At 40.5% G+C, this 123,922-nt stretch overlaps 3 protein-coding genes across 3 annotated transcripts; 1 reads left to right on the top strand and 2 right to left on the bottom strand.

The window, feature by feature from the left end:
• The first annotated feature begins 3,715 nt into the window (after positions 1-3,715).
• GPR37L1 (G protein-coupled receptor 37 like 1) lies at positions 3,716-21,642 on the top strand. The gene is made up of 2 exons (XM_070748941.1): positions 3,716-4,763; positions 20,357-21,642. Exons 1-2 carry the CDS (start codon positions 3,978-3,980, stop codon positions 21,164-21,166), a joined length of 1,596 nt encoding a protein of 531 aa, XP_070605042.1. The 5' UTR covers positions 3,716-3,977; the 3' UTR covers positions 21,167-21,642.
• A 14,818-nt stretch (positions 21,643-36,460) lies between these two features.
• On the bottom strand, positions 36,461-79,552 carry ARL8A (ARF like GTPase 8A). The gene is made up of 7 exons (XM_070745764.1): positions 79,304-79,552; positions 59,721-59,801; positions 57,675-57,748; positions 54,096-54,189; positions 49,093-49,160; positions 38,876-38,946; positions 36,461-36,609 (listed from the first exon to the last, which is right to left on the bottom strand). The coding sequence occupies exons 1-7, from the start codon at positions 79,424-79,426 to the stop codon at positions 36,560-36,562; spliced, it is 561 nt and encodes a 186-aa protein (XP_070601865.1). The 5' UTR covers positions 79,427-79,552; the 3' UTR covers positions 36,461-36,559.
• A 9,665-nt stretch (positions 79,553-89,217) lies between these two features.
• On the bottom strand, positions 89,218-116,708 carry PTPN7 (protein tyrosine phosphatase non-receptor type 7). Its single transcript, XM_070748942.1, has 10 exons — positions 116,623-116,708; positions 115,962-116,186; positions 106,776-106,959; positions 103,387-103,471; positions 99,828-99,904; positions 99,598-99,735; positions 96,873-96,983; positions 95,352-95,509; positions 94,405-94,518; positions 89,218-92,642 (listed from the first exon to the last, which is right to left on the bottom strand). The coding sequence occupies exons 2-10, from the start codon at positions 116,018-116,020 to the stop codon at positions 92,549-92,551; spliced, it is 1,020 nt and encodes a 339-aa protein (XP_070605043.1). The 5' UTR covers positions 116,021-116,186; positions 116,623-116,708; the 3' UTR covers positions 89,218-92,548.
• Between the last annotated feature and the right edge of the window lie 7,214 nt (positions 116,709-123,922).

Below are 123,922 nucleotides of genomic sequence, written 5' to 3' on the forward strand. Positions count from 1 at the left end.
TAAGACATCTAGAAAGTTCAAGTAAGCCTTATTGAGACAGAGTGACAGCTCACATCTCAATCTTTCTTTAGCCCAATTAGATAAGGCATCTCAACTGCATTTTGACAGGTATACTATCATATGTAAAGCTGAGAGAGAAACTGATATAATAGCAAGCAACAAAGACTGATTTTTTTTAATGTGTGGATTTACATCTCACTTTTCTACCATCAGTTCCATATTTGCTTCTCTAATGTTATCTGCATAGTAATTCTCTGTGTTATTAAACTGGTGGCCCTTGAGCTGGATGTGTCACTCACAGGCCACAACCATCCCAGCTCCGGAAATGGGGGAAACATCATGAAATGTCATGTGACATCAACGTGACGCTGTGAGTATGACACCTGTGGCTTAGACTGTCAGATAGTGATTGAACCTATCCAGTGGCAGAATCCAGAATCTGGATCAGGATATATACCAGAGCCATTTTCAGTCTTAATCTAATTGTTATTGTTACATTAATTTGAAAGCAATAAGAAAAATTGAAGGTCCAACACTGTGAAAAAGTGACCGTAGAATGCTATAATAATAATAATAATAATAATAATAATAATAATAATAATAATGAAGTGACCTTGGAAGTCTTCTAGGAAACCATACACTACTTCAGACAAATGGCTATCTAATATCATTTTTAAAACTTCCAGTGTTGGAGTATTCACAACTTTTGGAGGCAAGCTGTTCCACTGATTAATTGTTCTAACTGTCAGGAAATTTCTTCTTACTTCTAAGTTATTTCTCTCCTTGTTTAGTTTCTACCCATTGTTTCTTGTTCTACCCTCATGTGCCATAGAGCAGTGATTTTCAACCTTTTTTGAGCTGCGGCACATTTTTTACATATACAAAATAATGGGGCACCTTGAGCGGGGGGGGAGTGGGGGGCTAAAAAAAGTTTGGACAAAAAATTCTCTCTCTCTCTCTTCCTTTCGCTCTATTTCTCTCCCTCTTTCTCTCTCTTCCTTCCTTCCTCTTTCTCTCCATCCCTCTTTCTCTCTTTCTTCCTTCCTTCCTCTCTTTTTTGCTCTCTTTCTATCTCTCCCTCCTTCCCTGCCTCTCTTTCTCTCTCTCTCTTGCTTTATTTCTCTTTCTTTCTTTCTTTTTCTTTCTTTCTCTCTCTCTCTCTCTCTCTTGCTGAGCTTTGCAGCACACCTGGTTGAAAAACACTGCCTTAGAGAATAGGTTGGCTCTTTCTTCTTTGTGGCAACCCCTGAGTCCTTTGGGATTGGGCGGCACAGAAGTCGAATAAATAAATACACTGCTATCATATCTCCTCTTGTTCTTCTTTTAATTAAACTAGCCATGCCCAGTTCTTGCAACCATTTTTCATATGTTTTAGCCTCTAATCCCCTAATCAACTTTGTTGTTCTTCTTTGCACTTTTTCTAGAGTCTCAACATCCTTTTTGCATTGTGTCCACCAAAACAGAATGCAGTATTCCAAGCCTGGCCTTAACAAGTATTAACACTTCACGTGATCTTGATTCTATTCCTCTGTTAATGCAGCCTAGAACTGTGTTGGCCTTTTTGGAAGCTGATGCACACTTATGGCTCAATATTTAAATGGTTGTCTACTAGGACTCCAAGATCCCTCTCACAGTTACTACTCTTGAGCAATGTACCACATATATTGTTCCTGTGCATTTTGTTTTTCTTGCCTAAATATAGAATCTTACTTTTTTCACCCTTAAATTTCATTTTTTGTTAGATAGCGCCCATTGTTCAAGTTAGTCAAGATCCTTCTGTATTTTGTGCCTATCTTCTTTCTGGAGTGTTGGCTATTCCTGCCAGTTTGGTATCATCTACAAATTTGATAAGTTCCCCATCTATTCCCTTGTGCAAGTACACAAAGTAAATATTCTTGGAACGTGTGACTTAAGGACAAGTTTTCTAAAGGTTTTTTTTTGTTCACTCAGCCCACAACACGTCTGCTTAGTTGTCCGAACTGTACCTTCACAGACAGCTGTGAAATCCATTGCACTGTCACATGAGTGTCTCTTTTATTTTGTCCTTGTTCAAAGCCTCTTTCTGGGGTCTCCATAAAAAAACATAAATTGACTTTAGAAGTTAGAAACATAGAAATATTGAATATTGACGGCAGTAAAAGACCTCATGGTTCATCTAGTCTGCCCTTATACTATTTCATGTACTTTATCTTAGGATGGATCCCAGGCATGTTTAAATTCAGTTACTGTGGATTTACCAACCACGTCTGCTGGAGGTTTGTTCAAGGATCTGCTGGAAGTTTGTTCCAAGTTTGTTCCAAGGATCTACTACTCTTAATAGATCCAAGTAGATCCAAAATCCAAGTTACCCTGTGGATTTCCCTAGAACAGTGATGGCAAACCTATGGCATGGGTGCCACAGGTGGCACGCGGAGCCATATCTGCCGACACCTGAGCCGTTACTCTATCTCAGCTCCAGCATGCACACCGGCCAGCTGATTTTCAGCTTGCATGGAGGCTCTGGGAGGGCAATTTTGGCTTCCGGAGGGCCTCTGGGGGAGAGGGAGGGCGTTTTTGCCCTCCCCAGGCTCCAGGAAAGCCTCTGGAAGCTGAAATTTTCACCCTCCCTGTACTGTCGGGCTCTCTGGTAGACTCCTCCCAAAAATTCACAGGTACAAATTTCAGACACACACACGTTTGAAAATTCAAAACAATGTTCTTTATAATGAAAATTCACTTAAACTAAGCCTTCTTTTGGTATAGCAAAGAGCACTGGTCTCCAAACAAACTGGTAATTTGTACAAGTCCCTTATCAGTTCTGTGATAATTAGCTTGCAGCTGTGAGGCAATTCACAGTCCTTCTTCTTTCACAAAGTGAAACACACTTTGCTCTGGTTTAGTTTCAAAGCGGGGAAAAATCAGCACACAAAAGGTCAAAGTCAGCAAAGCACGCAGGAAACACAACGATCAGATAATCCTCCACAATGGCCAAGGCCACAGGCTGCTATTTATATCAGCCTCACTAATTACCACAGCCCCACCCAACCACAGGTGGCCTCATTTTCTTTGATAGTAATCTCTCAGTTGTTGTTGCCTATGCATCGCTCTCCACATGCGTGGCTGTATCATTAACTCTTGTTCTGAATCCAAGGAGGAGCTAGATAATTGATCTCCTTCTGAGCTGTCTGCCACACTCTCTTTCTCCCTGTCACTCATGTCTTCTTGGTCAGAGGAGCCTTCATCAGCAGATTCCACCGGGGGGGGGGGTGGCAAAACAGGCCTGCAGCATGTGTATGTCTCCCCCACATCCACAGTCCTTGGGGCAGGAGCTGGGCCAGAGCTAACCACAACACTCCCCAGACATTGAATTATGGGTGTGGGCACTCGCACAGGCACAATAGTGTGGGCACAAATGCTTTCAGCACCTGAAGGGAAAAAGGGAAATATTTCAGTGAGAGGCTGCTGATTCTTTTTGAAACACCCTCTTTTTACTGCACAAGCAAATATACAAAACCCCCAAAGAAATAGAATTGTCTGCAGAAAGGTCTAGGGTTAAAGCAGGTGGTTTCTTTCCACGGTTCTTTCCCTGGCTCAGGGCCTGTGAGGCTTTTGATCCTTTCCCAAGAGCTGGTAGGCATTGTAGCTTGGCCACCAGGGGGCCTTCGGTCCAACAAAAGGGGATTGAAATGAATTACTGATTTTTTTTTCCTCCTTTTTTTTTTTTTTAATTCTGCCCAGAGATCTGAGGGAATAAACAGCAGCAGAGAGCTGGCAAAGCAGACCAAAGTGTCTCTCTGTCGCTGCTCAAGCTGGACTGAAGCTCCCATCTCCTCGCTTTCTCTCTTCCATGCCCCCGGCCCTCTTTTAAGACCACAAGTCAAAGTGAAGAAACTTTTTCTCCCCTTTTTTGACTGAGGGCAGTGGCATCTCTAGTCATTCGGTGAATTGCTTTCTCTGCGACTCTTCTGTTTACCTCCGCTTTGCAGAAAAAAAGAAGGATGTCTTTGCCTTGGACAGGTATGCTATTGCTGAGTTTTCTGCAGCCACTGGAAACCCTGACGAAAGAAAGAGCTGTCCCGTATATTGGAGGAAACTATGGACCCTCCAGAATGGAAGCAGAGGCTGGAGAAGATCACTTAAAAAGATACATCAATTTCCAAGGCGTCCCGATAGACTTACTTGGAGAACTGGGCAGGATGAGAGGCTCGGGACCAGCTGGCAACCATGAAGAGCAACGGTTCTCAGAAGAACAGGTGAGGTGGAGAAGAACACGCCGAGGAACAAATGAGGATGAGGAGGATGCCAAGTCAGTTCAGCAGTATGTCCCAGGAGTCAAAGTAGAATTTCCTCGGGCTGCGAACCCAGCCACTTTACAGCCAACGAAGCCTCCAGCTCCATCCAGCCTAGATCCTTCTGAACCCCACCAGCAGAGCCCGGCAGTCTACGGTGAGAGAGAGGCCCAGGTTAATAGAACTGTGGGGCTAGGAAAGCGTTTCCAGATACAGAACCCTCTTTACCCAGTGACAGAAAGCTCTTACAGCGCTTATGCTGTCATGTTCCTGTCCCTCATTGTCTTTGCTGTGGGCATCGTTGGGAACCTCTCAGTCATGTGCATTGTCTGGCATAACTACTATATGAAAAGTGCCTGGAATTCCATTTTGGCCAGTCTTGCTTTCTGGGATTTCCTTATCCTCTTCTTCTGCCTACCTGTGGTCATCTTCAATGAAATCACCAAGAAGAGACTGCTGGGAAACTTCTCCTGTCGCCTTGTGCCTTTCATGGAGGTAAGAGTTTCCGCTGCTAACCTCTAGGATGTGTCATCAACAAGTTTGTGTCTTCAGTTGGGGAAGAGAGGGACAATGTTATTTGTGCTCGGCCAGCTTCATGTTTTGAATTTGACTTGATCTCATGCCATTTGGATTTACTAATAAACAATAAGATGAGCTTTCCTAAATGGTCAAAGCAATGGAAACTGCAGTTTAATGTTTCCAAATGTAAAATAATGCACTTCGGGAAAAGGAATCCTCAATCTGAGTATTGCATTGGCATTTCTGTGTTAGCAAAAACGTCAGAAGAGAAGGATTTAGGGGTAATGATTCCTGACAGTCTCAAAATGGGTGAGCAGTGTGGTCGGGTGGTAGGAAAAGCAAGTAGGATGCTTGGCTGCATAGCTAGAGGTATAACAAGCAGGAAGAGGGAGATTGTGATCCCGCTATATAGAGCGCTGGTGAGACCAACATTTGGAATACTGTGTTCAGTTCTGGAGACCTCACCTACAAAAAGATATTGATTAAATTGAATGGGTCCAAAGACGGGCTACAAGAATGGTGGAAGGTCTTAAGCATAAAACGTATCAGGAAAGACTTAATGAACTCAATCTGTATAGTCTGGAGGACAGAAGGAAAAGGGGGGACATGATCAAAATATTTAAATATGTTAAGGGGTTAAATAAGGTTCAGGAGGGAAGTGTTTTTAATAGGAAAGTGAACACAAAAACAAGGGGACACAATCTGAAGTTAGTTGGGGGAAAGATCAATAGCAACATGAGAAAATATTATTTTACTGAAAGATTAGTAGATGCTTGGAACAAACTTCCAGCAGACGTGGTTGGTAAATCCACAGTAACTGAATTTAAACATGCCTGGGATAAACATATATCCATCCTAAGATAAAATACAGAAAATAGTATAAGGGCACACTAAATGGATCATGAGGTCTTTTTCTGCCGTCAGTCTTCTATGTTTCTATGTCAAGTTTAAGGATTGATTGATTGATTGATTGATTGATTGATTAAAGAGCTATAGGAAACACCATGTCTGTTTCAAAGAGGATGACAAAAATGCCTTTGGAAAAAATGGAAGCAAGCAGATATGCTTATTTCATAAGCATAACTTATTTGAAGAGGAGAATGTTTCTGTGTTGATCCCGAGACATACAAACTGGAAGATGTACCTTAGGTTTCCAGGAGATAATCATGTGAAAATTTTAATGCAATCATCAATAACTAAAATTAATTATTCAACCATTAATATTAATATTCTAACTGTTAATAGACTGCCCAGCAGCTTGATATCTTCCAGGTCGATAGGACTATTGTATAGAGAACAACAGGTTAGGAGATTCTGCATTAATAAATGAAAACTAAGTACTTTTCACATCAAGATTATAAAAGTGGGGCTTTAAAATTATCTCAAGAAAGAAAATCAGAATTAAAAAGAATAAATGCATCTAATGGTTGTACTGAATCTATAATTAGAAGATACATGCCTGACATTTCAAGACCTAGACTCAAGTCATCGGTCTTGATAGGTAGATAGATAGATAGATAGATAGATAGATAGATAGATAGATAGATAGATAGATAGATAGATAGATAGGACTTGTATGCCACCCCTCTTCGTGGACTTGGGGCAGCTTTAGAGATCATGCACATTTAATTACACCGAGTAAAAATTCTTCTATAACTCAAGCCGGAGAATTCTAAATGGAAACCAGATTAAGAGAAATTCTTGCCCAATTGATACAATGCATTTCAAATTATTTATTTATTTATTTTATTTGTCATACAAATATAATATTGTATTGTAGTATGTTTAACATAATAATAAAGTAGATATAGAAAAGATAAAAAAGACATTTGGACAGGAACGGTAGGCACAAAGGTGCACTTATGCACACCCCTTACAGACCTCTTAGAAAAGGGGAGAGGTCTATTGTGGATAATGTAAGGTTGAAGATTTTGGGATTGGGGGAAGAAATAACAGAGTCCGGTAGTGAATTCCAAGTTTTGACCACTCTATTGCTGAAATTGTATTTTCTGCAGTCTAGTGTGGAGCTATTTACATTTAGTTTGTACCTATTGCATGCTCTTGTGTTGTTGTTGTTGTTAAAGGTGAAGTAGCTGCTCACCACAGGCATAGGTAGGAAGTGGACATCAACCCAGGATGAAAGAGGAAACAAGTCAAGTTTTTTTCTAGAAGTAAAAGGTTATCACTTGTAATTGGTTGAAAAACATAATTTAACTGTGAAAGGATGGTCTTCCTTAAAATTTATTTATTTATTTATTTATTAGATTTGTATGCCGCCCCTCTCCATAGACTCGGGGCGTAAACTCCCTAAACCAGACAGTTTTCACTTTCAAAATGAAAGTAAAGGCTTTGCTATCATTTGAATCATTGCTTGAAAATGCTGAATTTCTTCTGAGGACCCAACAATAGTTATTATTCTAATTTTTTTTAATTCATGGGGGCTGTTTGAGTTAATAAAGAGTTACTAACTGCCTTAATTAAGGTAAATTTATATTCTGTAAGCCACCTTGAGTCCAACGATGGATTCTAAATCCCATCGCTACTGGTTTGCATGCATGGTCGCACCCATGCACAACGCTTCTGCCTCCCACCATTGCTGCTACCAGTTTGTAGAACTGGACCATACTGGTAGCAAACCACTGCTGCTTGAGTCACCATGGACGAATAGGCAGCAATATAAATTCAATAAATAAATAGATTTCTAATATGCTGTAAGCCACCCTGAGTCTTGGGAGACGGGCAGCATAGAAATCAATCAATAAATCAAACAAACAAATAGATAGATAAATAAATGACAAATATTTGGAAGACATATAATCAGGATGAAGAATTTATGGGTCTCTGAATATTCTGAATTACAGCTATCAACATCCCTGGTTATATCCAGCAACACCCAGTGAGAGAGAGTTTGGGGGATATATCATAGTCTTGAACTTAGTCTCTTACAACTGATCATAAGTCTGTGCAAAACCAGCTGTAGTGTAAAACTTTAGCTTTGTGGCTCAGGAAGGTTACATGTCTTCCCTCAAGAATTGCCTAGGAGTTGGGCTTCTCCTAATATGAAAAGAGGACGAAAGGAGGAGTTGTGTTTTGAATGATGTGAAGTTTCCATGGAAAATCTATTTGGCTGAAATGTATTACCAAGGAGTCTTTCTTAATAAGGGCAGGATAAAGGCCATTTTGATTTTCTTTCAACGGTGCCATAGGATAATATTTTCCAAAATATTAACTAGCAAATGCTCTGTTCTACATATTGGGAAGAAGAATCTGAACTCCAAATACGAACTGAATAATCAAATTATCACAGATAATCCCCACTCAGTTAAAGACCTTGGTATACTAATAACAAAAGATTTAAGACTTATTGCCCACAAGATCATATGCTGAAACGTCCTGCCTGTCAGCGACTACTTCAGCTTCAACCACAACAACACAAGAGCACACAACAGATTTAAACTTAATATTAACCGCTCCAAACTTGACTGTAAAAAATATGACTTCAGTAACCGAGTTGTCGAAGCGTGGAACTCATTACCGGACTCCATAGTGTCATCCCCAAACCCCCAACACTTTACCCTTAGATTATCTACGGTTGACCTATCCAGATTCCTAAGAGGTCAGTAAGGGGCGAGTACAAGTGCACTAGAGTGCCTTCCGTCCCCTGTCCTATTGCTCTCCTATATCTCCTATACCTTTCTTCTATGCCTATATCTCTTCTTCTATTCTTTCATTGATATGTTCTATTACTATACCTTCTTTTCTATTCTTTCTTAGATATATTTTACTATGAGTATCTCCTCTATAACCTTCATCATGTATTTTACTATGTGTATATAGATATATACCCACTAAAACCCTCATTGTGTATTGGACAAAATAAATAAATAAAAAATAAAATAAAATACTCTCAGAGCAGCTTCAGTGTTCTTAAACAAAGGAGCATCTTACGGCAAGATTTGATTATTCCGCAACCAAGATTCATACTATAAAATCAGTGTATTTTATTTTATTTAAAAGGTATCAGGTACACTCTCTCTTCTCTTGGTTCTTCCTCACTTCTCCAAACTAGGGATTTACAAAAACTCAATTAAGTAGATATGATTGAAACAGCCTTACTTCCATAAATCGAAATCTCACCATATAATTTAGGAACGGATTGCAAGGATGGACATTGAATTCAGCCTTCCACAATCTTGTCATTAGATGCTATTTGTATTTATACAGTAAGCCCTCACCTATCGCTGGTGTTACGTTCCAGACCCGGCCGCGATAGGTGAAATCCGTGATGGGGAATTTATCGACTGATAGTACTTATTTAAGTATTTATATTGTAATTGTTTGGTAAGTTTTCATTGTTTTAAGTGTTTATAAACCCTTCCCACACAGTATTTATTTTAGATACAGTATTTAAATACAGTATTTACAATTTTAGTTGTTTTTTTTAAAAAAAACCCTGCCGATCGAGTTCCGCAGGCTGTTTAAATCTGCCGATCAACTTCCTCAGAAACCCGCGAACCAGCGAAGATCCGCGAATGATTTTTCTCATTAATATTTCTTGAAAACCCGCAATGAAGTCAAGCCGCAGTAGGTGAAGCGCGATATAGCGAGGGACTACTGTATTTATTATTTAAATTTATTCGTCATTCTTCCAATAGACTTACATTTCTATGGTATCAGCTAGCTGCCAGACCAAAAGTGAGCATCATTGGAGTAAAACCTAAGCAGAGATCAGCACCATCAGCTGAAGTGGTTAGGCCTGCAACTAATTTACCATCACACTTATCCTCAAACCTTTGATAGGTTGTAACCTTTACTTGGAAATAGCCATTTAGTTTAGGCTATATGGAATAATATCTTGGTCCTGACATACACAATTACAGAATTGGAAATGATTTCAGAAATCATCTAGCTCAGTGTCATAGATCCACTAGACCACAGTATCGCTGAGAGATCACCACTATCCATACTCTGTCTGGACCTCAAACCAAGGAGAATACACCAGTGGCAGTCTGTTCCACTGGTTTACTGCATAGTGTAAAGAGTCAGGAAATTCCTCCTGATACCTGGCCTAAATCTACAAATCTCCTTACAGCTTTAAATGATTATGGTCCCATCCTCTGGGGAAATAGAGAATAGGTTCAATCTCTTATACTCTTTTTTTTTTAAAGGTGGAACCATTTTTATTTGACACAGACATGTACAGTTTGATAAAAATCTGTATTTCTGAAACCACTTTCTTTCCAAAGGTTCTCCATGCTCCAGAAGTAACTTTTCCAATCTTAAAATCTCTAAACTATTTACATCTTCCACTATCTTAGGAAAGCAAAACCTTTTGTAAAAGTACAACTTGGCGATTCTATCCAAAGCTACCAAAAAAGGATACGTATGTGAAACTGGAAACAATAAACATTGTAGGGAATTGCAATATATATTTATATATAAAATCAATAATCAGGTTAAAAGCAACGTGTGAATCCAAAGCATGTCCTTGAACACAATAGTACTGTAATTACAGTATGGCATAGGAAAATGCCAACTCATGGTTAACTTTATTGAGTAATATATATATATGACGGTCTTGGTATATTCGGGTTTCTTCCCGTGTAGGATTTGGAAATTTCTGGCGACGTTTCGATGAGGTCCCACTCATCATCTTCAGGCTGGTGTTTCTGTCCTTGTTCTAAGGTGAACACTGCGAGACCTAAGCTGCCTTCCTTCTATAAATACTGGTGGCTGGGTGTGGTTTGATGGCTCAGCAATTGCCTGCTGTGTAGAAACTTCCTGGTGAGTCAGTGGGGTAACATCTGGGGTCGTTGATGTAGCTGAAGTATGCTGATTAGTTAATGGTTGTTGATTAGGCGTGATATCCTGAGTAGTTGGAGCTTGCAGGCTACTTGATTGTTTTGCAATATGTGTTCTGAGTCTAGTTTCTGTTTTTATGGCTGGGTTACGTTTGAAGGCTGGTTTCCAGATGTCTGGTAGGCGGGAGGTATCATCCCACTTCTTCATATTTTGGGGATGTTTTTCTATCTCAATGGCTTCCATTATTATTCTTTTGCTGTAGTGTTCTGTTTTGGAAATTAATTTAGTACTGTCAAAATCAATTTCATGTCCTGTAGTTTTGAAGTGTTGGAAAAGGGAGGAGGTTTTTTCTTTTTTCCTTAATGCATTCTTATGTTCTGCAACATGTGCATTTACTCTCCTGTTGCAGAACATAAGAATGCATTAAATTAGTTGCAGGCCTAACCACTTCAGCTGAATGGTGCTGATCTCTGCTTAGGTTTTACTCCAATGATGCTCACTTTTGGTCTGACAACCAGCTGATACCATAGAAATGTAAGTCTATTGGAAGAATGATGAATAAATTTAAATAATAAATATAAATACAAATAGCATCTAATGACAAGACTGTGGAAGGCTGAATTCAATGTCCATCCTTGCAATCCGTTCCTAAATGATATGGTGAGATTTCGATTTATGGAAGTAAGGCTGTTTCAATCATATCTACTTAATTGAGTTTTTGTAAATCCCTAGTTTGGAGAAGTGAGGAAGAACCAAGAGAAGAGAGAGTGTACCTGATACCTTTTAAATAAAATAAAATAAAATACACCGATTTTATAGTATGCATCTTGGTTGCGGAATAATCGAATCTTGCCGTAAGATGCTCCTTTGTTTAAGAACACTGAAGCTGCTCTGAGAGTATTTTGGAAAATATTATCCTATGGCACCGTTGAAAGAAAATTAAAATGGCCTTTATCCTGCCCTTATTAAGAAAGACTCCTTGGTAATACATTTCAGCCAAATACATTTTCCATGGAAACTTCGCATCATTCAAAACACAACTCAATTTCATGTCCTGTAGTTTTGAAGTGTTGGAAAAGGGAGGAGGTTTTTTCTTTTTTCCTTAATGCATTCTTATGTTCTGCAACACGTGCATTTACTCTCCTGTTGCAGAACATAAGAATGCATTAAGGAAAAAAGAAAAAACCTCCTCCCTTTTCCAACACTTCAAAACTACAGGACATGAAATTGATTTTGACAGTACTAAATTAATTTCCAAAACAGAACACTACAGCAAAAGAATAATAATGGAAGCCATTGAGATAGAAAAACATCCCCAAAATATGAAGAAGCGGGATGATACCTGCCGCCTACCAGACATCTGGAAACCAGCCTTCAAACGTAACCCAGCCATAAAAACAGAAACTAGACTCAGAACACATATTGCAAAACAATCAAGTACCCTTCAAGCTCCAACTACTCAGGATATCACGCCTAATCAACAACCATTAACTAATCAGCATACTTCAGCTACATCAACGACCCCAGATGTTACCCCACTGACTCACCAGGAAGTTTCTACACAGCAGGCAATTGCTGAGCCATCAAACCACACCCAGCCACCAGTATTTATAGAAGGAAGGCAGCTTAGGTCTCACAGTGTTCGCCTTAGAACAAGGACAGAAACACCAGCCTGAAGATGATGAGTGGGACCTCATCGAAACGTCGCCAGAAATGTCCAAATCCTACACGGGAAGAAACCCGAATATACCAAGACCGTCAGTGAAAATCTATGAATATATATATATATATATATACACACACATACATACATACATACATACATACATACATACATACATACGGAAATAATAAACCTATACATATATATATACGTATGTGAAACTGGATACGTATGTGAAACTGGAAGCAATAAACATTGTAGGGAATTGCAATATATTACAAGGCAGAGGCCCCAGGATCAAATCCCAGTAAGGGTATGGCTAGCTGATGAGGCCAGAACAAGGCTGAAATAGCGCTATCCTAGTCTCCCTTAATTTTCAAATTCAGTAAAAAACATGTGACATATACAGATAGAATTGTCAGCTATCAATAAAATTAACTGCCTTGAAATGGTCCTGGGTTGGGCCGAGAGGCAAAAGAGCAGCTGTGATGTTCCTTCAATATGCCAGGGTGATTCGACACAAAATGTAACCCTTCCCTGGTACAGAGCTGAAAGGATTGGATACTGTAGCAAAGGTTGCAGGTTCAAGTCTGCAATTATCTGCAATTCTGCATGGCTAGCTGATGAGGCCAAAACAAGGCCAAAATAGATCTATCCTAGTCTCCCTTAATTTTCAAATTCAGCAAAAAAACATGTGATATATATATATATTGCAATTCCCTACAATGAATAGATTGTCTGTCTTTAGAAACTGCAATTTTTCAACACAATTTCTATAGCTTCCCTGCTCAGTGCAGTAGGATATGAGAGAAAAGCAGGTGATGGACATCTGTGAATGATTCAGAGCTCGACTACGAGGACAGCAGAGAACATGAAGGAGGCAGAGAAAACAATGAGTCTTTGATGTAATATGACAAGGACGCTAACAGTTGGACACATCAAAAGCTGGTTGCAAAATAAGAACACACAATCATAAGTCAAGTACTTATTCTTGCAATCAACACATCCCACCACTGCCAGAAACCATGCTAACTGTGAAAAATGTAGGCAGATTTAGGTTTTCTATGCAGTTTTCTGTCATTCTATTGGGCTGAAAGTTAAATTGGAGTTAAAAGATTCCGGCTGCAAAAAAAGTAGATGACAGTAGATGGTGGCAAAGAGAAATGGATAATCGAATGCTTTGCTGCCATCTAGTGATCTTAAGGGGTTTTGCAATCCAGATGCAATAAATCTATTGACATTAAGCACTTTGCCATCTTCATCTTTATTTAATCAGATGATTTTCCTGTTAGATAGAGCATTAGGATATTTGGTCTAGTTTCTATGAAAGGTTATAGAGCATTATTTTATTTAAACTACCATATTCTGATATTCATTGATGTATTGGTAATTTGTTTATTTTGGCAAGTTTCTTATCTGCAATTCTGCATGGAATTCTTATCTGCAATTCTGCATGGAATTCTACATATGAACAAATAGATTCTCTTTTGCAAAACCTGTTGTGTATCATTGTGTTTGGTTTTGCAATTAAGAGACATGCAGCCATCCATATTGGAAAACAGCAAAGGTGTCTTGAAAGCGATAATTTGCAGTGGAAAAATGGCAAAACCAGCTATGCATTTTGCCATACTGTATTCTCTTCAAACTATGATCTGCCTTAGGATTCATAGTTTCATAGAATTCACAGAAAATTGCCTTAGCAATATCAATAGCACTTAGACTTATATATTCACAGTGTTTTACAGCCCTCTCTAAGCAGTTTATAGAATCAGCATATTGCCCCCAACAATCTGAGTCCTCATTTTACCCACCTTGGAAGGATAAAAGATAGGGGTGGGCAGCAGGCAGGACGGGGTGGAACACAGTTCCACTGGCGGAAGTGAAGATCCGTGCACAGCTCCAGTGATCGGCAGCTGTCACTTCCTGGATTACTAGTCTCGGCTCAGCTCTCCTTTTCCCCCCTACTGCTGCTGCAGCGTCTGCACTCCTTGCTTTTTTCCTCTTTCCTCCTTTCTGGCCTTGGACGAGCTTCCCACTCCCCTCCAGCCTCACGCGGCCACCTCCCACCTGAGGTGCAAACAGAAGGCGTGGGTGGAAGCGGCGCTGGCAGCATTTATGCTTCTGGCAGCACCCATTCGCCTAGCTACCCAGCCTGATGCAGGGAGGGCGACCCAGGAAGGACGCAGGAAATGCAAAGCAAATTGTCATCCCAGCAAGCAACATTGGTAAGGTTGTAAGTTCACTTGAATGATGATGATCGTTCAAGACACTCCCACCAGGCCACATGGCTGGCAAGCCACTCCTACCCAGTCCCATGACCATTAAGCCACACCCATAAAATAAGCCACATCCACAGTGTGGCAGTAAAATTTTTGGCTGCCCATTACTGATAGAGGACTGAGTCAACCTTGAATCAGTGAGAATCAGACTCTTGGCAATGGTGTGTTGAGTTAACCTGCAAGACTACATTCTAATCACTGTGCCACCAAGGCTCTTAAATAAACACTACCGACTTCCCCTCATCTCATTGAATATTTGTCTTTATTTTTGCATCTGTTTTATTTATCTCAGGATAACTAATAGATTACATCATAAACTTTCATAGCTTCATAACAAAATATTGTCTAAAGTTAACACTAGATAGATCTATCCATATCACTGGAGTCACATTTAGGTCCTATAGGAACAATGGTTCACTGGTTTTTGTCCTTGGTTAATTAAATATTCAAATTTGCAGACCTGCATAGAAATATCACCCAAATTCTCCTGATGACAATGACATCAATCCAGATGGCTATATTTGCACTGCTGCTCCTACAATATTGATAGTTGAATTGTTAATTCACAAACTGCAATAAAGACTTAAATATTTTCCTGTTATGCCAGTAACTTTATGGCTGTGATTGTAAGCACAGTTATATAAAAAGCTTCCTACCAAAGCAGCAATTAACACATGCTGCATTTCTTTTTTCCTTGGGGATTTGTTCAAGTTGTAGATGAAAGATTGTAGGTTTGGATTATTCTTCATTAAAAAAAAACACACCATAGGAATATTATGTAAAATGTGAAAAAATGTAGAGATCTACTTCAAGAGATCTGGATAGCATCTATTTAAGGACAGTTATTTTAAATGGAACTAGATTTTGTTGCAGCTGCTTTGCTAATGTCAGCCCCCTCTGCTCTCTGCTATATTAGGAACCCTTCTGCAAATTTGCAGTTCCGTTATAGACCGATTCTCTGAATCGTACACAGCTTTGTATCTTGTCCACAAAGGTTTTTGTACCCGAATTTTACTCCGGGTGCCTCTTAATATTGCTGGTTTCTTCATTGCTTATTTGACCCCTGTGACAATCATTAAGTGTTTTACCTCATGATTCTTGACAAATGTATCTTTTTCTTTTATGTACGCTGAGAGCATCTGCACCAAGACAAATTCCTTGTGTGTCCAATCACACTTGGCCAATAAAGAATTCTATTCTATTCTATTCTATTCTAATTTCTACCCAAAACAAACTTGTTTTGCTTTTACTTTTCTTTTTTAATGTGCCTAAGCAGACAATGGCAAATCATTGCTGGGGTCACAGTGCTGCCCAGGCCGGATCTCTTGCCTCACCCTCCCGCCATTTTAAAGCTTGCGCTCAGCCTCTCCTCCCCCCAGAGGCACATGCCCTCCCCTGAACAAAATGGGATTTTGCCTGCCGGGGAGGCAGACTCTGCCGCTACCACCGCAGCCGCACCCCCTACCGGAAGAGCCTGCCTCTTCCCACACCTCTCTCCAGGTCCTGCAGCCCTGCTTCTGGATTACGACAAGAGAAAGAAAAAGGGAGAGGAAAGAGAAAAACAGAAATGAAAGTGAGAGAAATGAGAGCAAAAAATGAGAGCCTGGGTGGCGCAGCAGGTAGAGTGCTGTAATGCAGGCCACTGAAGCTGACTTGTAGATCTGAAGGTCAGCGGTTCAAATCTCATCACCAGCTCAAGGTTGACTCAGCCTTCCATCCTTCCGAGGTGGGTAAAATGAGGACCCGGATTGTGGGGGCAATATGCTAGCTCTGTTAAAAAGTGCTATTGCTAACATGTTGTAAGCCGCCCTGAGTCAAATCAAATCAAATCAAATCAAATCAAATCAAATCAAATCAAATCAATCAATCAACCAACCAACCAACAAACTAATTAATTAATTAATTAATTAATTTCTGGAAAACCTTGCCAAGAAAACTGTACGGACTAGTCCAGACATTCACCAGAAGTCAACTCTTCCTCAAAGGCAGATTCACACTGAAAAAGGTATTACAGTAGATCATATGGTAGTATTATAGTAAAACAGCAGAACTCAAGTTTTAAATGACAATTTACACCTTAATGAATGTATTCATTTTGAAGACATCCTTCTGTTTGCTGTATTTTGCTAACACGGGTGCCCATCTTGAAATCTTCTCCAAAGGTGCTTTTTAAAGAGGCAACTGGACTTTCATCCAAGAAGTTTCTTCAGCTCTGACTGGATGGTGGGGAATCTTGAAAAAGCACTTTTGGGACAAGCATGATTTGGATGACAGGAAATCTCCTTGACATTTTGAAATCTCTTAACTTATATTTTAGAAACAGGTGATGCTACAACCTAACTGAATATTCATTCATACATCTGTTGTGCTATCCAGCAGAAGCAGCCAAGCAACCTCCACAATAATATATGAAGTCCTTCAAATCACGTAGTGAACCTGCTTGGAACTTCAAATTCTTTATCTGGGTTGGCTTTTATCTATCTATCTATCTATCTATCTATCTATCTATCTATCTATCTATCTATCTATCTATCTCTATCTATCTATCTATCTATCTATCTTATCTATCTATCTTATCTATCTATCTATCTATCTATCTTATCTATCTATCTGTCTAATCCATCTATCTATCTATCTATCTATCTATCTATCTTATCTATCTATCTATCTATCTATCTTATCTATCTATCTATCTATCTATCATCTTATCTATCTATCTATCTATCTAATTCATCTATCTATCATCTATCATCTATCTATCTATCTATCTATCTAATCCATCTATCTATCTATCATCTATCATCTATCTATCTATATCTATCTATCTATCTATCTATCTATCTATCTATCTATCTATCTATCTATCTATCTACCTAAGGTATCTTATCTATCTATCTATCTACCTACCTACTGTATCTTATCTATCTTATCTATCTTGTCTATCTGTCTATCTATCTATCTATCTATCTATCTATCTATCTATCTATCTACCTACCTACCTACCTACCTACCTACTGTATCTTATGTATTTTATCTACCTACCTACCTACCTACCTACTGTATCTTATCTATTTTATCTACCTACCTACCTACCTACTGTATCTTATCTATCTTATCTATCTTGTCTGTCTGTCTGTCTGTCTGTCTGTCTGTCTGTCTGTCTGTCTGTCTGTCTATCTATCTATCTATCTATCTATCTATCTATCTATCTATCTATCTATCTATCTATCTATCTATTGGACTTGTGTGCCGCCCCTCTCCGTGGATTCAGGGCAGCTCACAACATATCAAAAAAGCAGTATACAATAAAGCATCTGAAATCCAATTAATATAAATAACTAATCTAAAACCATTCTAAAAAGGCTAAAACATTAAAAATCATTCATTCGGATTCAAACCACAAACATACCACACACTCCTTGGCCAGAGGCTAGGATCTAGTGATCCCAAGCCTGGTGGCATAAATAGGTTTTTAAATTCTTGCGGAAGGCAAGGAGAGTGGGGGCAGTACGAATCTCCTGGGAGAGCTGATTCCAGAGGGCTGGGCCCCCCACAGAGAAGGCTCTTCCCCTAGGCCTTGCCAAGCAACATTGTCTAGCTGACGGGACCTGGAGAAGGCTGACTCTGGGACCTAACCAGATGCTGGGATTCATGCGGCAGGAGGCAGTCCCAGACAAACAAATTTTAAAGAATTTCTCCATAAACCCCATCTTTCTTTAGCATTCATCAATATGATGGCCACAAATATGAATATGGCCTTGCCTCAATTTTTTTAACCATCCATTGGAAGCTCATAGTTTAATACAGTGCTCCCCAACCTTGGCAACTTGAAGATATCTGGACTTCAACTCCCAGAATTCCCCAGCCAGCATTCGCTGGCTGGGGAATTCTGGGAGTTGAAGTCCAAATATCTCCAAGTTGCCAAGGTTGGGAAACCCTGGTTTAATAAACACCATGAGAGATTGTACCATGGAATAGCTCTGTTTTATGCTGGTTTGGCTGCAGTTCAAAGGACATGGGACAGGGAAAGAGCGGGAGAGGGAGGGAGAGCGAAGAAAGTGAGCCTCTTTGCTTAATTTCCAAAGCTTCCAGTGTTAAATAAATGTCCCTCTTTCCTCTGAGAAGTGAGCGGGTGCCTGCAATTAGGGCCCGGAGCTCTTCAGCAGTCTATGAACAACTGTCCAAATGAGGCGTAGTATTTCCTGAACTGAAGGAAAGCACAGCATTTGTAATGGAGAGTGTTGTGCAAGGAGGCGAGCCCTTCCTCCACCCCCCGGCTGATATTTATTCATGTTCTACATTGTCCGCCCAACCCACCCAGTGTTTGGCATTTTCTCCTCCACGCTTTGCCATCTTCCCTTTTGGCAGAGAAGGATGTTTTCCTGGGATTCTGAATGCAGCGGAAATTAACAAAAGCTACTTCGGGACATCAACAAACTTCCTTAACTCACTTGATGCTCAGAAAGGAGATGTATTTTGACTCAGTGAAACTTTTTTTTTTTGGAAAGGACCAAAAGGTTACTTAAGGATGACTAAGTAATGACCTAAGAATCTCTCCTGATCTTCTAAGGAAGTGATTCTCAACCTTTCTAATGCCGTGACCCTTTACTATAGTTCCTCGTGTTGTGGTGACCCCCAACCATAAGTCTAGCGCCAATTCTCCCAACAGAGCTTTAAGCTGATTGGCAGGAAGGTCAGAGGAACACGCCTGATTGGTCGGATTGTAAAAATATGTTCCAAGGAGCCAGACTAGAAGCTTTAGTTCCTAACACCATAGGAAATTGGTCTTTTCCCACGGTCTTAGGCAACCCCTGTGAAACGGTCGTTCGACCCCCAAAGGGGTCCCGACCCCCAGGTTGAGAAACACTGTTCTCCCATCGGTTTTTCCTTATTAATTTCCCCTCTGTAAAAAGAAGAATGTAGAAGTAGATCAAGGAAGCATGATATACAAGAAACAGAATAAAGGAATGGGAGATAAAAAGCTTTTAGAAAACACATCTATTTTGATAGAATGTTTTTTTAGTGGTAGAGAATATCATGCAAACTATAAGGGAAACATTCTAATCTATTATTTCACTTCCATATTACATTTTTTACCATATTTACACAGATGGCCAAAGGTTTTTTAAGCAAGGATGCATTTTCGATTTGACTTTGTCCTTGTGCAGCATATTCAACTACACTGCACTATATGTATAATTCTTGGTGGGGAGAGAGAATGAGAATGTTACTCCTATTTAATTACATTTCTTAGTAAAGGTTTTCCAATCCTCTTGATTTTTGCATCTGATATATCAGAAAGTCACACACATTCCTTAGTAAAGCTGGTCCCCCAAATGTGACTTATTCTGTTCAGGTTACATAATTAAATGGGATCATTATTCTCATAACAGACACTAATAATCAAATATGCATCTTTTCATTTGTGGGTATTTGCCATCTCCCATGCTGCTCTCTGTATTCTGGAGAATTATTGTACAAACTTGCATAGTTGCTCTTGAAACATTTAAAAAGTTCTGGGGACTGGAATGATTTTCCCTGTTTTGTACATCCCATTTTATTTTGGCATAATTTGGGATTTCCATTATTCTGTGTAGTAAATGAATTTTCTATGCTAGAGGCAGGGTTTATTTTTTTCCTTTGAAATCCTTTTGCACAAAATTGAAAAAAAAAGTTCTGTATTGTTATGCCGGGCTTCATGTTACAAGCCCCCAATTAAATCCAAAGGAGAAATTCAAACACACACAGTTAAGGAGAGGTGAAGAAGGTTTTATTTCTCTCTTTGGCCGTCTCAATTCAACCACTTCTCTTTGTTATGCTCCTAGGTGACTTCTCTGGGAATCACCACCTTCAGCCTCTGCGCCTTGGGCATCGACAGATTCCATGCGGCCACCAGCCCTCAAGCCAAGCTCCGCCCGATTGAACACTGCCACTCCATCATTGCCAAGCTGGCTGTCATTTGGGTGGGTTCCATGACCCTTTCAATCCCAGAGCTCCTTCTTTGGCAGCTGGCACAGGACACCTCCTCGGTCTCTGGTGTGGTGTCTGACTACTGCACAATGAAACCTTTTCAGGAGCTGCCCGAGTCCATTTACTCTCTGGTTCTCACTTATCAGAACGCTCGGATGTGGTGGTATTTCGGGTGCTACTTCTGCCTGCCGCTCCTCTTTACTGTCAGCTGCCAGCTGGTCACCAGAAGGATCAGCAGTACCGAGAAGACTGAATGCCGTGGCAATAAGCATGGGCAGTGTGAGAGCCAACTCAACTGCACCGTGATTGGCCTGACGGTCATCTATGGTCTCTGCACCATTCCTGAAAATGTCAGTAATATTGTGGTGGCCTATCTGTCTCCTGACATGACAAAGCAAACCCTGGACCTATTAAGCTTGGTCAACCAGTTCTTCCTGTTCTTCAAATGCTCAGTTACTCCCGTGCTTCTACTATGCCTTTGCAAACCCCTCGGACAGGCCTTCATGGACTGCTGCTGCTGCTGCTGTGACGAATGTGGTCAAGAAACTGCTTCCAGTGATGGTGGTTCTGAAAGCAAAACCAAAACTGAGATGTCTTCAAATATTTTCTTCGACAAGGCCCGAGAGTCACCTCCACCTGTAGGGGCTATTGGCACTCCATGCTAAGTTCAATCATCCTAGTGGTAGACCAACAACAGTTCTTCCACTACCTTTTCCTAAGACCAAAAGTTGTGGTTTTCTTTTAGTATTAATTGGTGAAATAGATGGACCCTGGAGGTGGGAGATGGTGTCTTTCATCTGCTTGTTCCAGCACCGTAAGTTGTAAGAACAACTTAGGAACAAGGCATTACCAAGAGCTATTGTATTTTTTTCTCCGCTGAACAGTTTTCAAAGGTGCCATTGACTCCCCTGATCTACATGATTAGAAAGGATGCTGTTCCGAATGCGAATGATGCTGTGGAAAGGCCCACTTGAAACCCTTTCCAGAACACCTGAGAAACCACCTTCATAGTTCACACTAACCTATTCTGCACTTGATGCAGGACCTTCTGTCCTCTTCTTCCTGTCTGACCCAGAGACAGCCTTGTATACAAAGCCAGCACTATCCTAGCCTCAATAAACCAATAGACTAAGTAGAAAAAGGTTCCAGTCATTTTATTCAAAATGTGGTGGGACAATTGATCAGTCAGAATTTCTCCAAAAAAGTGAATTTGTCCACACCGTATAAACTAAAATTCTAGTTTTAAGCAAGGATTTTCCACCAGGTTTCACTGTGTCTTGTGTTATGTGTGGGTGGGTGGGGGAGTAGGAGAATTGGATGGGTTTTCACACCGGAGCGGATTCCTCTTACCTGTTACTACTGGTGCACGCAGCATGGGGAGCCTCACATGTGTGCACATGCCCCCAGCATAATTTTGCTTCTGCGCATGTGCAGGAACCAAAAATTAAAGAAAAAATATGGCGGCGGCCAAAGGACTTGCACAAGAGCGGTCATATATAAATTGTGCAATCTGGCGGTTGCTACTGGGGCGCAGTCGCCTACCGCATCAATAGAAACCCAACTCTGATACATAGAAACATAGTAACATAGAAGATTGATGGCAAAAAAAGACCTCACGGTCCATCTAGTCTGCCCTTATACTATTTCCTGTATTTTATCTTAGGATGGATATCTGTTTATCCCAGGCATGTTTAAATTCAGTGACTGTGGATTTACCAACCACGTCTGCTGGAAGTTTGTTCCAAGCATCTACTACTCTTTCAGTAAAATAATATTTTCTCACGTTGCTTTTGATCTTTCCCACAACTAACTTCAGATTGTGTCCTCTTGTTCTTGTGTCCACTTTCCTATTAAAAACACTTCCCTCCTGAACCTTATTTAACCCTTTAACATATTTAAATGTTTCGATCATTAACACTAAAGACTCCAGATTGGGAGATTTTGTTCTATCCATGGTTTCAAGTGACTACCATCACATGCTGTACTTTAGATCAATTAACTCATTGTGCCATCAACAGCAGCTTTCTTGGCTATTTTCTCTGTTCTGTCCGGCATCCAGTTTGTTTTATTTCTTAATTAATCTTTGGCAGGTTTTTTTCACATTCATTTTTACCAACTTCTTTACTTCATTCTACAAATCTTCTGGGTTCCTATTAACAAAGCTCAGAAATTTAAAGTGACGCTGATGTTTTTCCTTCAAAATGATGAGTCAAGACTGTACCACTGGGAACTGCATGGCTTTGTCCTTCGACTTTAGTTCTTTCATTTGGAACATGCACCTGATCTGTTCCACAATTATCTCCTTGTTAATAAGTAGATTATGACATCTCTTATTGTAATTGAGATTTTCTACCTTCTTCCACCTCCTACAAAAAGATATGGATAAAATTGAACCGGTCCAAAGATGGGCTACAAAATTTTGGAAGGTCTTAAGCTTAAAACTTATAAGGAAAGACTTAACGAACTCAATCTGTATAGTCTGGAGCAGTGTTTCCCAACCTTGGCAACTTGAAGATATTTGGACTTCAACTCCCAGAATTCTGACTGGGGAATTCTGGGAGTTGAAGTCCAGATATCTTCAAGTTGCCAAGGTTGGGAAACACTGGTATGGAGGACAGAAGGAAAAGGGAAGACATGATCGAAATATTCAAATATGTTAAAAGGTTAAATAAAGTTCAGGAAGGAAGTGTTTTTAATAGGAAAGTGAACACAAGAACAAGGGGGCACAATCTGAGGTTAGTTAGGGGAAAGATCAGAAGCAACGTGAGTAAATATTATTTTATCTAAAGCAGTGTTTCCCAACCTTGGCAACTTGAAGATATCTGGACTTCAAGTTGCCAAGGTTGGGAAACACTGATTTAAAGAGTAGTAGATACTTGGAACAAACTTCCAGCAGGCGTGGTTGGTAAATCCACAGTAACTGAATTTAAACATGCCTGGAATAAAATACAAGAAATGGTATAGGGGCAGACTAGATGGACCATGAGGTCTTTTGCTGCCGTCAATTTTCTGTTTCTATGTTTCTTATGACAATAGTATAAACACAACCCTGACTTATAACCACAGTTGGGATTGGAACTTCTGTCACTAAGCAATGCGATAAATAGATTACGCCCAATTTTATGACATTTTTCTACCATACCCGTTAAGCCAACCACACAACTGTTAAGTAAATTCAGTTTCCCCCATCTTTCCTTTTTGGAAGCCCTCCACTGAGGTTTTAAAAGGTGAACGTGCGATTCTGGGGTGCTAAAACTGTCATAAATACATGTTGGTTGCCATTTAACCATGTGACTATGGAGATGGTGCAACGATCATAAGTGCAGGGACCGGTGGTAAGTCGATTTTCTCAGTGCTTTCATAACTTCAAATGGTTTTTAAATTGAGACGACCTGTAGTCAATTTGATCCCTGATCTGGTGACATCTACATAGATATATGTAGTTTTGGTTGCTGCAAAACTGTTAGCGGTGAAGAAATCGCAATGGAAGAAATCATTGGATCGGCAGAAACAGGTACAGTACAGTAATTGGGGATCGGAAACTCTGTTAAGCAATGCAATTGTTAAGTTGAAAAACAGTATGATTTTGTATTTCATCAATCAATGACCTCACATCACCATGACTTCCTGTTTCCTGCCAGCTTTTCTGCTGACTATTGTGGGAATTTGACAGGAAGGTCATGTGACTCCAGGATGCGGAGATGATCAAAAGTACATGAGTTAGTCATAACTATCGCTTGTTCAGTTTCATTCAATTCTGCTTCATTTCTGTTTCCGGGGCTATTTAGTGCAGTTAGGCCACTCCACCTTCATTCCAATTACTATAAGTGACCTGTCGATACTGAGCCAATTTCAACATCACTTGTTTGAAGTGAAACCAGTTTAAGGTTTCACTTCAAACCAGTAGCAGGTCAAGAGGTCCTTAAGAGGCCCAAAACACATGTTCAAAATTATGATATTTGGGGCATTTTGTATATAAAGAGCTTTTACACTACCTGCCCCCAACCTCTGTAGGTAGTTCTCAGGGATTAACTTTTTTTTTCTCCTCAGATTTTAATTATTTATTTATTTATTTATTAGATTTGTATGCCGCCCCTCTCCGCAGACTCGGGGCGGCTCACAGCAGTGATAAAACAGTATACAATGACAAATCTAATATTAAGTCTAAAATAACAATTTTACATTAAAAACCTAAAAAAAACCTTTATATAAAAACATACACACAAACATTCCATACATAAAATTACATAGGCAAGGGGAGATGTCTCAGTTCCCCCATGCCTGACGGCAGAGGTGGGTTTTAAGAAGTTTATGAAAGGCAAGGAGGGTGGGGGCAGTCCTGATCTCCAGGGGGAGCTGGTTCCAGAGGGTTGGGGCCACCACAGAGAAGGCTCTTCCCCTGGGCCCCGCCAGCTGGCATTGTTTAGTCGATGGGACCTGGAGAAGGCCGACTCTGTGGGACCTAACCGGATGCTGGGATTCGTGCGGCAAAAGGCGGTCTCGCAAATATTCTGGTCCGGTGCCATGAAGGGCTTTATAGGTCATAACCAACCAATTATCTTATTTTAGGCCATTAAGTAACTTCATGAATACATCAGATCAATAGCCCTGATATCCAAAGTATAAGATTATCAATTAATAGTAGTGTATATATAGTTTCCTGTTCTCATTTACACTACGATATTCGGGTGGTATTAAAAGCGTAGAATTTACCCTATTGGAAAGCCTAGCTGGCATTTAGTTGCAGGTCTGATATTCCTTGTAGCACATGAAATGTTTCCCAGAATGATGGATTTTTGTCATTATACAGCTTTTTGTGGATGACTGACAGTCAGTCAGACAGACAGACTTTAAGTTCAATAGTGCCTTTCCCCTCATTGCACCTGTACCACATGAAAAGGATTTGGACATTGAGAATCTCATTTAAATGTTCAGTAGTTTCAGGAAACAGCTGGGGAATATGATCTATTTGTAATCCAAACATTTACACAAAGTGGAAAGCAGCCATTTATTTATCAAATTTGCCTCTGCTTGTGCAAAGCTTGCTTATGTTGAGTTCACAGATCAATGCCCTATCGACAGATTTTATATGAAAGAAAGTGTCCCAGAATGCATTTATGTAACACCAAGAAGAAGAAAGCTTAAATTAAGCAACATGAGATGCTTCTTTCAAGCAATTTTCTAGTCTTTCTATTAATCTAGCCTAGAGCTGCAAATATATTGAACTACTACTGCTATAGTCCCCTGATAAATGGGCAATGGATGTTCTAAACCAGGAATGACAAATTCAATTTCATTGAACGCCACACCAGGCCCTCAGTGACCTTGGGAGGTTGGGATTTTACCTCGGGGGGGAGATGGGGAAGGCGTGACAGCTCAACGTCACTTTCAGGGGCACCTGTTGTGGCCCAAGTGCTCTGCCACTGAAAAAGGAGTTTTTGCTGGCAGAGGTACCATGGGCCAATACTCCAATGTTTCCCAAAGGCTAAATTTAAGCACCTTGTAGCCCAGATCCAGTCCGTTTGACACCCCTGAGCTAAACCATCATTCCCCTGAAAAATTGCAATAAACGCAACCCCACAAATAAATAAGGAACACCTAATGTAGTAGTATCTGCTGCTTGGCAGCTTCTTACTATTATGCCCTTCCCTTGATCAGCCCTCCAGCAGAGTATACGATACTTAACACATTAAAGGAAAAACCCATTTCTGTGTTTTAAACTACAGGGCCAGTAGAAGACATAGGACCTAGGGCCTTCCAGTGTTCTTTCTGAGCTCCACTTCCTTTTAGACTTGCCAGCACCATTTTGACCGTGAACCAGAGGTCGGTTCCTACCAGTTCAGACTGGTTTTATAGAACCAATAGTAACTTGGCAGCCTGGGTCGCTAAAACTGGCAGTGGCCCAGGCCTGCCAAATCTCTGAAGCAGTTCTTTCGGCGGTGCCATAGGTTCCACCACCTTAGGTTTTTTGCTTCTGCACATGCACAGCTTTTTTAAAATACTGTGCATGTGTGTGCATGGCACACAATGCACACATGAACAAAGCACATCCAAGAGTGAACCAGCAGCAAAACAAACTAGAATCCACCCTTGCTGTGAACACTGGAATTCAATTACAGTGGTACCTCTACTTAAGAACGCCTCTACTTAACAACTTTTTTAGATAAGAACCGGGTGTTCAAGATTTTTTTGCCTCTTCTCAAGAACCATTTTCTACTTAAGAACCCGAGCCTGGAAAATTTTCCCAGGAAATTTGAGAGTGGCACGAAGGCCCGGCCAGTTTCCTGCCATTCCCCCTTTAATCCCAGCCATCTCGGGCTTTTCTGGGCTGCCAGAGGAGCCTTTCAATGGTGGAATAAAAGCAGATAAAACTAAGCCATAATATTAATATGACAATATGATAGCTTTTACCTCATTTTTAGACGTAAGTAGGGGTACAAATAACAGCAATTAGTTACCCAGTTAGAATGAGTGAGTTAATTCAGAATGCATTATTGTGTTTTGTTTGTATATCGTTCTTACTCATAGATGTCAACTACTTAGTAATGAGAAATTACCTCTGCCAACAACATACAGTAAGGAATGTGGGAAAACAAATCTAATATTCACTGTGCATTTCTGGATTATAAGCATTTAAGTGGTTCCTTCTACAGTGGAGTAGACTCAAGACTCAGTGGAGAAAGCTGTTCCAGTAGTCATGGTCTAATAGCCTGACTTTTTGATGTGGTATTTACATTACATCAGAATTTGCTTAATATAGTTAATAAAACCGCCAAGCTTTAAACCAGGGTAAATTTGCAGAGCAAAACAGCTGCCAAATATCTACCTACACTGCCAGCACAGTATGGCATGTTCAGATGTGTGAATGAGACCAACACTAAAGGGATCATCATTATTCAAATTCCATCTCAAGGAAAGAAGCTGCCATCCCTGGGCTGATCTTTTGCAGAATTAGCTAAACTCCTTCAATCTAGCAGGGAAGAGGTCCCACAGAGTGGGCCTTCTCCGGGTCCGGTCAACTAAACAATGTCGTTTGGCGGGGCCCAGGGGAAGAGCCTTCTCTGTGGTGGCCCCGGCCCTCTGGGACCAACTCCCCCTGGAGATTAGAATTGCCCCCACCCTCCTCGCCTTTCGTAAGCTCCTTAAAACCCACCTCTGCCATCAGGCATGGGGGAACTGAGATATTCTTTCCCCCTAGGCCTTTGCAATTTATGCATGGCATGTTTGTTTGTATGGATGGTTGGTTTTACAATAAGGGTTTTTTAATTGTTTTAGTATTGGATTTACATGCTGTTTTTTATTACTGTTGTTAGCCGCCCCGAGTCTACGGAGAGGGGCGGCATACAAATCCAATCAATCAATCAATCAATCAATAAATAAATAAATAAAGAGGGTCAGATTTTCATAGAGCTTCAATACTCCTGCTTGGCCCAGATGTTTCTCTGTGTTCAGGGATTGCTACGGGATAGAGCAAGCATCTTCTCAGGAGTGTTCTCTTGGCCTGCAGCTCTTTTTTGCTTTTTGGGGGGGCTCCTTTCCTAATCTCCCTGTGCGGGGAGACTCCCAGCTGAGTTTGCTGAGGGTTGAAACTCCCTGTATTCTGCTTTCTTTGGATTGCACCCTCCGAAGGGAGAAACGCCCGGAGAGAGGGAGGCAGTTGCTAAGGGATGGGCTGCAACAGCCACCAGGGGATCAGTAAGGGCTTTGTATAGGGAATGACACCCACAGTCCCTTCAAGGGCCTGTTGCCATGGAGACAAAGCCTCTGTCTATGTACAAAGAAAGTGATGTTTGGACTGCTGCCCCCATCAGCAAACAGGAGGATGCTTGGGGCAGCCATGCGCTCTGTCTCTTGAGGAATCACCTCTTCTCAGCCAACCGGGCTTTTCTTCCTTTCTATCTCCTGCTCGTCTAGACCAGTGTTTCCCAACCTTGGCAACTTGAAGATATTTGGACTTCAACTCCCAGAATTCCCCAGCCAGCGAATGCTGGCTGGGGACTTTTGGGAGTTGAAGTCCAGATATCTTCAAGTTGCCAAGGTTGGGAAACACTGGTCTAGACCATGAAAATTTTTTGGGAGGAGCCATAGTAAAGACCTGTTTCAAGAAAGCCTGGAAGTTTCAAAAATTATAAGAATACAACGACAAGATGACACATATGGACAAAAAAACCCAATCACCCTGTCGCTTGTATGTCTCTCAATTTGGCTAACTCTACGGTCTAAGCTTGATTTCCCCAATACAGTGGTACCTCTACTTAAGAACTTAATTCATTCCGTAACCAGGTTCTTAAGTAGAAGCAATTTTTCCCATAGGAATCAATGTAAAAGCAAATAATGTGTGCAAACCCATTAGGAAAGAAATAAAAGCTCGGAATTTGGGTGGGAGGAGGAGGAGGAGGAGGAAGAGGAGGAGGACAGTCGCTACCAAAGGAAGAAGGTGAGGTGAGGGGAATCAAAAAAATCCAAAACTTTAAGGCTTTAAAAAAAGAGGGACTCTGAGGCAGAGCACAGAGAAAGGAAAACACTCAGTTCGCTCTGGGCTGCCCAGAGCGAAGGGAGCATTTCTTTTCTCTGGGCGCTGGCAGAGGTTTATTCCCTTTCCAAGCGCCCAGAGAAAGGAAAATGCCTTGTTCACTCCAGACTGCCAAAGCTTCCTTAAGCACCACTGAAAGGCTCCTCTGGCAGCCCAGAAAAACCCAAGATGGCCGGAATTAAAGGGGGAATGGCAGGAAACTGGCCGGGCCTTCGTGCCGCTCTCAAATTTCCTGGGAAATTTTTCCGGGCTCAGGTTCTTTTTTTTTTTTTTAAATATTTTTTATTATTTTCAAAGTAAAACGAACAAAGACATACAACATTGAACATTTAAGGAGCTACTATTGCTCCGCTTATCATAGAAGTCTAACTAATACAAAATATAAAAAGCTCTAACTGTTACAAGATCTAAGCAGAAAAGCCACACTTGAAGATTACATTATCATTAAATTTAATTATAGATTTTTAAAATTAAGATTGTTGATTGAGTTTCTTTATATATATTTTTTTTGAACAAAAAATAAAATAATATACTTATATGTATATATATATCAAAAAGCAATAAACAAATTATTAGTAATACAAAAAGAAAATAATATAAACACTTCTGAGTTAGTTATAATATAAACTATATAAACTATATAATTCTATCTTATGATTTTTAAGTAGTCATTTATTCTTATATGTTTAATTTTTAATACTATTTTTAACATTCCACCAATCATATACTTTATCCCAAATTTTATAAAATTCTGTTTCAGTTTGATTGTTCAACCTTTTAGTCATCATATCTAGTTCTGCACACTCTATAATTTTTTTAAACACCTCAGAGTCTTTCGGTATTGTCTTTTCTTTCCATTTCTACGCGAATGTTATTCGTGCCGCCGGGCTCAGGTTCTTAAGTAGAAAAAGGTTCTTAAGAAGAGGCAAAAAAATCTTGAACATCCGGTTCTTATCTACAAAAGTTCTTAAGTAGAGGCGTTCTTAAATAGAGGTACCACTTTTTTCCCCTTGTGAGCTTCCAGCATCCTCACAAAGTTGCTAGAACCTTATCCCCAAAGGTATTAATTTATTACACTATCTTCTTTGGCTTATACTCAAAAGACAAGGAATGGGAGGATAGGAAGACATTGTTCACATAAATGTGCTGTTTATTGAATTTATTTATGTATATCACTTAGACTCCACCCACTTCAACAAAGTCTACCGAGCTAGAGTTGATAAAGCAACACCAGCAGCTGTACATAAATCACAGAAGACAGTGAAACAGCGAAGGTTTAATAAATCTGCACTTCTCCAAATATTGGCCATAAACATCAATGCAACCATAGATACATTCTTTCCGATCTCCATGTAGCCTTCACATAAAATTGTATCAGGAAAAAAAATGGACTCAAATCATTTTTATTTGCATCACTTCGTAGTTCGACTTTAGTAACCAAGTAGTTAATGCATGGAACTCACTACCTCTGTAGTATTATCACCTAACCTCCAAAACTTTACCCTTAGACTACTGTTGACTTCTCCCAATTCCTAAGAGGTCAGTAAGGGACGCGCATAAGTGTACCAGCATGCCTTCCGTCCCGTCTTAATGTTTCTCTCTTACTAGTTCAGTGGTAGAGATGATACTGGACTGCAATTCCCACCTCTAGCAACAACAAACCTAGTAGGGATGTTGAGAATGACAGCCCCTTCCAGTTTTAAGAAAAAACTCAGGAGACTGCATACATGTAAGCTAACTTATAATGGTTACCAACATAGAAACTGATAATGTGCTGGAATCTCAAGTGATTGAAATCACCCCAATCATGACACAGCTACAGAGGGAGAGGAGGCTGCTGTCTAGATTCATGACTCTTGATCCAAGCCCTACCAGGATGGTGCAAGGGTGTGCAGCCAAAGCACTAGTGTGACCTGAATATCTAGCAGTAGAACAGAGGAATGGATGGGAGCTGCTATTCATACTATGCTTTTCCCTGCTGGCTTCCTCTGAGCAAGGGCCAAGCAAGAACAATGCTAGCGTTGTAGTCACAGCTCCTGGTTGGTTAGAACACTGGGGGTGGGGAACGGAGGGTGGAGGGGAAAAAACAGACCAACCAAGCCTTCCTGGAATATTGCAGAACTGGGGGGAGGGCAAGAAAGGAAAGGGTTGAGAATTTCAAAGACGTTGAAGGGTAAACTTAATTCGATTCAACTGCCTCCTGCCCACCACCTTCAAAGGCATGCAAGTACAGTGGTACCTCTACTTAAGAACGCCTCTTCTTAAGAACTTTTCTAGATAAGAACCGGGTGTTCAAGATTTTTTTGCCTCTTCTTAAGAACCATTTTCTACTTAAGAACCCAAGCCTGGATATATTTCCCAGGAAATTTGAGAGCGGCACAAAGGCCCAGCCAGTTTCCTGCCATTCTTCCTTTAATCCTGGCCATCTCGGGCTTTTCTGGGCTGCCAGAGGAGCCTTTCGGTGGCACTTAAGGAGGCTTTGGCACTCCAGAGGGAACGATGCATTTTCCTTTCTCTGGGCATTTGAAGAGGGAATAAACCTCTGCCAGCGCCCCGAGAAAAGAAACGCTCCCTTCACTCTGGGCAGCGACTGTCCTCCTCTTCTTCTTCTTCCTCCTCCTCCCACCCAAGTTCCGAGTTTTTATTTCTTTCCTAATGGGTTTGCACGCATTATTTGCTTTTACATTGATTCCTATGGGAAAAATTGCTTCTACTTACAAACTTTTCTATTTAAGAACCTGGTCACGGAACGAATTAAGTTCTTAAGTAGAGGTACCACTGTACATAGGGCGGCTATTTCCAAGACAATTGCTCAGACTTGTTACTGTAAAAAGAATCTCGAAGGATCTTAGTATACAAAGGGTGAGTTGGCAGAAACTGTTTCATGATTTGCATAGTTGCTGATGTAACTGTTTTAAAAAAGCAGTCATATTCCTATAGTTCGCAAGATCTGGGGAAATATATGTGGTATTGTCATTTTGCCCCAACCTGTACAGTGTGTAAGGGTAAGAATACAGCAGCGTAGTTTGAATTTATGGAAGGCATGAGCAGTTGCTAGGTTGAAGATTGTAACAAGACCAAGTGTACAAGTGGGTTCCATAATAAAGGTATCAGCACGGAAAGGGAAATTGTTTCGACTGGCCAACCCACAACTCAACTGATGGATCACTCCAAAATTTTATTTTGCAATGCACAAATGGCACTGCAGGGGAGGACATGAGCTAGAATATACAGTGGTACCTCGGTTCTCGACCACAATTCGTTCCAGAAGTGTAGTTGAGAACTGATTTGGTCGAGTACCGAATTAATTTATCCCATAGGAAATAATGGAAATGGATTTAATTGGTTCCCAGCCCCTGTTGACTCCCTGGGAACCAATTAAATCTATTTTCTTTATTTCCTATGGGATAAAAAATCTGAGGAGCTCTATTGTCTAAGCGCTCCAAGCTGCAGGAAGGATGGGGGCGGCTGCAATCCTGGCAGCTTCGGGGGCTCCTTTCCGCAGTGCTTCATCTTATTACCTGTAGGCAGCTGCACCAACTTTCTCCTTCCCGGCGGTGGTAACAGCGGCGGCTTCCCTTTGAGTAGCAACAGCGCCGGGAACGTCATGTAATGAAGGGAAGGGAAGCTGCTGGAGCGGCGGCAACTGCTGAGATGGCTCCAGTGGCTTCCCTTCATCATGTGATGTTCCCGGCGCTGCTGCTCCTCGAAGGGAAGCCGCAGCCGCAGCCGTTGCCGCCGCAGGGAAGGAAAAAGTTGGTGCAGATGCCTACAGGTAACAAGATGAAGCATTGAGGAAAGGAGCCCCCCGAAGCTGCCGGGATTGCAGCCGCCCCCGGTGGTAACATTTCGGATAATTAACAAAATTTTCTGTGGCTGTTCGGTATCCGAATTTTTGTTCGGATACCGAAGGAAATTTTTGCTGAAAATTTTGTTCGGTATCCGAAATGTACGACAACCAAGGCATTCGAGAACCGAGGTACCACTGTACATAGGCAATATGAGGAGGCAGTGAATTCTGATAACTACATAGAGAATTTATACTCAAATAATTCCCATTATCCACCCCAGAAAGCAGGGTTTCCATGGCACGTTGTAGGAGTCTCCTCAACAACACAAGCCAATTTGGAGATTCCTTGGAGGTTTAACTTAAAAATGCAAACAGATCATGCACTGGGATTTTCTGTGGCTATTAGCACATAGACTGGGGAATTAATCCAAATTCAAAGCAGCTAATCATGCTCAATTAAAATCAAAAAGTACTTATAGCGCAAGAGGAAACATGCCAATCATGCTGACAGAAGATCTATAGAAATCCAAAACAACTGGAAAGCATTATGATGTGGGGGGTGGAGAACAGATCTAGGATATGGAGAATCTGGAGGCATCTCGATTCTTGTTTTACACAGAAATTCTCATACTGCCAGACTTAGTTGGGCTGATGGTTTTAGCACTTGCTCAGACCATTCCTGTTTTTATTCCATCAGTTATATAATATACCTTCTTGGATTGATCCTTAACCGATTTTAAAACAATGCTAAAGTTATTATTGATCAGAAATTGTGGTGGGAAACACTTTAAATTAAAGTCAAAATATTGAGTTTATATTAGAGTGTTCCAGACAGTTTGGTATAAGAGAAAAGCTATTTTATATTCTAGAAATGGAGCTATACTGCTGCGTTGTCTAAAAGGAACACAAATTTCTGGGGAAATGGCTAAAACACCCTAGACCAGAGGTAGGCAAAGTTGGTTCTTCTATGACTTGTGGACTTCAACTCCCAGAATTCCTGAGCCAATCATGCTAGCTCGGGAATTCTGGGAGTTGAAGTCCACATGTCATGGAAGAGCCAACTTTGCTTCCCTGCACCCTAGATGTCTCACCATCAAGCAAGAAGCCATTTAGATTAGATTTAGATTAGATTTATTGGATTTATATGCCGCCCCTCTCCGCAGACTCGGATTTGAGCCAATTTATTAATTGACTCAAATATTCTCTTGCTGTCTCTGCTAAACATCTGTTTCTCAACACCAGATGTATTCCCTTTATTGGCCTACTATTTCCATAGTGAGATTTATGTGTGGTTATGATTGGGTAGCATTGATGTTTTTAAATGATAGTGGGTTTTTAGCTACAGTTTTTAATTATTGGATATGTACTGCATTGTTTATTGTTGTCGTGAGCCCTCCGAGTTATTATGGTCAGTGAGAATGTTAGCTGAGAATCAGGGGAATCATAGTGTGAGCAACCTGAAGAATATGTTGTTGTAGAAATCTCACTGAAGCTATCCCACAAAGAGACTCACATCTTTACCAGAAGAATAATACAGGGAGAGGTTTAGCTTGGTTCCTTCCTAACCTTTCTAGAATGACATTTGTAACATCTCAAGAACAAACTCCTTTATTTGTTATTGTGGTCTCTGTTTTCAAGGCAAACACTTCCACGATAGGGGAGGGGAAAAACCCTCAGAAGAATCAAACCTTCGGATACAGCATGGAAAGTATGGACAAACCACCTGAAGGAAAAAGGTAACAGTGCAACCACCACCAACATAAAATTGTTAATTTATTGTTATTTTGAGCCAAAAAAAAGTACTGTTACAAGATTTGTTTTCCAGAGAAGGTCAAAGTAGGAGCCAAAAATGTATTTTTTTTAAAAAAAAAAGGAATAAATGACACTATACAATTGGTTAAATTTTAAAAAAAAGTAAAATGCTTCTTTGTGCAGTTCTGTGAAAACGAGGAGAAAAGAAAAAAACAATGAAATTAGAAAGCACCCTCCCCCTCTTAAGGGAAGCAGCTCATGGCAGGATGGGCCCTGCGACTGTACAACTGTCCTTAGCTTACATGGGACAGAAAGAGATATAGCCACTATCTTTACAAGAAACAGTATTAGCTTAAATATTTCCCATAGCTTCACTTCCTGAGCTTCTCTGCAGCTGCTTTTGACTAGAGTGAATCAAAAGGAGACATATAAGCAGTAGCCTAGGCCAGTGTTTCCCAACCTTGGCAACTTGAAAATATTTGGACTTCAACTCCCAGAATTCCCCAGCCAGCATTCGCTGGCTGGGGAATTCTGGGAGTTGAAGTCCAAATATCTTCAAGTTGCCAAGGTTGGGAAACACTGGCCTAGACTGACCTTCCCTTAGCCAGGAATATTGTGGCCTTTGCCTCAAACTCAAGCCTGTTATAATCCAAAGGGTTTCTTATACAATGAAATTCCCCCTTCTACTCAATTATCCTACAACTTCACCCTTGAGCTTGAGAAGCAAAGTTTCCATAGCTCTCTGTGCATTGGTGGGAGCAGCAGGAGGAGGGATTTAAGCTTAAAGGACACCGAGAAAAGAATCCTGGCTCTCACAGCTTCGTCCTGAGCTCTGAGCAAAGACAGCCTCTCCTGCATACCTCCCTTGCTCTAGAATTCAAATAAAGGCCTGTGCTTTGAGTTGAACCGTTCTGTCTTTGCTCAAAAGGCTTTTGAATGGAACCTTTGCATTAAGTCGTTCTTGTTCCTCAACGATCCACCAATGTCTGAGGGAGGAGACATCCTAAAACATGGACTCTGTGAAAATGCCGGAGAGCCAAACCTAGTCCCTTTGGCAGTAGACCAGAATTCTAAGTCATCTGCATAGCCACAGGATGTACATCATGCAATGCCAGGGAAATTATCTTGATCCGTATAAAGAAAGCTGCCTTACAGGTTCTCAAAGGGAAGGAGCGCATCAGGCATGGTTCTGAAATACAGCGGCGGCAAGAGATGGTGTTCTGTATCTTCAAGTGCAAGGTGAATGAGATTTAAAGCTCAGATATCGAAGGGCTTCCCTCCTGCCTGCTGGAAAACAACCAAACTGGGCATTGTTTCTAAGGATTTAATGGCAAACGGGGGAAAAAAACCCCTGCATTGGCTCACCCCTGGTCTCGCAAAGACAATTAAATGCAAATACTGCTCCTGGAGATGCTTCCCACCCCCAATAATCATTTCATATACAGAAGGCGAAAAGAGATGCTAAAGATGGAAGGAGAGAGTTATGTCTTGCAGGGAGGGTATCAGCCAAAGTTATGCTGTGTACCCAGTATGATCCCACTTGTTCTGTGGCTGCTTGTGACATTCCCCAATACTGTGTTTGCTATTTTCCCACCCCATCCATTAAGCTGCTGCCCCCTTGACAGCTGACAGGCCCCATTTAGTAACAGTATAATTGCTTAAATTAAAAAATTAAAATATATATACATATATTTATATATATATATATACTGTACACACACTGACAACAACAGAACAGTGCCAAAATCAGAGTAAGGAGCAAAAGTGAGGAGGGGGGAGGGCAGACAGTTTCTCTATGATAAAAACAGGAGTTCCATCTCAGCTGAAGAGGGTTCTGGTGTCCCCTAAAAATACCCATCTAGGGAAACAGAAGTGGGCAAGAGGGATGGGAAGAGCAGGAGATGGGGAAAGAGGAAGGAAGGAGGAGGAGCGCCTGGCTTTTACAATCGCATCTTCCCGATCCAAAACTTGGACGAAGAGCTCTCAGCTTCGCCGGGACTTTGAATGCTGAATAAGCCACTGTAGGGTGATATCTGTCAAAGAGAAGGTAACAATTTATTTATTCATTAATTCATTCATTTATTTATTGGATTTGTATGCCGCCCCTCTCCGCAGACTTGGGGCAGCTAACAACAGTAATAAAAACAGCATATAACAATCCAATATTAAAACAGTTAAAAACCCTATTATAAAATCAAACATACATGCAGACATACCATGCATAAAATTGTAAAGGCCTAGGGGGAAAGAATTTCTCAGTTCCCCCATGCCTGGTGGCAGAGGTGGGTTTTAAGAAGCTTACGAAAGGCAAGGAGGGTGGGGGCAATTCTAATCTCTGGGCGGAGTTGGTTCCAGAGGGTCGGGGCCACCACAGAGAAGGCTCTTCCCTTGGGTCCCGCCAAGCGACATTGTTTAGTTGACAGGACCCGGAGAAGACCCACTCTGTGGAACCTAACTGGTCGCTGGGATTCGTGCAGCAGAAGGCGGTCCCTGAGATATTCTGGTCCGGTGCCATGAAGGGCTTTATAGGTCATAACCAACACTTTGAATTGTGACCGGAAACTGATCGGCAACCAGTGCAGACTGCGGAGTGTTGGTGTAACATGGGCATATTTGGGAACGGCCATGATTGCTCTCGCAGCTGCATTCTGCACGACCTGAAGTTTCCGAACACTTTTCAAAGGTAGCCCCATGTAGAGAGCATTACAGTAGTCGAGCCTTGAGGTGACGAGGGCATGAGTGACTGTGAGCAGTGACTCCCGGTCCAAATAGGGCCGCAACTGGTGCACCAGGCGAACCTGGGCAAACGCCCCCCTCGCCACAGCCAAAAGATGTTTCTCTAATGTGAGCTGTGGATCGAGGAGAATGCCCAAGTTGCGGACCCTCTCTGAGGGGGGTCAATAATTCCCCCCCCAGGGTAATGGACACACGGATGGAGTTGTCCTTGGGAGGCAAAACCCACAGCCACTCCGTCTTATCAGGGTTGAGTTTGAGTCTGTTGACACCCATCCCGGCCCCAACAGCCTCCAGACACCGGCACATCACTTCCACTGCTTTGTTGACTGGACATGGGGAGGAGATGTAAAGCTGGGTATCATCAGCGTACCTCACCCCATGCCCTTGGATGATCTCACAATTTATGACCATCTAGAAGAAAAGGAAGATATGCCAAACTTTCTTCTGCTTACCTGGAGTTGAAATAAAATGTGCAGAGATCTGCCCAGATAAAAACCAGATCTTTTCTCAAATGCCGCCTGATTCAGTCTTGCAACCCACCAAAATTGATAGAGGGCAAAGGGTGATGTGACCAAAATCTTCCCTCTTCCAACTATGGAATGAATGGAAACCCTAAAGGCATACAGAACCAGGGCTGTCTTCATGCATGGGCCTGATGGGCACTTTCCCCTGGGCCCCACGAGCATAGGGCCCCATACTAATCTGCAGCACTATATGTATTACATGTTACTGCATTTTTTATTAATGCTAACATGCATTAATAGAAATTAACACTGATTTTTTTTTCTGTAGATGGTGAGATGAGCCACATGTTTTTATTGGAAGTGACAATAGAATAAATATATGTTTAATTTTATCGACCATTTACATCTTTATTCCTTTGAGTAGTTGTCATAGGGGCCTGAATATACAGCTTTGCTCGGGGCTCATAATGCTGTTAAGTGAGGAACTGAGCCGGGGTGGCGCAGCAGGTAGAGTGCTGTACTGCAGGCCATTGAAGCTGGCTGTAGATCTGAAGGTCAGCGGTTCAAATCTCATCACTGGCTCAAGGTTGACTCAGCCTTCCATCCTTCCGAGGTGAGTAAAATGAGGACCCACTATTGCTAACATGTGGTAAGCCGCCCTGAGTCTAAGAAGAAGGGCAGCATAAAAATCAGATAGATAGATAGATGATAGATAGATGATAGATAGATAGATAGATAGATAGATAGATAGATAGATAGATAGATAGATGATAGATAGATGATAGATAGATAGATGATAGATAGATTATAGATAGATGGATAGATAGATAGATAGATAGATAGATAGATAGATAGATAGATAGATAGATAGATAGATAGATAGATAAGTCAACCCTGTATAGAATCCTCATAATAATGTCGACTTCAGAGCTCAGAGGACTTGGCTGAACTGATCCACATTCTGGGCAAAACAAGCAACTGGATGTCTCCTTGAAGGAACTCTAAGATTTTGCTGCAGATTCAACCCCCATCAGGACCTTTTGAGTCGTTACATACTCTGACCTTTTAGCCTTTCCCAGTCCCTTCTTTTCCAGCTTACCAATGTTGTCTTTTTCTTTGCAAGAGATTGAATAGCAACAGATCTCTCGGTCCTGGATGGCGGACAAGTTCCTGAAAGAGAAGTAACAGCACGAAAGATCAGAGGTCTTAGAAAAGAAAAGGACAACTCATACAGAAGGATCATGGCCAGCCAAAAAGAGTGATGAAATGTGTCCCAGCAACCTGCATCTTCAAAAGTAATGACAAGAGGAATGAATTCAGAACATTTCCTTTTGAAGGATGACCTCACTACTCATGAGATCCTGCTGTCCTCATTTATCGTCTCTATTCACTCTGGGTCTCCTAAAACTTCGGGAATGTTATCCACAGCCAATCGGATTTGAGAGTCAAGTATTATTCACATAGTTTCATGCAAGCATTTTTACAAGAACCTGCCACATTTAAAAATAAAAAGCCATTTTAACTTGGTTTCCAGGATAAAGTATGAGGAAAAATAAACGCAATAACTTTCCATTACTAAAGTGCAATAAATGGGTAACAGCTGTAATAGGAAAGCTCTTAAATGTTGAAGATTTGACAAATTCCAACTGGCAATCAGTTCCAGAGACAGACAAATGAGAAAGTTTTCATATCTGCACCCTGTTGGTATAAAACAGTAATGGAGAACCTTTGTTTTTTGCTCAAGTGCCAAAACAGTGTACAAATGCGCGATAGCATGTGCGTATGCCCAAACCCATAAATAAATGCCCTTCCCCCCATACATGCGCGCAACCCTCACTGAAGCCTCCAGACTTCCAGTAAGCTCATTGGGTAGAGGGGAGGCTGTTTTTGCCCTCCCCAGGCTTCAGGAAAACCTCATGAAGCCTGAATAGGGCAAAAAATGGCTCAACCAGAAGTTCAGAAACGAACTTCCGGTAGGCCTATTTTTCATCATCCACAGGTCCAGAGGCTTTCCTGAAGCCTGGGGAGGGTAAAAATAGGCTCTACCTGCCCTCCAGAACCTGGAAAATCAGCTGGCTAGTTGACATAAGGCTCCGCGTGCCACCTGTGGCACGCATGCCATAGGTTCGCCATCACAGGTATAAAAAATCATGATCTCATTACTGTATGCATATGGAACAGACTGTATAAATTAGCTCTGACCGCCACGTCTGATTAAAATATGCTTTAGAAAGGTCCACCCAACAATTAGATAGGACTCTGCTAGTCCAAAAAAGTCTATGAGCTTGGGGGGGGGGGGTGTAAGCAACATGGGAGTTTTTTCTTATAAATAAGCACCCATAGATTTTGAATAACAGAGCAAGTATGAGGCTGCCTTCTAGTGAGTGGCCAACCCTCCCTTAACTTTGAAGATGTAAAGTTGGGTGAAAGCTGGCAATTAACAATTGGGGCCTATATTCAAAGCTTGAGAAAGGCTGGGATCTGTTGGCATCTGTGAGATCAAGATGCCCCCCAACTCTAGCCATTCAAACCCAGATGGGTAACTGTTGTGGTTAACTCTGGCCCAGCTCCTGCCCCAAGGACTGTGGATGTGGGGGAGACATCCACATGCTGCAGGCCTGTTTTGCCCCCGGTGGAATCTGCTGATGAAGGCTCCTCTGACCAAGAAAACATGAGTGACAGGGAGGAGGAGAGTGTGGCAGACAGCTCAGAAGGAGATCAATTATCTAGTTCCTCCTTGGATTCAGAACAAGAGTTAATGATACAGCCACGCATGCGGAGAGCGATGCATAGGCAACAACAACTGAGAGATTATTATCAAAGAAAATGAGGCCACCTGGGTTGGGTGAGGCTGTGGTAATTAGTGAGGCTGCTATAAATAGCAGCCTGTGGGTTTGGCCATTGTGGAGGATTATCTGATCGTTGTGTTTCGTGACTGCTTTACTGACTTGGACCTTTTGTGTGCTGATTTTTCCCTGCTTTGAAACTAAACCAGGGCAAAGTGTGTTTCACTTTGTGAAAGGAGAAGGACTGTGAATTGCATCACAGCTGCAATCTAAGTATCACAGAACTGATAAGGGACTTGTACAAATTACCAGTTTGTTTGGAGACGAGTGCTCTTTGCTATCCCAAAAGAGGGCTTGGTTTAAGTGAATTTTCATTATAAAGAACATTGTTTTGAATTTTCAAACGTGTGTGTGTCTGAAATTGTATCTGTGCATTTTTCGGAGGATTCTACCAGAGAGCTCGACAGAACAGGTAACTTTGCTGGGTGAGCATACTTGGGCATCATTCACAGAAAGCACACCAAATACACTGGAATAGCAAAAGAAAATGGTACATGCTAGCCCCCTCTTATCTTTCTCGCCTCAGTCTTTTCTGACAAGCTCAAAGGAATATGGTTGCTACTTCCACCCAAAAATACTAATGGCAATAGCACATAACAATTCTCATCATTCACTGCCCAAACTCACTTGTCAAGAGAGGGGATGTCTCTTATCACTAGAGAGGATTTGGTAACTCCAGTGTCTCACTTGCTTAAGTATGCATAAGATTATGGGCTCCTTCGTATACAATCATCTTAGCTTATACCACCTTTACAGAAAAAAATATTAATTTCTTATTGCAGAATGTTGAAAAGTGCTAGGAAACAAGTTCCAAACCATAATCGTACAAAGAAAGTGGAACCTAATAAGGATAGTAGAATCCCTCATAATAAGCTCCTTCATAGGCAGAATTTGGCCAAAGATATTTCTTTCCCTTTCCTAATCCCCCCACCCCTTTCTTAAGCTGCCTACTTTGAATGAGTCCTTGCTTTCTTGAGTCTTCTTATTTTAGCAGAAAATATTACTATAAAAAACAATTCCTCAAATATGTGAACCCTGCCAACAATTGTTTAGCCTATCTGGGGGGAAAAAGAGAAATGACAAATTCTTGCCTGCCTATGGTGCCACCATGTGGCAAAGGCAGTGAAAAACTTAAAGAGTTTCATCAAATTGCTTTTCTGTGACCCAATATGGGTTCATAGTCCTTTTATTTCCAGAACTATGCCTGGACTGCAATTTTCTCAGTAAGTGGTATCTCTGTTTTGTTCTATAACAATAGAACACACAATCTGAGGAAGGAGCTTCATGGCCAGAAACCCTATTATCAGTGTTCAAACAATGGGATATTCCATTGTTGTATTTTGATTTTGAAGATGGCTTTTAGTCCCGTAGGGGTTGTGAAACCATCTGTGGAAAATAAAAATTGTGGATGGCTCTAGCCCTATAATTTGTCTTGAAATATGTTAAGGACTAAAAGAGAAAATTTTCTGACAGTAAGAAAAATTAATCAGTAGAATAGCTTGCCTCCTGGAGTTGTGGGTGCTCCGTTGCTGGAGGTTTTGAACGGAAGAGTGGACATCCAATTTGTGCAAGATGGAACAAGATTGGACTAGAACAGTGGGTCCTAACCTTTTTTTGGCTATGCCCCACCTAAGCATCTTTAAAATCCTGAGGCCTCCCCCCCACCCCATGACATATAATTATTATTATTCAAAAAGTGAACTACTCACATGGAGGAAGCCTAAAAGGCCATTAACTAGGTTTAAACAAGGTCCCAATTTATTTATTTATTTATTGGATTTGTATGCCGCCCCTCTCCAGAGACTCGGAGCGGCTAACAGCAACAATAAAACAGTGTACGATAGTAATCTAATACTAAAAGTGATTAAAAACCCATTAATATAAAAACCAAACATACATACATACATACCATGCATAGAATTGTAAAGGCCTAGGGGGAAAGAGGATCTCAATTCCCCCATGCCTGACGGCAGAGGTGGGTTTTAAGTAGCTTACGACAGGCAAGGAGGGTGGGGGCAATTCTAATCTCTGGGGGGAGTTGGTTCCAGAGGGCCGGGGCCGCCACAGAGAAGGCTCTTCCCCTGGGTCCCGCCAAGCGACATTGTTTAGTTGACGGGACCCGGAGAAGATCTACTCTGTGGGATCTAACTGGTCGCTGGGATTCGTGCAGAAGGCGGTCCCTGAGATAATCTGGTCCGGTGCCATGAAGGGCTTTATAGGTCATAACCAACACTTTGAATTGTGACCGAAAACTGATCGGCAACCAATGCAGACTGCGGAGTGTTGGTGTAACATGGGCATATTTGGGGAAGCCCATGATTGCTCTCACAGCTGCATTATGCACGATCTGAAGTTTCCGAACATTTTTCAAGGGTAGCCCCATGTAGAGAGCGTTACAGTAGTCGAGCCTCGAGGTGATGAGGGCATGAGTGACTCTGAGCAGTGATTGCCCCCATTAAAAATGAAATTGCCCCCCTGGGAGCTAGGGGACTGGAAGATTGGACTAGAAGACCTCCAAGGTCCCTTACAGACCTAGGATTCTATTGACTCTATGCTTTCTAAACTCTTAAACCCATAGTGTGCAATCTGTTTTGTCATTGTGCTCTTTTCCAATTTTTTTTCAATTCTGAAGCAAATAGCTGATACTGAACAAAGCTATCCATGCTCCTCTCCCCAAAGCCTTTTGTGTTTCCTCAAATTCATCACCAATCACCACCCTCATCATATGTATTCATGGGATAGTATCACCGAAGACTGTTACCTGCTTTCCTGGCTTACAAAACCTATAATGTATTCTCAATAAACTACACCATACTTGAACTTAGTATTCTCCAAGGCACCAGATGATTTACAAACTTGTATAATAACTTCAGGAAAACAAAGTTATTACATAGTTTATTCACTACCAAATTCAAATGGCAATATTATACGGCGCCTAAAACACGATTTAAGTATTGCCCACAAGATCATATGCTGCAACGTCCTACCGGTCAATGACTACTTCAGCTTCAACCACAACAACACAAGAGCACGCAACAGATTCAAACTTAATATTAACCACTCCAAACTTCACTGTAAAAAATATGACTTTAACAATCGAGTTGTCGAAGCATGGAACTCATTACCGGACTCAATAGTGTCAACCCCTAACCCCCAACATTTCTCCCTTAGACTATCCATGATTGACCTCTCCATGTTCCTAAGAGGTCAGTAAGGGGCGTACATAAGTGCAGTAGTGTGCCTTTTGCCCCCTGTCCAATTGTCTTTCCTTTATCTCATATATCATATATATTTTCTTCCTTTCATATATCTTCTCTATTTTTACATATTATCTTTATATATATTACTTCATGTCTATTCTCTTTCATATATATTGTGTATTGGATAAATAAATAAATAAATAAATAAATAAATAAATAAATAAATAAAATAAAATAAAATAATAAAATAAAATAAAATAAAATAAAATAAAATAAAATAAAATAAAATAAATATGAAATATAACTGGCAAGCTTTAAAATGCCACCAAATTCTATGCTGCCTTTTCTATAGCAAATTAAAATGATTCCTCTTTGGACTTCTATTATGAGATGTAACTGTGTAATGAATTAAGTTTTATTTTATAACCAAGATTCTCAACATTGAGTGACATTAATTCACAGCAGCTCTGGAAAAGCAAGTAATTTAAATAGCAAATGTACATTTGAATAAAAATGCAGTCCATAAATCAAGTTAGATAGATTGCACAAGTTCAGGAATGAATGCCTTGGCAAGCTTCAGTATCATACTTCAGATGTTCAACTAGGTCAGGGACCCCCAAACTTAACAACTTTAAGACTTATGGACTTCAATTCTCCAGCTATGCTGGCTGGAGAATTCTTGGAGTTCAAGTCCACACGTCTTAAAGTTGCCAAGTTTGAAGACCTCTGAACTAGGTAGAAGTCTACAGAAATATGCCTGGATATTAGGCCTGAACGTCCTTAGAAGCAGATTTCCCTCTTTCAGAAATCTCAGGAGTGATTGTTCAGGAAGGTTCTGGAAGTGAAAATAATTCCTTTCCAGATGGGAGAAGATTGATGGTAAAGAGAAAACTGGGAGTATCAAATTGGATTTTTTTTTAATGGAAGATACTACAATAATGGGCGAAAAGAAGCATGGGTGTTGATGAATCTGGAACTAAAAGCAAATGCTGTTTAATAAATTGCTCTGGTGTGAGGAAAAAGAAGAAACATGCAGCAATAAAATACATAGGACTGAAGTAAATTATTATTATTATTATTATTATTATTATTATTATTATTATTATTATTATTATTATTTATTAGATTTGTATGTCGCCCCTCTCCGAGGACTCGGAGATAGGCTTTGAGATAGGCTCCACATTTCTTCAAAAATCCCACCAGTAAAAGTGAAACTTGAAGAGATTTGGGGCTTCGTTTTTTTAAATTAAGATTTATAGGTCTTTCCAGCTCACAATGATTCCGGGTGGCCTACTCTGCTGTTTTAAGGCTGATACTCAAACTGTTATTAAAATGATTGGTGAAGATTTAAGAACTGTGATATATTGAAAACTTGGAATTTATTAGCTTAGGAAGAACTTTGGATTTATCAAGCTTAAAGTGGACTCACAACATGACTTTGTTTTGTTGGAAAGAAATTGCTACTAGAGACTTGAAATCCAGACATGGCTCACTTTTGGTCTTTGAACTGGTTTGTTATTTACACAATGGAGATACTGATTGATCAAACTGATTCTGTAAAGACAAGGTTTGATTTGTTGTTTAAAATCTATTACATGTACATGTGTGAAAGCATGCAATTTATAATGTATAATGTATGTATGTATGCATTTATTTGTTTGTTTGTTTGTTTGTTTATATCTATCTATCTATCTATCTATCTATCTATCTATCTATCTATCTATTTGATTTCTATGCCACCCTATTCCTTGGACTCAGGGTGGCTGAGAATAGTATTTTCCAAAAACCTGTATGGTCCCTGTTCCGATGATGTTCCACGACATTACTGAAAACTTGATTTTTTATAGATATTGGGGCAGGGTAATGGTTAAGCTCCTGTAAATTTTTGTGTGACATGTATCGTATAGTTTTTTCTGAATGCATATCACTTATCTCTTTGCATTGTCCTTTTGGACAGAACAGGATTTGGACTTTATATTTTTTGTTATGTATCTGGAGTCAGGTGTTCTTTAAGTCAATGTAAGTAAGTAAATAAATAACATAAAATTAAAAATATCGACAGATACATGCCAGCAATCCCATGTTCTGGTCAGAGAGTATCCTCTTCTTCTGCAAGAATAAACAAGTAGGTCTTTAAAGCTTTTCTGAAGTCTAGGATAGATGAGGCTAATCAAATTCCTACTAAGAGAGAGTTCCAACGAGTGGAGGTAACTACTGAGAATCTCATTATGTGACAAATTCATATAGACAAGATTTAGAGGAAATGGACCTATTTGATCTAGTTGTATAGGCAATTTCCATCATGTCATCTGTTTGGCCCAGGGACATAGTTTATAGTTTATTAGATTTGTATGCTGCCCCTCTCCGAAGACTTGGGGTGGAATATATAGCTAAATATATTCAGCATAATATTGATACCAAACCCCATGACAGGAGTTGATTTCCTTAAGCAGTTTCATACAGATGTTCATAGAGACACTCCACAAAGAGTTCTATGGATAGATCTTTCCCCTGCCACCAAATGGAACCAATCCTTCAGGAGGAGGAAGCAGTACAGAACAGAGATGGTTCAGAAGGCGATCATGGTCAATGGTATCAAAAGGTGAGAATTCAAGGAGGATTATAAAGTCCAGATCCTGGTCTGTCCAAAAGTCATCCAACAAGCCCAAAGTTTCCATGCTGTATTCTGGCTTGACAAATAAAGAGTCCAGATCTATTGCGTCTAAGATCCTTTGCAGTTGTAGGATCACTACCTTTCCTACAATATTTCTGGAAGGTGGGGAAGGGGAAGAGAGGAAATAGGCCTATAACTATTCAACTTTGGATTGAGTAAAGCTTTCTCACTGGAGTCTGCCTCTTTCTGATATGAGAGAAACTTATTCCAGAGCGCAGGCAACCCAAAGCAGGTGGCTTCCAAGGCCCCAGGAGATAACATTGTTTAATCAGGATCATTAATTAAGATCATTCTGTAGAAGTTTAATGGATGGGCAGAAACAATTGGAGGTAGATGTAATGTGGCCCTATGCCATGAAGGGTTTTGCTGAACAGCAATAGCACTTAGACGTATATACCACTTTAGAGTGCTTTACAGCCCTCTCTAAGTGGTTTACAGAGTCAGCATATAACCCCAACAATCTGGGTCCTCAGAAGGATGGAAAGCTGAGTCAACCTTGAGCCTGGTGAGATATGAACTGCCAAATTGCAGGTAGCCGGCAGTCAGCAGAAGGAGCCTGCAGTAGTGCACTCTAACCACTGTGCCACCGTGGCTCAATCTTGGATGTATTAGATATTTTTTATTATTATTAAAGTTTTAATTTCTGCCTTTATTATTTTTTATAAATACCTCATGTCTAGTAGTATATGAAGATTCTCCGTCATCTGGGCTCTGGTTGTGCCAAAGGTACTTTTTCAAAAGCCAACTGGACTTTCTTGTTTTCCTTCTTCAGTCAAAACTAAAAAAGCTTCTTGAATGAGAAGTGAAATGTTTTCAAGGACAACAAGAAAGTTCAGTTGCCTTATGAAAAAACATCTTTGGGATATCTAATACCCCACCCTACTCCCTATGTTTACTCACAACAGCAGTTCGTTGAAGTGAATTTGGCTGAGAGAGAGTGACTGGCCCAAAGTCACACAGCCAGCTGGAGCATTTTATATGGTTTATATGTTTTAGACTGGTGAGAGTGGGTGGCTTATAAGCAGTGTAATTTTATAATATCATAACTGGCATCATTTCTTATTCTTATTCTTATCATCATCATCATCATCACCATCACCATCACCATCATCATCTCACTTATTCATTAAATATAAAACTCAATCAACTGGACATTTTTAAAAAGTGTCCCAAATGCTGTTGACTGGTGCTAATGGTAGATATGGGTTGCTGCCAATTATTTTTATTATTAATTTTATTATTTTTTATTATTAAAATATTATTATTAAATTATTATTGTACAGTTGTATCTCAGCGGCCAGTTGTTTCGCCAGATTTGGCATTAATTACTAGTTGAGCCCCACCCAGGGGCATTCATTCATTCATTCATTCATTCATTCGATTGATTTGTATGCCGCACCTCTCCATAGACTTTCAAAGTACAGTGGTACCTCTACTTACGAACTTAATTCATTTGTAAGAAGAAGCAATTTTTCCCATAGGAATCAATGTAAAAGCAAACAATGTGTGCGATTGGGGAAGCCACAGGGAGGGTGGAGGCCCTGTTTCCTCCCAGGAGATTCCTAGAGCGGCCCCATGGAGGCTTCTCCCTGCCTTGTCTGGTTACAGTTTCAGAGGCTCGGGTTTGTAAGCGGAAAATGGTTCTTGAGAAGAGGGAAAAAAATCTTGAACATCTTATCCGGTTCTTATCCAGAAAAGTTTGTAAGCAGAGGCGTTCTTAGGTAGAGGTACCACTGTATATGTGCAGAACCAAGCAGTGTGGCTTTCTGCATTTGGCTGATGGCAATTTTGTCAATTTTGAGCTGTTTTAAATGTAATTCTAGTGCTTTTGGGACAGCGCCCAGTATTCCAATCTCCACTGGAATTGCCATTGCTGATCTGTGTCATAATCTTTGAATTTCGTTTTTTAAATCCTGGTATTTTGCAATTTTTTCGTGTTCTTTTTAAACAACCTTGCTATCTCCTGGTATTGTGATGTTGATGATAGTCATCGTGTTTTTCTCAACCAGCACAATGTCTGGTATATTATGTGTTTATCCGTTTGTATGTGAAAATCACATACAACTGATTTTCACCAACTTATTCAGGCTTGTGTTCCCACCAGTTTGTAGCAGTATGGATGTTACAGTTGTTGCATAAATTCCAATGGATCATTTGTCCAGTGGAGTTGTGCCATATTGTTGTCGTTGTTGTTGTTGTTGTTATTATTATTATTATTATTATTATTATTATTATGTCAATACAACACATCAAACGAGATCACTATGCTGGATTTCGTATTTCATCACCAGTCGGGTGCTTCCCAAGCACTAGGACTGTGTGATGTAGCAGCGAATTATGTTTGCCAATCCCAGTAAAGCGGCCCTTTGCAATTGACAGATGGAGATTTTCGGTTCTTCTTCTTATTACATTAATATTATTGTTGTTTGTTGTTGTTATTATTATATTTTTATTCTGCCTTTTATATAAAAATAGTATATTGCATAATCATGCTGAACATATCCAAATGTGAATTCTAAAAAATTAAACTCAAGTTCTTGCTGCAATTGAGGGACCCAGGACAAACTGAAGATACTGGACAACAATAAATACTTACATTTTTTCAATGAGCTCTTTCTCATCCAAGGCACCAGCTAGATCTCGCTTGTTCCCAAGAACTAAGACCTGCAAAAGAGAATTGGGCAGTGCTCTTAATCTAATACGTGCAAGCTACAAAGAACTATGGAACAGTCTGGAGTGACTCCATTGTACAAACAAGATATATCTTGTGCACCAGTGTTTTCAATACACTTTCTGAATTCAAGAATTCCCTTTATAATCCAGGGGAAGCCTGCCAAGCATGAAGTTGGAAGAAACACAACTTGGCTTGAAAGAGAAAAAGATAAAAGGAAAGCTGTCTCTAAAAATATTTAGAATACAAATTTGTAAAATGCTATATGGACTTTATAAAGCCATATATAAAAGAAACAAAACATTCCATTGTTTAAGGCTAAATGTAGATATGAATAACAATATTAGCCATGTAAAATAATTAAAGTGGTTCACTTGGAAAGACATTCATGGGAAAAATCAAATGCACATGGAGAGCATTTGATTAACCTTTAAATGAATTCCCTGGGGGCAGCCAATACATCTTTTGTAACCAATAAACAGAAAGTTGTCTAGTGTCCAGATATGCTATTAAAACCTAGCTACCCAAAAGAGTATCTGCTTCTTTTCTCTACAATTACTTCACCCTTGGCAATGCTCCCTATGGGCCAGTTCAAATGGCAGCATCCTGATTGATAACTGTTTTTTCTTTTAAAACATTATCTGGACCACACACAATTCCTGACCTCCTGATTTTCAAGAGCTATTCTCATTAAGATTTGGACCATAAAACTCTCTCCTAAAAACATCAACCTCCCATTTATTTTCCTAAAGATTATACTTCCTTTAATATGTTTGTGAGTGACATAGGGGAAGGTTTGGTAGGGAAGGTTTGCCTATTTGCCGATGACTCTAAAGTGTGCAATAGAGTTGATATTCCTGGAGGGGTCTGTAATATGGTAAATGATTTAGCTTTACTAGATAAATGGTCAAAGCAATGGAAACTGCAGTTTAATGTTTCAAAATGTAAAATAATGCACTTGGGGAAAAGGAATCCTCAATCTGAGCATTGCATTGGCAGTTCTGTGTTAGCAAAAAATTCAGAAGAGAAGGATTTAGGGGTAGTGATTTCTGACAGTCTCAAAATGGGTGAGCAGTGTGGTCGGGCGGTAGGAAACGCAAGTAGGAAGCTTGGCTGCATAGCTAGAGGTATAACAAGCAGGAAGAGGGAGATTGTGATCCCCTTATATAGAGCGCTGGTGAGACCACATTTGGAGTACTGTGTTCAGTTCTGGAGACCTCACCTACAAAAAGATATTGACAAAATTGAACAGGTCCAAAGACGGGCTACAAGAATGGTGGAAGGTCTTTATAAAACATATCAGGAAAGACTTAATGAACTCAATCTGTATAGTCCGGAGGACAGAAGGAAAAGGGGGGACATGATCGAAACATTCAAATATGTTAAAGGGTTAAATAAGGTCCAGGAGGGAAGTGTTTTTAATAGGAAAGTGAACACAAGAACAAGGGGACACAATCTGAAGTTAGTTGGGGGAAAGATCAAAAGCAACATGGGAAAATATTATTTTACTGAAATAGTAGTAGATCCTTGGAACAAACTTCCAGCAGACGTGGTTGGTAAATCCACAGTAACTGAATTTAAACATGCCTGGGATAAACATATATCCATTGTAAGATAAAATACAGGAAATAGTATAAGGGCAGACTAGATGGACCATGAGGTCTTTTTCTGCCGTCAGTCTTCTATGTTTCTATGTTTCCACTGCTGTAAAAGTCAAAGGATCTGACAAGCAATGGAAATCACAGATCTTTAAAAAGGCAACGTAATGCATTTCTGTGCAGCAGCTGGTTTAAAGAAAGGAGTGAAATGACCTTCTCCATACATTAATATAATTGCAAATATGTGTTACATATTTATATATTTTTTGCCTCAAATATGTGTTACATATTTATATATTTTACATATTTTGCCTCAAATATGTGTTACATATTTAAATATGTGTTACATATTTATATATTTTTTGCCTCAAATAAGCTATTTCATTGTGTAACTAAAAAGAAAAAAGAAAACTCTGAGATAGAAACATTGAGTTGCACTTAGATTTACATACATCTTTACAGTGTGTGGAATAATACAGTGTGTTATTTCTATCTTTATTTTCTATCTCAACTGTAGCCAGTGGGAATACCTATACAACTCTGGCTTTGTCAGGTGCTGTTAGTACTTGGATGGGAGACCATCAGACCACCATGTCGGCTGGCGGGACCCAGGGGAAGAGCCTTCTCTGTGGCGGCCCCGACCCTCTGGAACCAGCTCCCCCTGGAGATTAGGATTGCCCCCACCCTCCTTGCCTTTTGTAAACTTCTTAAGACCCACCTCTGCCGTCAGGCATGGGGGAATTGAGGCAGGCCTATATAATTTGTATATGGTATGTTATGTGTATGTTTTTTAATTATGGGTTTTTTAGTTTTTAAATATTAGAATTTTAAATATTAGAATGTAAAATATTTGTATTTTACATTGTGTTATACTATTGCTGTGAGCCGCCCCGTGTCTACGGAAATAGATAGATAGATAGATAGATAGATAGATAGATAGATAGATAGATAGATAGACAGACAGACAGACAGACAGACAGACAGACAGACAGACAGACAGACAGACAGACAGACAGACAGACAGACAGACAGACAGACAGACAGACAGACAAATCAGGATATTCCAGAGCTTTAGACTGGGAAAAATAAAAAAGTGGAAAAAATAAAAACTGTCTGAAAGAAGAGATTAGCAACCTCCTTCCTTACTATTGCCAAGAAAACTACACAATTATATTCATACAATCATCAGAAGCTGAGAAAATATTTAACTGTGGATGCACTAAAAACTAAGTATTATTTACATTAGTAAATTTCAGCCTCACTTTCTTGGTGCTAATTTTATGGGGTTTTTTATTTTTTGCAATCCAAACAAGAGGGCCACATCTCTCTCCTGCAATGTTGTAAAAGTAGTTTCTGCCCTTTACTTACTTTCCCAATACAATCCTTCCATAAAAACTTACTCATCCTAGAAAAATATATCAGCACCATGTGGAATAGTCATGAAAATGAGAAGTAGTTGGTTCCAAAATCTAGACTGTAGTTTTTGAAAATAAATTATGTTAAGATGAATTTTTTTACTGACTCCATGAGTGAGTAAATATAAATATAAAACAATATAAAATAATATAAAATAATATAAAATAATATAAAATAATATAAAATAATAATATAAAATAATATAAAATAATATAAAATAATATAAAATAATATAAAATAATATAAAATAATATAAAATAATATAAAATAATATAAAATAATATAAAATAATATAAAATAATATAAAATAATATAAAATAATATAAAATAATATAAAATAATATAAAATAATATAAAATAATATAAAATAATATAAAATAATATAAAACAATATAAAATAATATAAAACAATATAAAACAATATAAAACAATATAAAATATAAAATATAAAATATAAAAATAAATACAGTGGTACCTCATCATACGGACTTAATTGGTTCCAGGAGGAGGTTCGTAGGGTGAAAAGTTCGTAAGATGAAACAATGTTTCCCATAGGAATCAATGTAAAAGCAAATAATGCCTGCAAATCCTTCAGGAAAATCCCAAACTTTAGAAGGGAGGTGAACAGAGGGCAGGGAGGAGCAGCTAAAGGGGGAGGGTGGAAGAAGCAAGGCTAGGCTAAAGGGTGAGTGGGAAGGAAGAAAGGCAAGGGGGGCGCCCCTCCCTTTTCTTTCTTCAAAAGACACCCTTTCAGTTCCTTTGCAAGCACGTTGTTCTTTGCAAAAATTTTCCTCCCCCAAGCTGCCCCTCCCTTTTCTTTCTTCAAAAAAGGGGAAAAAAAGAAACCCCTTCATCCCAGCAGCAGCTGCTTGGGTTCGTAAGGTAAAAATAGATCGGAAGAAGAGGCAAAAAAATCTTAAACACCGGGTTCGTATCTTGAAAAGTTTGTTAGAAGAGGCGTTCGTAAGATGAGGTACCACTGTATAAATATAAATATAAATATAAATATAAATATAAATATAAATATAAATATAAATATAAATATAAATATAAATATAAATATAAATATAAATATAAATATAAATATAAATATAAATATAAATATAAATATAAATATAAATATAAATATAAATATAAACATAAACATAAACATAAACATAAATATAAATATATTTATTTATACACTAGAATATAAGACATACCTAGATTTTGGAAGTAGAAAACAAGGGAAAAGTATTCTGAACCAGAGTGTAGTAATATATTATTTAATAAAATACCAGTGTAGCAGCATACTTTTTACAAGGATGTACACTTTTTAAAAACTTCAAACTTGACAGCTTTAAGACTTGTTGTCTTCAACTCCCGGAATTCTTCCTCCAGTCATGCTAGCTCAGAAATGGAAGTTGAAGTCCACAAGCCTTAAACTTGGCAAGTTTGAAGACCCTTGTACCCCTAACCTCTAACTTTGACAACTTTAAGAATAATGGACTTAAACTCCCAGAATTCCTCCTCCAGTCATGCTAGATGGGGTAATTAGAAGGCAAAAACGCCCCGGTTTTTGTGAAAAATGGGCTATTTTTTGCCTGTTGTTTTTTTTTTACAAAAATCGAGGTATTTTTGCCTTCTCCAAGTCCCCGGGAGCTGTCTGCAGGCTCTCCAAATCTTCCGTCTAAAATGGGCGAAAACCGGCCCATTTTTCACAAAAACAGGGACATTTTTGCCATTCTCTAGCATCCAAGAGCTCTCTGCAGGTGGGGGCAGGGCTTCGGGACAGCAAAAAGAAAAAAGTCTGCATTAGGTGTATAAGACGTACCAACATTTCCACCCTCTTTGGGGGGAGGAGAGAACAAGGTGCATGTCACACTCCGAAAATACAGTTTATATATTGGTCTTACCAGAATTGGATCAACTTACGGGAATGCCTTGGAGTTGTGGTTTATCAAGCAGGTTGTGCAATTCATTCTTTGAAGCTTCGATCTTCTCCTGATCTGCAGCATCTACCATGTATCTAGAATGAAACAACACATTACTCCTGAGCTGGAAATATGACAGAAGCAGTTGCAGGTGGCAGCCTAAGATGTTATATAGGAGCTTAATGCAACTTCAGCTAACCAGCCCCTGGCAAACAAGATGGATTATTCTGAGACTTCATTAGAGTCTCATTAACTGACTGGTTACAAAACTTTGGGTTTGGGCAGCATCTTTATTCACCTTTTTCTGTCCATACCTTGAGAGGTACTTCCTCTACTAGTGACACTGGGATTCTAGTCCCTCTCCCCTTTGACAAATGAGTTTAGGCAGGGCTGAACATACTTTTGAAAAGAATTCATTGGACATGCTTGAGACCTCACGCAACACCTCTCTGCTATTTATCAGAGTAGGCAGTCTCCATCATGGCTTTAAGAAGCCCATTCTTAAACAGAAAGAAATTAGAACTTGCTGAATGAATAACAGAGAAGTGTTGTACACACTCAAGATCCAAAAACACTCCTTCTCAATCTTTTCTAAACTTTGCACAATTCTACTTGTGCAATCTACATTCATATTCATTTGAAAATGGCTCAGGGCCAGACTATTTATGGGACCATCTCTTGCCACATACCTCCCAGAGATCAATAAGAGCACACAAAGTTGGCCTCCTCCAGTCGACTAAGCAATGCAGGTTGGCGGGGTCGCGGGGAAGGGCCTTCTCTGTTGCCACCCCAGGTCTATGGAATCAACTCCCCCCCCCCCGATGTCCATACCGCTCCCACCCTACTGGCCTTCCCTAAGGCCACAAAGACCTGGCTTTGCCGGCAGGCCTGGGGGGGTCCATGAATTAACAACTATCATGGCCATATTATATGAATGATTAATATGCATGTTGTTGTGATTGCTTAATTTATGGGTTTTTAATTGGGGTTTTATAGTTTTTTCTATTTTAAATTTGACTTCTTTTTATTGTTTTTTATTCACATTGTTGTAAGCCGCCTTGAGTCCTTTGGGATTGAGTGGCATAGAAGTCAAATAAAATAAAATAATAAAATAAATAAAATAAATATTACTTTCATTAAAAATGCAAATGACATAGAAGAGCTGTATAGAGTAGACAGGATATTTCTCAGATATTCTTAACTAAATTCTTAGTAAGAAGTTACTAAAGATATTAAAGTTCTTAAGGGTTAGGGTAAAAAGATAACAACAGAGAATGAAGGCAGTATTTTAAATTATTGATTCTGTTCACAAAATCAATAGATGGTATTTTGGACTCTAAGAGTCATTTATTATCAGCTTCTTAAACTTCCAAGAAAACAGAACCTTTGCCATTATTTAGGGTTTTACTCTTACTTCATCTTAACAGTTTCCTGAATTTGCCCATCTTTCTATCTTCATTGGACCATCCTGATTCACAACCCTTTTCAGAACTGCAACCACCAACAACCACCCCAAAGGAAACTGATAACATATTGGGTAATTCGACAGTCAGTTAACCCAACTGTTGGTTGCACATAGCCATTTCATTCACTACAGGAGAACTTACATCTATGTTCAATTATTCACTAGACAAAATCTGTTAGGCTATTTCCATTTACAAAAAAATACAAAAAAACCCCAGCTGTGAGCAAATATAGGACAGCGTCTGCAAATTTTCTAGATACACTTTTTAGGTTATAGAAAAACATGAAAACATTATGTTATAGAGTGTTCAAGGAGAATTTAATGACTAAAAATCCAACTGGAGTCCAGTATCCAGTACAGTATTTTCAAGAAAGCTGAATTCAACTGGGTTTGGTCTTCACAAATCCAGCTGAGAAGTAGCCCAAAATCTGATTTACAGGAAACAGAAACCAAGACATTTTCAGAAATAAAGAAATACAAACTATTATAAAAGAATATGCTAAATGCCAAATGTGTCCCCAGGCTTAGCCTTTTAATTTTTAGCATGCAGAAATGTATCTTTTGGATTATGCTATTTCAGGGGCTAATATTTGGAGCCTAATATAAAATCTCTCTGCAGCAGACACAAACAAACACAAGGATCTCACTAACTTACATAGACTAAAGCTATAATCCTACAACATCTTCCCAGGAGTAAACCGCATTGAAGACAATGATACTTACTTCTAAGTAGACATACATAGGATTGCCTTGTAAATATTATCTTGAGTGAGCTCAAATTGTATATTGAATTTATTAGGTGCCTTTATTTTAATATCTATAGTAATTAATATGATCAAAGTATTACAGAAAAAGCTTTCATTAAAATTATTTTATATTTATGCATTTCAGTTTTGAATTATATGTTTTGAAACTATTTGTTGTTTTTCATATCCCTTCATACTATTATTTTTTAAGTTCTTCGGTACTTCAACTGTCTTTCATTCTTTTATTTTTCTCTTTCGTGGATTCCATGTTCTTTGGAACCTTGTTTAAACCAAGTTAATGGCCTTTTAGGCTTCCTTTGCATGAGTAGGAGTTCACTTTTTGAATAGTAAGAATCATATGTCACGGTCTTCTAACCACTAGCTTAAAATAAAGGCCAGATCTCCAAGGGCTGTTTAAACAATGGCATGGTTGAGGTGATTTAAACCTGAAGGGTAACTTTTCCTCAGGGCAGGGGCCACAACAGAGAGGGCATGATGCTTAAGTCAATTTAAGACATTATTTTAACTAAGGGACTTGCAGCATGCCTCTTTTGTCAGATCTTCCCGAACAGGCTGAAGCAAACTGTCATTTAAGCCCTTTGTTGGTACCTTGAATTGTATCTAGAAGCTTCCTGGTAACCAGTGCAGTCTGTGGAGCAAAGGTATTACACAGAAATACAAAAATGCCTCCATAACTATCTGCACCACCATATTTGGCAGCTGCAGTTTCCAAGCTGTCATCCAGATGGGTCTTATATTGAGTGCGTTGCAATTGTTTACATGTGAGGTGGCTAGAACCTGACAGACTGTCTATGGAGGGACTGTCTATGGAGATTCTCAGTCATCCAGGTCATGGCTGTCCCAAAGGTGCTTTTCAAGAGGTAACTAGATTAACCAGAGAGAGGTAACTGGTTTTTCTTTCAAGACATTTCACTTCCCATCCAAAAACCTTCTTCAGCTCACTTCTTGGATGAAGAAGCAAAACATCTTCAAAGGAAAACCAGAATGTCCAATTGTCTTTTGAAAAAAGCACTTTTGGGACAACCTGAGTGACTATGAGAAGAGATGCATGGGCACAACCAGCATATTGAACAAATCAGTGGAAAGTTCCCTATCCACAGCTGTGAAAAGGGGGAGGCAAAAATTTGTTAGGCTGACTAAATTGCACTTAGCCATACTATTATTATTATTTATTAGATTTGTATGCCACCCCTCTCCGTAGACTCGGGGCGGCATACATACTATAGTTAAAGTGGTAGAACTAATTGCAGGTTTACATCCTTTTGTGTATTATTCCTGTCCCTCTATAGAGAAGCACCAAGCACATCTTACTTACCATAACCTTAGTATGCAGACAAGAGCTACTTACACTATTGCACTGACACCACGGCAATACCTCTCCCACATGCTACGAAAACGGGGTTGACCTCCAATGTCCCAGAGCTGTACGGAGACAGAAGCAACAAGGATGAAAAAGAGGAGGACATGAGGCCTTACAAATAGATTTATCCATAACTTGCATATGCCATACTCTACACACAAATTTTTATTTTCCTAAGTGCATTTATATGATACAATTCTCCCCACTTACCTGATGGACCATATTCATTTATAGCTAAATAAAATAAAGCTGGAGGATTACCAAAATAGCTCAGAAAATGGATTCTTCAGATGCAATATTAAATCCTACCAAGAAGCATTCTCACTTTCATAAAACATGCAAAACTCTTCATATGTTAAACTATTAATATGCATTAAATATATATCCCAAAAGATTGAAATGACAGGAGATACGTGAACTAAATTAACACACTCATATTTTCCCCTCATCCTTGTAATATGTCTACACCAGTGTTTCCCAACCTTGACAACTTGAAGATATCTGGACTTCAACTCCCAGAATTCCCCAGCCAGCATTCGCTGGCTGGGGAATTCTGGGAGTTGAAGTCCAAATATGTTCAAGTTGCGAAGGTTGGGAAACACTGGTCTATACCAACTGTTGATATGTTGCTCCTTTTCAAATTCCCACTTAAGTCCTCCTTTTTCTTAAAAATCTGGATAATAAATCATTTACATAATTACAGAAAAAAATGCCTTAAAAATAAATGTCAATCAGTCTGCCCTTATTTTAGCTGAGTTATATCTCCCTGTACTCTAGAGATAATAACCCATGATTCAAAAACAGGATACAGACTAACGTTGCAGTCTCTGAGATCAATATGGACCATAAATAATCTGTAACAAGTACTAAACCCCATTTCTTCCAACTGAAAATAGCCCAACATTTTAATAACATTGCCTCCTATGGTCCTCTCCTGCTTTAAGAAATCACCCTGCCTTCGTCTACAGAAAAGTTTCTGTTGCATAGTCCTCTAAAGAGTGCAGCTTAGTCTTCATAGCATATATCCCAATCTCCTCCAAATCAATTTTCATCAACATCTATCAGATCTTCCAAAGCAAGAGTTATCTTATTTAAGTATGGTTTCACATGTGAAAGAAGCATATAAATTTAATTCAATTTAATTTCTTAATCAGTATGGGTCCAGCAGGCTGTGCAGCTAATAGCAGATCCCATTCAAAAGAATACTGACTTCGGGATGCACCAGTGGCCTGTGTAACTGGCACTCAAGTCGGACAGCGAGGAGGAAGGTGAGAACTCGGTGCCAGAGGCAGAGGTTCAACCAGGGCCTTCAGAACTTCCAGCACCTCATAGCAGTGACGTGGAAGAAGAGGCTTCTCTTCTTCTTGATGCAAGGGCCCGCAGAGCTGCCAAGAGACAGGAATGGTTACTCCAGAGGAGGTCTCAGGAGTTAATTGACCATTCCCCATGTCTACTTAAGGGCATTAGAGGCAGCCAGAAAGCTGCAGAGAATAATGTTTAGAAACCCATCTGATCATAGTGTGCTCTGTGTCTGAAAGACTTCTACTTTGTTTTCTCTGCTGCAGTTTCGCTTATCAAGAACTACCTCCAGGCATTTTGCCAACTCTCTGAACCTTCATAAGATAACAAGACCTAATTGCTCTTCTTTGCTTTAAAACTCTTTGAACTGATACCAGCTATTAATGAAGATTAATTTGTAGCTGGTTGCTTGCCAAAAAAGACTGATTGAAGATTGGTGTGTGCATATTCACTGCTAAGACGTTTATTAGTAGTGGTGTTTGGATTAAATAAATTCATACAAACTGGGTGCTGTGTTACGTTCTTCGTGGGACAGAACAATCTGCCTGCATGGCTACAATCTAGAGCAGGCTGTCAAACTCCCAGCCCACAGGCCAAATGCGTCACACACTTGCCATGCCCACACTTGATTTAACGACATCGTGATGACGCCATGATGATGTGAGTTTGACAGCCCTGATCTAGGGTATCCCAAACGCTATGTCTGAAATTTAGTCAAGATGTTTTGTATCTTACCTTTATAGTTACATTTCCCTTGGTGATTTTTCTCATGTTGAAGCCCACTGTTGGGATCATATCTTCATTGAACTGTCCAGACTAAGTAAAATAAAATTTAAAATTTAAAAAAAGATTAGTCATTCATTAGAAATGTTTTTCTGTTTAGCTACAGCAGCTTCATCCTTATAACAGGGGGAGATATACAGGGGGTGGACAAAAAAATGGAAACACTTGACTTGTTGTCATCATGCTTGAACATTTATTTATTTATTTATTTATTTATTTATTTATTTATTTATTTATTTATTTATTTATTTATTTATTTATTTTGTCCGATACACAATAATACACAATGAAGGTTATAGAGGATATAGTAGAGAAGAAATATGATATATAGGAAAGACTGTAGGACAGGGGACGAAAGGCACTTTAGTGCGCTTATGTACGCCAAATCAATCAAAACTTGACATATTTTAATGTTTTTTAAAAATTCTGTTATTTGATATATTTTTTTAAACTACATTTTTTTTACAGAAATTTAAGGAAATTGGTTTTTAGAAATGGTTTCTAGAACCTTCTAAAAATCGCAGACCTCTCAGACTTTCAAAGAGGCCAAATTGTTGGTGCTCGAATGGCAGGCGCTTGTATAACAGAAAGTGCCCGAATGTTTGGCGTTTCAAGAGGTAATGTCTCAAAAGTAATGACTGCTTTTGAAAGAGAAGGGAAAACATCCTCAGCCAAGCACAGGTGTCTGAGAGAGACTGTCAGACTCTAAAGCAAATTGTTAGAGTGGATCGCAAAACCACAGCTCCTAAAATCACTGCAGAGCTCAATAGACATGTACAGAACCCAGTTTCCACAAAAACTGTTCAAAGGGAGCTTCACAAATCTGGATTCCAAATCTGGATTTTCAAGGTGTTTCCATTCTTTTGTCCACCCCTTGTAATAGAAATTAGAGGACTGAAGGGATCTTAATTCCTAGATAGCATAAGAACCACTGCTACTTTTTTTTCAGATAGTCAAGCATCTTGAACAACATATCAAACAACAATCACATCCAGGAAATAAAGTAATGGGGAAGAGAAAGAGGACTAGAAGCAGTCTCAAAGACCTGAATTAAAAGTTACACCACCTATCTATATGGATAGAGCACAAACAATTCTTAAGTATATCGAGTGAATCCCACTCATACCCCAGATGTTCATTCTAATATTTAGCATGCAGCACTTGGTGTCCTTAATTAACAAAAGATAACTGTTATGCTATTGCTGCTATATAGTCTAGTTAGCATACAACCATAATTAAAACTGCAACTAATAACTATTCATAAGATGCACAGGGATGTAAACTTATCTTTCATTTCCATGTTGGATATTAGAAAATGTACAAAATACAATCAGTATCAGACTGCAGCCTGTTTGAAAATGACAACTGGAAGTATTTTACAGATCGCAATTGTTTATCCGATAGAAATCAACTGAACAAATCTACAGATAAAATATAGCATAAAACATATTCGAAACAGTAAATTGTCATTTATTAAGTAGAAAAGAATGTATTACAGTCTACTTATTATTTATTTGCTTATTTATTATTATGATTTTATCTTCACAAAGGGGAGAAAAGTGTATAAACATATATTATGTACAATGGAATCCCCAAAGTATAAAATTGAACAATTTTAGATGAAAGAGTTTTTCGCTTATTGTAACTTCAGTTATACTGGATTTGTTGTGTTCCATATATCTTGCAACATTTGTCTCAGAATAATCTTAGAAATTAATTTTATCTATCCACTGCTCTATTCTTTCAATAATTTACAATTTTAAAATGACCAGCATTTAAACATTTATCATTTTAAATTTGGCAGTAGAGATTCAAGAATCTTGCAAGTAAATCTAAGTGTCAGCAATGAATTTATCTAATTCTGACTTTTAAAATGGAGAGCTTTTAGCCTCTAGCTTTTAAAGATTTGGCACATCAGCAAATCTTCCATGATTCTCTGTGTTTTCTCCTTCAGCTTTTCATTTTAAAAGGCATAACCTGATCTTGCCAGAGAGATAATAATAGACTGCTCAAAAGCTACATGCTTCAATAGGCCAACCAGCTCAAACTGCACTGGGATTTAATGCAATTGTAGACCATGTTTTTCCAACAATAGTAATATTTTACTTAAATAATAGACTCATATATCCTCGTTTTTCTGACCAATGTTTTTTGTAAAACAGACCATCAATACTGCATACTATAAAATATGTATTATGATGATATTCCTAACAGAGGAGATAAGCAAGTGTTCAAAAGATATTTGAAGGATACTAAGTGGAAATTTAAGGCTATGTTCCCCAATCTAGTGCGCTACTATGATTAAAATGCTAAAATAGGAAGATGGAAGACCCAAATTTCTGACTACTTAGCTAGAAAAGGTTACTAGATGACTTTGAACCAGTCACTGTCTCTCAACCCACTAAACTTCCTCATAGCTTTACTGCTTTGTGGTAAAACTGAAAGAAGGAACAGCAGTATATTGCCTTGAGCTCCTAAGTGAAAGCAGAGATATCAATCTAATAAATAAACTGACGGAAGAGCTGGAGAAAATCTTAGGATGTTTAGAGGAAAGCAGGGCTCTTAAACTGTTTTTAAGAGCAGCTACTAGATCTTTACAAAAGGGGCTATCTATTTCTTGGATAAGAAAGAATGTCTCTTGAAAATCTAAAACTTAATAAAAAGACCCATCGCCTTGTCAGAGACTTGAATGTTGCCTCAACATAATCTGATTTCCTTCAGCATCAGCAACATGTACACAATTAGACTATGTACAGTAGCTGACTACACTATTATCACTTGCATCACAGAGTTCAAAAAGTGATTGATGAAACAGCTAAGAGTCAGTTATGTCCCCCAAGCTTGGCGGCATAGGTGGGTTTTCAGTGATTTGCAAAGCCTCTACACAAGACAAAAATCAGATGCCTGGTGCACAAATGTGCACTTGAGCTCAGCTAGGGCAATGGCTCGTGCGCCAACAGATATGGCTCTGCATGTCATTTGTGCCACACCTGAGACCTTGTACCACCAATGAGACACATGACACTAGGGAGTGAAAACGGCTACTTGGGTCCCATTTGGACATTATCACTTAGGGCAGTTGAAGTCCAGATACCTTCAAGTGCCCATGGTGTTTCCCAGTTTAGACATCAATATCTCTGTGTTGCATTGTTTTGAGGGGACATTTACATAGTTTATAAACTTGGCATATTCACTACTTTACATTGTAGCCATGTGTCATTTCTTCAGTGTTGTCGCATGAAAAGATATGCTTGACTATTACAAAATGTGAAGGGATGTACTCACGTCTGTGACATACTGTATTTTGTTTACTTTTTACAGCCCAATCCAATGGTTCAAAGCACACAGAAAATAAAAGGAAGAAATATAAAACCAAATGTCAAAATGCCACAGCAGTTTATTATTATTATTTATTTATTGGACTTGTATGCCGCCTCTCTCCGCGGACTCGGGGGCGGCTCACAGCATATACCAAAAACATAACAATACAGCTTATCCAATTAATATACTAAAAAGATTCTTTAAAATTCTAACTTTAAAACATTCATTTGCATTCATTCAATAATCACACTAACGACATTCATTGGTCAAGGGGAAGGTCTAATGTCCCCAGGCCTGGCGGCAAAGATGTGCTTTTAAACTCTTTCAGAAGGCAAGGAGGGTGGGGGCAGTGCGAATCTCCAAGGGGAGCTGATTCCAGAGGGCCGGGGCTCCCACAAAGAAGGCTCTTCCCCTAGGCCCCGCCAGCCGACATTGTTTGGTCGACGGGACCCTAAGGAGACCAACTCTCTGTGGGACCTCACCGGACGCTGGGATTCGTGCAGCAGAAGGTGGTCTTGGAGACACAACAGACACAATAGAAATCAAGACACAATAGAAAACGAAAACATTATATTGTATACTATATTTCAGACCTAGACAGAGTTAAGATACCTTTGCCCAGTTTTTTGGATTACAATTTTCACAGTCCTTTCTCATTCATTAAGATTGCTAGGGTTCACGGGAGTTGGAAGCCAAAGGACTATTCTGCTTTTCTTGCATGAGTTACTGAGTAGTAGCCAAAAATATATTATACCCCAAATTTAATCAGGCAAAGCAACTTCCATAATTCAAGTGCTATCACAACCTATTCATATGCCTTGATGATTTATTCTTGGCATGCAGGTGATACCAAAATAAAAGCATGTTCAGCAAATTGTACGGAAGTAAAATATACCTGGATACTGGCAAGCTCAATAAAACTGCAGCCAGCTGTAACAGAGACACAGCCATGCTGCAGAAACATGTTTTTATTTCTATGTATTACAATGGACACTTTCAAAATGAGGTTTGCTATCTACAGTGTCAAATGTGACACAGCTTCCAGCAACATTCACCCCACCCCACCCCAAATATAGCACTGGAATTCACATGTGTCCTATATTCATCAGACAGCTGCAAATGCTGCGACAATGGTGCCCACACATGTCTTCCCAACATATGGCAGACCATTTCATGCCTGCAGAGGTCTTACCAGTCACCTGCGGACACATCGGCAGACAGCCCACAACCCATTAGATGTCAAGATCCTTCTCGAACACGACAGAGAAACATACATTCATCATATAGTGTGAGCACACAGTGTATCTGACTGGAACTGTTCCCACTTTCCTAGAAAAATGGATAGACCACGGCCCACTAGGATCGCAGCCTGCGGGTTGGGGACCCCTGCTCTAATCTACACGCACTTGATCAAATGAATGAAGACTACACCAACAGACCTTTACGGTTTTCCTCAGAGTCATTCAATGGTTGAAAACTGATCAAAGACAGAAACAAGGTGGAATTAAGGAGAAACTTCCTAACGGTGAGTACAATTAACCAGTTGTCCTCTGGTTAACCTATACAAAGGTTCTCCTGCTTGAGCAGGGGCTGCACTAGAAGACCTCCAAGGTCCCTTCCAACTCTGTTGTTATTATTATACTGACAATATCAGATTTCTCATGTCATCTCTGCCTATTTCTCTCTGTTTAGCAGCTGAGATTTTCAAGCCCTTGACATCGCCCACAGCTCATACCTCTGCTTTAATAATAATTACCGTTTAAAGTGATATATTTTATAACGTTGTTTTCATACGTAGTTTTATCCATTTGTTATGCATTGGCCAAGAAAATTTATCTCTTTTTTTACATGTCCCCAAAATGATAAGAACTTATAAATGCTGGTAGCTGGAAAATTCAGTCACTTAGATTATAACTAGTTGATAGTGTTGTAATCTCACCTTCAATAATCTTAAACATACCAAGTAGCTGTTTATCATAGGTTAGTAATACACTAATCCCTCGTTTTTCACGGGGGATGCGTTCCAAGACCACCCATGAAAAATGAATTTCTGTGAAGTAGGGGAAATATTTTTTTTAATGTATTTAACAAGTATTTGGACTTTTAAAACCTACCCTTTGCATTAAACAGTCATTCTATAATGTTTCTCAGCTGGAACTACATGTGATATCCTACCAGTTTCTTTAATAGAGTACAGTAGTAATGTAGAAGAATTTTATGAATTTTAATGGATTTAAAATTTTCAATGGATTTAATGGATTTAAGCCCCCTTTGAAAACCCAGGAAATAGCGAATCCGCAAAAGATGAACCGCGAAGTAGCGAGGGATTACTGTATACACTTAGGATACTAATTTAAATTACAGGAAGAAAGTATTATTGATCTGTGCAATTAAAAACAGAATGTCACTGAAATGTCATAGAACAATGTCTAATTAATACTTAATTAATAGCAAAGCCATGATAATTCTACTATTTTGATCCTACGCAGCAGTCAGCTGAGGATAAGCATGTCAGAGAGGAACATATACAGAAAGGGCTACTCTGTCAGTTTCCCAGGCCACTGCAGGGCAGGGGAAAGACTGCAGGGAAATTAATTGCTTTTCATATCAACTCAAACTACAAAACAGCTTCAGGTATAATTCTGCAATGAATCAAATTTATGGAAATAGAAGCAAGTCACTATTCCAACTGATCTTTAAAGGAAGAGATGGACTTATTATAAACCTGCAGTTTAACATCACACGGAACACACTGGAACATGGAAGCTTTGTATTGATCTGCAGTCTCTTCTGATAAACAGTCAATCCACCATGTGGCTTTCCTACATGGAAGCCACTCAAATGTGGGCACCAGTTTGGAAGCAGGCACAATCCTTGGAAATTGTTGTGGGAAACCCAGCAGGATGGGACAGAGAGAAGATGGGGTGCACCATCTCTTTGATTGTTTATATAAAGGTGGGTGGGTTGCAAGTGCCCAAATATTGTTCACATGATTGTGGGGGTGCTATAGCAGCCTTAACTTCAGTTACACCTTATAATAGGGGTCCTCAAATTGGCAACTTTAAGACTTGTGGACTTCAACTCCCAGAATTGCCAAGTCTGAGCACCCCTGCATGATACCTTCTTTCATTCAGCGCTGTTTTAATTTCAGACAGTCTCTGAATGAACAATCTTAAATCGAGAACTACCTATACTGTATTTCTTGGTAGTTTTTCTTTCCAATTTGTTAGTTAATAAAAATTACATTTAAAAAACAATTATTTAATTTCTGCCATATGAAAAACTTCCTAGTTGTAACAAAGAAGCAAAAAAAAGCTTAACTGTTGCTTGGGACATATTCAAAATGATATCCTGTCATTTGTACTACAGCAGTTGCAAACCACAATCCAAATCATGAATTAACTCTGACAAAGCAAGATTTCTGCTATGTGAGTTGATGTCAATAAACTGCTGTATCCAGTTCTAAGAATACAAAAACAAAATAAAACAAAACCCAGCAATAAATATGACTTGGCAATGTCAGGATTAATTTCTTAAATGTTTCCTTACATTTTCATTATGGATTCCATACATTTTTCCAAAGTACTGTACATGGAATTTCACTCCAATATTTTGGTTGCCAAAATTTATACGGGAAAATCAAAGTTGGGAACAAAAAGCAGCTATAGGGCACACCCACACGTTATTTACAGGTAGTCGCTGACTAAGACCATTTGTTCAGCAGAGAAGTTACAGTGGTAATGAACACATGGACTTATGACCTGTACCTGAAGTTACAGACACCTCAATGCCCCTGCAGTTATGTGATCACAATTAGGGTGCTTGGCAATCTACCCACCCTTACAACCATTTGCACGGATGCTTCAACTACCCCCATCTGCCTGTCTTTCACCTCCATCACATCCCAGTGGATCCCTTGACCTCCTTTCGAATCCTTCTGGGTCCACATTCGCATGTGTCCCTCCACACCACCCTCAGAGAACAAGCGGTGTGCCAGGTGGCCTTCTTTTGTGCCCTCCTCTTGCAAGAGATTACACCAATGTTGCCAGCCTCCTAAATGGTGCAAAGTTGCCTCTTCAGGCAAGTCCCCCATTGCATTGGCCATGCGCTCTTCAGAAAGATGACCTTCAGAAGAGTTAAATGGAGTGACACATAATGGAGAGGATGCTCAAGGATGTGGGACCCAGTGGACCAGGAAGCAAAGGTGCCTCAGAGATTGAGTGAGGCCCTGGCAGGCCCAGTGAGCATAGTTCCCTCTAAGCTGAGCAGTGAGCAATCGCTCACTTAAAAATCATCATCAACTCAGAGTTTTCCAAACCTGCCCAGAAGCCGAGAGGGAAAGAGTGAGAGGGAAGGAAAGAGAGACGAAGAGAGAGAAACAGATAGAAAAAAGAGAGGAAGGAAAAGAGAAAGAAAAAGAATGGGAGTAAGGAAGAGAGAAAGAAAATCAAAATTTAGTTTGAAACTAGCTCAACTATTTAAGTGGCATTTTGATATTGATAGAGTTGCCCTATTATGAGCTCACTGTTATAGACACACAGTACAGTATTTTATTTTGAAATTCTCTGAGGCAAAACCGGGTGGGTTTTTTATTTGTTTGTTTGTTTGTTTGTTTATTTATTTATTTATTATTTCTGTGCCGCCCAGTCCCGAAGGGACTGCCGCTCAGACACTATACTTTTCCGTCCACCCCCCCCCCAAAAAAAAAATAGAGGGAACACTGCCAGTGAGAGCCATAAATGATCCAGGAAGATACTGCAGTACAGGCCTGAGGCTGCTCTACTTCTCCCAGAGCATTCTAGTCCCTCTTAGGCACCCCATATTTCACTTAACAACCCAGTAGTAGCTTAATGACAACAACAGGGAAAACCAGGACTGCAATAATTAAGCAAAGTGATTAAGTGAGCATCTCACTTAATGACTGCAACAACCTATGATCATAATTCTAGACTCAATTGTATTAAGTCAAGGATTACTTCCATTTATTTAGTTAATGAATTTGTAGGCTCGTCTATAAATTTCCATCTCAATTACACGACTCTATAGACAGCTCACAATTAAAACAGAATAAAAACTATAAAAAACAATAAGTTACAAACAACAAAAATGATACAAAAACAGCAGCCAGGTAGACTTGCAACCACCCAAATAAGCCATGACATCAGTGTTCTGATGCTCAAGGACAAAACCTTTGAATGCCTTGTGAAAGGCCAGCAATGTCAGGGCAAGTTTAAATTCTGAAGGGATGATATTCCAGAAAGTGTCAGAAAAAGCTCTCTTCCTGGGTCCTGACAAATGACATTCCTTTACAGATAGCACCTGGAGCATGCCCTTCCTGTCGGATCTAAACGCATAAATAGACACATGACTGAGGACAGCCGGTACCAGAAGTAACCCATAATTTTTCTGTCAATGTTAAAATGCCTTGCTAACCATTTGTTAAGTACATGCTATCATCACACAGCCTTCTTCTCATGTCCCACCAATAGCTGTGATTGTCTATATGCTGAAATGGTGTTTTCTATATCCTTAGTAACAAACATTTATTTATTTTATTTTATTTTATTTTATTTATTTATTGCATTTGTATGCGGCCCCTCTCCGTAGACTTGGGGTGGCTAACAACAATAATAAAAACAGCATATAACAAATCTAATATTTAAAATAACTAGAAAAAAACCCTTATTAAAAATCAAACAAGCATACACACAAACATACCATGTATAAATTGTATAGGCCTAGGGGGAAAGGATATCTCAGTTTCCCCATGCCTGACGACAGAGGCGGGTTTTAAGGAGCTTACAAAAGGCGAGGAGGGTGGGGGCAATTCTGATCTCTGGAGCTGGTTCCAGAGGGCCGGAGCCGCCAGAGAGAAGGCTTTTCCCCTGGGTCCCGCCAATCGACATTGTTTTGTCGACAAGACCCGGAGAAGGCCAACTCTGTGGGACCTAACTGGTCACTGGTATTTGTGTGGCAGAAGGCGGTCCTGGAGATACTACTAACATACTAGTTAGTCCTACCTGCTAAAATTAGTTTCAAAAGTAACCCTTTAAGTTTCGCAAGCAAGGCCAATAAAAGATTTCAATTCTTTCATTTGGTTGAAGAACACTCCTTTGTATTTTCTAACACATTACTAAAAACGACTATCTTTGTTATTTGCTATCTTAACTTACTCCATTTTATTTTGGGGTGTGTGTGATTTTACAAACATTGCGTGGAATAATTTTTTTTGTCCACTTTAATTTCCTCACTAAAAAAGAATTCCTTTTCCCTTTGGTAGCTATAGCGCTGTTGGGGAAAAGGTCTTTACATAAATAATAGCTTCATGAATAAATTACTTGGGAGATCATATATGTGCAGAGTTCAATCGAAATTAGTGTAAAGATATGGCAGACTTTCAAACTGCTGCTTATGTAGTCCTGTGTGCAGTTTCCTGTTGATCATTAAAACAGCTTCGTCAGTATCTAAGTTGACTGAGCATAACCATTCTTTTCCTACCCCTACATCTCCTTCCCTGACTGCTTACATTTGCTATCTTCCTCTGTGGCTCTTGATTTTTCCTTCTGCAAAAAGATGGATGACTTTAGACTGAGTCAGCATAGAAAATGTTCTGAAACATGTTCCTGCATTTCCCTAGACTGAAAATATCTCTTATTCACAGCTATCTGGTAGGACTTGGTAAAGTCCCAAATAGCCTTGTCTCTATAAAAAAGGGTTTTATAAGATAAAAATTCTACTTTTACTTATCTTAAAGGGCCAGAGGTGTAATTATTCTACAATTACTGCTCTACACTTGACTTAAAAGAGAATGGCAAGATTGATTGTCTAGTTTAGCAATTACCTATATGAAATTAACTTTATGACCAATCCTCTCATTTACAAACTCTGCAGGTTTATAAAGCAAAGGAAAGCATAGTTGTGGTTTCACTTTGCAACCGCTTCACTTAATGACCATGTTGTGGATTCCAATAGTGGCTGCTAAATGAGGACTACCTGTAATGCAAGAGAGAGGAGTAAAGGTTTGTGATCATTCATCTCAATACATACAACTTGTTCAAATGACCAGGCGAGCAAGAGATTCCTCTACAAGAAAATAAAAGAGTGACAATAAATTAGCATGGAAATATATTTGGTATTTAAAATGTGATCATTTTGAATGAAAATAATTTGCTTCCATTCCAAAGAATCAGTTTGGAAAATACCGGAAAAAGCAGTAAAAATGTGTTGCCTGTCAGTTAAAGCAAAGAAACTGTTACCTCTTGCGCAATGATGTTGAAATCATTTCCCACTTCATAATCCTGACACAAACCCTTGCTTGAATTGTTGTAGTGACAATACAAGGACTTGAAAATTATTCAAAATAATGAAAACTTGAAAAAGAAAACATGAAAATCAACCACAACTGTACTATATCAAAGCAACACTGACACTCATTTTTTTCTCTTCACATAATTATTTTCCTTAAGGCCCCTCTGCCTAAATTACATAGACAGAATTTCACATTTATCTTGAAATGTAATTCTTAAAAGTTCCATTTAATTTTTTAAAAGCAAATATTGTAGGTAGTCTTCAATATTTAAAAAAATCTACATACGCGAGTAACTGCTGCTGATTTTTTTGTCTTGCATAAACTTAGATTTCCTGCTGAGCTCCCATTACTATTATTTTTCATATGCTAACATTTATATGTAAAATAGAATAATTTTCCATTCCATTCAAGCATATTTATTTAAAATCTAGACAGGTGTTTTGCCGCTTTTTCAGATGCTTACGTTAACTAAAAGGCAACATTATATCCCAGTATGACATTAATGTTACTGAGAAGAGTGCATGTTTTTGCCATTTACATCCATCCCAAGTTACATATTACAATTAAAGCACATTATCTAAAACAGAGACAGATTAAACTAAAACTATTTAATACCAATTTTTCCCCTTTTCAGCAAGTGATCACAATTACCAGAAATAAAAGATCCAGTTTTCTCAAACGTAATAAAACATCCTAAGGCTTAACATTCTTTGTTTGAGCCTGTTATCTTCTACGCCAAGTTCTGATCTTGGGATTTAGATTTCACAAATTTGTATTTTGTCCAATGCAAGTCACCTAAAATGTCACTATGTGTCAAGTGACTGTTTCTTCAACAAGGTTATAAGGTTGGACTAGGCTTGTTATGTATAGATTAGCACATAGCCGCACTATAGCAAATCTGTTTTTAGAGACATAATGATGATTTCAACACCATTATGCAATACTGTATCATTTGCATTCCAACAATTTGTCCAGTGAAAGTTAGCAACATAAAGGAGATGGAACAATTCCACTTTAACTTCAGGTCAATCACTGTGGAAGACCCCTATGATTTCAAGTCCGTGCAGGAATTTAAACCATCTTTCAAGGTAGGCAAAAACACCTCCATTTTTGCAAAAAATGGTCCCACTTTTGCAAAGCACAGGGCATGCAGAGGGCCTGGGAGGCTTGCACAGTTGCTTCTGGGGCCAGTGGGGACAAAAGCCTTTTTTCTTAGTTACCTCTTTGAAATCTTGGTGCATCTTGTATACTGGTGCATCTTATAGTCCGAAAAATAATTAACTCATGGAGGTAAATATATCCAGCAATATTCACTCATCTTTGTCTCTTATCTCCATTCTTCTCTCCGTACCCTGACCATTATTCTCATTCTCTCAAAACTAAATCTTTCCCCTACCTATTTCATAATTTCATCATTTCTGCCTCTTTGTAATGACAAAAACACTGGGAGACAGGGCAAGATGCTGTCTAGGGAAGAGTCAGGTAAGAGACAGCAGAGCCCACAGCTGGATAGTAGGCAGGGCAAGTGGTTCAGAAGGGATGCGCCTTAGTTTCTGAGGCTGTAAAGGAAATTGATAGAACTGTACTTTTCAGATTCTGTTAATGTAACTTTACAATAAAGTAGAATTACCGTAGGTTATCTGGTCATGTTTCCTGTCTGGCCTACTTGATAAGATTGATACTGTGCGAAGCTCATCTTTCAGTCTTCCATACCTAAACATGCCTTTCATGAAATAAAATCTGTACAGTTGCTCCTACCCCATATAAAGCTCTAATTCAAATAAAAACAAATTTGTGAGCTTTGGGTCTTCCAGGTTTCAGCAAAACTACAAGAAGACAAAGTCACGTTCACGAGCAAAAAAAAATGTTCGCATGAACTTAAACGTCACTTGAGGGATATTTTTTAAAAATACAGTATGCCTCTGACAAAGGCATCTTAAAATTTCAGGAACGTAAAGTTACTCTTTGGTTCTCTGGCAATTCTGAAAAACTACAGCTAATGTACATTATAACACACCACGCCAAACACTGTCCTTCAATATAACTTGCCTCCAAGGATTATGAGGATAAAGCGAGAGTCAAAAACATTTACTTATAGAATTTATACATCATTCTATCTCTGGTTGGTACAGATGCTTCAGTTACTTTTTGAAAATAAGGTAGGATACAAATGTGATAAAATGTTTATTGTATTTTATTTGTATCCTGACATTACTTTTACAAAGTAACTCAAGGTGGTGAACAGATCAACTTCCTTTCCCTATTTTTACCACAACAACAAGCCTGTGAGGTGGCCGGGACTGAGGGAGAGTGACTGGTCCAGAGTCACCTAGCTGTCTTTAGTGGTTAAGGCGTTAATGGAACTCGCTGTCTTCTGTTTTAACCGAACCAAAATTGACTCTCAAGTTTGTTACACCTATTCCCCCAAAATAGCCATGGAGGAAGGGGTTATAATTATGAAAGGCTCCACCACCACCTACCCTTTCCCTCCCAAAATAAGACATAATAAGTCCAACTGGGTTTTTGAGTGCATGGAAAGAAGGCCAAGCGTTTATTCCGGGGTTCAAAAAAATATAAGACAGGGTCTAATTTTGGAGGAAACCTGGTATTTTTCATCACAATCTTTTTGGCTCCTATATGATATTGTGCATGTTAGCTACCTTAAGGCCTATTTGATATTGCCTTAGCTCAGGGGTAGGCAAAGTTAGCTCTTCTATGACATGTGGACTTCAACTCCCAGAATTCCTGAGCTAGCTTGATTGGCTCAGGAATTCTGGGAGCTGAAGTCCACATGTCATAGAAGAGCCAACTTTGCCTACCCCTGCCTTAAGCTGAACATTTGTTAGGCTCCTACTCTGTCCTAGGGAAAGGATGCATTGCTTAAAAAAAGAAAAGGGGGGGGGCTGTCTTTATACCAGTGCTTCCAGATGTGAATATTTCTAAGATTAGCCTAAAAATTAGTCTGTAATTTTCCCCCTCTACCAATGAGCTCCCCGCTCATTCAACATTAAAGATTTGTTCAGTCTGTTTTCCTGGAAAACTTTGGACACATGGAGATCAAACACAATGATATCAGAGGTTCAAAGAGCAAAACCTAACTTTCTAAAAGTGAAGGGGGTGGGGTTATTTCTAAAAAATATTTATTTGCTACTTTTTAAAAGACAGAATAGGTTTGCTTAAAATACATTTATAAAGGTCTTACTAATATCACAATTAACATTTTAAAATTCTACTCAAAGTTCTCATTATAACATTTTTTTAAAAAAATCTGCAATGTGCAGCCTAAAGACTACTTTCTAGCCATAAAAATACGTTCACAAATAACATGCTTTCAGTTACATTTCCATGGAATATCAACAATTTCCTTTCCCCCACCAAAAAAACAAACCTCTAACCCTAACCCTCCCCCTTACACAAGTATAGAGCAATTGTATACATTGAAAGGAAAATTCTGCACAGCATCACTTAAGTCTGCAGCTCTCAAGTGTCTGTTGCTATTGTGATAGACTTTGAGAGAGCATGTGCCCAAGGACAGACAGCCTGATTTGCAAAATGGCTATTGTACTGCTATTGATGTTTACAAAAATCATGCTACTCTAAGATACAAATATGCTCTAGCTTGCCTGATAAGATGATGATACTGATGATGATGATGATGATGACAGTGATAGTAGTAACTCTAACACAAATGAATACCAATATAACTATGACATACAATGCAACAGTCTGTTATTTTTTCTTACGTGTTTGCAAGGAAGAAAATTACTGGACAACAAATATTTTAAGCATTTAGTGTACATTCTCTTTATAATCTGTACAATAAATCGATAAGGTGGATCAGTATCATAACATTAGTAAATATGGGTGGAGGCATAGTCTGACTAACATGTCTAAGGCCACATTGTCCAATACATTAATGGATGAGTGACTTGAATCCATACTTTCACATATGGCATGAACAAATTTTTTGAAATTTTTTGTAATATGAAATTTCATATTACACCCACATCAGATTTTTAAAGACAACTGGATATGCATTCCAATCAAATTATTACTAGTTACGTATTTAGCAAATGTTAAAATACTAGGCGTTCTAGTATATACTTGTATATTAGAGATCTTGTCTGATAAGTCACTCTCTCTCTCTGCTATCTCACAGAATTATCATATGGGGAAATGGGAGGCAGGAGTATTAAATATGTTCACTGCCTTAAATTGTATATTAAAAAGAGAGTGTAAGTCGGAATTGAAAAATGATCAAATAATTCAAAGTGCAGATTATGCAAAAAAGCAGAAGAAACAATAGATCATAAATTCATTTCATGCAAGAACTGAGTGTACAAATTGAGTGCAATGAACAAAATAAAACAGTCAAAATGATTGACTGGAATATATGTAAAACATATGTAAAAACTACACCTTGCCAGTAATGAGAAATTGGTGGGAACACAGAGTTGAAAAACTGGTTAAAAATGAGAAGGTTAAAAAATTGAAAGATTTCAGAATAAAAACAGATAAAATCTTGGTTCATAATAGCCAGATTTAACTATGGTTGAAAAGAAGAAAGTGTTTGGGGGAAATGTTAAGAATTGACAAGCTGTAGGAACTGGTTAGAAAGGATTTACCCTTGACAGTAAAAAACTTTGCTCAAACCTACCTCAAACAAGGCCTGGAAATATGCTTCACTACTTTTAAATCAAGCTACTAATGGCCAGAGAAATTCACTTGATTACACCAAGAATAATCACTAAGATTATTCTAAGTTCCACTAAGATGCTCAATTTACAATCACAATTGGAACTGGAGATTGTAAGTTGTTTTGCAGTCCTAAATTGAGACACCCACATTGGGCAGTAGTTAAACAAATAACAACAGTTGTTAACATAGTCACGTGTACAGTGTGATTGTTAAGCAAATCCATTGTCTTGAAAGGGTGGAGAGGTTTTTTGCCAGAAATTGGCAAAAGGCGATGTAAATCATGGCCAGTCATAAAGATGAGCCAATTGCCAAGTGCCCAAAATCTGTGGGTATGTAATATTTTATGAAGGGCAGAAGTACCTTATAAGCTGAAAGGACTCATTCCAAGGCTGTCATAACTCAGAATAGTGATAAAACAATGTGTCATAAGTCAAGGACTACTTATCTCTTTCTCTTCATTATCTTAAGAGATAAAAGGAGATGAGTATTATTTATCTTTATGTGTCGGCTAAATAGTATTACTAATCCAACTTGATATCCAAAATACTTGGATGGTACATTATCAGAAAATCCCAGAGCTGCAGACTAGATTGGATAATGAAGAAACTTCCTCAAGGAAGTATTGTAATGGCAAACTATCTCTATATGATTAACAAGAAAACTACATGGACTTATTCATGAAGAACCATAACTAAACAAATAAGATTTTTAATGCCTGGGAGTGTAGGAGAAAAAATATTATCAAGCATACTAGAAAATCAATATCATATGCTGCAATGTTCTACCTGTCAATGACTACTTCAGCATCAACCGCAACAACACAAGAGCATGCAACAGATTCAAACTTAATATTAACCGCTCCAAACTTGACTGTAAAAAATATGACTTCAGCAACCGAGTTGTCGAAGCGTGGAACTCATTACCTGACTCAGTAGTGTCAACCCCTAACCCCCAACATTTTTCCCTTAGACTATCCACGATTGATCTCTCCAGGTTCCTTAGAGGTCAGTAAGGGGCGTGCATAAGTGCACCAGTGTGCTTTCCATTCCCTGTCCAATTGTCTCTCTTTTATCTCATTTATCTTTTCTTCCTTTCAAATTTGTTCACCTATACTTTTATATCTTTTCTTCTATTCATTTCTTTAGTTATATTACTACATATCTATTCCCTTCAATGTGTATTATGTTTTGGACTAAATAAATAAATAAAATAAATAATAAAATAAATAAAATAAAATGCAGGTACAAGTTTCTATCTTTAAATCAAGCAAATGGCAGGGACCTTCCCTAATTATTTGCCATATCCATGGTTTGTCCAGTAGTCAGTGCTAAATCAGTGAGCAGTAACAAAGCACATCGTGTTTCTCAGAATTTCCTATTTAGCATACTATCAATTTATTCACTCAGGTCTCCAGTATTCAGAAAACAACGTCAAACATCTTGGGAAATTATGTATCAATATTTATTTATTGATTGGATTTCTAAGCTGTGCCTCTCCGAAGACTCAGGGCATATACACATAAAAAGCAGTAAATTACCATAGCATTATGATCCAATTAAATTCAAAATTAAATAACTATCTAAAATCCCAAATATTAAAACCAATCACACCCATTCATACAACGATCATACAAACATTCGTTGGCCAGGGGCCAAGATCTAATCGGCCCAAGCCTGACGACATAAATGAGTCTTAAGACTCTTACGAAAAGCAAGGAGGGTGGTTGCAGTACAAACCTCCGGGGGGGAGCTGATTCCAGAGGGCCGGAGCCCCCACAGACAAGGCTCTTCCCCTAGACCCCGCCAAATGACATTGTCTAGTTGACAGGACCTGGAAAAGGCTGACTCTGTGGGACTGAACCGGTCGCTGGGATTCATGTGGCAGTAGGCGGTCCTGCAAGTAATCTGGTCCGATGCCATGTAGTGCTTTATAGGTCATAATCAACAAATTATTCCACAACAAAGTCGTAACAAAAGAGAAAATCCCAGTTAGCATAAACTCTAGAGTAGGGGTCCCCAAACTAGGCAACTTTAAGACTTGTGGACTTCAACTCCCAGAATTCTCCAGCCAGCATAGCTGTAGGAGTTGAAGTCCACAAGTCTTAAAGTTGCCTAGTTTGGGGACCTCTGCTCTAGAGCAGTGTTTCCCAACCTTGGCAATTTGAAGATATTTGGACTTCAACTCCCAGAATTCCCCAGCCAGCGAATGCTGGCTGGGGAATTCTGGGAGTTAAAGTCCAGATATCTTTAAGTTGCCAAGGTTGCGAAACACTGCTCTAGAGCACAGATTTTATTAAAAATCAAGTATCTGAAATTATAACATTTAATTTAGAAATACCGATATGTTAAATTTCAGTTTCCAGTATTAATACTACAAATAAATTATTTGCAATACAAGTAAAAATATTCTGCCCCCAAACGCAAAAATGCCAGTCATGATTTTTTTAAAATAAAGAAAGCACTATGAGCTTGTCTCTATTACTGCATCTTAAAATGGCTCCATTAAAACCACAGTAATTGAAAAATATTGTAGTGCAATCTTCATATCTACTGCCTTCTATCAACTAAAATATACTCAGTATTCAGAGAAGCTGCCACGTGAATTTGATCTGACCCATGCTTTAATTTTCTTCCCAGGAACAGGATAAGATCAAAGAAGTTCAGTTTTACAATTGACAGACAACAGCATGAATGTGCAGAAATAAATATGCAGGGCCAGCTACTTATGAGGCCCTGAGGATGGAAAGCTTTGGATTGCTATCAGTATTCCCAATGGTCAATGTTCTCCATCCCATATGCTCTCTAATGTCTTCCTTGGCCCTTTCCATAAATGCATACTTCGAAGCCATTACTAGAGATGCATAGAAGGGGGGCGGGGGAACCCTGCAAGGCAGACTAAGTCAAAATATCCAGAGTAAGGATATTTTCTTTAGGTGTACAGTTATCATTCCTCAAAGCAGCTTCTTAAAAGGTTCTCCTCCAAGATATTTCAACAGCAAAGCCTACTGTAATGTTAAATTTGCTAAAAATAAAACATCCCTCGCACACTGATGCATGCACATACACAGTGTTAACTGACATATTGATTTGGAAAGATGGAGATAAAATTACCATTCGCCACAGAAGATGAAACAGCATCCTTCTGCCACTACACACACACACCCTCCAGGATCTACTCAAACATACATTTCAGGCACCACAAAAGCAGAAGTCTATCATACAGATCAAATGCAGAGGGAACATTGAAAAATGAGGTATTAGGATACATGGATAGTTTAAAAATAAAATATAACATTTTTTTCTTTTCTTTTTGTGATCTCTTTCCCATCTCAAGACCACCACCTACGTGAACGGCAGGCTGGGGTGGTGGATAATGTGACTTGAAAACGCTATTTCCACTGATATAATGGAAGGCCAGAATAGCGTGAAAGGAGAGTAACTGCCCCCCCCCTTTTTTTTTTTGCAGAAAGAGAAAAAGGGAGGATTTCATCAATCCCTGGGAAAAGGAAAGGCAATAATGCCCCCTTATTATAGAAGTGGGTAGGTAGAGGAGGAGGTATGAGGAGGAGATAGAGAGAGGTGGGGTGGGGAGTGCAGGCCAGATCAAGAAGAGGGGCAGACTAGTATTGGTAAAGCTAAGGACAGAATAAGATAAGATAGGCATCTTGGAACAATGGATAAAAATGTGCAATTGTGTATGCTGCCTGCAATACTGGAAGGTAGATACACATTTATTTGCATCTGGGAAAGTGGAGAAAATTGGAAAAAAATATTTTTGGGATTTATATGCCACCCCTCTTCCAAGGATTTATTGCAAAAAAATAAGAAAATTACACACAAAAAAAATAAAGAAGTGGGTAAATCGCCTTCCTGGAAAGAATATCATATGCTGATGGAGGAGGGAGGTGTTTTTTCTGTTTCCCGGGGAGGGGGGTGGGTTAGGAAGGCCTCCGTCCTGCTAAGGCTGAGAGATGCCCAAAGTGGCAGAGCCTTCATCGGGGCCAACGTGGTGCCCACCCAATCCCCCCCCCCCGAGATTACGGCACCAGCCAAGGCATCCGAAGGCCCAGCTGGCAATCTTGGGGGGCAGTTGTAGTCCCAATTACACCTATGGGCACATCTGGACGGCCTGGGGAAGAATGCTCGGTGCTGCTACACCACCACCCCGCACCCGCCGCCGCGACGCTGGCTACCCGGCATCTGATTACCGCGATCACGTTGACGAAGGTGGTCTTGCCCGAGTACTGCAGCCCCACCAGGGTCAGCTCCATCTCCTCCTTCCAGAAGAGCGCCCGGAACCAGTCCAGCAGCTTCGTGAAGAGCGCCAGCATCCTGCCTTCGACTCCCGGGCCCCGATCGTGCAGCGCAGCCAGGCCCAGCGCCTCGGATTCTGCCTTCCCCTCCCGGAACGATCCGGCCTTGCCGTTTACCAAGCCGCCGGGCTCTAAAGCTCGCCTCGCTCCGGTCGCTCAGCCGCGTTGATGGGTGGGGTCAGTCAGCAGGCTCGCCCGGCCGGGGTGGAGCCGCTGATCTCGACGGTCTCCGCCGCCCGACCCAGCAGTGGCCTCTAGAGAAGCGGAGGACTTCGCGCCGAGGATCTCGATTCCTTTCCCTGCCGAGGCCTGGGACGCAGTCGGGCGTCAGATCTACTTCGCTTTTGCGGCAGAAGCAGCTGAAGATCCGGCCGAGCCAATCAAGGGCTGAGGCGGGCTGGCGTTCCGTCTGACACACACACGCCAGCGAGTCACGTTTTCAGAGGGTTGTGTGAAGCCGACCGTGTGATTGATTGATGGTTTTACCGGGCCGTACGAGGAACCTTCGGAAATTAGGTTAATTGAATAAATCACGGTTTAAATTGATCAGAGGTAAATCTGGTGTGCAAAAAAAAAAAAACACCCCACAGCCATTCCGGCAGCACTCGCTAAGGCTCGGGAAAAACCAATCTGACATATCCCCAGCTACTATGATTTATGTACGGTTTGTCTGGATTGTATGATTGTTTTTATAAGGGGTTTTTAAAATTGTTTTTTTAATATTGGATTTGTAGATGTATTGCTTGTTGTGAGCCGCTCCGAGTCCTCAGAGGGGGGCAGCATACAAATCTAATAAATTATTATTGTTGTTGTTCTTGTTGTTGCTATTATTATTATTATTATTATTATTTATTAATCCTTGAATACAGCTCTTCTGTCTGGGACCCACACCGTATTTAAATAATAATAATAATAATAATAATAATAATAATAATTATTATTATTATTATTATTATTATTATTATTTATTAGATTTGTATGCCGCCCCTCTCCAAAGACTCGGGGTGGCTCACAACAATAATAATAACAATGTTACAATGGAACAAATATATTAAAAAAACATCTAAAACCCCCATCATTTAAAAACCATGCAACACACGCATACCAAACATAAAATATAAAAAGCCTGGGGGAGGTGTCTCAGTTCCCCATGCCTGGCGATACAGGTGGGTCTTAAGTAATTTGCGAAAGACAAGGAGGGTGGGGGCAGTTCTAATGTCTGGGGGGAGTTGATTCCAGAGGGCCGGGGCCGCCACAGAGAAGGCTCTTCCCCTGAGGCCCACCAAATGACATTGTTTAGTCGAAGGGACCCAGAGAAGGCCAACTCTGTGGGACCTTAGCAGCCGCTGGGATTCGTGCGGTAGAAGGTGATTCCGGAGGTATTCTGGTCCGATCCCATGTAGGGCTTTAAAGGTCATTACCAACACTTTGAATTGTGACCGGAAACTGATCGGCAGCCAGTGCAAGCCACGGAGTGTTGCTGAAACGTGGGCAAATCTGGGAAACCCCACAATAGCTCTCACGGCCGCATTCTGCACGATCTGAAGTTTCCGAACACTTTTCAAAGGTAGCCCCATGTAGAAATACATTAGAAAGTGTCCGGAGATACTTTACGAGAAGAGCTGTTGCCCCCCGCCCCCGGGGTGGGGGTGGGGCGCAGTGGGGATAGTAAGTTTATGCACTATTTATTGAATATGTAATCATTTTTAAATTGTTCTTCCTCCTCTAGTACCTTAGTATGATCCTTAATTACTTTTAATCATTATCTAGAACTGAACTTTTATAGCAATTTTAAAAAATTGAGCTACTTGCCTAATCTGTTATTATACTGAATCTTGTGGGTTCAGTACAAAACCTTAAAATGTTACTGTGCTCCTCAAATAATGCTGTCTATCATTTGTCCCTTTTTGTGGCTATTCAAATAATGTGATTTAATCAACTGAAAAATGAGTCCAAGCATCTATTTGAAAACTTCTCTTGGTGGGTAAGCCACTCCCACCCAGTCACATGACCTTTTTTCTTGCTGTTGTTTTATTATTGTTGCTTGTGGATTTTATATTTTATGGAGAACTGTATTTTTGTAATTCTCAGATTTTATTACTTATGTTGTATTACAAGGTTAACTATAGAAGTCTGGTTTTACTGGGAGAAAGCAAGGTTTATATATGATAAACAAATAAATATGAATACTTATCAGACCAAGTGGTCTAAAATTCAAATATGGATAGCATTAACTCATAAATTTAACAAACAGTTTTTGAAAAATATGTGTGACCTGTTTGTGCAGGTGTGACAATTTGATTATTTCAACTTGCTGTCTTAGAGAAATGACAAAGAAGGACAAATAGCAGAAGCTGCTAAATGAAGTGGAGTCAATCAGTTTAAATTTTATGGTTCATTTGACATCTGAAAGATTGCTTTAATCGGGTTTCGTTCTCCAATATGGTAGTGTAATTGCATGTCTTCCTTCAAATTGTGCTTTTTCAAAAGCCTTTAATTTCTGCTTCCAGCCATAACTCTTGTTTTCTTTACTCTCGCCAATCAAGGTCAAAAGACACTTCTATCCTAAACCATGAAAAAATGCATGGTACAATTTATCTTCTGAACTATTGCCATACTATAGAGTAGAATTCACTTTTATGGAATCTTTGTTTTCTGTTTTTAAAAAGCTAAGATCCATCAACCAGATAGCAGTGGGTTAAAGCCAGCTGGTTTCTGTACTCCTTAAACTATTAACAGCTATTTTGTTCCCACTGAAATTTTTTTGAAATAATTGCCTTTTCCAAATCTTTCAAAAAACTATAGGAAGGCTGTAATTTAGTTTTGAACAATCTGTATTTATTTATTTGTTTGTTTGTTTGTCAAATATGTAGAAGATTACAGGTATAAACATGAACATGAATGGAGGAAATGAATACAAATAAATGGGGTCAGTAGGTCATAGATGGTAAGCATGCTGGTGCGCTTATGCACGCCCCCTTTACGGACGTTTTAGAAATGGGGTGAAGTCCACTCTAGACAGTTTAAGGTTGAAGCTGTGAGAGTTTAATGTTGTAACAATGGAGTAAAATAGAGCATTCCAGGCATTGACCTCTTTGTTGCTGAAGTGGTATTTTCTGCAATCCAGTTTGGAGCAGTTTACCTTGAGTTTGTATCAACTGTTTGCCTGTGTATTTTTGAGAGAGAAGCTGAAGAAGTCATTGACAGGTAAGACGTTGTAGCAGACAATTTTGTGTACTATGCTTAGTTCAGACCACAGGTGTTCCAAACCCAGAATTTCAAGTCTGATAGCATAAGGGATTCTATCTTGAGTAAAGGAGTGGAGTACTCTTCTCATGAAATACCTCTGAACCCGCTCAATTGTATGATGAAAAATGTGAGGTTCTACATTTATGCAAGAAAAACAAAATGCACAGGTACAATATATGTGGTACCTTGCTCAACGGTAATAACTGTGAGAGGGATCTTGGAGTCCTACTGGACAACCATTTAAATATGAGCCAGCAGTGTGCAGCAGCTGCCAAAAAAGCCAACACAGTTCTAGGCTGCATTAACATAGGGATAGAATCAAGATCACGTGAAGTGTTAATACCACTTTATAAAGCTTTGGTAAGGCCACATTTGAAATACGGCATTCAGTTTTGGTCGCCACAATATAAAAAGGATGTTGAGACTCTAGAGAAAGGCAACAAAGATCATTAGGGACTGGAGGCTAAAACATATGAAGAATGGGTGCAGGAATTGGTTACGTCTAGTTTAATGAAAAAAAGGACTAGGGGAGACATGATAGCAGTGTTCCAATATCTCAGGGGCTGCCACAAAGAAGAGGGAGTCAAACTATTCTTCAAAGCATCCCAAGGTAGAACTAGAAGCAAATGGGTGGAAACTAATCAAGGAGAGAAGCAATTTAGAACTAAGGAGAATTTTCCTGACAGTTAGAACAATTAATCAGTGGAACAGCTTGCCTCTGGAAATTGTGAATGCTCCAAGAGAAGTTTTAAAGAAGATGTTGGATAATAATGGGTCTGAAGTGGCCTGGGCAGAGGGTTGGACTAAAAGACTTCCAAGGTCCCTTCCAACTCTGTTATTCTATGCTCTGCTATGCTATGCTATGCTATCCTAATCCAAATATAATATAATATAATATAATATAATATAATATAATATAATATAATATAATATAATATAATATAATATAATATAATATAATATAATACAATAGTAAAGCAAAATCCCAGCGACCAGTTAGGTCCCACAGAGTGGGCCTTCTCCGAGTCCCGTCAACTAAACAATGTCGTTTGGCGGGACCCAGGGGAAGAGCCTTCTCTGTGGCGGCCCCGGCCCTCTGGAACCAACTCCCCCCAGAGATTAGAATAGCCCCCACCCCCCTTGCCTTTCGTAAGCTCCTTAAAACCCACCTCTGCCGTCAGGCATGGGGGAACTGAGATATTCTTTGCCCCTAGGCTTCTACAATTTATGCATGGTATGTTTGTATGTATGATTGGTTTTATAACAAGGGTTTTTAGCTGTTTTAGTATTGGATTGTCACATGCTGTTTTTACCACTGTTGTTAGCCGCACCGAGTCCACGGAGAGGGGCAGCATACAAATCCAATAACTAAATGAATAAATAAGTAAATGAATAAATAAATGAATAAATAAATAAATAAATAAAATAAAAATAAATAAATAAATAAAAATAACAAAATAAAATAAATAAAATAATGAAAGAGAATTAAATGAAATAAATAATGGAATAAAACAATCAAATCAAATTAAATCACCTCCCGCCGTGGTGACAGCTGATCACACGAGCCATTTAATGGGCTCCATCCCGCTGTGTGTTTCCCCAGGCCTCTGGCAGAATCAGCTTTTCAGCGCCTCCTTTTGCTTATTGGAAGCCAGCTGACAAAGTTCAAAAGGCAATTATTTATAAGAAGAATATCTGCCATAAAACTATGGTACCTCCAAATAGAGTAGCATTATGGCTGAAATAAAAACGAATGTATTTTTAGAATGTCTTCTGTGGATATGACAGCAATCAGGTCCTCATTCTCCATTTGCATAATCCTGTCATATCTAAGGCAACTACCCCATTTCCAGAACTCAGCCCTAATCCTTTTCTTGCCTGAAAGAAAGAAATAAAGATAATCCTCATTTAGTGTCTGCCTCAGATAGCAACTATTATTATTCCCATTTACAATTGTGATTATGAATGTCTGCATTTAAGATCTTCGCAGCATCTTTCTTTCTCAGTCTGGTATTTGCCAATACAGTCAGTTAATATGCATTATCCAGTGCCTGACCTGTGGGTTTTTTTGTCTCCAACCTTGAAGAATAGAGAGCTTGGCTAAACGAGTGATCTCATTTCCCCCTAGCAGCATACAGTATTCCTAAAAAGTATTAACTACAGGTTAAGAAGCACAGCTCTATGACCTCAACTATTAATTAGAATAGAAGGCTTAGCAGGCTTGCAGCTGGTGCCTGAAATTGACAAGACCCTGATCAGTTTCATAAATGTTTTGTTTGCCTCCTAAGCAGCTTGCACTTACAGCTGTGAGATGCTGCACACACATATACAAAAACCAGCATTGGCACATTCCTTTTTATCTAAATTTCCAATTGTGTGCCTGCTTATTCTCTGTGCTTCCTCTGCAGTAAATGCAAATGCAAACATCAGTTCTCTTCTTGCTAATGATCCCAGCCCTTGGGTGGAAGAGTGGGGAAAAGAGCTATGAGATTTGGCCTGGTTTTCTCATAGTTGAGTTTATATCCTTCTGGGAAGGAAAAAGACTAATGAAAGGGAGAAAATAAATAAATACTTGCCCCTTCATAGAAGTGTAAATAATGTTCGTTTAAAAGGTTCCTAAGAGGCCAGTAAGGGGCGTACATAAGTGCACTGGTGTGCCTTTCGTCCCCTGTCCCATTGTCTTTCCTTTCTTTCACCTATATTATATATTCTCTTCCTTTCATATATCCTCTCCTCTAAGTTCACTTTCACCCTCTTTTATATTATCACATGTCTATTTTTCTTCCTATGTATCTGTGTATTGGACAAATGAATAAATGAAAATGAATAAAATACACTATGTGATATCTTCTTCCCACCTGCAAACAAAAAATTAACACTTCCTCATTTCAGTACTGATATAAGCAAAAGGCCATTAAAGGTATCAGAGATAACAACGTATCTATTTTAACCTTGATCAAAAAAACCAACTTTAAAATCTTGACTTTTACTTCTAATAGCCTTCATCTTCAGCCCCTTCAGGGATTGGAATGGAGTGATTTCCTTATAATTGGATAGAACTTCAGAGAAAATATTAGAATCAATCCAGATTTAAGCACAGTAAAGGTTTTGGGAAGCTCATCCTTTGCGTGCACGTGGCTAGATGCCCCAAAGTCTAGCAAGAGTCAAGGGAGGTTTGCAACTTCCCAATTGCCAGCTGATTAGAGCAGAGGCCAAGCTCCCACCAAAGCTTCTTTGGAAGCTTCACTGGCATTGGAACTTATCTAGGTTTCCTTCCTTCCTGCTGTTGTTTTTGGCTTTTTGCTGTTTGTCTGCCTCCTTTATAGACCCTGCTGGGATTCCCGGAGCCTCTTCCACCCTTGAGCTACCCCATACTTGCTTAAATGACCTGAACATTCATTTAATGGTGGCTTCAGGGAGTGCAGGAGGCGGGTGCTTTAAGTGAAACTATTTCACTTAATGGTTGGGTCAATCCATTTGTTACCATAATGGGCAAGCTCCATTACAGTTGTATGAGGACTACCTGTATACATGCTCACAAAACAGTCCTACACGCTATTGATTCTAGGAGACCTTGTCCATTATTCTTTGAAATACAGTGGTACCTCTATGAACTTAATTCGTTATGTGACCAGGTTCTTAAGTAGAAATGTTTGTAAGAAGAAACAATTTTCCCCATGGGAATCAATGTAAAAGCAAATAATGTGTGCAATTGGGGAAACCATAGGGAGGGTAGAGGCCCTGTTTCCTCCTAGGAGATTCCTAGAGAGTCCTCACAGAGGCTTCTCCCTGCCTTTTCCGGCTCTGTTTCCTCCCAGGAGATTCCTAGAGAGTCCCCACAGAGGCTTCTCCCCGCCTTTTCCGGCCCTGTTTCCTCCCAGGAGATTCCTACAGAGACCCCACAGAGGCTTCTCCCTTCCTTTTCTGGCCCTGTTTCCTCCCAAGAGATTCCTAGAGAGGCCCCACAGAGGCTTCTCCCTGCCTTTTCCAACCCTGTTTCCTCCCAGGAGATTCCTAGAGAGGCCCCACAGAGGCTTCTCCCCGCCTTTTCCGGCCCTGTTTCCTCCCAGGAGATGCTTAGAGAGGCCCCATAGAGGCTTCTCCCTGCTTTTTCCGGTTACAATTTTGGAGGCAAAAAAATCGTGAACACCCAGTTCTTATCTAGAAAAGTTTGTAAGTAGAGGTGTTTGTAGGTAGAGGTACTACTGTACTTTTAAGGGGATTCAGGCTAGCCTAGAAAATCCACTCTTCTGTAAGATCAGAAAAAAGTTTACTCCTCTCCTCTTAAAATGACAAACTTCTCTTCATTTCAGTGTTTCTCTTGTTACCCTTGTCTCAGCATGCAAAACCAATGGCATTCATCTGCTCTCCAGAATCAAAAAGAGCACCGTGCTAGTTTGTATTGACAGTAAACTGTGGAGTTCAAAGCTAATATTTTTTAAAAGTAAATGTTATTAATTAGGACTTTGTTATTTTTATTTTCAATCTTGTGTCCTGGGTTGATAAGAGATTTCATAGAATCAAAGTGGTTGGGATTTATGATGCCCTTTGGTACTGCATTTCAGTTTAAAGCTATCCCCAGTAAGAAACCATAAAATAAAAGGGAATGTAGATCAGGATTGATGACAAGTTCAAAGCGCCAGCTACAAGACTGAAGCTGATTGACTACTTATTGCTGATACAGATGCTGGGGGGCTTTTCTTGCCTATGCAATATAATTAATTAATCATGACTGTTGATCCACCTTTTAAACTGGTATAATACTACTATATATTCTATTGTTGGGGCTCTTGGTCCCTTTGGTCAGAAGCTCAGTGATTATTACTATAATAGGGTATTTTACTGAAGAAAATTGGTTTCGGTTCTCTATTGCTTTGGTTCATTTTTCCATAACAATGTGGACTATTCATAGAGAGTAAGCAGCCTGCAACAGCAGCAAAGGCAGACCAGACATAGATTGCATTCACAGTTCACTCTAAGTCATGGTTCTTTTAATTATAGCATGTGAAAAGGTCACAATGTATGGATTCAGACACATAATGCTTAATAAGTCATTACTATGTTCATACCGTGCTAAAATCAAGCAATATTCATTAAGATTAGGGTTATATATTTCAAAGAAACCTATGGATGTTTTTTTCCTGTTTATCCACTTATTCTTTCATCATTCTTTTCACTTGGTACTTCCCCTCAACTCATTTTTAAATGGAAGACTCTTGGGATCTATTCCCTTCTCATCTGTAATGATGAAGCTGGATTATATAAATGGCAAATCACGTTAGAAAATATGATGCACCTTCTAATCCTCAGAGCGATGGCTTTTAAATTACTAATGTGATTTTTCCACTCTGCAAAGGAGAAACGTGTGTTCCAAATTTGTATATGCTCACACCAATAAAATGAATTTCTTGCTGTGATAAAATTTATTCTGAATGAGGAAATTTTGGCTTTTTGTGAAATGCTTGTTCTAGTATCTTCCTCCTGCTGTTCCACCTCCTTCTTCTGTTCTTGTTGCAGCTTCACTGAATACTTTTAACAAAGCATTTATGTATAAACCTTAGTAACTTCATGCTATATAAATATCTTCTAATACCCTAAGCTGTAGGGTATATAGAAATGCCCTGCTTTTATGCACTATTAGCATAAAATAACCACTGTTTTGGGTAACTGTTCCTAAATTCAAAAATAAGATTAAAAATACATTTCAAAAGACAGTGTCAAAAACACACAGCTTCATTTTAGGAAAACGTTTCAGGAATACAGTACACATGCAAAAGTGATCAGAAAGTATACTGCAATTAACTAAAATTTCTTTTTTGATTACTCTCCAATTCAATGAGGTTAGAGCAGTAATGGGCAGCCAAAATTTTTACTGCCACACTGTGGGTGTGGCTTATTTGGTGGGTGTGGCTTAATGGTCATGTGACTGGGTAGGAGTGGCTTGCCGGCTATGTGACCAGGTGGGAGTGGCTTAAATGATCACCATCATTCAAGTGAACTGTTAAGTCGTTGATTTACAATCTTACCAGTGTCGTTCGCCGGGGTGACAATTTGCTTCGTGTTTCCTGCGCTCTCCATCCTGGGTCGCCCCTGCCTCAAACTGGGTAGTTAGGCAAACGGGTGCTGCCAGAAGCATAAATGCTGCCAGCGCCACTTCGGGGAGCCGGGCAGGAAAGAGGGAAGCTCGTCTGAGGCCAGGAAGGAGGGAAGGGGGAAAAAAGCAAGGAGCGCAGATGCAGCAGCAGCAGGAAAAAAAAGGAGAGCCGAGCCGAGCCCAGTAATCCAGGAAGTGACAGCCGCCAATCAGCGGGAGCTGCGCACGCCATCCTGCCTGCTGCCCACCCCTGGGTTAGAGGATAATTTACTTAGTATTTTCTTCACATAAAAATCATAGTAGAAATAAAGAGAAGCTGGTGATTACATTTTTATGCTTTAAACTGGAATGTTCAAGATTCATGCGTGAAAATTATTTATTATATTGAGGTCACTAGCCTTGGTGGGAAAAGATCATAAAGAATACAACACAACTTTATTCTTTTAACAAACATGGTTTACTTTTTTCTACAGTGAGAGAAAACATAATTTTAAAAAACCACAATTCAGAGGTAGAACATTTATTCGGTATATATAAGCCCTCCAGATATGGCTAGGCTTGACAATGCACATGGTATTATTTGCACATGACACAAAGTACAAACAGTGCTGTAATCTGCAACATCTGCACGACAATATGACCTGTAATATGTAATTGTGGATTATGCCAGACACTGAAAATATGGCTGGGAAAGTTGGTATCCACATTTCAGATAATATCACCAATACTGAACAAAGTGGATTAGCGCTTTTGCTTATTTTAAGGCAACTTCTTATGTATTTTAGCCCTAATGGGGATGGAAAGAAATATATTACAATATGATTTCCAATTTTATTGAAGTATATAAAATATGCTTATTTTATATACTCATCTATTTGAACATAACAATAATACAATGCCAGTAATACATTCATCTAACCTATTTCATGTTAATGCTTACGGATTGAATATTTTGGAAGTTAACCATATATTTAAATGTGATTGCTTCTGCATGGAAGACTCGCTTTCTCATTTAAAGTACCTTGTTTAAATCAGGCTGTATTTCATGACTGAATACAAACCAATTCATTCAATTTATAGGGCTTCTTAACTCCATAGCAACTCTCGACATCATGTATTAATGGAATAATTATAAAAAATAAAATCACCAACATCTGAAGAAAGGAAAACTGTTCATTTTAAATTAATAAATCCCACAGGTCCTGCAACCCAGTCTATCCCAAGGCCTGGGGAACAGTCAGATTTTAAGGGTTTCTTTCAATTCAGATGGGGTAAGAGCCAAATTACATAACATTTCTTACTTGAATTATGATATGTCACAACCATCATGTGACAAATCCATAATTGCACGTAGTGGTGCATTCTGGACCAGTTGCAACGTCTGAATATTTTTCAAGGGCAGTCCTATGTAGACTGCATTTACAAGAGTCATATGTGAGATGATAGAGCTGTGATGATGAACCTATGGCACGCATGACACAAGTGGCACACATAGCCATATTGGTATGGCTGTATGTACTATGTGAGCTCAGGTCCAGTGCGTGCCAGCCAGCTGATTTTCAGGCCTTCTAGGCCCCCTGCCTCCAGAATGGGTGGGGAAGGGCCGTTATTTGCTGTCCTCAGGCTTCAGAGCCTTTCTTCAAAAAGTTGGAAAACCGGCCATTTCTGGCCTCCAGAGGGCTTCCAGGAGGAGGAAGAGGCCATTTTTGCCCTCCTCCAGCTCCTAGAAAGGCTTTGAAGCCTGGAAAAAGCAAAAAACAGAACTTCTAGTTCAACCAGAAGTCGGCAAATGGAACATTTCCAGCTTTCGGAGGAACTCTGAGAGGGTGGGGGAGGCCGTTTTCACCCTCCCCAAGCTCCTACAAAGGCTCTGGAGCTTGTGTAGAGCAAAACAGCCAGGCCTTCTGGTTCAACTGGAACTTTGAAAATGGGCCATTTTCTGCCTCCAGAGGGGTGGGGGAAGGACTTTATTACCCTCCCCAGGCTCCTAGAAAGGCTTTTAAGCAGCCAAAAGTTTTACTACCACACCATGGGCGTGGCTTATACATTTTGTTTCATTCATTTCATTTCATTTATTTGGATTTGTATGCTGCCCCTCTCCGAAGACTCGGGGCGGCTCACAACAAGTGAAAAAAAACAATCCAATACATAATCCAATTAATTAAAATATTAAGTTTAAAAAACCCCTATACTAACATACACACACACAAGCATACCATGTATAAATTCAGCGGGCCCAGGGGGAGATGTTTAGTTTCCCCATGCCTGATGGCAAAGGTGGGTTTTGAGAAGTTTACGGAAGGCAGGAAGAGTAGGGGCAGTTCTGATCTCCGGGGGGAGTTGGTTCCAGAGAGTCGGTGCCGCCACAGAGAAGGCTCTCCCCCTGGGGCCCGCCAATCGACATTGTTTAGTTGACGGGACCCGGAGGAGGCCCACTCTGTGGGACCTAATCGGTCGCTGGGATTCGTGCGGCAAATTGGGTGCTCTGGGGTGGAGCTCCAAATTTTGCTACCGGAACTGAGTTCCTGATGGTTCCCATAGGAGCCCATCACTGCTCTTAAGCCTGGGGAAAACAAAAAACGAGCATACCACCGCATGCTGGGGGGGGCATGGAATTATGGGTGGGGGCAGCATCTGCTCCACCCCACCCTGCGCCCCACCCTTTTGGCACGCGAACCAAAAAAGGTTCACCATCACTGTGATAGAGAGATTAACTGAACAACTGTCTGGTTCAGGTAGGGTTATAATTGGCACAGAAGATAGATTTGTGCAACGCCTTCTTAGCCATAGCTCAGTGATGGCGAACCTATGGCACGAGTGGCACAGGTGGCACACGGAGCCATATTTGATGCCCTAGCTCAGTTCCAATGTGCATGTGTATGCCAGCAAGCTAATTTTTGGCTCAGACAGAGGTTCTGGGAAGACGTTTTTGCCTGTCCCCGGCTCCAGGGAACCCTTTGGAGCCTGGGGAGGGCAAACCAGGAGCCTATTGGACCCACCAGAAGTTGGGAAGCAAGCTGTTTCCGGCCTCCAGGGGGAAAGAGAAGCTGTTTCACCCTCCCAGGCTTTGAATTATGGGTGTGAATGATAGCGCGCGTTCATGCTCTTTCGGCACCCAAGGGAAAAAAGGTTTGCCATCACTGCCATAGCTGCTACCTGCTCCTTAAGTAGGAGATGTGAGTTTAAGAATACAGTGTTCCCTTGATTTTCGCAGGGGATGCGTTCCAAGACTGCCCGCGAAAGTCGAATTTCCGCGAAGTAGAGATGCAGAAGTAAATACACCATTTTTGGCTATGGACAGTATCACAAGCCATCCCTTAACACTTTAAACTCCTAAATTGCAATTTTCCATTCCATTAACAACTATTTACTTACCATTATTACTGGTACTCACCATTGAATAAGACACTTAGTGATCCTGATATTTATAAACATAAGTAACAATAATAACCTCCAGACCCTGGGAAAAGACCTTAACAATGTAACCTAGTCGGTCCAGGATTGTGTTGTACAGCTGTGTGTTTCTGTGTGTGTTTAACATAACAGTATTTTTAATGAACTTGAAGTGAATATTATGTTTACAAAACTTACACAAGAACTTCAAAACATTAAACAATGAAAAACTATACATCCACCTAAATTTCTTTTCTGTAAACTAACAACCTAACAGTTCTTGTTTGAACTATGTATTTCAAGTGGCTGAAATATAAATACTTTACTATCTTGCTATCAGAAAAAAGGTTCTCCAAGCAGTGTCAAGATACGTCCAGTCCCTCTTGCTACCACAGCATGATGGATTAGTTGTCTGTGAACTCGGAAAGTTGTGTGGCATACATAGCAAGTATATGATGGACAAACTGGTATTGTTCACTGGTTTGTATCATTCCACCTCTGCAAGCAAAGAAAATCTATTTAAATATACAGGCACTAGGAAGAACAATACATTTGTTTTGCAAACAGTGGCAATTTTAGATCATTTATAATCTTTGCAAACCATAGCAGAACAGCTTACAAAGCAGGTTGAGAATTACATATATTTTGCAAAACAATTCAATCGCAAATGTCTGTTCAAGAAATTGCAAAAAAAATATTGTAAAATAAAACATCTACAGATTAAATAATGAGGACTGAAACTATGACCTTTAAAACTTCTTAAATCACACTAAAGTAGCATACTGGGAAGAGTCATTCAATTAATTGCTGAGAATTTTTATGAGGTCAAAATCATTTTTCACTCAAAGCTTATTAATATGGCTGGCTATGAGTGGCACTTAGATATACAGGTAGCTTTTAATAATCTGTGGAAGAGCAAATTAAAGAATTGACACGATCCATTTATATTGTATATAAGACATCCATTTATATTATACATAAGACATCTGGAACTATCTTTAAAAATCTTACCTGATAGATAATATTCTCTTTATTGATTGTAAAGTAATATTGCTCCAGGCTATTTGTAATACTGTTTATAAATGTTATAGTTTTTCTATTGTTTTTGTATGTACTTTATTCACTTACTTAGATACTGAAGTTGACAAACACTTAGATCACTGACTGTGCTCTTAACTTATAGACATGTCTCAATATAGAACTAAAGAGTACAGGATCCAATCTGGGCTGGTCAATCTGGGACCAAAGATTTTGTCCTCCAAGTTTTTGGACTCATGCTAGAACCCATCTTCAGGGAACTTCTGGGCTCTAGCTCGAGTCCGAAAGCTGGGAAGACAAAATCTCTAATCCTGGTTCCAGTTATCAAGATGCTTCCAGACAACTTCAAAGTACTGTACGTACTATAGCATGATGTAGAAATTTCAATACATTTAACTTGATTAGAGAATACTGTTATATGTTATAGCACCTGGGAAAACTGGTACAAATGGCTAGATTAGAAAAAAATATTTACAAAGCATAAAAGATGCAAAATAAACAGCACCCCAGTGCACAAGATATACAAAACAAATAGACCATGCCACTAATTGATAAAAATAAACCTTACTTCAAGTATGACTTATAAAGAAACTAACAAATACCCATATTAATAACCAGTAGATCATACGACAACATATATCTCTTCTGCATATATTTATACGTAAAAGTTATTCTAAACAAATATATTTTACTGCATAATAACTATGTATTTACAAATCAAGAATTCATTAATTGCATAAATACATTTAGGAACAGGAGTCAACAGAAACAGTTGACCAATAGCATCTCTTTCTTTCCCCTTCTTTTTTCTTTTTTTACCTTTTCCCTTTCTTTTTCTTTCTCTTTTCTTTCTTTTTTCCCCTTTTTTCCTTTCTCTTTTCTCTTTGCCGTGTATTAATTCAGTCTAGGCTTATGTGTTAAGACCACTAGGTAACTAAATAAGACCAAACTATAGTAAATATACTTGATATAAAATGTATAAAGGAGAAAGAATGATAAACTGCTGAAACGTAAACCTAAAAACTTCAACCAATGTCAAACATATTTGTTAATTTTGTTTATTTTAATTGTTTAATAAGGTTTATTTTATTTTTTTTAAAAAAGAGAATACTGTTAAGTGGATGGTATACGTACAAAACAAAAAGGCAAGCTAACTAAAGACCCCTTCAGATTTTCATGAAATAGTCTCAGAACTCGGCTACATACCGCTCTTCATCCATACCTGTCAATGCGTAGCTGGCAGACAATTCCCAAAATATCTACTTCTCCTTTGTCCTTTAGTTGCTGGCATCCAATCTGAGTAGCAATAAAGCAGCCTGTCCGTCCAATGCCTGCACTAAATAGAACAACAACTTCATGTCAGATTGCATCTTTGGGGATATGAAGGAGAAAGGGTTAGAAATATATCTGTTCATCTCCTTTCAATCAAGTAGGTTTGTTGAATTCCATCTCTTATGCGCTGAAACCTAGAGGCTTCTGGGAAAGCAATTTGCCAGTTTCACCACTGTCTATAAGTACAAAGTTTTTACAGAGAGATATATTGGCTAGATCTATAGCTGGATCCTTTCAGAATGGAGATTTCAAATACAGTGATACCTTGTCTTACAAACTTAATTGGTTCCGGGACGAGGTTCTTAAGGTGAAAAGTTTGTAAGATGAAACAATGTTTCCCATAGGAATCAATGGAAAAGCGATTAATGCATGCAAGCCCAAAATTCACCCCTTTTGCCAGCCAATGTGCCTGTTTTTGCGCTGCTGGGATTCCCCTGAGGGTCCCCTCCATGGGAAACCCCACCTCTGGACTTCCGTTGCCAGCGAAGCACCTGTTTTTGCGCTGCTGGGATTCCCCTGCAGCATCACAAAAACATGGAAGTCCGTAGGTGGGGTTTCCCGTGGAGGGGAGCCTCAGGGGAATCCCAGCAGCACAAAAACAGGTGCTTTGCTGGCAACGGAAGTCCAGAGGGGGGCATCCCAGTGGCGATGGTGGGTTTGTAAGGTGAAAATAGTTTGTAAGAAAAGGCAAAAAAATCTTAAAGCCCGGGTTTGTATCTCGAAAAGTTTGTATGACGAGGCGTTTGTAAGACGAGGTATCACTGTATATTTCAAATTTCAAAACCAGCTTCCTTGGACATCCTTCAATACTATGGAGCTAGAAGAAGAATTTCTCACCTACAGTGCACAACAATTGGTCCCTTGTTTTGGGCAGCCTTCAGAATTTTCTCCACCTCAACAATCAATTGCAAGAGCACCTTGGCTGATTCTGGTGTCCTCTGGTCTGGCCAGGATGAGAAGACAATGTGTTTCACAGTGCGACATTCATCTTTGAACTAAAAATCATGATGAAATACAAGATAGCATTACTTTTACTCTTTCAAGAATTCACATTTTGTGGCTGCATCTATCCAAGAAAGAAAGTATCAAGGTGCTTATTGGAATTCCAAAACTTAACAGCCATACAAATATCATAACTAAGTAGGACAATGAAATGCTCAATGAAATGGCCATTAATAATTATAGACAGAATGGAAATTATGTAGGGAATTAAATGAAAGAGAATATTTTGTTTACAAGTAGAAAATAAAATAGAAATAGTTCATATTGAAAAGTTGTGTGCCTGGTCATATACACTAATAAGTATCAGAAAGCAATTTCTTATACAGCCAAAATAATACCATCAGTTTGGTACCATATGTTCTGCCGGAGTGTGCCAACCGCCCGTAATTACAGGGTAATTAGTCCAAACAGACACACACACGCGATTGGATGCAAAGGAAATGTTCTTTATCAACAGAAGAGAAGAAAAAACTCCCTTTTAAACTTCAAAGGGATTTCTTGTACAAACAATGCACAGTTTAAATGCAAACCAGTTTCTAACCCAGTAACTGGAAAATTGAGCCCACTAATGTTCTCCAAACAGTGATAAACACTCACAATGAAGTATAATCCAGAGTCCAGGAATTCCACACTCAGTCTTGAATATAAACAGGAAACAACAATCCACGATCTTGATGAAACTACGATCAGATAATCCTCCACAATGGCCAAACTAGCACGTTGGTCTTTTATCAGCAGCTCTAATTACTGGAGCCCCACCCAAACACAGGTGACCTCTCTTATCTCCTGTAATATTTCTTAAGTTGTTCTCTCCTATGCATAACTCTACGCATGCGTGGGTCAATCATACATTCCTCCTCTGAATCCAAAGAAGATAAGGAAGATAAGGAAGATTGATCTCCTCCTGGGCTGTCAGCCAAGCCCCCCTCTTTCATGTCACCCACACTTCCTTCGGCAGAGGATACTTTGCTGGCAGACTCCGTCGGGGGCAAAACAGGGCTGTGGCATGTGGATGTTTCCCCTACATCCACTTCCACATTCCTTGGGGCAGGAGCTGGGCCAGAGCTAACCACAACACCATATATATCAAATGTACATGTATGTATGTATAGTTATATATACATATGCCTACACATAAACATACACACATACACATACCATTTTTTTACGCCCAAAGCAAGAATCATGAAAAATAATTCAAAATAAATGGTTTAATAAGAAAAACAAAATGTATAGCAGTTTAACTTAAGGGGTAGGTTTTGACATTATTTGCATGGAGATTTGGAGGGAATGGTCAACTGTGCAGGAAAATCATCTTGCCAGAGCTCTTGTCTTCATCAATAAAAAAATTTATACCTGCAGGGAAAAGCTACGAATGGTGTAGTCATCACATTCCCAAATGTCTTGGACTTGAATTCTAAATGGTCCATAGGATGCTTCTCTTTCAGGCCAGTAACAGATACATTTCTGAAATTATAAAGATAGGGATCCTCATCCATAAAAATGTCAATCAAGTGGCTGACTCTAAATCCCCAAAGAAAAGAGGAAATTAGAACTAACATTTGCAGAATTATCCCCACCCCCACTCCATGGCAAATGGGCTGCAAGAGTGGTAGTACAATAGCAAGCTCACCGAGGCTCAGAAACCCTACATGTGAATTTTTAATGCATTTTCTAAAGCTTCCTTATGGCAAGAAAAGGCTTAGGAAAATCTTACAGTTAAAAAATACACTTGAGACATAGCTATTAATACTCCCTTGCCACCACATTTGTATTCATTAGGTCTGCAGAGTTTTGTGCTGGCTAACAAAGCTTCCTGAAATAACAAGGCCACAATCTCTGCACATTTGCCAGATGATAAACTCCTTTCTTGTTTTTTATTTCTAAACAGGAGCACACGCAGGACCCTTGTTTAGCAATTAAGTTAAGCAATAAGCAATAGGTTTAGCAATAAGCAACCTTCCTGCACACCGGTAGGTGATACCAAAACTCCTAGAAGTCTCACCCAATACCTTTCAAAACTTCATCCATCTGCAAAGGAGAAACCACTATAAAATGCCCAGAGTGCTTTGTAGCAGTTCTGCTCTAGAAGCCATCAGTTGAAAACTATCAGAAAGCAAAGTTGAGAAATAAAAGCAAAACTGGGAAATAAAATTGTTAGTACATTGGTACTCACCTGTTTTGGGGTTGCCATGTATTAAACTTCTGCCGCACGAATCCCAGCAGCTGATAAGGTCCCACAGAGTTGGCCTTTTCCATGTCCCATCGACTACACAATGTCATCTGGCGGGTGCCAAGGAAAGAGCCTTCTCTGTGGCGGCCCCAGCCCTCTGGAATCAACTCCCCCCAGAGATCAGAACTGCCCCCACCCTCCTTGCCTTTCATAAGTTGCTCAAGACCCACCTATATCACCAGGCATGGGGGAATTGAGACATCTCCCCCGGGCTTATATAGTTTATGTACTGTGTGCTTGTGTTTTATAATTTTTAAATGATGGGTTTTTAGATACTTTCTTTTAATATTAGATTTGTTGCATTGTATACTGTTGTTATTACTGTTGTGAGCTGCCCAGAGTCTGCGGAGAGGGGCGGCATACAAATGTAATAAATAATAATAATAATAATAATAATAATAATAATAATAATAATAAACTACCAATGGTAGTCTATGTAAAGATGTAATATGTCTTTAAGAGCTTTGGCTGGTTTGGCCACAAGAGGGCGGCAGCACCATTCCCTGTGGGGGGAGTTATCTTTGAGAGTAGCTGTGTGCGTTTTGTACTCTGTTGTTGATATACGTATATATATGTAAATAATACTTTGTTAAATACAGTAGTACCTCTTCTTATGAACTTAATTCGTTCCGTGACCAGGTTCGTAAGTAGAAAAGTTCGTAAGAAGAAGCAATTTTCCCCATAGAAATCAATGTAAAAGCAAATAATGCGTGCAACCCCATCCCAAAAGTCACCCCTTTTGCCTTGCGCCGCTGGGAATCCCCCGAGCCTCCGCTCGCTGGGAAACCCCACCTCTGGACTTCCGTTGCCAGCCAAAACTCCCTTTCTTGCATTGCTGGGATTTCCCTGAGCCTCCCCTCGCTGGTATTCCCTTCATTTTTGCCGGTGCTGCTTTGAATCCCAGCGAGGGGAGCCTCAGGGAAATCCCAATAGTGCAAGAATGGGCGTTTTGGCTGGCAACGGAAGTCTGCAGGCAGGGATTCCCAGCAAGGGGAGGCTCAGGGGAATCCCAGCGCTTCGGCTGGCAATGGAAGTCTGGAGGCAGGGCATCCCAGCGGTGGTGGCTCAGGTTCGTAAGGTGAAAAGAAGTTCGGAGGAAGAGGCAAAAAAATCTTAAACACCGGGTTCGTATCTCAAAAAGTCCATTAGTAGAGGCGTTCGTAAGAAAAGGTACCACTGTGTCATTTACTGGCTATACCACATAATTACACCACTGCTATCACTCTGCTGTGTGTATGTCGACGGTTTCACACCAGCTGCTCCGAGACATACTAACAAAAATAACCAGGAACTGGGGGGAAAAAATAGGACAGCAGCTTCAAAATATGACCAAGATTTTGAAACAGCAACTCATCTATGGAGGTTTGCAAAGAATGGAACTTTAGAGTGGTAGAAAGACTGCTTTATAAGCTCATAGGCCAGAAGGGGACATTTAGTGAGGCAAATTTGCCTGAAACTGGAGTTTGGGGATCTCTGAGTTAAAAAGATGCATAAGCAGTTCATTCAATTCATTTAAATTCATAAAAATAGCCTCATTACTCCATGTGAAGAAAATAATTCAGAATATTACAAATCCTGAATCTGAAATCTTGCAGGAAATATAGTCGCATTATGTAGTCCTGTAGAATAGCCACAGTATGCCACAATATTACTATGGCTATAGGTGGCTATCCTTTGTTAGGTTTCTAAATATTTTGCCAATTTACATATGACTATGTTTATATGTTATGCTATAGCAATGGCCCTGATCTCCAGAAATTTTTCCATAGGACGCAGAACCCAGGATAAACACAGGCAACCTTTAAACTTCTCGTTTATCAGAATTGATATACATCTCCACAGCAATACCTCTTTCCTTTCTTTGAGTTTAGTGAGCATAACTATGAGTGGAGTTTCTTCTTGCCACACCATTGTCCAGAAGTCACTGACTGTATTTAGCATGGGTCCCTGTGTGGCAATATAGGCCTTCTTCTGGCTAGCATAACCCTAGACAATGGGAGAGAAATAGCAACGGTGAGCAAGAAACACTGGAATCGCCATCTTTGTTATTCTCACCTCTAGACAATTGTCTGGCTCACCCGGATGTAATTTGCATTTATATAAGACTCCTCTTCTTGGCCGTTGGCTCTCTTGAGACAGACACGGCTCTGGGGATCTAGAGAAATACTTTATGGTTAGGTGAGATAGCCAATGGCTTAATATAGCACTTACTATCAGTTGGGCCACACTATTGTACCAAAAAAAATTGTTTTGAAATCTTTCTGGTTTCCTATCAGTCTGGTTTGGGACCCTTATTTCATCTACTTTTCGTTATAAATATACAGTTATAATCTAATTATAGGAGTATAAAAGAGATTTCAAAACCCTATACAGTGATCCCTCGATTTTCGCGATCTCGATCTTCGCGAAATGCTATATCGCAATTTTTCAAAAAATATTAATTAAAAATATTTTCCCACCCGATGACGTCACTCTCTTCCTTTCTCATCTTTCTTTCTCTCTCTCTTTCTCTCTCTTGCTTCTTCCTCTCTCACACTCTCTTCCTCCCTCTCTCATCTCTTTCTTTCCTTCTCTCTCTTTCTCTATCTCTCCCCCTCTTGCTCTCGAGCGGCGGGGGCGGGCGAGCGGCGGGCGGGCAGCAGCGAGGAGCCGAAGATCGGGGTTTCCCCTTTGCGTGGGCAGCGGGGAGGACCCAGGGAAGGTTCCTTCGGCCGCCCAGCAGCTGATCTGCTCGGCAGCGCCGCAGCAGCGAGGAGCCGAAGATCGGGGTTTCCCCTTTGCGTGGGCGGCGGGGAAACCCCAATCTTCGGCTCCTCGCTGCTGCAGCACTGCCGAGCAGATCAGCTGCTGGGCGGCCGAAGGAACCTTCCCTGGGTCTTCCCCGCCGCCCACGCAAAGGGGAAACCCCGATCTTTGGCTCCTCGCTGCTGCGGCGCTGCCGAGCAGATCAGCTGCTGGGCGGCCGAAGGAACCTTCCCTGGGTCTTCCCAGGTGCGGAAGTAAAAACACCATCTGCGCATGCGCGGCCATGGAAAACAGGGTGCGCATGCGCAGATGGTGTTTTTACTTCCGCACCACTATATCGCGAAAAATCGATTATTGCGAGGGGTCTTGGAACGGAACCCTCGCGATAATCGAGGGATCACTGTATCTTAAAACAAAGTTGACAAAAATAAAAAGTCCAATAATTAAATGCCTGTCTGAACCAATAATATTTTTCTGATGCCTTGAGATTTTATTTTAAAAAATTATTTCTCCTAAACCTGGAGAGATAATGAATGTGCATCCCACAACAAAGTGGGAATTTTATTCATCTTATTTTGAATTAAATTATATTCTCCTTTACAGTCTTGTGCAAGAGTGATAACATCAGCGAGAAATTGTATGTGTAGGAATTTTTCCATTTTATCACATCACAGCTTTAAAAGCAGCCTTCCCCAACCACCCAGCTAACTTGGACTTTACTTCACATAATTTCCACCCAGCCAAATGTGGAGATAGGAGATAATAGGAGTGGAAGTTCAAAAATGTTGGTGTGGATTGGCTTTTCTATAATTTACAACCGTTTCAGCATTCAGTGCTTCTCAGAGCAATAAATATTTTTTGATTTCCTGAGCTACAGTATGGTAAAAAAAATAGCACACAAAGGTTCAAAAATATCCAAATATGATATTGCTTTATTATACTTATACCTATTTCAATTTTTATCATTTTACTGAAGACTTCAAGGCATCCCTTTCTTTCCTTTTTTTTCATTGAGATATCCCACTAGACTAGAGAGAAATTGTGCTTCCAATTTCCAATGAAATGTTTATTGCACAATCATTCCATCTCATTCATGGAATTCTGCTGGAGCCCTTGAATATATTGTCTTCTATTACTTAGAACATGTTTTTGTTTCCCCAACATTTCTTTGATATTTCATACCCAAGGAATGGACAATGCACTTAACTGGTAGCATTAGGAGTCCTCCATCCAGAAGTATCCTTTGTAACTATTTCATGTTCTGCAGTGATGTTCCATATATGACATGTTTCTCCAGTTCAGTACATTAAATTCCATTTGTCCAACCAAGCATTCTTCAAAACTGTTTGGTGGGATTCACATTTTTTAACTACCATTTCTCTGGGTGTGGCTTGGTGGGTGTGGCTTGGTGGAAGTGGTAGGGGACAGATACTGTAAAATCTCCATTCCCTCTCTACTCCAGTGGAAGGTTACTGCAAAATCCCCATTACCTCCTGATCAGCTGGGACTTGGGAAGTAGAGAATAGATGTTGGCAGGGCCAGTCAGAGGTGGTATTTACCAGTTCTACGAACTACTCAAAATTTCCGCTACTGATTCTCCAGAACTGGCCAGAACCTGCTGAAACCCACTTCTGCTTCCCATCCAATATGATATATTGACCCCCTTACAGATCTCCAAATGCTATCCAACTGAAGATATGCTTTTTTTGTCATTTTATTCAGTGGATTGAAAACTATTTTCTGAAATCTAAAATAGGAACTTTATCACCTGGTATAGAAACATGACAACTATGTTCCCTGCGGATTTTAATGACAGCTTCAGACTCTGAGCCATGCAGCCTCAAGAGACTTGACAGGAGATCCTACTGAAAACAGGGATCTGCCAGTGTTGCAGAAACCATTTCTGTAGTATGTTATGCAATATTTTTATTTATTTATTTATTTTGTCCAATACAGTACACAATGAGAGTTTTAGTGGGTATATTTATATATATATTCGACACAAAAATATGTAACCCTTCCCTGGTGCAGAGCTGAAGGGATTGGATACTGTAGCCTAGAGGATAATTCTCTGCCTTACAAGGCAAAAGGTTGCAGGTTTAAGTCCCAGTGGGTATGGCTAGCTGATGAGGCCAAAATAAGGCCAAAATAGATCTATCCTAGTCTCCCTTAATTTTCAAATTCAGCAAAAAAAAACATGTGACACATACAGATAGAATTGTCGGCTATCAATAAAATTAACTGCCTTGGAAATGGCTCTGGGCTGGGCCGAGAGGCAAATAAGGAGCTGTGATGTTCCTTCAATACATCAGGGTGATTTGACACAAAAATATGTAACCCTTCCCTGGTGCAGAGCTGAAGGGATTGGATACTGTAGCCTAGAGGATAATTCTCTGCCTTACAAGGCAAAGGTTGCAGGTTCAAGTCCCAGTGGGTATGGCTAGCTGATGAGGCCAAAATAAGGCCGAAATAGATCTATCCTAGTCTCCCTTAATTTTCAAATTCAGCAAAAAAAAAAAGTGACATATATAGGTTATAGAGGAGATACTCATAGTAAAATATATCTATGAAAGAATAGAAAAGAAGATATAGTAATAGAAATGAAAGAATGGAAGAAGAGATATAGGAATAGAAGAAAGGAATAGGAGAGCAATAGGATAGGGGACGGAAGGCACTCTAGTGCACTTGTACTCGCCCTGTACTTGAGCCAAAACTCAACATTCTTTGATATAGGAATAGAAGAAAGGAATAGGAGAGCAATAGGATAGGGGACGGAAGGCACTCTAGTGCACTTGTACTCGCCCTGTACTTGAGCCAAAACTCAACATTCTTTGTTTTTCTTTCCCAGTCCCAGTTTCTTTCTGTTCAAATATGATTGCAAAATAAACATACTTGGCAGGATGGATTTGTATCTATCTTTTGCTGCCCGACCAGGAATGTTGAGTTCCTCAGGGGTGATGAAGTTTGAGGGGATTTTCTGTTAAAGAGGAATTGCTGAATTAATTTCCTTTTTGAATGGTACCCGGAGAGTTTGAAACAATATCATCAGTGCTTTTTTTATCTTTTCAAGTAGGCAATTTCCTAATCCCACCTTCCCACAAGGAGAGCTCAGCGGAAAGGAGGTTAGGAAACATTTATAACTCAGAATTACTGCTCTGCTCAGATAGTGCTGTCTAAAACCCATGATTCTATTACTAATTCAGCCTCAGCCTAAACAAGACAGAGATATTTAAACTTGATAAGTCAAACTTGGTATCTGAATGGCATCCCATTCATACTGGAAAAAGTAGGCAGGCATACAAAAAAACCCTTACTCAGATTCTCAGCCCAGATAGCAAATTTTACTGTGTAAGCAGCTGATTCTCCTCTGTAATATTTTTATATCCACTGCAGTTCAATCTAGTGTTTCCTTTTCCTACAATTCCCTCAGCCTAAAGACACTTTGCTTTATATTACTTAAGCTTGGTACTAAGAGGTAATTGGTTTTTGACATAATCAGTATTCCTGCCCAGGGAAACTATCTGCCTTGCATGCATTACTTGATGTTCAAACCACATTTCAAGAGCCCAGCAGAGCCCAGTTGCTTTGGGTAAGTGTGTGAAAGTGAAGGGTAGGTGGAGGATGTCAGAATGAATGGAAAGCAGCATTGCACCATTATGTATGTAATATGGTAAATGATTTAGCTTTACTAGATAAATGGTCAAAGCAATGGAAACTGCAGTTTAATGTTTCCAAATGTAAAATAATGCACTTGGGGAAAAGGAATCCTCAATCTGAGTATTGTATTGGCAGTTCTGTGTTAGCAAAAACTTCAGAAGAGAAGGATTTAGGGGTAGTGATTTCTGACAGTCTCAAAATGGGTGAACAGTGCAGTCAGGCGGTAGGGAAAGCAAGTAGGATGCTTGGCTGCATAGCTAGAGGTATAACAAGTAGGAAGAGGGAGATTATGGTCCCGCTATATAGAGTGCTGGTGAGACCACATTTGGAGTACTGTGTTCAGTTCTGGAGACCTCACCTACAAAAAGATATTGACAAAATTGAACGGGTCCAAAGACGGGCTAGAAGAATGGTGGAAGGTCTTAAGCATAAAACGTATCAGGAAAGACTTAATGAACTCAATCTGTATAGTCTGGAGGACAGAAGGAAAAGGGGGGACATGATTGAAACATTTAAATATGTTAAGGGGTTAAATAAGGTCCAGGAGGGAAGTGTTTTTAATAGGAAAGTGAACACAAGAACAAGGGGACACAATCTGAACTTAGTTGGGGGAAAGATCAAAAGCAACATGAGAAAATATTATTTTACTGAAAGAGTAGTAGATCCTTGGAACAAACTTCCAGCAGACGTGGTAGATAAATCCACAGTAACTGAATTTAAACATGCCTGGCATAAACATATATCCATCCTAAGATAAAATACAGAAAATAGTATAACGGCAGACTAGATGGATCATGAGGTCTTTTCCTTCCGCCAGTCTTCTATGTTTCTATGCTGAAAGTCCTGCCCCTTTTTTATGTGCATCAGGACTGCACATGTGCTCTAAGGGTGCCTTAACTATTTTGACAAAAGCAGGACTCTTCTGCAGATGCATGAGAGAGACCTGCAAATCTCATGCTGCTCTACCAACTATCCAGTGAAGGGCTACCAAAAGTTTTACTACCATACTGTGGCTTATGCAGTATGCATTTTCTTTCAACATCTTTCAGTGCAAATTGGGTGCTCTGGCTTGGAGCTCAATTTTTGCTACCCTACTGCCAGTATCCCATCTGGCCAGTAGCCCACCCCTGCAACTATCCCTAGCCTAGGAAAAGAGACTATTTGATTCTGCCACTCGTACTGGGAATGAGATAGGAGGAGCAGGAAGGAATTATTTACGGGACCGCCTTCTGCCACATAAATCCCTGCGGCCAGTTAGGTCCCACAGAGTTGGCCTTCTCCAGGTCCCGTCAACCAAACAATGTCATTTGACGGGGCCTAGGAGCCTTCTCTGTGGGAGCGCCAGCCCTCTGGAATCAGCTCCCTCCAGAGATTTGTTGTCCCCCCACCCTCCTCGCCTTCTGCAAGAGCCTCAAGATTCATCTATGTCGCCAGGCCTGGGGCAATTAGATCTTGCCCCTCTGACCAATAAATGTAATGTATGGTGTGATTGGACTGTATAATTGCGTATTACATTAGGGTTTTTAGTTGTATTTTAAATTATTAGATTTGTGCTACATGCTTATGTTTGTATCTATTCTGTGAGCCACCCCGAGTCTGCGGAGAAGGGCGGCATACAAATAATATTTTTTTATTTATTGGATTTATTTATTTATTGGATTTGTATGCTGCCCCTCTCCGCAGACTCGGGGCGGCTAACAACAGTAACAAAACAGTATAATCCAATACTAAAAACAGTTAAAAACCATTATATAAAAAACCAATCATACATACAGACATACCACGCATAAGATTTTAAAGGCCTAGGGGGAAAGTGTATCTCAATTCCCCCATGCCTGGCGGCAGAGGTGGGTTTTAAGCAGCTGACGAAATGCAAGGAGGGTGGGGGCAATTCTAATCTCTGGGGGGAGTTGGTTCCAGAGGGCCGGTGCCACCACAGAGAAGGCTCTTCCCCTGGGTCTCACCAAACAACATTGTTTGATTGACGGGACCCGGAGAAGACCCACTCTGTGGGACCTAACTTGTCGCTGGGATTCGTGCAGCAGAAGGCGGTCCCTGAGGTAATCTGGTCCGGTGCCATGAAGGGCTTTATAGGTCATAACCAACACTTTGAATTGTGACCGGAAACTGATCGGCAACCAATGCAGACTGCAGAGTGTTGGTGTGACATGGGCATATTTAGGAAGGCCCATGATAGCTCTCGCAGCTGCATTCTGCACGATCTGAAGTTTCCGAACACTCTTCAAAGGTAGCCCCATGTAGAGAGCATTACAGTAGTCGAGCCTCGAGGCGATGAGGGCATGAGTGACTGTGAGCAGTGACTCCCGATCCAGATAGGGCCGCAACTGGTGCACCAGGCGAACCTGGGCGAATGCCCCCCTCGCCACAGCTGAAAGGTGTTTCTCTAATGTGAGCTGTGGATCGAGGAGGACGCCCAAGTTGCGAACCCTCTCTGAGGGGGTCAATGATTCTACCCCCAGGGTAATGGATAATAATAACAACAATGATAATAATAATAATAATAATAATAATAATAATAATAATAATAATAATAAATAGAGGTACTGGAGGAGCTTAAACTGGAATCAAATCAGGCAGTTTGTAGGCAGTTTTGAAAATCTCACCGCAAACTCCTCTTGAAGCTCTTCCAGATTGCAGCTCCATTCCTGCAGCATCTTCTGTGTTAGGACATGACTGGCAGTGTTCAAAAATTGCACTGTGACATCTCTAGGAGTGGAGATTTGCACAATGGGTTCAGTGTTGCTCAGAGAACTCATGTCCAAAACCAATGACACGTTGGAGCCCCTTCTGCAAGGTAAAAGAAGCCTGAAGTTACAAATCATCAAAATAGAGAAAGTAGCATATGCTATAGCAGCAAGAGGGCCTCTGCTGACAAAATTAGGTTGTTGTGCTGAATATCACAAAAAATATTGTTATCAAAATAATTTGACCTGAGTCAATATTCAGTCCAATCTCTATAAACCACACCCATTTACTTTCTTCCTAAGCCAAGAAGAAAGTATTGCAGTATGAGAAGCACTGTCCCTACACCCCCTACCATGACTTAGCAATGGGGCAGATTAGGGTTGATGCCTGCATACACTGTAATGCTTCAGAGCAACAGGCTAGAATAGAATAACAGAGTTAGAAGGGTCCTTGGAGGTCTTCTAGTGCAACCCCCTTGAAAGCATGCAGCCCTCCCCCGGTGGGTCGACCTCTAGGGAGGCACAGCATGCCATGATTGCCACATCAGAATGAAATGACAGAGAAAGTTTTCTCAATGAGACGACCTCGAATGAATCAAGATCTCTCCTTTTTATTGTGTTTCACTCCTCTGACATGTGGTACAGAATAACCAATTCGCGAACGCCACATACATTAAGCCGTCCTCCAACTACTATTCACTCTTGCACCATATAAGGCAAGCTTCTCCTGACTTCCCTATAGATAATTAACGGAAGCTACATTCTTTGCCTTTTCCCTAGATTGTGTGTTTGCAAAGGAATGTGAGTACAGTGATCCCTCGGGTTTCGCGAGGGTTCCGTTCCAAGACCCCTCGCGAAACTCGATTTTTCGCGATATAGCAGTGCGGAAGTAAAACACCATCTGCGCATGCGCGCCCTTTTTTTTCATGGCCGCACATGCGCAGATGGTGGAGTTTGCGTGTGGGCGGCGGGGAAGACCCAGGGAAGGTTCCTTCGGCCGCCCAACAGCTGATCTGTTCCGCAGCGCGGCAGCAGCGAGGAGCCGAAGATGGGGTTTCCCCGTTGCCCAGGCAACCCCATCTTCGGCTCCTCACTGCTGCCGCGCTGCGTAGCAGATCAGCTGTTGGGCGGCCGAAGGAACCTTCCCTGGGTCTTCCCGCCGCCCAGGCAAAGGGGAAACCCCAAGATCGCTTGCCGCTTGCCCGTTCACACCGCCCGCCCAGCTGCTCGCTTGCCCGTTCACCCGCCCGCCCGGCCGCTCGCTTGCCCGTTCACCCGCCCACCCCGGCCGCTCAGCTTGCCCGTTCACCCGCCCGGCCGCTCTGCTTGCCCGTTCACACGCCCGCCCGCCCGGCCGCTCTGCTTGCCCGTTCGCCCGCCCGGCCGCTCCACTTGCCCGTTCACCCGCCCGCCCGCCCGGCTGCTCGCTTGCCCGTTCACCCGCCCACCCGGCCGCTCAGCTTGCCCGTTCACCCGCCCGGCCGCTCTGCTTGCCCGTTCACCCGCCCCGCCCGGCCGCTCTGCTTGCCCGTTCGCCCGCCCGGCCGCTCCACTTGCCCGTTCACCCGCCCGCCCGGCTGCTCGCTTGCCCGTTCGCCCGCCCGCCCGGCCGCTCGCTTGCCCGTTCACCCGCCCACCCAGCCGCTCAGCTTGCCCGTTCACCCGCCCGGCCGCTCTGCTTGCCCGTTCACCTGCCCGCCCGGCCGCTCTGCTTGCCCGTTCGCCCCGCCCGGCCGCTCCGCTTGCCCGTTCACCCACCCGCCCGCCCGCCCGGCCGCTCTGCTTGCCCGTTCGCCCGCCCGCCCGGGCGCTCCACTTGCCCGTTCACCCGCCCGCCCGGCCGCTCCGCTTGCCCGTTCACCCCCCCGCCCGGCCCTGCTCGCTTGCGCTCGAGAGCAAGAGGGGGAGAGATAGAGAAAGAGAGAGAAGGAAAGAAAGAGATGAGAGAGGAGGAAGAGAGTGTGAGAGAGGAAGAAGCAAGATAGAGAAAGAGAGAGAGAAAGAAAGATGAGAAAGGAAGGAGTGACGTCATCGGGTGGAAAAATCGTGATATAGCGTTTCGCAAAGATCGAGATCGCTAAACTCGGGGATCACTGTATAAGGCATATATTTCCCTATATGGAAGTTAGCTATAGGTTTTGTTCATATTGCATACCAAGTTAAATGCTTTCTATACGTGGTCATAGATTCTGCAGCTTGCTTACTCCGCCTGGACTTTGCTGCTTTCCATAGAGGAAGAATTAAGGTTTTATTCAGCACACAATTAGACTTAAAACATCACTCTCCAGTAATATTTTATTCCCAAATTTCAGTGCTTAAAACCTATGATTACAACACCCCCTGCCTATCCAGGAAACCCTACATGACTTCAGACAAATGGTTATCCAACATCTTCACTATTCACAACTTCTGGAGGCAAGCTATTCCACTGATCAATTGTTCTGTCAGGAAATCTCTTCTTAGCTCTAAGTTGTTTCTCTCCTTGATTAGGTTCCAACCATTGCTTCTTGTCCTATCCTCAAGTGCTTTGGAGAATAGTCTCCTTCTTCTTTGTGGCAACCCCTGAGATATTGGAATGCCGGAAAAGTGGGGGAGAAACCTCCATGGCGCCTCTCTGGGAATCTCCTTGAGGAAACAGGGCTTCCACCCTCCCTATGGCTTCCCCAATCGCAAACATTAATTGCTTTTACATTGATTCCTATGGGGAAAATTGCTTCTTCTTACAAACTTTTCTACTTAAGAACCTGGTCACGGAACGAATTAAGTTCGTAAGTAGAGGTACCACTCTACAGTCTTTCTTCTCATATCTGTCTGATTGTAACCTTCAATTGGGCAAATTGGGCATCATAAGGTAACAATTTTTGAATCAACATAGCTCAAATGAGCTAATTTATGAATGCATTCTAAAACCCGAACCCATGACTGCCATGGGATTGAAATTTGACAGTGTCTCAGCCATTTTAGTGCTGCTGCACTGCTAGTCTGTCACACTCAGCCGCAATCAGCCATTTTCAATGCTCCCTGGCAGCTTCTAACAAGACAGGTCAGAAGTATGTTGGAAATCATTCTCACTGCTTTTTTGCTCCCCCTTCTCTGGTTTTGGTAAGCAATTATCTCTGAAATGATGATCCAACTGGTCACAGGCTGTCTAACTGCAATTATACTAACATGCAGCAGACGGTTCAATTTATTTCGGATATCTGATATTCTGAACACAATGACCCCCACAAATAAGATATTTATATCTTTTTCTCTTTTTTTAAAAAAATATATTTTTATGAAATTTTTATTACAACAAACAAACAAAATTACTTAAAGAAAAAGTGCCCAACACCAAAAAAACCCACCACCATTTAGGGGGTTAAATATTTTGCAATAAGTTTCAATTTCTTCCTTAGCTCCGGTTTATATTTCTTTACCTACAAAAAGTGATTGGAATTTATTTTTCACATTGTCGTCATGAAGTCTACTTAAGATATAATTTTTCACCTTATTCCATCGTGCCATCAGCTTCTCCAATTTATTTTCATCAAAGTTATTTAATGTTATTTCCATAATTTCGAAGTGGATGTGGGCCACCATGTACCAGTACCAATTCTTTTATATCTTTTTCTCCACTGACTGGACCTTGCTTTGCCATGCACACTTTTGCAAAATGATTTATGCCAGAGTAACTCTAACATTGCTAAGAATTTCTTGGGGCATGAACTTTTTTTCAAATATTTGCATGTAAACTCTCACTTTTACTGGATATCTATTTGCTGTTGAATTAGCTAGAATGTCTGCAGATTTCTGCAGCCTAGGAACTCCCCCAAGGTGTCTATTCCAAAGTTATGCTAACTTACAAAATATGTCTCTCTCTCCTGGAGGCCTTCAATATTTCCAGGGTTAGATCATGTTCCTTCAACAGTCTTTCTTCCAGGTGGCTGAATATATAAAGCACACACTATCCTGTCTTTTATAAGTGACTCAGAAAGTTCTACAAATCCAAACACTTAGTCTTTTTTTTGACTTCATAATATTGATTAAGTATGCAAACAAGAGGAGGTTATCTTTTACTCTTCGAGTGGTGGTTAAAAAAGAAAAGAAAAGCATGTCTCTCCAATTAATGTTCCTCACAGAAGCAAAATATGCAGCAAACATTTCTATATTGATTTGAAAGCTTATTTATTTGCCTCCAGTGTGCAAATGGAAACATGTTTTCAAGCTTCTGTCCCTCTTTGCTGGCAAAACTGCAAGAACAGAAGCTGTTCTTCAGACCAGCAAGTAATTGGGTGTATCTGTACTGTAATGCCTAAAGCCATTTGTGCACATTCTCTGCAATATTTCCTGCTATTAGGAGGACAGTAGGGCTCAGAGATGAGGCCAGTGAGAATTCTCTTGATATGAGATATCTTAAACTGCTGGTTCACCTTAAAGGCAAAGTCCTTTGGTCTTTGATTTGTATTTCAGTGGGAAGACCAACCTTCTGGCAGACCTGAAATCAATCTTCCAGAAAGTCAGTACAGTAGAACCCCGACTTACGAGACTAATTGGTTCCGGAAGGAGGCTCGTAAGTCGGAACGCTCGTATGACGAAACATTGTTTCCCATAGGAAACAATGTAAAGTCAATTAATCCGTGCAACAACAAAAAAAACCGCTGCCGCCGAACGCGGAAGTTAGCGTTCGGCTTCAGGAGACAGCTGCGAAGCGGCGCGCGTGTTTTAAACGTGGCAGCCGGCCTGGGGGGCTCGGGGGCTTCCCCCCGAGCCCCCCAGGCCGGCTGTGATGTTTTAAAACACGCGCGCCGCTTCGCAGCTGTCTCCTGAAGCCGAACGCTAACTTCCGCGTTCGGCTTCAGGAGACAGCTGCGAAGCGGCGCGGGTGTTTTAAAACGTCGCAGCCGGCCTGGGGGGCTTGCCAGCACCCCCCCCCGAGCCCCCCAGGCCGGCTGCAACCTTTTAAAACACGCGGGATACGAGCGCCAAGGAGCTGTCTCCTGAAGCCGAACGCGGAAGTTAGCGTTCGGCTTCAGGAGACAGCTCCTTGGCGCTCGTATCCCGAATGTGAGCTCGGGAGGCGAACAAAAATGTCGCTCCCCTCCCAGCTCTTATCTCGAGTAGCTCGTAAGTAGAGCTGCTCGTATGTCGAGGTTCCACTGTACATCAGAGCAACCTTACTCGGTGACAGTCAAATATCTGGTGCATCTGGCAACTATAGAAAAACAGCCAAGAAACCCAGGACAGCCATGGGCCCCAGGCGGAACGGGCAGAACGTCTCTTCTGCCGTGGAAAATGTAGCGCATAGGCCTGCGCCGGTAGTGGTTGCATTCAGGCGTGCACGTGCCGTGCCCATGCAACCGGAGCGATTCCGGTAAAAAATTACCTGTTTTTTGCTGCTGGAAAGAGATTTTCGGCATATAGGACAGTGATGGCGAACCTTTTTTGGTTTGCATGCCCAAAGGGGGGAAGTGCGGGGAGGCATGTGAATGCATGCCCACCTTCATAATTCCATGCCCCCTGTGCATGTCCATGTGACCCCCACCACACTCCTGACATGCGATGCTTTTCCCCCTCCCAAGGCTTCAGAGCCTTTCTAGGAGCCTGGGGAGGTCAAAAATGGCCTCCCCCTCCCAGAAGTCCTCTGGAGGCAGAAAATGGCCCATTTGCCAACATCTGGTTGGACCAGAAGGCCTGAGGTTTTTTTCTTTTTTTGCTCTCCCCAAGCTCTACAAATTTTCCAGCAGCCTGGGGAGGGCAAAAACAGCCTTCCCCACCATCCCAGAGGGCCTCCAGAGGCTGGAAACTGTCCATTGCCAACTTCTGTTTGGACTGTAAGTCCCATTTTTGTACTCCCCAGGTTTCAGAGCCCCCCAGAAGCTTGAGGAGGGTGAAAATGTCTTCTCCCCCCACTGAAAGCCCTCCAGAGGCCAGAAATGGCCATTTCCCAACTTTCAAACAGGCCATTTCTGGCCTCTGGAGGGCCTGCACGCCAATCCTGAGCTCACATGCCACTTATAGCACACCTGCCATAGGTTCGCCCTCACTGATCTAGGAGTACTAATCCCAAACGATCTAAGCCCCGGAGCTCACTGTAACAGCATTGCCAAAAATACATTAAGAATTGTTAACCTAATTTTGTGAAGCTTATTTTCTGGTATTGCTAACTAGGGTATAGAAAACCTTTGCCAGACCAATTCTCAAATTTTAATTAAATTAAATTTATTAGATTTGTATGCCGCCCCTCTCTGAAGACTCGTGGCAGCTCACAACAACAAATACAGCTAGTCTACCTGTAACCCACACTGTATATCGGACATTAACACAATTAAGCGGGTCCAGAGGTATTTCATGAGAAGAGTATTCCACCAGGCTTGAAATTTTGGGCTTGATCAATCTGAAACTGCGCCACCTGTGGTCTGATCTAAGCATAGTACAAAAAATTGTCCGCTACAACGTGTTGCCTATCAACAACTTCTTCAGCTTCAACCACAATAATACACGGGCAAACAATCAATACAAACTCAATTCTACCTCACCACAAATCGACGTACGTACTGTTGGATGCCACCTGCTCTTGATTAAACTGCTTATGGAAACTGTGGTCTTAATATGCTAATTTATATTCATGTGTAAACTAGCCACTACAGTTTATACGCTAAGTAGGTTATATAAACTAGCTAATTTAGACCTATTCAACAAACCATAACAAAACACATGGCTTGTTAGTATAACTTTGTGCATTGTGAATGAGGTCTATAATATCCTTCTTCCCTAAATGTTCAGGAAGATCTCGACTTAAAAATATGATTGATCCCACAATTTTGGTTGTAGTAGGTAATGATAGTCGTAAAGCAGGTCATCATTTGACTAAATGATTACCTTTTTCACAACAGTCATTAAGTGAGCACTATAGTTATAAAGTGAGCTAACCCATTGTTCACTATAGGGCCGGTTTTGATGGAAATTGAAAGTAAAAGCTGATCTCCATCAAACACATCATAAATCAATAAATCAGACAAGACGGAGTGGCTGTGGGTTTTGCCTCCCAAGGACAATTCTATCTGTCCGTCCATTACCCTGGGGGGGGAATTATTGACCCCCTCAGAGAGGGTCCGCAACTTGGGCGTCCTCCTCGATCCACAGCTCACATTAGAAAAACACCTTTCAGCTGTGGCGAGGGGGGCGTTTGCCCAGGTTCGCCTGGTGCGCCAGTTGCGGCCCTATTTGGACCGGGAGTCATTGCTCACAGTCACTCATGCCCTCATCACCTCAAGGCTCGACTACTGTAACGCTCTCTACATGGGGCTACCTTTGAAAAGTGTTCGGAAACTTCAGATCGTGCAGAATGCAGCTGCGAGAGCAATTATGGGCTTCTCCAAGTATGCCCATATCACTCCAACACTCCGCAGTCTGCATTGGCTGCCGATCAGTTTCCGGTCACAATTCAAAGTGTTGGTTATGACCTATAAAGCCCTTCATGGCACCGGACCAGAATATCTTCGGGACCGCTTCTGCCGCACGAATCCCAGCGACCGGTTAGGTCCCGTCGACTAAACAATGTCGTCTGGCGGGACCCAGGGGAAGAGCCTTCTCTGTGGGGGCCCCGACCCTCTGGAACCAGCTCCCCCCTGAGATTAGGATTGCCCCCACCCTCCCTGCCTTTCGTAAACTCCTTAAGACCCATCTTTGCCGTCAGGCATGGGGGAACTAAAACACCTCCCCCTTCCCCATGTTGTTTTGTTGATTGATTGACTGTGTGCCTGTTTTTTATATATACTGTTTTTTATGAGATTATTAATTTAAATTGGAACTGGATGAGTGGGCATTGGATTTGGTATTGTGTACTGTACTGTTTTTTATTATTGTTGTGAGCCGCCCCGAGTTTGCGGAGAGGGGCGGCATATAAATCCAATAAACCTAAACCTAAACCAATGCAGGCTGGTTGCCAAGTGCCTAAAATGTGGTCATGTGACTGTGATGGGGAAAGCTGAATATTGGAATTTCAAAACTGGGTTGAAAGTCCCATTTTCAGGATCCATTGGCACTGGACATAAATTGAGGACTACCTGCATCCATTTTAATGTACAGTGGTACCTCTACCCAAGAAGTGCCTCTACTTAAGAAATTTTCTAGATAAGAACCGGGTATTCAAAATTCTTTTGCTTCTTCTTAAGAACCATTTTCTACTTAAGAACCCGAGCCGGAAAAATTTCCCAGGAAATTTGAGAGCGGCACGAAGGCCCAGCCAGTTTCCTGCCATTTCCCCTTTAATCCTGGCCATCTGGGCTGCCAGAGGAGCCTTTTGGTGGTGCTTAAGGGGGCTTTGTCAGTCCAGAGCGAACAAAGCATATTTCTTTCTATGGGTGCTTGGAGAGGGAATAAACCTCTGCCAGCGCCCAGACAAAAAAAACGGTCTCTTCGCTCTGGGCAGACGAGGAGTCACCACAGTGAAGAAAATGCGCCGGCTACAAAGCGAGCAAGCGAGTGAGCGGAGAGGGGAGCGCTTTAGCATGGGAAGGAAGAGGAAGCAGGTAGCAGCAGCAGCAGCCGCCTTTCGATCAAAGGAACGGGAGGTCTCCCCCCTCTTGCCCACCTGGGTTTCTCTCTCTGGCGCAGTGTATGGGAGGTAGCCTCGCGTCGGATGTATGGGAGGCACGTGCTCCCCCTTGCCGCCTCAGAGTGCCTCTCTCTTTTTTTAAGCCTTAAAGTTTTGGATGTTTTTTATTCCCCTCACCTCGCCTTCTTCCTCCTCGTCTTCTTCTTCCTCCTCCTCCCCTCACCCAAATTCCGAGCTTTTATTTCTTTCCTAATAGGTTTGCACGCATTATTTGCTTTTACATTGATTCCTATCGTAAAAATTGCTTCTACTTACAAACTTTTCTACTTAAGAACCTGGTCACGGGAGGAATTAAGTTCTTAAGTAGAGGTGCCACTGTATTTAATCAGCATTCCCAGCTTTATGTTCTCTTTTACAATTCCTACAATTCCCAGCTATTATAACCAGATTTTGCAAAACTATCCAAAGTGTCGGAGAACTTTAATTTTGTCCAATAGAACCAGCACAGTACTACATATCTAGAATCTCAGAGTCTATGCATGGAATTTGGAGTATTACTGACTCACCGATCTTGCAGGCGCACATGTTTCTTTACTTCTTGATTGCTGTGGGTAGTCTTTTCCATTCTCAGTCTTGTTTGCTTCTGCAGTGTGCAGAAACTATGATTTCTGAGACATGGTGAGCAGGCCAGGACTGGGCTCTGCTAGCAAGGATTTGTGGCACTTAAGTAAGAGAGGCCAGTAAGCACAGGAAGAATACAGCTCAGTGAATCCATGTCCCCGGGGAAGCACCTAGAAAACATTCAAGAAAATTGATCATTACGAAGAACTTCATTGATTTTCTATCATCCGATGTACAAACCCCAGGCAGAGCAAGCCCTCATTGAAACCAAACACACCAGAACCTTGTTCAGAAGATGCCAGTTAGCTTGGTGCTCTTGACAAAAATGTTTAAAAAGCCAGCGGGAGAGGAAAAAATTGCAACTCAGTCCTACAAAACTGTTTGGGGGAAATCAAAAGCCCACTGAATAAAATGGGTTCTCCTTGTTTGAGGCTATTGCAGATTCAGTGAACAGAAGAGACGCTTCACTTAATTCTTTGCTCCAGATATATGAGGGCTGGAAGAATACTACGCTACTATTCCCCCGTCTTCATATTCCCAAGAAATGATTCCCTTAAACTGAGATTTTCTTCCCTGCCTCTCCTTTCCCATCAATTCTGCTCTCACCTCATGCTGCCAATGACTTTGTCATCTCTAAGGCTTCAACCAGAGTCTGCGGCTCTAGGAGATGTACATGCAGAGTGAAAAGAAAGTGAATACAGGAAATTCCTTATCTCTGAGGCTGGTGGTTGCTCTTTGACACTTCCTCCTCTTGCTCCACCCTTACAGCCACCCACACACATTCTGGCCACAACTTCACAGTTCCTTCCACAGATACCTTCAGCTTCTTGGTGAACTTTTGCAAGGCTGCCTGGACGGTTAGATCAGACCTGTTCTTGCTTTAGGATTCTCAGATGTTTCTGTTATTTTTACAACCAAGAATGTAATAATTCACTTTGTACACTTATTGCAGTCTAGAACAGTGTTTTTCAACCAGTGTGCCGTGGCACACTAGTGTGCCGCGAGACATGGTCAGGTGTGCCGCGAAGCTCAGAGAGAAAGAAAGCAAGAGAGAGAGAAAGCAAGAGAGAAAGAGAGAAAGAAAGCAAGAGAAAGAGCGAGAGAGAGAGAAAAAGAACTAGAGAAAGAAAGCAAGAGAGAAAGAACAAGAGAAAGAGAGAGAGAAAGAAAGCAAGAGAGAGAGAGAAAGAGAGGGAGGGAAGGAGAGAGAGAGAGAAAGACATACAGGGACGTAGGGAGGGAGAGAGAAAGAGAGCAAAAAAGAGAGGAAGGAAGGAAGAGAAAGAAAGAGGGATGCAGAGAGAAAGAAAGAGGAAGGAAGGGAGAGAAAGAGGGAGGGAGAAAGAAATAGAGCGAAGGGGAGGAAGAGAGAATTTTTTTGTCCAAACTTTTTTTAGCCCCCCCCCCCCCCCCAATGTGCCCCAGGGTTTTGTAAATGTAAAAAATGTGCCGCGGCTCAAAAAAGGTTGAAAATCACTGGTCTAGAATATAATGCTACTCTATTGATAAAAATACTGAACCCTGACTATGAGCTATTGAGCTTTGTGATATTAATGGGAAGCAGCATTTTTTATGTGTGTGATTTCATAATTATACAATTCTTGTGAAGTCTGCAGTAATAGCTCCCCTCTGAAATCCTCCCTCTACTCTCTATGATAGACTTAATTCCCTAAAGATTTATATTTATTGGAACAATTTTAAAATAATGGCATTTTTGAATATAAAAAATGTTCTGCATGTGATTACTTGGGTATATTTCAACTGGTTATTGAACAGAATTACAAAATGCCATATTGTAGAAGGCTGAGCTAAATAACTTTAAAAATGCAAAGGAAGTCCAATATTACGCAGTAATGCAATTGGGCAACGCAGTTTCAGTTGAAAAATACCACAATGCACATCTGTTGCAGATGTTTGTTAGGAGGCCTCTTTCTATTCTAAGCAATGAAGCATAGGCATTTCAACATGCTATATAGCTCTTTAAAAAGGGCATTGGCAAAAAATATTCAGCTGACAAATGTGCTGGAAAATATATCAAACAATAGTTTCGTAAAATTATTAACATTTATTAACGTTTATTAACATTTTTGGGGATCTTTCCTGCCAGAATGGGTATTAATGTTTGCAACCCATTTTGAATATACAGTAAAAGTGAAAAATCTTCAAATTAGGTTAATGGAAGATTCCAGGAAACCTCCTGTATATATTTAAGTGGCTAGAACAGAGTCTGAAACAAAAAACATTCCAGTAATTGAACATAGTTTTATATTGGATACCCATGAAGCTAATGGTGAACTACAGGCATTATAATTCTTACAATATTGGCTGAATACTGGATATTCTTGCATAAATATGTTGCAAACTCTCAGGCTATGGCTGCAATTCTTTATTATATATTTATCAATAAACAAATCTCACATACTCCATTGTTGTCACATAGGATGAATTTATGTTTGAGGCTTTTAAAACATAAATTATTTGCCTTCTTGTCTACAGTTTGGTTTTGTAGGGTTTTTTTTTTTTTTAATTATTTTTGTAAAAACTACATCCCGTGAGTATTTTTGAAAACTTAGAATTGAACTTTTACCGAAACAATGATTGGGATGTCAAAAAAAAGTCAAGATGGCAGTTGCAACTATATCACTAAGCTCCATCTCCTTTTTTATATATCTCACACATGACACATATTAAAATGAGTAAGTTGCCATCTTGACTTTTTTGACACCCCCTGCAGAAAATCTCAAAACAATCCTGGTGTAATTGTTCTTATTCTTATAATGCACAAAATCTGAAAAATTTGGGGTATTCTAAATGTCAGCGTTTCAAACAGCATCCGAGAATTAAATCAGAGTCCGAGGCGTGGCCTTCCTCAAAGTTCCAATTTATTAACAGAGCCATGTTAACACAAACTGGAGAAACATGAATCTAAAGTCCCATGGATTTCTCCACCCAGTTTAAAGTGCATTACCTGTTCCCACACCCACAAGTTCACCACATGGTCCACTCTGGTTCTGCCAATGTCCTCGGTCCTCCCATTGACTTCCGGGCAGGTGCTCAACAAAGGATGCCCTTGAGCATCTAGAAGGAATTTGTTATAGCTCATACTTTTCCCCCTCATGCTACTTCTCCTCCTAATTTCCCACATTACTAATATATGTTTTGTGAGCCGCTCCGAGTCCTTGGAGACAGGCGGCATACAATCTAATAAATTATTATTATTATTATTATTATTATTATTATTATTATTATTATTATTATTATTATATCCTAGCATGTGGCAGGCCAAAGTCTCCAAATTGAACGATGGCTTCAGCCTGACGAATTGATCCCAATGTATTTTCTACACAGAATAAACTGCTTCTCCTAACCTTACATTCTCCAAGCACATTGCGCTATAATTCCCATTATCTCCTATCAATATATACTGTACTGCTCAAAAAAATAAAGGGAACGCTTAAACAGCAGAATATAACTCCAAGTAAATCAAACTGTCCACTTAGGAAGCAACGCTGATTGACAATCAATTTCATTTTCTTGTCAGCACATTCAACTTTGTACATTCATTCAGATCTAGCATGTGTTAATTGAGTGTTCCCTTTGTTTTTTTGAGCAATGTATATCTAAGGAAACTGCTGGGCAGTGATGAACCATCGTATACTGGATTAAGGGCAATTGCACTGCAGTCTAAACTGCATAAACACATTGATTTAAATGAAAATGAAATTGTATTGTTTGGATTAAAGTCTGAGATGAATAAGGAGCATTATTTTTCACCAAAGTGATGATTCATGAAAAATTAAAAAAAACAAAGTGATGATTCATGAAAACTAAAAATAAGCTCTTATTTCTTTTAAAAATGCTGCGTAGAGCATAAACCAGCACTCTAACATTGTGAGGACCTGCTCTCTAATCTCTTAGAATTTTTACTTTTTAGAAATAGTGTAGTTGAGCATTTCTAATATTATTTAATGCATGAAACTTTGACTCCCTAATTATCTTAGTATTAAACAAATGAGTCACATTTAAACTGCCTGCCGGTGTGATTTGAAAAGAGCTTTGTTCTAAAATTCAAATGCTGCAAGGTAGAAATTGATTAGTTCACAATGTTTGTATACTATTAACCAACAGCGGCTTATAGGTGGAGCTCTCATCTCACAATCAGGAGGTTTTGAATTTGATCCTAGGTAGATTCAGATGTAGGTTCTCCTCCTTAGGCGGAGGGTAGGACGAGATGACCTGCAATGTCCCTTCCAATCAAATTATTAATCAAATATAATGTGCATACATATTTATAGACTCAGATTCTTTCTGAGGGGTGGAAGGAAAGAGAAACCTAACCTCCTTTTGAATTTGGATTATAATTACCAGTAAGAGGAAGTAAAATTTGCATTTTGGTTGAAAAAGACAGAAAGAGCAGAGGAGACGGAAAAGGAAGTGGCTGAAAAATGTTTGTTTTGTCTGCTGCTAGCCTTCGCAATCTCTTTGAGAAAGGAAACTGAAGTAGACCCAGAGGCAGGGTTCAAGCAATCGGTACTTTTATTCAGCTCAGAGAACAAGTGACAGCTCAGCAAGGTAAAGTGACAATTCAGCGAGTACCGACTGGCTCTGCCTGGAGAAACCGCTCCTTTTATACATTTGCGGTTCCCGCCAAAGCTAGAGCCGGCCGCGTCTGAGCCAATCAGGAGCGACTTCCTGCTTCGGCTCAGACAGCGCTAGAAAGAGGAACAAACTATTTACAGAGTTACAAGGTAGCCATTCCAGGATACAACACCCCTCCCCTCATAGTTGGACACATCCATCATGAAAGCCATGTGACAAAGTCGTCCAATCGGTGGGGCCTCCGAGGAGCTCGCGCTGACCTGCGCAGTTCAATTTCTCCTTCGACACTGACTGTGGAGGATGGCTCGCCGCTGTTCTCCCGGCGCGGCGGACTTGGCCTGGCGGGCCCAACGAAGGCTTCGGAGGACGAGGATGGCTCGGCGTCGCTGGATGGTTCCCCCTGGCCCGATAAGTCTCTTTGCGTGTTTCTTAACTCGGGCAATGTACTAAAGTCTGTTGAAGGGGGAGAGTCCATGTCAGTGGTTTGTGGCAATTGATTTTCTGTTCGCTTCCGAATGTGGTCTATGTGTCGTTTCCACAAACGACCATCCTCTAGTTTTACAATATAAGTCTTTGGTGCATTTTGCTTAACAACAATTCCTTTCATCCAGTTTACATTTCCATCAAAACTTTTTACATATACATTTTGTCCCAAATACATTTCTCTTTCAGGTTTTACACACATTTGGTTATTATTAACACAGAACCTTGGGTTTAACCTGTCTAGTGGTGACCTCAACTTCCTTCCCATCAATAACTCTGCAGGGCTTACATGTGTGTGTGAGTTAGGGGTAATGTGCTGGGTGAGTAAGAATTGGTCCAAGTTTTGTTGCACATCCCCAGGGCCTGACCTGCGCAATGCCTCCTTTGCCACCCGAACGTAGCGTTCTGCCAATCCGTTAGCCCAGGGCGAATAAGGCGAGATGAGGGCATGCCTGACCCCTAGGCCATCTAAGAACAATTCGAATTGCCTGGCTGTTAGCTGTGGCCCATTGTCAGACACTAAGAGATCTGGGCAACCATGGGATGCAAACAGTCTACTCAATACCTTGATGGTGGCACTTGTGGTTATGTTGTTCATTGCTATTATTTCCACCCATTTGGAGAAGGCATCAACCACTATTAAAAAATACTGGGAACCCACTGGGCCAGCAAAATCAATGTGGATTCTAGACCAAGGGCCAGCAGGCTGTTCCCACTCAGCCGGAGTTGTTTTGGGGGGACTAGGCCGTGACTCTTGGCACGGGTCACACTTTGAAACCCAATTTTCAATATCAGCATCCAGCCCTGGCCACCATAGATGCCCCCTTGCCAGGCTCTTCATCCTGACAATCCCAGGATGACCCACATGTAACATTTTGAGTACCTTTTCCCTTAGGCTTTTGGGGATGATCACTCTATCTCCCCACAACAGACAACCCTTTACATATGATAACTCAAGTCTTTTGTTTTTAAAATCACACAATTCAGGTTTCACAACATCATTTTGCCATCCCTTTAGAACACAGTTCACCACTTGTTTAAGGATTTGCTCTTGCTGCGTGTGTGCAGCTACCTCTTTGGCCGTGGTTAGTGGGTTATCCTCGAGTTCTATCATTAACACATCTGTGGAAGGAACAGGGTCTTCCACTAAGTCTGCTATGGGGCACCTGCTGAGGCCGTCTGCGTGATTGATTTCCTTCCCCCCCTTGTGGGTGAGCTCATACTGGTACCCTGAGAGGAAAAGAGCCCATCTGATTAGTCTTGGAGACATAAAAGGTGGAGTGGGCTTGTTGGGGGCTAGCAGACCTAGTAGGGGCTTGTGGTCAGTGACTAGTTCAAAACTTCTTCCAAAAATATAATTGTGAAACTTCTTTACCCCTGCCACTAATGCTAGGGCCTCCTTGTCTAACTGGCTATAATTCCTCTCTGTGCTGGTCATGGTTCTTGAGAAAAATGCTATTGGGGCCTCTGTCTTATTAGGTAGAACGTGAGCTAGGACTCCTCCTATGCCGTACGGCGAAGCGTCGCACGTGAGCCTAATGGGTAGTGAAGCACTATATTGGACTACTACACTTTTAGAAGTTAATAAATCCTTAATTTGAGAGAAAGCTTCACGTTCAGTTTTCCCCCATGTCCAGCGGGCTTCCTTCTGGAGTAAACGATGGAGAGGCTCTGCTACTGTTGCCTTCTGCTTTAAAAAAACGGAATAAAAATTAAGGAGGCCCAAAAATGCCTGTAGCTCATTCTTATCTCGTGGTTCTGGGGCTTCTCTAATTGCTTTCAGCTTTTCTGTCGTGGGGTGGATGCCTTCTTTATCTATTTTATAACCAAGGAATTCTATACTGTTGGTTCCCCAGACACATTTATCAGGCTTGATTCTTAACCCTTTGTCCTGTAACCTCTTAAGTACTTCCCTTATTCTTTTGTTTACTTGTTCCTGGTTTTCCCCTGCAATTAAGATGTCATCAAAGTATGGAATGGCCCCATTTACCCCTGACAATAGGCGTTCCATAATGCTCTGGAATATTCCTGGGGCTATGCTTACCCCAAACTGTAACCTCGTGCATTTGAAAGCCCCCCTGTGCGTTACAATTGTTTGAGCGTTTGCTGTTTGTTCATCGACCGGAAGTTGCTGGTAAGCTTGCGCCAGGTCGATCTTTGCGAACCTTTTCCCCTCCCCCAGGGAGTGTAGAAGTTGTTGCACAACCGGGATGGGGTAGGGGTGGTGTTGGAGTGCCTTATTCAGGGTCGATTTGTAATCAGCGCAAACTCTTAAAGAACCATCTGGCTTCAGAGGTGTAACTATGGGAGTTTCCCATGGCCCCTGTTCCACAGGGACCAAAATACCTTGGCTAATGAGTTTATCCAGCTGTATGTCTAGTTTGGGGAGAAGCGGAAGGGGGACCCTGCGAGGTTTTAGTCTGATCGGTGGGACCTTGGGGTCAATAGAGAATGATATAGGGGGCCCCTTATACAATCCCAAGGTGGGGCTGAACACTTCAGGGAACTCTTTCACAAAGTTAGGCATATTATCACAGTTTACATTACACACACCCGAAATCTCGATCCCCAACGGTTCCATCCACGCTAAACCCAGAAGAGAGTGCTTGGCCCCTGTTACAATAAGCATGGGAAGGGTACATTTAACATTCTTGAATGCAATAGGTACATTTATTCAGCTCAGAGAACAAGTGACAGCTCAGCAAGGTAAAGTGACAATTCAGCGAGTACCGACTGGCTCTGCCTGGAGAAACCGCTCCTTTTATACATTTGCGGTTCCCGCCAAAGCTAGAGCCGGCCGCGTCTGAGCCAATCAGGAGCGACT

This window comes from Erythrolamprus reginae, chromosome 3, assembly GCF_031021105.1.
Source record: "Erythrolamprus reginae isolate rEryReg1 chromosome 3, rEryReg1.hap1, whole genome shotgun sequence".
NCBI lineage: Eukaryota > Metazoa > Chordata > Lepidosauria > Squamata > Dipsadidae > Erythrolamprus > Erythrolamprus reginae.

Excerpts from the sequence above, each read along its gene's own strand:
- GPR37L1 (XM_070748941.1), top strand. The coding sequence starts at position 3,978 with ATGTCTTTGCCTTGGACAGGTATGCTATTGCTGAGTTTTCTGCAGCCA. Across the intron at positions 4,764-20,356 it reads GCCTTGTGCCTTTCATGGAG|GTGACTTCTCTGGGAATCAC; the intron begins GTAAGAGTTTCC and ends TTATGCTCCTAG.
- ARL8A (XM_070745764.1), bottom strand. The coding sequence starts at position 79,426 with ATGCTGGCGCTCTTCACGAAGCTGCTGGACTGGTTCCGGGCGCTCTTC. Across the intron at positions 54,190-57,674 it reads CGTGGTGTCAGTGCAATAGT|ATACATGGTAGATGCTGCAG; the intron begins GTAAGTAGCTCT and ends GTTTCATTCTAG. Across the intron at positions 38,947-49,092 it reads AAAGAGCTCATTGAAAAAAT|GAACTTGTCCGCCATCCAGG; the intron begins GTAAGTATTTAT and ends CTTCTCTTTCAG.
- PTPN7 (XM_070748942.1), bottom strand. The coding sequence starts at position 116,020 with ATGGAAAAGACTACCCACAGCAATCAAGAAGTAAAGAAACATGTGCGC. Across the intron at positions 103,472-106,775 it reads AGCTTCAAGAGGAGTTTGCG|AAAATCCCCTCAAACTTCAT; the intron begins GTGAGATTTTCA and ends CCTCTTTAACAG. Across the intron at positions 95,510-96,872 it reads TTCGTAGCTTTTCCCTGCAG|TTCAAAGATGAATGTCGCAC; the intron begins GTATAAATTTTT and ends CATGATTTTTAG.